The sequence below is a fragment of the Myripristis murdjan genome, chromosome 24 (genome assembly GCF_902150065.1).
Source record: "Myripristis murdjan chromosome 24, fMyrMur1.1, whole genome shotgun sequence".
NCBI classification, from domain to species: Eukaryota; Metazoa; Chordata; class Actinopteri; order Holocentriformes; family Holocentridae; genus Myripristis; species Myripristis murdjan.
Window position 1 is genome coordinate 28,353,253 of NC_044003.1, and position 118,991 is coordinate 28,472,243.

The following is a 118,991-nucleotide window of genomic DNA, read 5'->3' on the forward strand; positions in this document are numbered from 1 at the left end:
GAGAGGCTGACCCTCTGCTGAGCTGTTGTGTTTGGCACCAAATAACTAACTCTCACTACATGTAACTCAGCTGCTGCAAAAATGATTATCTCTCTTATGTATTATGAAGCTCATTTTGTTCAAATAAACATAGCTTCATGAAAAAATAACTAAAAATTAATATTTAACTGTATTAAAACAGATAAAATAGGCTATTTTTTTAACAGCCTGTGTCTGCAGTTTCATAAATGATAGTACATCAGGTTAGAGTATCTGAACTGAAATAGATGGAAGTCAATCAGGTGAAATGCATACACTCTATTTAATAGACCTTAATATACTCTCAAGTGAGGGTTCATTTGCATTTACTGAGAATTCAATCAGTAGAAAGTAGCACGCAGGGCAGAATGTGATCCATGTACATGCATTTTAATACTAAATTTCATGGCATATGAACAGTAAAAAATTTTAATGTATTCCCATCCTACCAGCCATTTTAATCCATTGTGGACAACAGATGTCATTTACAAGCATTATATATGTTAGTATTCTCTGTAGCAGGTAAAGAGGAATGACTACAGTTAATATCAAGTGGATGGAGGGACTGTTTGCAGTATTTCACAGTTTACACTGGAGAGTGCACCTTTTAAATCTAAATGTGCCTGGAAATGTTCCCAAAGCTGAATGCATATCATCAAGTGGTCGCACATAAGCATGCTGTGTGTTTATTTATACATGAATATGTCTTGATCCGTGTTGCTGTATTTGAACATTTTTTTTTTTTTTTAAACTTTGATTTTTATAATGTGTTCAGCAAGGAATTTTGGTTGTCTATGAAATGAAAAATAACAAATATATATATAAATCATCAAAAACTGGTACCTTAGATGTCAACTTTTGTGGATGCTTCAGTTGATTAGGCCTTGGACACTTTTCCTGCATATAACCAAGAAGTATCACTTTGTCCAGCACCTCAACGTTTTACATATGAAGAAATATTATTTTACCTATTTGTATATATAATCATATCTTTCTGTAATATGGTACATTTTTAAAAATATACCCCCTCAAATCTTAAGCTAACATTATGGCCATTTTTCAGCATGACTGTTGTGCCTGTCTGATTGCATGGCAGTATGATTCAGTCTATTATCTATCATCACACCTTCGACTTTCCTGTTCTATTCTCACCATCCGTTGCTCATATTCCAAGGGAAACATTTATTTCTCCCACACAGCGCAACAGGAAACATCTGCTGTGGTGTCAAATGTAGCCGCACACAACACACAGAGCGGGGTGGAGTTTATCATGCTCATTTAAAGGTGTGAAGGAACGAACTTTATTATAGACACAACATACAGTCATCACAACTATGCAGACACACATCTCTCTGTCTCCTCCACTGTCTGTATATGTTCACTTGTATAAAGGCCCTCAAGCCAGAACAAATACTGCACACTGATGCCAAGTCTGGTCAGGGAGACGTTACATGAATCTTCTGTCAGCATCACACACCAAACTGATGGTTTATTTATCACAATCATGACATCATGACAGGGAGCCTGTTCGTCTAATTGATGACGGCTTGTGTGTAATATATTGGCTGATCAGTGTCATCCATATTCATCTGGGAGATCAATGCAATGTTAACACTCTGCAGAACAGCAGGCTCTGATCTGCCAACTAGGCAGATCTGGCACAGCGCCTAGGGCCCCGCCTTCCTCAATATAGAGCCCCCACATCTGATCCACAGGCCAATCATTTTTCCTTTTTTGAATGCTCCATTAACCTTTTGAAATTTGAGAAAATTCACACGGTGTCTTTCAAAAACATGAGAAACAGATTAACAGATTAGCAAAAAATTATAAGATAATGATCTGGAAATTAACAAAGAATTAGTGAAAAAAAGAAAGGAAGAAAAAGGAAAATGTATCAGAGAATTAGCCAAATAATTACCAGAGAATTGCCAGAAAATTGAAAAAAAAAAGTCAAAAATGAAAACTATATTTATAATTATAGTACAAGAAAAATAACCACTTGACCTTCAGTCAGGTCGAGTGATCTGCTCTGGCTGAGCACTCCTGGTGGTGCTCCTTCTATCTGGGAACCAGCCAGTGAATGAACTATAGCAGAAACATGCCGAAAGGCAGGTCGGCTTTCACACAGCCTGTGTGCACCACATCAGTGCATAATCATAGCTTACATGCATTTAGTGAGGCTGAGTTGGAGTGATATGTGCAAATGCATATACACATGCACACCTGCATGTGCGTGTGCACATATACACCCACATATACCCACATATACACAGCACCATTACTCATCTTTTTATGTTCCCTAACTTCCCCAGTGGCACATGTGCATTGCTAACCATAATTTGTTTTTCTTCTTCCTCTAATAAGCCACTGAAGCTGTAAGCTTAACTAATGCAGAGTTGCATTTATACTTCTAAATAACCCAGCATCTCATCAGCAGTGCATGCAACAGGTATCTATCTATCTGTCTGTCTATCTATCTATATGTATATGTGTATATATGTATGTATATTCAGAATGATAGCTTGGGGAAGTCCACCTCAGTGGCAGGAGGCTAACAGCTAGCATTTGGATCAATCACATATTGGTTAAAACTTAACTCCAAACTCTCGCTATTACTTTTAATAGTTTCTGTCCTTCTTGCCAACAAAGCATCAAGTGCTGTGGGGATGATGGCCCTGCTAGGCCAATGGTCCAGCACAGCAGAAATGCTGGCCAACACTCTCTCAGGCTAAATACGCCAATGTAAAAATTCCCTTGGCAGAGCATTTGCCACTTGGTCACTAATCACTGTGTTTGCCTCATAAACCAGTCAGGACACAGCGTCAACAGCCACTGCACTGTGACATACAGCCAGTGGATATGTGCGGCGTTGTGCTGTTGGAGGGAAGGCATTGACAGCACTGTGTGACATTCAGCACCTGCAAGCTAGAGAGGCTCAGCCCAGCCCTAGACAATATAGAAAACAGACAAAACAAAGAGCTGTCTCATTGTCTGAGAAATAGCAGATTCTAATATGAAGATAAAGCATAGGATTTGAGGTGTGGTTCTACCAGCGAAAAATATGCTCATAATGTATTGTATTGTGTTCTAGTAAGTTTTTAGTTTATGCTGACAAAGCCCAGGGAGGCTTTATCAACATATCTTTATTCTTCAACATACCTTTATAGTAAAATATTTTTGCTCCTCCTTATCACATAGTTTACACTGCTAATGCACTGTACTGTGCTGATGTTCCCCTTTAAAACAACAACAACAACAAAACAAAAGATCTTTTCCTGTCAGTATCCTCCCATCTCTGATACTATGGATATGATAAACTTTGAATTACGATAGATCTGATCATCAGGACCTACAAAACTAGCTGTTTATGGAGAGGTCTTATCTGCGATGAGATATTTTGATCAGATAGTATCAGTATGCATATGCATTATTATTATTGCAGTAGTAGTTGTTGTAGTAGTAATTGATATTATTGTTTGTTGTTATTATTATATAATATTATTAAAATAGTAATTATAATTGTTATAATAATTATAATTATTAGTGGTGGTGGTAGTAATAATGATGTTTATACTTATAATACATTTAATGCTGATAATTTCCAAAGACGCTGAGCAGTCATGCACAAAATTAAAAACAATGCTGAATATTTGGAGTTGTCTGACATGTTTTGGATATGAAAGGGGCCACTTTTGATTAATATCGGCGCAAAGTATTAGTTAGGTCCAGAGAGCTAGGTCCAAAAATAAAGGTATGATATCTCCTTTGGTAAACCCGTGTGGGAAGAATCGAAGTTACCCCCCCTAAGTAGCCTAGATGTAGCTTGACCTCTTGTAAGTACGCAGCCTCATCAGACATGGTTGATTGGACCTGAAGCAGTTAAGAAGGTTGCGCGTGCACGGTGAATATTTGAAGTCATGAACGCGCGTCCCGAGCGTAGCGGGAGCGCGATTCGGCACGACGCGCCGGGAACGCGGAACCAGAAACAAGACAGCAGGTCGGCCAGACTGCGAGCCGAGAGAAAGACAGACCACACAAAGTGCTGGCGAAAAACCTGCAAATCTGAGCTGTGTGGTTTCTGAGGCGGTGTTTTCTTCTGCTGTGGACCGAGGGAAATTTTATTCAGGAGGACGAAGAGGATCAGAAACGCTGTCCACCATGTCGGGGAGCAGGGAGGAGGAGAGGAGGAAACTGGCCGACATCATCAACCACTGGAACGCCAACCGGCTCGACCTGTTCGAGATCAGCAGGCCCACAGAGGTAGGAGACCGGGCCATGGACGCAGGAGAGGCCGCGGTCCTGCAGGCCCTTTCCTAGCTGGATAGGAGAGCGAAAAGCCGCCCCACTGGCTGACACTTGGGTTGGAAATGTTGGAAGCGGAGCTGTTGTGGCTAGCGTGGTTTGCACGGTTTGCTCGGTGGTTAGCCCCGTTACGTGCAGTTCTCGCGTGTGGACAGAAAGGACGCCAAACCCATTGAAAAATCTGTCAATTTACTACGATATTTCTTATCGGGAAATATATACACCTTGCACAACTTGATGCAAGACCCGTATAAGATCAATAGGATCTCCTGTTAACTTCGGCAAACAAATAATCCACCAAGCAGCAAGCTGTGTGTGTTAAACCTCACCCTTTAGGTTAAATGAAAAGTGCTCGCTAACGCCCACCTCGGTGCATTTTAGTGGAAGGAGGTTGTGGAAATAACAGGGAACCAATTCTAAAAGTTGACAGTTTACTGAAACAAAGTGGTGTTTTTGTATGAGATGAAGCCGAATTGAAAAGTTGGGCACAGTGTTTTGTAGTAGGGCTTAACTTGTGTTTGGCGAGGCGTGCACGTTTGCCAGTAAACAAGACAGCATTACACGACCAGATTTTTGAATGGAGTTTGGCGTTCTTTACACGAGAGGGGGGAACGGCTCATACCGGGACGGGCTAGCTTGTTAGCTAGCTCGATACCTGTAGCGTAAACGTGACCTGTGCAAACGAGAAGTAGCAGAAACTGGCGTCCCTGGACAGCGGCACCCCATCACTACTGCGTGGTCACTTGGTATTTAGCTAAATGGCAAATGGAAGTTGAGTTTAGCCGTAGCTAAGTTAATGTTAGCCGTGCGTGTTGGTCGGTAGCGGACTGCAGCAGTGTCTGCAATGGCTGACAAACCCAGTAATACAGTGAGGCGGTTTGATACGCACAACAAATAGATAAGAGCTTAAAGCATTAGCAGCTAGCTAGGTGTAAAATGCTAACAGCAGGTAGGCTGCCAAAAGCCACCGGTGCCCACAGCCGACAAGGCAGACCACAGTCAGTGCAAAACAATGACCGTGTTGTCCGTATTGTTCTGACATTAGACAGATGGAAACTGATTTTTTCACCAGCAGTGATTTATACCGGGGCACACAGTTGGGGAACACGTTGCTGTAATTAATCGATTCTGTTTATCACTTGCAAAGCCAGAAAGAAAAGTTGTCCTTGCTTACATTAGCTTACTAGCTAGCAGAGGACAGCTAGGGTCTGGTGTAGTCTCTAGTTTTTAACCCGTCGTTTTGGGGCTGAAGTTGTCTTTTAACAGGTGCAGCTCATCACTGGTAGTTTTTCCTTTGATTGGCAGCTCTGATGTATAGCTTTCACAGTGTTTAGGGGAACAGTGGTGTTTTTAGGCGGCCAGCGTCACCCCTACCCCCACCTTTTCCATGGATAAAGGGGGTGTGTTGGGGAGGGGGATCTTGGGGCCAGAGGGTTCCCTCTCCTGCTCTTGAGCCGATTAATCCATCAAGATAGGAGCTGGCCGGCAGTTAGTCAGGGATGTATACTGCAAATACAAGGTCTTCATTCTGTGAGGAATGACTCACACAGTCCTGGAGGTCTCCTAGCTGTTCTCTCTTTGGACAAGGAGCATTGATGTGGCGTTGGAGGCTGCTGAGGGGTTTGGCTGGCAAAACATGATCAAGTGTACGCAGATGCATGGCCATTGCTGCCATGCCACACCCGTCCCATATGTCAGCTGGTAGACCCCCCCTTCCCTTCCCCAAAAACCCCAGAAATGCCCCTCACATTGTCTAGACTGGTCCTGAGTTTAGCCATGAATAAAATCTGCTGTGTTTGAAATTACATCTTTCTCTATGTGAGCAACACTGAATTTGGACTTGATTTTTCAGAATCGACCCCAGTGACACTTGAAAAATGTTTAATCTTCCAGTCAGTGTCTGAATTCAGATCAAACTGCCATTGTGAGCAGTGAGATCATTCGTGTGATTAGATTAGCCATGGATGGCTGATTAGTCTGGAGCAAAGGTTCTCAAACTTTATAATCTTGCAACCCAAACTGAGTAAGTCTTGCTGTGGGACTTAGGGTCACTGGCGCATAACAGGTTGTCATGTCATGTGGGGACGCACCATGGATGTGTGTGATCCATTTCGGGAGTGAAGGAAATGCTGGGGTAGAAGGATGGTGTATAATAAATGTACTGGAATTAGGGTGTGATTACATGTGTTGTTTGTTTTGGTCTTAATCTTAGTGGAAATGTTTATTTTGTTCTGTGTTTGTATTTGGCTCCTTTAGTTTCACATTTTCCATTACAAGTGAACCAGATCTTGTAAATAAAAGTCTCATGGTAAAGTCACATGGTGACCTGCCATCCTGCCAGGTTAGGGATTTTGACAGTAGGGGTGAGTGTAAACAAAAGCACTTCCAGGTCCTCTAACTGGAATCGGATTGCCTGCACTCTGTCCGATAGTGGGCATTCTCTGGTGCTCATGCCACTTAAGAACACATGAAGAAATAGCTCAATATGAGCATCAGATGGAATCTTGTTATCAGGAACTGCTAGCTGTCAGATGTCAACATCCGTCTGCTCATATCCATAACCTCTTGTGTTTTGGTATTGCTCACTGAAGTTGGTTTGAACTGCATCACACTTCTCTTGGTGGAAGACTGAGACTTGCATTTTCAGGCGTCTTGGTATGGTTATTTGGTGCCACCACATTTTGAATGGCATTGTACTCACACGGAAAGTGAATCAAACTAAGGCAAGATTCACACATTGAGGTCAGACGGCACCAAAAACAGATGGCAGATGCAGAGTCCTTATACAGTTATGTGGCTTATTATGAGGGAGAATGTAATCCAACAACAACTACATGAAACAGTCCCAGAATGCAAAGTTTAATTAGGTATAAGGAGGGGAATGCTGACATCTGATAGCCAGCAGTTCCAGAGAATTGAGGGAAACCTTGTAGTCACAAGGAGATGAAACACCTCCTCGGTATATGGGCTAAAGAACACAATTGAACACAATCTCCCAGTTGATTTTCCACTGCCAAAACCTCAAACATGGTGGGATGACAGGTTGCCATAAACTCTGCCCAACCAACAAGCTGCTTGCAGCATGAACCTAAATAAATTAAAAAATAAAATCACTACAAAGTCAACTTTTTTAGAAAACCAAAGAAAAACTGTGGGTGTGATGGCATCAGTACTGGTAGCCTAGCAACACAAACACATATCGACTACTTAGACAGTAGCACAACAGTGCATACTGACAGTACTGGCACAGTCCACCATAGTGCTATACCATGATCAGCACAAGGCCCTCAGAAAGGCACTGACAGAGAAGACAAGCTCCGAGTGTTCATCACCCAGGTGAATTGTAATTTCTTTTGCTCCAAAGCAGCTACATACATGTTAATAAATTTGTCGCATTAGTTACATGTTATGATCAAGTTCCTAAACTTACACCCAATCAAATTTTCCAAGTCACAACCAAGGCTGTTTTCACTCCCCCCTCAACCCCCTCCCCACCCCCAGTGTACTGCCTTTGCTTCATTTTGTGCCAGTAAAAACCTGATGATACTGGCCAGCAGCAAGCTCGGTAGACAGTAGATGATACGTAACACCCTACAAATGTAATTACAGCAGCTGAGTCACCTTGTGTTCCAGCAGTATATACACATGTATTTAGGCCTAAGGCAAATGGCTGTGATACTCTTGTAATTACAATGTATTGCCTCTTATCAACCTAATAATTTCGTTTGAGTAACGTTGTTAATCAGAGTGAGGACTGCTGTTTACCGTGTTGACATATTGCTCAGTTCACAGCTGTAGTTTATGATAAATGGGGTCTCTCCCTGTAAAGATGTGATTTTTCCAGAATGAATTGAGTGTCCAAAATGTAAAATGTTCCATCACCATCCTAGGAAAAAATTGGGCTGCTGGCACCTATTTGTCCAATGGTAAACAAGCCAACACCGTGTTGCTCTTCATCCTCATCCTCTCCTTCAGTGCTCCCCTGTAGTTGAAAGCCAGCCCCAGATTCACTCTTGTTCTGGAACGAGCTTTGTCCACTTGGCGTTTAGCCTCGCTAGATTTCCTTTTTTCCCTGATCTGCATATGCGATTTTTGTAGCTTCCTATCTGATGTCATGCTAGCAATCTGGCACCGCCCGCTGTGACTGGCTGCACACCCACTGCCCAAAGGCTGACACCCAGAAGAGTCCCAAGCTCAGCAAAGCAAAAAAACCCAGGCACAGGGCCGGCTCTCTGCAGATACACACACCAACACACACTTCTAGTGGCTCTGAACAGATGATTCAGAAGGATTATTTTTGTATTGTGGCTCAGAGGTGATGATTGAGAAGGATTATTTTTGTATAGTGGCTCAGAAGTGATGGTTGAGAAGGATTATTTTTGTATGAGTCAAAACATTGTTTTTTAGGAAAATGCTACTCATTCTGCATTTAAGTAAATCACAGCCTGAATATTGGTCTCACTCCTTAGCAGGAAGAGCTTTCTCTCCGGGCAGAGCGCAGCTGAATCTGTTGAACTGTGCCTTTATTTGCGTGACGAAGGGGAGACAGTTCTGAAGCTCCTCCGCCAGTCCTGAGTGCTGACCTAAGGAGTTTTTTGCTCTTTTCAGAGCGACTCAGAGAGGCTTATGGTTTAAAATGGGCCCAGCAGCTATTCTACTGTCCAGTTCTCTATTGATCCTCCTTGGAACAGGGCCTTCTGCACCAATGTATCAACTCACTGCTGGACACTGACCTCTCTGAATAAACTCTGCTACCCTGCTCATTTCAGTGCAGAGGTGATCTTACAGAGTGAGTGTCAGTTGAGGTGAGTGCAGGAGTGACTCCACACTACACCTAAAAAGTCTAGACAACTTGAGAGCGTTGTCTCTGACCATCAGTGACCAGAGTACCCACATATTGATATTGTTAAAATATTATAGGGAGGACTATTGGTGCTTTTATTAAACATTTCCTCAATCATAAGTAGTATGGATCTTATATAACTATATAGGTACAGTATTGCTATATTGGCCAAATGACAACTTGCCAGAGGTCACACATGAGCAGAACATAGCTCCCATGAGCTCTTAGAAACATCCTACCTGTGTGTTAGTACACACAACAGACTGTCCCGGAACAGATAGACCAAGTTTTCTCTCAGGTCTAACAATGGCTCCAGTCTCTGTATGTTGGGAGTGTTGGGTGTGAGCCAAGAAGTGCTGTTCCTCTTCCACCATGCCGTAGCTGAGTGTCCTGTGCTGTCAGCTGTGTTGTGATTGTGTGCTGATTATGCATTCAGCAGGAATGATGCATCCAAGATAGTTTTCCTCTGACACACTAAAGTTTAACTTCTCTTGAAAGGCAGAATAGAATGTACACCAGTTATGTCTCTGTTAGTTTTTAAAGGCTATTTATTATAGTTTAATGGCAAAAGATATTCTCGGACATTAATGCCAGCAGACAATGCTAAGCTGCACCGGGCAAGCTATAAACTTTTGAAGTGTTATTGTATGAAATGCTGTGGAGATGCAGTGGGTGTGTGAACTGCCTATAGGTGCAAGAGTCATTAAGTTAAGGCCCAAAGTACAACACTCATTTGCATATTTTGCATGTTTTATTTAAAGGAAGTTTCAACCCTTATAGCTTTGCAGGCTTAGGTGGATGTAACCGTATACTGGAAAAATTTACATCTAAATTATTTTCCATTATAATGATTTTCATTTATTTTATTTCTGTCAAATATATTCATATTGCTGGTGACCTCATATTCATTTTCGCTGTAGCTTGAGGCGGTCTAATGACAAATACTTGAAAGATGACATTGTGAACAAATACAAGGAACACAGTGTTTGACATTTCCCATTCAAATGAGATAGATTTCATTTGGAGTGGAAGTGTGAACGATGTCCCTGTCAGCCTTGTTGCCTCGGAGAGGAGAGCTGCCTGTCAGTGGGATTTTAACATGTAAACTTAATAAGCATCCATCTGTTTGCTTGTGACATTGAAGGTTAAGCCTGATAACATATTCTGCTACTCTTATTTTGCTACTGCTCTTTGGACAAATTGCCATATTGTGTTTGGATCCTGTTCAGAGCTGCTTGTGGTGCTACTTTAATGTACTTCAATTTTGGTGCAGCTTTGGAAGGTCACACTATACCATGAATTGGGTCGTTTGATCCAGAGGTACAAATGGCAGCAGTGATAATTTCAGTTTGATTTTTCGTTTTTCGTTTTCTTCTTTTTTTCCACCTCCATTTGCAAAAGGAGTCCCAGTCTTTCAGGTCCATGACTGCATCAGTGACACAGAAGATTTATCTAATACAGTTTATATATGACTTTGAATGACACCCCAAGGCACCCCATAGGGTAATCACTCTGGGTATATTGTCACATCACCTTTGTCAGAACTGTCAGGCACCTCTAGGAAAAATAAAGAAATAAAGAGAGATAAAAATAAGTCAAAATGAAACAATATCAGCACTCACAGATCATGTGATGAACATGTTTCAGGAATATGCCATCATCAGCATCAAAAACGCTGATGATGGCCACAGGGTAGTGAGATCTTGATCTCTCGCTCTGTAACTGTGATATTTTGTGTGAACAGATTAGAATGATCCTCATGGAAGAGTCGCATCATTGCTGCAGCAAGTAGTCATTTGAACTAGCAAAGAAAAAAAAAATTATACATAAGAGTTGTATCTAAACACTTGAACGTCTCTGGATGCTTGCATTGACTGGGTGTACAAAATAACAGCACAACTGGGTGAGATTGAAAGTCAAATTCCAGATGTGTACATTCTGAGTCAAACATGGAGAATTTCATGATAAAAATCTAATATCGACCCAGGAAACTAGGACTAACAGGAGCCTAACCCTAACAACAGGTTGAAAGTAAGAGCACCACAGATCTTTTCAGTGATTTCCCACTAGTTAAGTGAAAAGCTCTTACTGGCCAGTAGTCTTAACCCGTCACTGCATTCACCTCATATGAGAAAACCCAGCAGAACGAGGGGAACATCAACAAACCATGTGCTCCTTAATAGTTTTTACCATTCAAAAACTGTAATTTTCTAATAGGATGCTCATATCTGCCGTCTATCCCAGGGAACATGAAGGCAGCATGTGAGCCGACTCAGCATGACATCAGCGTCTCCTCCCTCTCTCCCCTGCAGCACAGGAAGCAGGAAGCCGACAGGAAGTGTGTGTTATGTGGAGATAGTGGCTTTCCTGTGGTCTAGGTTGGAATGATTGTGTTATGGTTTGGAGATTTTCTTTTTCACCAGCTATTTCCAGATTCCACGGCTGCAGCGTAACTCTTTTCTGCCCGTAGCACCAATATTATAGACTGCACACTGCTTCCCACTCAGTAAAGGGACACCTCAATCATAATGCATAATTTTTGTATCAAGTATTGAGCGTGTGCTGCCTTGAATAGCCTGTTTTCACAGCAGTCCTTTTGACATGAAATAGCAGGTAAACACATGTTACTAATGACATTAATTAGGACTGAGCTGCATTTGGGTGTAACAGGGCCCTTGTGTTGTGCATGCTGGCTTCACTAGAATGGCTGTTATTCACCATGCAATGCTGTTTTAAGAGAAACACTGGCACTTGTGAAGCTGCAGATGGGGAAGTAGATAGCTGACAGTGATTGGCCGATGTCTGACTTGACATAAAAGGCTCGTATCGACCTGGCGTGTCCCAGTCTGCAGTAGTAGTTGGAGATAGTAGAGGTGTGTTTGACAGTACCACAACAGATCTGCTGGCCTCAGCCGCAAACCACAATACCACGACGGCACAAACACAGACACACACACATACACACACACACCCACACACGCAACACCCACACACACACACACACACACACAAGCTGACCACTCTATACAGTGCCCTCCGTTTGCATTGACTCTCTGCGTATTTATCAGCCTCTCTGTCTCATCATGTCACGTGGCTGGTAGCTGGCTGCGTCACCATGGCAACGCTCCAGCAGTGATGAGCACTGACTACAGGACAGGCCTTCCTCTCACTTTCTCTCTCTCTCACACAAGCACACACTTTAACCTGACAAGTCCTGTGCTGCAGAACATGGAAGTGTGCACGGGCCTCTGCTGGTTTTCCCTGGGTAAACAATGACTAAAACACACACACACACACACTCACACACACACACACACACACACAGTGGCATGTATTTGGCTATAGCTAGCATTGCTTCTTGTTAAGTGATTAAGGGATTTTTTTCAATCTCTTCCAAAAAGACATATTTAGGGTTGGACCGATGTATCGATACATTGGTATTGGTTGATTTCAGCTGAGACCTATGGGCTTTAATTTTGAAATGTTTTATTCAACCCTCGGCCTGTGAAAAGTATAGAGTCGTGTCTAAAAACAACCAAACCATACAATAAAAAAACCTCAAAAGAAAATAAAACGATTGGAAAAAGTTTGTTTTTGGACTAAAGTAAGAAAATGTCAAAAAGAAAAGCACAGCTATTTTAATTTTATATGGATTTTTTTTTGTATTTTTAGATGAAACTCTGTGCTTTCCAAAAAAAAAAAAACATGTCCTCATATGCCAGAATTGGAAATTGGAAAAAAATTGGAAAGAGTTAAAGGGAATTTTATTGAGATGGTTAAACAAAACCTTTCAAAATTGAAGCCGGTTCCTGGGCTCACAGGTTTCAGAGCGTGAAAATGCAATCGAGCCTTTTCATGGCAGCCATTTTGACATGAAATAGCAGGGTAAACAGGTGGTCGAGACCGTTCTTGCTGATGTCCTGACATAGTGGTCGTAGTTTTTCTCCCCGGCTGACGTCGCTGCAGCGCTGACCTTGTCCTCAACACTCTCAAGGCCTGAGCAGGACTTGAGCTCAGTGTGTGTGTGTTTCTACCTACATCTCCACGTATGTCACCCCTATTACTGAATGCATCTGCCAAGTCCCCGCCTGTCAGCTCGACCACATGAAGCTGTAAATGTGTTCCATGTCACATTTCAGGGCCGTGTGTGTGTGTGTGTGTGTGTGTGTGTGTGTGTGTGTGTATAATCGCTCCCTGGCTACTCATTACGATGCAGGGCAAAGATCACAACCACACATCTTACTGGCTGCCCTACAGAGTTATGGCCCATAAGTCTCTCTCTCTCTCTCTCTCTCTCTCTCTCTCTCTCTCTCTCTCTCTCTCTCTCTCTCTCTGTCTCTCTCTCTCTCTGTCTCTGTCTCTGTCTCTCTCTCTTTCTCTCTCTCTCTCTCTCTCTCTCTCTCTCACCCTCACACACACAGTTACTGAGTGATACATCACTGGATGAGTAACAGTTCAGCTCCACTTGCCAACCACTGTTCGCTGACATTATACCCACTTTTATGAATAAATCTAAAAACAGCCTTGCACGTCTTTCCCACAGGTTGTGTGTGTGTGTGTGTGTGTGTGTGGCTGTAAACATTAAGCAGATGGCAGATTTCCTCGTAAGATGACACATATTCTCAGTGTAGACAGGAGCCGAGCTTCGCTTCATTTTGTTTCGCTGTTTACTCCACTTGGGCAGCGTGGCTGGAGGTGTGTGTCCTGTGTTCACACTAATCAAATCCTCACACACACCATGTTTTTTCAGGAACACAGTAGGCTGTCCTTGGCTGTATATTTGCCCCCCTGGGAAGTGGGGACCCATACATCATGGTGTTGGTCTGTCTCTTGGTTGGTTGGTCAGCAGTTAGGTCCAGAGGGCCATATCTCCAAATCTATTTGGTGGATTCTTGTGAAATTTGGCGACAACATTGATGCTGCCTATATGATGAAACCTGTCAGTAATGCAAATCAAGATGTTTCCATGACATTTGTTAAAGTGAATGAGTGCATGTGATGACTGCATACCTGGACATAGTTTTACAAAGATGCATTTTTACATTTTGCATGGTATTTGTATTGATTTCCAAACTTTCCAAATCATTGCACTGCTCTACTTTTTCCTGTCTAATTTCACCCTTCCTTTCTTTGCATATTTGAAACGAATGTCATTCAATTCTTCATTCGTCCATGTGGACCAGTTACTACCGTCTCCCATGACCGCAGCTCCGTCTGAGGTCAAAGGTCAAAGAGCAACTGCTCATTTGACTTAATCCTATGTGCTTGTTCTGTTTTTATTTGGCAAATATATTTCCATTGCATTTCCATTTTCAGAAATAATTATATTTCTTTTTATTATATAATAAGTTTCTTCATCTCAAGTGCACATCAACTTTTTGTTGCATTTTTGAGATTTTATTCAACGTTTGCCATTTCCATCAAGAATTTTTATTTGACACAACAATTGTACATAAAAAAGGGTTGAAGGTTGGAAACATCAATGTTGGTGACAGGGTTCCCCTCATCTACTTCTTCTCTGTGACTTGGTTGATGCATTATAAGGAACCTCTACACACTTGGATTGTATAAACACCTCTCCATTAGGGTACCTGCGTTTGAAGTAATATTTTTGTTTACTGACGTTTCATTCAGCAAACTCAGCATCTGTTCTTTCTCCAGCCACTGCAATCTCCGCCTTAAACAGAAAGCATGGTGTCCAACTGGAGAGCCAGGGTATTTATTACTAATATTTATTTCCAGTGTGTGTGGATTAGGAAACCATTTAAAACCTCATGGAGGCTGTTTGCTGGTTAGAGGTGAAACCATTCAGTTCAATCTAACCATGTTCTCATCAAATTGGGTCACATCAGCGCATGTCAGGTCACTTTTTTGTTTGCTGTGTGTAGTCTGGATCAATTAAACCCTGGAGCGTCCCCCCCTCGGTGCAGTTTGTTTGTGTCAGTGGGAATACCCAAATACTTCTTTTCCACTGGTTCAGAAACCGCTTCTTTTCGGGTTCCTTGGAACTAAGGCGCTAACCCACTTTGGACCAGTTTAGAGTGGAGCCATTGCATCAGTGGCAGTGGGAATTGTACAACAGAGGTAAATACGGAGTAGATCAATTGCTAGTAACAAGAGCAATACACACCCAGGGATCCCACTTTGGATACCCCCGAAAATAGATCCTACTTCTGTTTGGGTTCCAAACCAGTGTATTTTTGGTTGAAATACTCTGAGTGGTTCAAAATTAGATTTTTAAGCTGGAACAGAGCTAGCTCCCAGTTTGAACAATTGTGTGCATCAATTGTTGGATCCTGAACCCACTTGAAAGAGCTGGATCTCTGATCGGTTCTTTTGACCAGTTACACTGGTCCAGAGTAACTGGACCAGTGTTGCAAACTGTAGGTTGAGAAAGGAATTAATAGCCCCCTCCAGTGATTTCATGACCTCAGCCTTTCTCCAGATGCTTCCTGAAAAAGTTGAGTGATGCATATTTCTCTCCACCAATCACAATCTCAGGCAATATCAGTCACCTGTGCAGCAGGTGTAACCACGCCCATTCCGGTGATCACATACCTTGCTAGTAAATCATTGAGAAAACGGGAGCTAATTACACTGGCCCCGATTAACCTGCTGCACATAGATCACCCAAACTCAAAGCTTTAAAAAGTAGTGAGTGGCCCGTAGATTCCTGAAGGGTTTTGAGTCTCAAATTCAGTTCAGGAGGTCTTAAAAATGCTGAGGCTAGTCTAGTCTAGTTTCTCCTACAGGAAGATGGAAATGCAGACCTGCAGTTTTTATCTTCACATTTGTACCTGTTGTGAAATTTGTCTTCTGTGCAGTTACAAGTGGTATTTAAAGGGGCATAAAAAAGTCTTATATCTAACTTGATGAATTTTGCAGACACCCTGGTTTACTTGACAGGCTGTACATTTTCCTGGACAGACCGCACAGATCTGATGAGTGTATGAGAAACTGCTGGTAGGATCCTCCCTAATCACTGTATCCAGAATGACACACCCACATGGTGTGTGTGTGTGTGTGTGTGTGTGTGTGTGTGTGAGGAGTGCATGGGGAGTCATTTTGGGTAATGTGTAGCCGTTTTCAGGTTTCCCACTGGTCACGGCATTCCTGGAATGCACAGAGTTTTGAGGAGTGCGTTCCGGGTAGGGAGCATCAGGGAGTCTGGAATTCTCAGGGGTGAAAGTTGGAATATCTCAGTGATTTCATGGGAGGAGAGCAGAATGAATTTTCCTGCTTGTTTCACTTCTTCAGGAAAACATGGTCAAACCAGGACGTTAGAGTTGTTTTAGGTCATGGAAGTACCGCGGCTTAGTTTGGGAAAGTTTTGGAAAAGTCAAGGAATTGTACAAAAATGTTTCTCTCTGCGGACACATATTTGTTGGGAAGCACCTGTGGTTCATAATCTCTTTCTCTCTCTCTCTCTCTCTGTCACACACACATTCCTTCCCTGTGATCTGGCCTCTCTCTTATCTATCTTTTCTCTTTTTCCTCTTGTTCTAAAACAAGCAGTGTATTGTGTGTGCTCAGCAGAGCAGTCGGTCCTCAGAGCTGTGTGTGTGTGTGTGTGTGTATATGTGTGCCCCAGCCAGCTTGTCAGACCTTGTTAATCACCTCAGAGGCCCGACCCCCACCCCTTCCTCTCTTTCCCCCCCGTTGGCTTCTACTGCCCTTCGAGCCCTCTCATAGGCTGTCCACCTGTCAGTCAAACCTGCACCAACGCCCCCCCCATGACCTCATAGGATCAGACAGCAGCTGAGGACCAATGACTGTGAATGTTGCACTTGCTACCAGCTCCCATGGTACTTTGCTGCAGATCAGTGTTTAAGTTCTGGCCCAGAAGGAGGGAAAAACAAGGAGGAGAGCACTGTGTTATCAGTGGTGCTAATGACAGTGGGAGGGTTGGGGGGTTTACCCGTGCTGGAAGATAAAGGGCAGTGTGCTGTACCCACAATTATCAAAATGAAAAGAAAAATGCAGCCGGATGTTAAAGAGATGGTTCACCCATTTTGAATAATTTGATATTATTTCTTTCCTTGCCCAGCTGTTGTGTGGGACAGTAGTGGTGATATCTTCCTCTCATTGTTACTGAGTGCTGGATACTGGCTGGATGCTTCAAATACTGCATGGACATTCCCGCCTTGCTAACATTCTTAAATATAAGTGCCTTAATCCACTCAAATTGGTAAATAAACAAAGTTTGAGTTTGATGATGTCACAGGACTGTAGCAAATGCTCTCGTTTGGGAGGGCGCCAGACTGAATGTGCCGAACTCACTTAAGCTCTCTTATTTGCCAGGTGCTGTTGACAACAAGGGGTCATTTAAAGGGGATGGTCACATAAATGATTTCTTTTTTTCTTTTTCTTTTTCTTTTTCTTTCTCTTTCTCTTTTTCTTTTCTGTTCTGTTCTTTTCTTTTCTTTTTTTTTTTTTTTTTTTTACACAGTTTTGTGGATTTCCGATATTAGGACCCATCCCTGCTAGGGTCTTAGATGAATTAAATCTGGAACCGTTTAGAAAAGAGAAGCTTTTTTATTGGTCACGCAGCTAGTCAACACAGCATAACCTCAATACTAGTGGAAATCTGAAACTGCCATCATTTTACAACCATGCATTTCATGTCTTCATCATAAATTTTGGACTGTGTAACAACGACAGTAATTGTCCAGTTACTGGTAAATATTTGGAATCAAGTGCAGTGATCATTTTATAGCATTTAGCCTCATTGACCGCCATATATTGCATGCCTTTTTTGGTTTCATGGCAGCTTTCTGTCTATATAGGCTTTGGTTACACTGATTTGCCAAATTGTGTGTGTGTGTGTTTGGCAGGACGACGCTACAGACACAGGGCAAAATTAAAAATTTAGATGGCTGGTCATTTTCCCACACCACAGGTTGTAGTAGCAGGTCTTATGGTCAGGGCAACTTGGGCTAATCCTTAACAGTGTTAGCAGTCACACAGCTGGCTGTTGAAGCTGTTTCAGGGTGTTGTCTTTAGTCTCTTACACACACACGCGCGCACGTACACAAACCCAGTGATACTACAATAAACAAAAAACAGTACACAACTGAGATTCCAAAACCGCTAACAAAGACCACAAACTATTTGGCTGTGTGTATGTGTGTGTTGAAATGTTCTGTGGTTTGGCAGTGTTGGCCTGTGAATGGCATCAGCGTGCTTGTCAGGAAGCTAATGAGAGCAGACAGCCTTGACTAAGCTGGACTTCACTTTTTCATAGTTTCATAGAAAAGAGCATGACTTCGCTGATCTGGAAGATGACATGTCCACCTCAGCATTTGTTGGAGAAATCAGCACACACCAGCTAGTTTAATATTTCAAAAAGGGTTTTGAAGTAGCCTACTTTAAGGGAAAATTTGCTAATATAGTTTTTGCTTAATATATTAATTTTGGTACAGCTCTGGCATGATGCATAAGAGGTAATTTAAATTGTGAATCAGTGTTTATGAGTTGTTGTGAGTTGATCATGAACATTCATTCATTTCAATATGACATTCTGACCCAGTTCTGTACAAATAAGCATCAACGTTTCCTTTGTCTTTTTCTTTTTCTCCCCTTGTACTCCTCTGTTTTTACTGTCATTCATCTTTGTGGTGTGGTTGTTTTGGTGTCCCATGTTGGTGTAAATGCTGTTTCAGAGGCTTTTCCAACCTCTCTGGAATATAATTTAGCAGGATCTTGCTTGGAATTTGTCAGGAATGATATAGATTTTGTTGGTGGTCATCAAGTTGTACAAAATATTGGCTATTAACAGAGTCAAACCACAAATATCAGCCTTCAAAAATCCATACTGGCTGCAAGTATCTAGGGCCGTCCCTGTCTAATAATTTGCTTTGTCTACTGAAAGCCATCCATTCTTAAATACCTCAATATTGATATTGTGACGATATTGTGGGGTTAACCGTTGGATACTAGCACCCAAAAGATTTTTGCGTAATAATCATTGGTAATGTGGATTTGATGACCAAGCAGGGAGAGATGAATAAGAACTCCGAAAGTTCAATCTCTTTGTTGTAATGCAGCCCATAAAACCAGGAGAAGATATCACTTATGCCATATCTCGATATTACAATATCTGTAATTCCAGATGATATCTAGTTTCATATCATGATAGTGATGAGATGCCACTATGCTAGTTTGATAAATGCAGTGCTGTTACTGCAAAGAGTAATTACTGAAGAAAGACACAAGCACCAAAAATAAACATAAATCCAATTGTATGCTAGTTACTTCCCACACACACCACATGGACGCATGCACATGAGGGGATTTTCCAGAGGCGGTCTGTGTGCAACATTTTAGCGAAAATCTGTGTGTTTGGAAAGCACTGAGCATATGTCTGGATCCTGGAGACTTGGATTGTATAGCATGAGGAATGTGAGCTTTTTTTTAATGGACGTTTTGATATTGTTTTCAGACAGAGGTCAACCCTGCACATATGTAGAGGGATTTAGGTCTGTCTGTGTGTCCTCACCCAACGTCGAACATCTGAAGCTTGTTGTTGGCCCCCTAAAAAAAGCTGCACCCTGTCCTCACCCTGTTTCACATCAGCTCCACCCGACTGGTAGGGCCTAGTAGAGAAATGAAACGCACATGCACACACACATTCTCTCACAGAAATACAATAGTGGTGTGTGACCTCTATGTGCTGGAGACTTCCCTGCACGCCACTCCACCCGCTCACATTTGTTGATCTTAGCTGCTCGCCCAGTTTCATAAGAAAGGCTTCAGCACACACACGCAGACACACGCACACACACACACACACAGACACAGACACACAGATGCAGAGTCCTGAAGGACAGTGGTGAATAGTGACTAGGGCTGACATCGCTGACGCAAGCCAAGACTGTGCGTGCATGTGTGTGTGTGTGTGCTTAGGAATTCAGGGTTTGGGTGTAGATCTCTCTTGGGGAAGGCAAAGACTAAAGTCTATTCGTCTGTCTTATTATTCATTTTGCACATTTCTATGTGTGTGTGTTTTGTGTGTGTTAAGCCTTTTGTTTTTGTGTTAAATGTCTGTGGAGGCCAGCAGGTGTGTGTCAGGTTCTATAGGTGTGTCTTCGCCTGCATATGTGTGTGTGTGTTGTGTTATGTGTATGTGGAAGGGGCGAGTCTCCACTCCCAGCTGCTATTCCTGGAAGTGTCAGCTGTGTGTCTAAGGAGCCGATGCTTGATGGAATTGGGACTGCAGCACCCACTGGTGTCGTAGGCATTGCTAATAGAGCCAGATGGGTGGGGCTCACCATATCAGTGGTTCCTAACTAGTCGGTCATGGTCCAAAAGGGGACAGCAGGGTGGTGCTGAGTGGACTCTCAGTGTGTGGGTCCACTTTGTCACCAAAAAAAGAATTGTAATGAATGTCTTTAATTGCTGTTGCAGCTGTGTTTTAATTGGTTCCAAGCCTTCTATGCACTTTCTTGGTTATTTAATATTAAAACCGTGCATGGAAGTGTTGTGTGTTGGTGCACTTTTCATGTTGGGAAATAAAAACTGAATGGCTTTTTCAGTCGGCCCATGTGTGGACTGTGATTTCAACTCAGACAGCAAGCAGAGTTGAAGCAGAGTGAATAACTTTGATTTCAGCTGCCATGTTAATGGACATGCTCGTCCAGACGTCCTGCGGCCTGGACAGAGCTGGTGGCCTGCGAATGTGAGGGTTTTTTTTTCTCCTGCCTGGAGTCTATTTTTTTTTCTGTCGTGTGCAGTGGAATGACGCATAAAGACAAAACCCAAGAAAAGAAATATCAAAGTGTTGCGGGAGCTACACTGTTGTGGCCTATGCTGGTGTGAGTATTTTCAGTTCTGTGTACGGGAACATTGTTTGCATTCTCTGAAACAGATTGTTCTCTCTCAGACAAACTGATGCTTTACACAGTGTTTTTGGATATTTCTCTCCATTTTGGGACATCTTGCCCTCTGAATACTTGGAGGATGAGTTGGCAAACATCAGAACATATTTTCAAACCTTTAGAAATTGACTTCAAGAACAATGCGGATGCTGAAGCTAAATCAGTTGAGAACCACTGTGCTACATAACATTGTCAATAGCAGAAAATGTAGTCAGTCATAGGAAAGCATATAAAAGCCAACTTAATTTCTCTGTGACTGCATACTGTCCAGATGCAGTGAACCCCACACCGAAAGGTGGTGCAGGTTAAACCAGACAGCAGGACGATGGCTTCTCTGGTTCAGATTGGATAATTGGATTGGATTGGTCCAAACAGCAAAGCTGCGAGGAGTTTTCTTCTGTTTTTCCTCCTTCAGGAGCAGATCAGCTGCCCTCTCCTCTCTCTGCCTGTCCACCTGTCACCTGAGAAGTAGGCGAGGTTTGGCCTCCCACTGCCGTGGCAACATGACACTCAGCCGAGGTGGTTTCCATAGCAACATGCAGAAGGCCTGGTGGTGTTGGGTTCCGTTGATGGCTACCATGTTAGCTGTTTGCCTTTGCAGGCAGCAGTAGCAGCACTGTGTGGAAGCACACTACGGCACCCACGTGTGTCGTAGGGCTTGCAAATCAGTCTAGTTTCTCTTTTGCTGCATGGCAAGACTGGATGGATGGGGTTTCACAAACCCAACTGTTTGCTTTGGTTCTGATTGGTCAGTCTGTCTGATAGTTTTAGGCCTCCTTTGCACCAAAGTCACCCCAAGTCTGAGAGAGAGAGATGGACCTGCAGAATTGTGTGTGTGCACTGCATTCTTATAGCACATCTCTATTCTCTGCACGTTAGGACCTTCAGAAACACCTAGTAAGGTCACATTTGTGCTTGTGTGTGTGTGTGTGTGTGTGTGTGTGTGTGTGTGTTCACCTCCACAGCCCTGATCAGAAGGTTCTGTGTTTAACCAGACCTTCTGTAAAGCCATCGCAGACTGCTATTGATCTCTCTTTCTCTCTCTCTCTCTCTCTCTCTCTCTCACACACACACACACACACACACACACACACACACACACACACACACACAGTTATTCACTTACTTGCTTGGGAGAGTGCATTAGATTTAAAGAGGTAACACTGAACTTGTTTGGTAAAAAGACCTTGATAGATCAGTGTCATATTTTTCCAACCTTGTGATGCATCGGCTCGTCTTGATCCACGTCCAAAACTTGGGCATGCTAAGAGACGTTATGCAACTCACACACACAGACAGCAAGAGAAAGGGTCTGTCTTTTATCTTGTTCTTTTGTAATTCCTGGAATGAGAGAGAAAGTATCAGTAAATGGAGCAGAAGGGAATGCTTCCTCTCATTATCCAGTTAGTCTTTGGCTCTGACAGTTTGAATGTATCCACTTGGGTTCAGCCAGTACATTTTTTTTTTTTACTGCCGATACAGAACCTTTTTTTGTCAAAAATTTGTGCCACAAAAAATTTATAAATCAAAAAAGTTAACACTTTTTATTGTTCCCCTCAGAAATTTGTTCTTGTCATGTTGGTTATAGGCCTTTTTTTGCATGAACAAACGTCCCTTACTGCCTTGAAATGGTTAAAATATAATCCTAAATCTTGCCCTCCTTAAAAATGTGTGGATCTGGGAATATGCAGTCTCTGCCCACCTCCATACCTGCTGGCACACAGCACAAAAGCAGAGCTCTGTTGTTTTTTGGAAAATTAAACACTGGTATGGGACTGCTCTGGCTACAGACAGCGGCAGGCCGAGCTGGTGCTAATGATATGGAAAGCAACAGCCCATCGGTTGACAGGATTGGCTGCTGGATTCCCATTCCTACTCCTAGTACTTAGACTAATAATAATAAACATATGGCAGTGATGCTCGTCTCTTGTCGTCATAGTATGGGAACCAAAACCTTTGTCGACAGCGGCGTTCAGGGCTATACATCCAAATCAGAAGACCAAGTTCCTGTGGTGTGTTTGTTTTGTTGCCGTTCAGAGCAGAGGGTGTGATGTCCCATAGGAGAACAAATGCTGCTCTGTTACAGTCAGCTTTGGCTATTCTTGCCAAGCCAACACTTATTAACACAGATTTATTTATATGAGTGCGGGAGTGTGTGTCAGCCCAAAGCCACGAGATGGATTGAGTGGTGCTGATCAGTTGTTTCATTGGGGTTAGACTGATATATGGGGCCGGTATTAGTGTCTTATTAAAAATCACATGTGGTCCAATCAGTGCTGTCCACTGCTGATGGATGTGATGGCGTTCGGTTGATTCCATACAGTACATGGTGAAGAAGTGTTGATACGTGAATGTTAACCCTCTGAAGAGATGATTAACATGAGTGGGCTTAAAAAAAAAGTGAGCAAAATTTCCTTTGTTTCTTTTCACAGATATTTTCTTTAAATTAGTACTTTGGTCTTTTAAGACCCATTCATTTATTATTTGTTTATTTTTTTTTTTATCTTCTAATTGATTATCTCTTTAAAAAAATATTTAATTTTTAGTTTTGTTTTGAGTGTTGAGAGTAGAAAAAGCAAAATCAGACATAAATAAGAAAAGCCAAAGAAAATGTGGTTGTTTTTATTTTAGAAGGGTTATTTATTTATTTTTTTTAAATGTAACAAGAATCTGCACTTTCCACCAAAAAACATGTCTCTTCATAGGCTGATGTCATGATTTTTCCAAAACACTTATAGAGAGAAGTATAGGGAATTCTATTCAGAGGGTTAAATGCTGCTTTTGGTCAAGCTGACAGCTTGTATGTCCTGTCCCACATCAGGTGTACTGTGTGTGTTTGTGTGTGTGTGTGACAGAGAGAGATAGGACACAGACTTATTGGCCTTGTGGTGGCTTTTACCACACACACACACACACACACACAGACACACACACACACGCACAGACACTCACATGCACAGTGATTTGCTCCCAGTGGCCATGCTGTTATCTGCCAGCCTTGATCCGTGGGTGTGTTATGGTGGTGGTGAGGCAGTGAGGAGGGTTGATTTGTGGTCCGGTGTCACCACAATTTATACCATGCTGTCCCACAATGCCTTACTCTCTCAGACTGACCGGGTTGGGGGGGGGGGGCGGCGGTATACGGCTCGATACCAAAACAGAAACTCACCTGAAACAAAGGGTCTTTTCTTTCCAGCCACAGAGGGAATGTGCTCCTTTGGGCCTTTCATTCATTGAGGACCACAGGCCTGTGCTGGCCACCTTTGTGTTTTTATGGCGGCTCAGGTTGATTCACTATGCTGTCACAGTGCCAGAATTTTGATGCTAAGCAATACTTAATATAAAATCAGAAAATTTCAAACTACTTAAATACCAAGGCAAGCAAGGAACGTATTTGAGTTTGGATGTTGGTTTGTTGTTGGTCTGTCTCTGGAGCAGACACCTCCATATTTGGCTCCTGGCATCAGGTTGGCCAACCAGTTGAGATGGACTGGACCCATTTGAGGCTCAGGGTCCTCATTTGTTAGTCAGTAAGTCACAGCCCACACATACTTGGTCTTGGTTTTATATACTGTTTTAACATAAAATAACTAGGAAACGTGCATGGAAAGCTTAAAGGGATAGTTCACCCATTTTGAAAAGTGTGATATTATGTCACCCCCTCCCCAGCTGTTGTGTAGGACAGTAGTGGTGCTATCTTCCTCTAATTGTTACTGAGTGCTGGATACTGGCTGGTTGCTCCAAATGCTAACTGTTAGCCAAATGCTAACTGTTAGGGGGACTTCCCTCTGGATAATGTTCTGAAAAATAAGCTAGGGTCCTCCTAGGGTTGGAGCCTGTAGTCTTGTGGGTCTATCTGGGGGTTCATGACTTGTAAATGTTTGAGAGCCCCTCATTTTGAAGAGGCCCATTCTGTTCCGCGTGATTGGAAAAATGTGCGATTGCTCGAGTCACACATCTTGTAGCCTAGCCGCCAGCTCACCCCATAAAGAAAAATAAATGGGGTCACCGGTTAAAGAGGGCAATACATGTTGTTTTTCTTCCAGCTGATGACTTCACTAGCATCAGTCTGCCTTAACTCAGTTTCTCTATGCAGGTTGGAGTCATTCCCAGTTGCCTGTTATATTTTTTTGTTATGGAGTCAAATTGTTTTAACATCATTTATAGATTCTTCCATAGCATTTTCTCTTATATTCATTTTTTTTTTAGCATTCTGTCACTCAGTAAATAATTGCATTGTTTGCAATCTGCATCTCACCTGCCTCACTAAACACAGACCTTATATCCCCTTATATCCCTTAACAATTAATTTCTTAATGACCTTTTTTTTTTCTTTTACTGCTTGTTTATATTTTCACTACTTTTGATATTTTCAGCCAGAAATATCCTGATTTTGATGTTAAGGTTATGCCATGTATGACCTTTATTTCATTTCCAGGTCTTGAATAGTCTTGAATTTAGCTTTCTGAAAGCTGCAGAAACCGTGCATTACATTTCCAACCTTTGTTTGGAGGCCTTGCCCCAGGGCTTGCTCTCAGCCATTTTCAGAATACAACTGAAAAATCAAAGAGGTAGGCCTGATGAATTTTCAACAGGTAACACAAATAAGGTGGTTTGATTTTGGACCAGTAATAATATGCTCTAATCCTCATTGTTTTGAAGCAAGAAGAAAGCATTTGTGGTGCTCCTGTGTGCCCTCTCTTTCATCCCTCTCTTCTGTCTTAATCTGCTGGTGTGTCTGTTGTCTTTGAAGTGAATGTGCTCAGATCAGATCTGGGATGAGTTCTCCTCCCTCCTGTAGACTCAGAAAAATAATGGTTCTGACTCACTCCATAAAAGACTGTGGTTCCATGAAGTACCATCAACCACTAAAGAACTGCTTAATTGAGTGGATTGTTCTTGATTGGGGAAAAAAACATCTGAAGAGGATGCTTCATTGAACCAATTGGCTCCACCAAGAACTATTTTGAAAAGTTCTTTAGAGAACTTTTTGATTAAAGTGCTCAGAAGAACCATTTAATCGCCACCTCAAAGGGGTGATGGATTTTTGAAGCATCTTTGGGTATTTTCAAAGACTTATTTAAAGGTTTCACATGTCTCGTGTAATATCGACAAAATATGTATGCTTCATGTTTCTATTCATGTTTTCCTGATCTAAGCAGTTGCATTTTAGAACTCATTTTCCTTTAGAAATCATTTTTCCTTCCTTCTCTCCAGCCATTGGTTTCCATTCATTCCACTATGATATGAAATTGAACTTTTAGAGACTTCAAACCTTCTTCACACCAGTATTCCATAACAAATTCGTCCACATTAGTTTTCCTAAAAGCTGCAGCACAGTGGTGTTTTAATGACTCGAAATTGAGCAGAGTTAAACAGTCACTCCGCTGGAAAATAGTCCTTGGGGAAAAATTTGCTTTACACAGCCAATTATCAGTTCTGTGGTTTTTGAATGGCGACGACTTTGCCGCCACATAAGCAGAACTTTAGAATGTGGCTGTTTCAACCAAAAATTCATACTTGAAAATTGTGGGGATTTTGATTACGTGATGAAATCTTTAGTACCGCAGCATGATTTACAGAATGTTTACTTACAGTACAAAATATTGTTAAACTGTAGTAAATGAGCCAAACATTCAAAATCACTGGAATGGTCCTTTTTAAAGAACAGTCATCTTTGTGATTCTTTGTGGAGTAAGAAATTGAGAATCAGTTATGATTTCCATCAACCTTTCCTCTCCTCTGTTCTCTGAAGAACCGTTGCTGGTTCCTCAAAGAGCTGCTCTAGTGGCTTGTTGAGGCACCTTTTCAACTCTTTAGAAAAACAGCCATGGCCTGAAAGGTTCTTTGTGAAACCAGAAAAGGTTAGTTTATGGCATCACTCTGAAGAACCATTTTTGGTTTCTGTTTGGCACCTTTTATTTTTTTTTTGTGCGTTTGAGTCAGACGCTCAGCCCAGCTGACCCCAGACCAGGGCTTAGGGAGGAATCCCCCATGTTACTGCAGGTGGGGCTGCAACAATATTGACTCAGGAACTCAACTCATTTTATTAGGCTCAGATTCCTGTGTGTGTGCGTGTGTGCGTGTGTGTGTGTGTGTGTGTGGTGGAGACGTAGATGATGCACGGCACCTGGAATCTATTTTCATGTTCAGACGTTCATCCACAGAGCTCCTCAGAAGCAGGTCTAATTTTTAATAAAGATACTTTATCAGCCAAATCTATTGTCTATCCCAAGGTAACTGTTCAAAATGTTAACATAATTAACATGATAGGGTTTTTTTGTGAACTTTTGTGATGTGACACATTTAAAATGTGGAAAAGATGCAATAAAAATAATTCTTTTAGCTACATTTTCACTTCTGTAGAATCATAATAGATAGACCTGCAGTCTGGCAGTGGTGCTGACTGAGCTGTGAAACGCTGTATTTTAACAACAAAAGGCTAACCACTTCACTTGGCAGTGCTAATGTAATCATGCTAAATATTCAAATTGATGCTTACTGCAGTTGAACTGCACGGGAATTCAAAATGCAATCGTAAGTTTGATCATTTCAGAATTTTGTGCCAGAATTCACTCCGTCCTGCTGTAGTCACACCAAATCTACATGGATACGGACAATTTAGAGTGTATAATTCTATTTTTCAATTTTTGTTTTTTCAGTCACTTTCCTCTCTCCATATGGACGAGGCTTCAGTCTTGGCTCTGCAGTGTGGTGGTTTACCTCCTTTTTGAAATGGAGCTCTGGTTAGCGTCCCCAACACTTGATAACACACACACACGCGCGCGCACACACACACACAAGCAGTGGGGAGGGTGTTAAGATAAACGGAGGGAGTGTCTTTTGTGTCACTTTGTTTTTTTGACATGATTTTTGTAACCAGTTCCCACAATTTTGTGGTTGAAAACAAACCTAAAATGCGACCAACTGCACCATAGGTTTTTAGAGCCGCGCATGCATAATCGAATATTTTTGGCCACAGTTTGAAAAAAACAAACCAAACCAAAAAAAAACATCCTGGTGGAAGTGTACGCATACTCACTCCTGACAGACACATGGCAGGTGAGAGCTGTTTTTTAGCACGAGAGAGTGAAGTTAACACACTTTCTCTCTCACACACACACACACACACACAGTGCACACAGGCATGACCTTTGACCTCTCCCTTTGCACACCTCTGAACCCCAGGCGTGAAGCAGAGAGCATGTTGGGAGGATTTGGAAGCCACTGTTATCTTTTCACAAAGCTTGTTTACCCTCCTGCGACCTACTTCAATAAGAATCTCTTTCTCACACACACACACATACACATACACACACTCCTGGACTACTTATATTTTTTTATCATTACTCTGAAGCTGTACTTAGATCTATTTGTGTCCAAGCTAAGTGAGGTTACCTTACACAACTTTCCCCCCGATTCAGGGCCAGTCAGCTTTACTCTGCAGACTTGAGTTCCAGCGTATTTGGAGCCCAAATCACTGTTTACATTCTCAAAGGGCTTTACGAGCCCACCAGTTTACAGCAAACAAACAGGACAGCGCCCCCTGGCTTAATGCACATAGCGAGCAAAAAAAAACCAAAAAACCAAAAACCCACAGATAGGAAAAAAAGAAATAGGTGGAAATTAGGTGGGCAAAATAAATTTACCAAATAAATAACAAAAGTTAATAGAGAGAGTCCAAAAGTTTGTTGGGGGCTACACAGTGGAAACCGGACCAGATAGAGCTGTTTCAATTGAAAAATCAGGTGGTGTGTGTTCCTCAAACACAGGAATATTAACGAGTAATTAATTAATACTAAGCTTTCTGTAAACTACAAAACTTATTGCTGGACCCCGTTAAGAGGGAAGGCCTAGAGACTGTCACCAGCTGACTTACTGAATGACTTTTTTTGGAAATGAACATACATAGTGGAAGATTTTAAACGCTGTTTATTAAGTTCAGTGTCAGACTGTCACCTTGTGTGTGTGTGTGTGTTTGTGTGTGTGTTTTTGGAGAGGCTTAACCCCCCCCACAAACACACACACACTCTCTCTCTCTCTCTCTCTCTCTGTCTCTCTCAGGTTTTATCTAAGTGATAACAGCTATCTACAGTGTTGGCCTACTTTGTGTTTGTGTGTGTGTGTGTGTGTGTGTGTGTTTTAAACTGTAGTCTTACCCATTTAGTCACAGGTATCGCTTGCATATCTTTCTTCTCTTTCCCTCCACTTCTCTATGGGAGGTGTGTGTGTGTGTGTGTGTGTGTGTGTGTGTGTGTGTGTGTGAGAGAGAGAGAGAATTCCTTCTCTTAGGCGCTGACGTCTCCGCCAGGCACAGCCAAGGAGGAGGATTATAGTGGACACACATGCACACACACACACACACACACACACGCCTACCAAGTGGCTTAATACACAATATGCATTGGTGCTTTTGTTCAATATACAGGACATTTTAGAAGCGAGAGTGAGAGAAAAGTTCAGGTCTGTTGTCGTCGCTCGTTCTCATTTGCAGAGGAGTGTAACACTTCCTTCTGTTAGTGTGTGTGAGAGTGCGTGAGTGAGTGAATTCAGGGAATTTGTGAAAAATGTGGAATATGGACAATGACATGTCGTATACACACCTATACAAAGCAGAAACACACACACACACACACACACACTATCCCCATATTGCCAGAAATGGTCCCACATCAAAGAATTCCTAAATCCTCAGTTGATACCTCACTGCCTCAACATTACTGGAAATATGCAGTGCTTTGTGTGTGTGTGTGTGCAGCGTGTGCAGTGTGTGTGTGTGTGTGTGTGTGCAGCGTGTGCAGCAGGCCTTATCCAGGCTGTTGTTTAGTGAAATACTGCCGCATGAGCATTTCCTATTAGCTTGTGTGCAGTTCAGGGACAGAAAAAAGCTGTGAGGGATTATTAACTCTTTGAGTCTCTGGTGGGTGGGCTGTTATTTTGAAAGGCTTTATTTCATTCTCTAAACAAAATACACTTCAGTTCCTTTCATTTAAAATAATTGATTTTTTTTGCAGTTTTTTTTCTCTTTTAAACATTTTTCTGGTTAGTTTGTTGTATTTGAATGTAATTTTTGATGTATAATTATAGTTTCTGGTTACTTTTTTTTTTTAACTCATTTTTGCTCTATTGTATACATCGATGCACACTTTTTTTTGTATACATTGACACTGGTTTTTTTGTTTTTTTTTTGCACATTGTTTTTTGCACATTGGGTACTTAGATCTTTAGATCTCGAGTGTCATCTTTTATTCTTTATTTTTTATATTCTTTATTTTTTATTATTCTTTATTTTTTATTTACTTAATCTTGTACTCTGTGAATACTGCTGAAAACTGAATTTCCTTCGGGATGAATAAAGTATCTGTCTATCTATCTATCTTTTTTGGGCAATTTTCAGCTAATTGTTTTTACTAATTTTCTGGTCATTGTAATCTTTTACATTTTTTTTTCTAATTGACTATTTTTTGGAATTCTCTTGTCTTGTATTTACTTATTGATTTTGGGTAATTTTTGGTCATTTCTTAGTAATTTTCAGGATTATCTTTTAATTTTCAGTGTCAGTTTTTTTTTTTTTTTTTTTTTTAGCATTTTCTGGTAATTTTCTGGTAATTTAATTTTAAATGTATGATGTTTTTGAAAGAATTCAAGTGAATTTGCTCAGGTTTCAAAGGCTCAGAAGGTGTAACATTTGGCACTCGGCTTTAACTGTCAGTCGGTTTTAAAGTGGCGACCAAAAGAAGGAGTTGTGAGGTGGCTGACGGTGTGTGGCGGCAGCGGTGGCCGGTGGTCTGCAGGTGCGTCAGGCTGGTCCACTGGACCTGCTCTGGCCGGTGGGTGAACCGTCTCAGCCTTTGTTGGAAAGCAAGCGGACTCGTGTCTCCACGGTAACGGTTACCAACCGTTGCACAAGTTTGACAGCGGCAGCTCTCAGCGACCCACATTCCAGCAGTAAATCACAACACGTACGCATTCCTGGCTCCACCCCGGCCTATCGAAGCGCTCAGCGTTCCCAGTCCACTCGTCTGTTGTTTTATCAGCGGAGAGAGAGAGGAAACCTTCCTCCGTACCCGCACTGCACTGCTATTCTCACTCCTGCTTCTTTCTTCTCTCAATCCCTTCTTCTTTCCTTCCTATCTCTCTCAACTTTTATGTTTTAACAAACTCATAAAAGGTAAAGTGGTGAGTTGTAGTTTTCTGACAAGATGTGACACAGATGGCTGGAATAGATGCTGTCATCCCTTCGGCCACGACGACTTGAAAGTTTTCTTCTGCATAAATTTGGCCGTTATTGTCAGTTTCTGCCTCGTTTTGTTTTTCGCAGCGGAGGAGGAAGTGCATCTCTGTCTCAGCCTCCCCTTTTCATGCAGCGCATCTCTGGAGTCGTATCCGCAAAACATCTTAAGGCTAAAAGTAGCTCCGAACTTCAGAGCGTCTTAGCAATGAAAGCAGCTCCTGAATCTTGAAACACTTTTGTTTTTAAACAGTTTTTCCAATAGATGGGCCGTTTGAAAAGTGATGTCGATGTGTCAAAGTGACCAGCACTCCCAACCCTCATAGAACGTTAATGTTTCTGCCATGCATCTATTGCCACGGTCTCACTGTAAGCTGCTGTCACTGTAGATTTCCTTCATTTGTGAATCTTGTTTTGTTTGTTTGTGTTTTTGGGCCTAAACTGGCCTCAGACGCTGAGCCTGTGTTTGGTCAGCATTCAGCTCTGCTTACTGTCTTTGACAGAGTGAACATAATCAGCCAGTTGCTTTTCTCTGTTTTGAGTTTAGTGTTTTTGCTTGGTCATGCCAGTGTCCCAGATGATTATTTTTGATTTGTTGGACATATTGGTTTATTCAGATTGTTTTTTTTTTTTGGAAAGCAGTGAGGCGTTACTGGAGTGCTTGAAATTGTGCTGAATTTTGGGATTTTTTTCAAAAATGAATTTACAGTTTTTGGCAGGCTTTTCTCAGACATGAAGGATGTGAATTGAGATAGAATTTGATTCACTTGTTGGTAATTTGATTAAAGGACATTTTTTTCTGAAATGTGAAAAAAATCAGACAACAGAGTTACTTAAACACTATTTATTCTAAAAAAGAAACCTTATTGGCCCAAAGTGTCCAAGGTACTTATTTGAGTCAAAGCATTTTACACACACACACACACACACGCTCACACACACACACACTCATTCACTCACTCACTCACTCAGTCTCAGTAGTAATGAGGCATATCCGATGTGCTGCCTCGTCTTAAGGAGCAATGCCAGTGGGAAGTCAATAGGAGCTAGTATACACAAGCTGGTGTGTGTGTGTGTGTGTGTGTGTGTGTGTGTGTGTGTGTGCGTGCTGGCAGGCCACGCCAGGCCAGTGGATGATGTAACATTCTTCTTTGCCTGTTGTCACACAACATGCTGACACACTCCACTTCCTGGCTCTCAGCCAATGGCACTTCTCCCCTTCCACGACAGACAGGGCTCCCCGCCAATGGCCTCGCGGCACAGGCCTGCAGGGATAAAGACAAGGGATAAACACACACACATACACACACACACACAGAACTGACCATGTTTCAATAAATAAATAAGTTAATTAAAAAAAAAAAAAAGGAATTAGGAGCACTTCCGTTGCGTAAATAAACAGACGTCCTGAATGTAGAAAAACAAACAAACCAACAAGAGTTTAGTCCTCTGTAAACTAATTATCTTTGGGTTGTGGACAAAACAAGACATTAGAGGATGTTACCTTGGGCTGTGGGAAATTGTGATCACCATTTATCACCATTTCGTGGACCAAACAACTCATCAGTTATTTGAGAAAATAATCGACAGATGAAAACATGTGAGCAGTTGCAGCTCCAGAGGTTTCTACCAGCTCGTTCCACACACAAGCAGTCTTGAGAGGTAGAGACATGAACTGGAAAGGCCAGGCTGAAGGTGCAGCAGCAGGAAAAATGAAAACATGAAAACAAAGAAATACACTTGGTTGTATTGTTACATACCAGCTCATAGTTATATAACCAAGTGATGATTTTCTCCATGTTAGAAAGTAACTGGTAGGGCATTTGTGGGAGGCTGTCTCTTTCTCTCTCTGAACCTCCATGGTCACTTCAGCTGATAAACTTATGAGCTCCTGTCACTATTTGACAAACTCTCCTCCATCGCCTTTACCACATACTGCTGTTAAAACTTTGAGGACATTTTATGGAAATTTGCTGTTTCATGTTGGCTTTTACTAATTCAGGCTGTCAGAATTTGCATAAAGTACTTGGAATGGAAACCCAGCTTGAGAAAAACAAGTCGAGAAACAACAGGATGCCTTTCACAAGCATTTAACCCTTTGAAACCTGAGCAAACTGGCTCGATTCCTTTCCAAAACATGGGGGAAAGGCAATGAGCCACTTTACAAAAAAAAAAATGACTCAGGGAATTTTAGATTCCCAAAAAAAGAAAGAAAATGACCTGAAAATACATATTTTTTAAAGAAGCCAATCATTAGAAAATTATGAAAAATAGTACAAATAAGTAAATACAGTTATATGATTTTTTTTATCTGCTAGTTGTCAGATAATTTTCTTGTTTTTAATTTTTTTTCAGGACTTTTTTGTTTTTTATTTATTTATCTGTTTATTTATTTAACTTCTTAATTTCCAAGTTATTTTCTTGTAACCCTTTACTAATTTCTTGCAAATGTTTGGGCCATTTCTAGCTAAGTTGCTCATTACCTTTTTTTCCCCTATGTTTTTGGAAGACATCAAGCCAATTTGCTCAGGCGCCAAAGGGTTAAATTCTGTGACCCGTGCATTTTATGTGTGTGTTTCTGTGTGTGTTAGGTCAGTGAGTGGTTTCAGCTGGAGAGGGTTTTAGGCCAGTAGCACCATGCACTCTGTTGTATAATTGAAGTGCCTGATGGCCTCAGTGTGCAGGGCCAGCTTGTATCAGCAGGTGGCTGAACAGCGCCCCCTGTAGGTTGTGCCAGACACAGGAGAGGGCTGGTCAACAAACGTCCTGGCTTGTTTGTATTGGCTTTGTAGTTTTTGTTAGTGTGTTCAGCTTCAGAAACCTTTGCCCTTTACTGGTGATGAACAATTCAGCACAAGATAGAGGTTAATGGAATATATCACAGTGTACATTTTTATGATAATCTCTTTTGAAAAATGTGGGAATGCTGTATTTTTTGGTATTTTCTGTAGCATAATTTAATATATATAATTGTAATGATTTGTAAAATAAATGTCTGGTATTTTCTGATTTCTAGGCTTTTATTCATTTCCCAGTTTTTTTTTTTTTTTTTTTTTTTTTTAGAAAATATCTAATAATTTCTTTGATTTCTTTTTTGCTGATTTTCTGAGAATTTTATTTTACGTATTTATTTATTTAGTTGTTTTTGCTTTTTCAGATTTGTTTATTGATTTGTTTTTTTCCCCATCATTTTCTAGTAACAGTTTGCATTAATTTCTTCCTAATATTTGGTTCATATTTGGGTGTGTGTGCGTTTGTTTGTTAGCAGGATATCTCAAAAAGATAAAAAAAAACAGCTTTGCATTGAACTGGGTGGAAAGGTTAGTCATAGGTGATTGAAGAACTGTTTCACTTTTCATATCATTTGGCCAGTGGGGCTTGTGGCTGTGGCCATGGTGACTTTTTGGTGAATATCCAATATGTGGAAATGGCGTGTGGCATGTGCTCTGCTTAGTTTCTAATCAGTTGTTGTGTCATTTAGTTAATATTCAAGAACATATTTTCATTTATTGTGGCAGCCTTGCAAGTGCATTTTTTCCATAAAAAGAAAATATTCAAGGAAAATTTATCCTGTGAACTGACTAATTTCTGAGAGATGAAAATCAGGTGGTAAAGGATGAGAAAGCCTGGACTAAGATGTGCCTTCTCCCTCTCTCTCTCTCTCTTGACCAGGATCTGGAGTTCCATGGCGTGATGCGGTTCTACTTCCAGGACCGGGTTGCCGGTAACTTTGCCACCAAGTGCATCAGAGTCTCCAGCACGGCGACAACACAGGATGTCATCGAGACATTGGCCGAGAAGTTCAGACCTGACATGAGGATGCTGTCCTCACCAAAATACTCCCTGTATGAGGTGCACGTCAGTGGGGGTGAGTCCCATAGACTGACAGTAAGAGACAAACAGAGAGGTCAGCTTACACTAGCAGAGCAGTAGCTGCAGTGTCTGATTTGGACTTTCATGGCTTTGCGATAGTTTGGATACACCTTTGTCTTGTCCAAACACCAGTTTAGCCTCTGTTTCTCTCTGCTTTGTTGGCTTGGACATTGTGTTTCCCATTCTGACTATGACAGAAATCAAGCATGACTGCTGTCTAAGTAAAGAAAATAGTCTCTTTAAAAATAAGGCAGCTTGATGTGTGTTATGTGTGTAATGGAGAAACTGAACAGTACAGTACACACCTTACAAATCTGATAAATCACCCATAAATTTGTTCTTTCCACAGTGGGAAAATAGCCATTTCCTTGTCTCTTTGTAATTCAAATTAGCCACTAGCATGTCTGCTGCTCATAACTCTGACTAACTGAGTTGACATTCAGACTAATTGGTTAGAAAAAGCTCACCAGTGAAGAGAATGGGCCGATAACAGAGGAGGGAGGCAAAGATAACAGGCTTATCACCAGGTGACACATAGTAAGCCTAGAGACCTTTCTTGAGGCACAACCAATGCAGTCCAAGTCAACGTCTTACTGGCCCTGGGCCACTGGATAATCCTTTTTGTTGAACCCTGACATGGGTGTATAATTTGTGTGTTTGCATGTGTGTGTGTGTGTATGTGTGTGTGTGTTAGAAGAGCGTCAGCTGGACCTGGACGAGAAGCCTCTGGTTGTTCAGCTGAACTGGAACAAAGATGACAGAGAAGGACGCTTTGTTCTGAAAAACGAGAACGACATCCTGCCCAAGGTAGGTTGGCCTGTGTGTTAACTTGTGTGGCCAGTCACTGCACTCACCCAGCTACTCACCTGTCATCCGTTTAAGGAAAAAATCCACCTGTAAGGACCACTTCACCCATAATGCATCATATTTGTATCAGGTACTCAACTTATGCTGCCTTGAAAATTTTAAAACACTTGAGGAACAAAGAGGGTCCATGCTTTTAGAGCGGCAAAACAGGATCAGAAGTTTACTGCAGGCATGGCTTAGGTGACAAAGACAGCAAGAAGCTACACACTGCAAAAACGCAAAATCTTACCAAGAGTATTTGTTTTATTTCAAGTCAAAAATGTCTTATTTCTAGTCAAAATATCTCATTACACTTAAAATAAGACATGATCACCTCAGAAGTAAATTGTTTTTAGACAATTTTCACTTGTTTCAGGTGAAAATTCACTTGAAACAAGTGAAAATTTGCTTGTTTCATTGGCAAAATTTGCCAGTGGAAAAAGTGAAAATTCACTTGAAATAAGTGAAAATTAGCCAGAAACAAGAAACAAATTTTTTGTCAATGAAACAAGCAAATTTTCACTTGTTTCAAGCAAATTTTCACTTGAAACAAGAGACAATTGTCTAAAAACAAGTTACTTCTGAGGTGATCATGTCTTATTTTAAGTTTAATGAGATATTTTGACTAGGAATAAGACATTTTTGACTTGAAATAAGACAAATATTCTTGGTAAGATTTTGAGTTTTTTCAGTGCAGAGCACAGATTTGGAAAACAAACACAACAACACATCAGCATAGATTTTCCTTACCGAATGTCAAGAGTTGGGTCCCAACATGCTAACAAGCAAGTATGATTACCAGTATGCTCACTCACTTTCAGTATCACATTTACTGCTGTTTGTTTAGCTTCAGCACTCTCTTACTACGTCATATTGTGTATCTGTCTGATTGGACAGGTTATCTAAGTATATGAGGTGTATTTTAATGGAATCATTCTACACTCCTCTTTCTTTAGCATGATTACGAATTCCTCCGTTCACATCAGCAAGCATCTCTTTATCTGCTTTATTAACTGCTCTTTCTCCCCCTCTTTTTTCTTTCTCTTTGTGTTTGTCTCTGTCAGAAGAGCCAGAGTAATGGTCCAGAGAAAGAGAAGGATGGAGTTATCCAGAACTTCAAAAGGACTCTGTCTAAGAAGGAAAAAAAGAAGGAGAAGAAGAGGGAGAAGGAGTTTGCCCGAAACCCTGATGGAGACGAGCAGACGCTGAGTCGAGAGGACGGGTAATACACACACACACACACACGCGCGCGCACACGCACGCACACACACGCGCACATACAGATGGTCATCCATCTTTCTGTCTCGCTCGTACATCCTCTCTGTCCTTGGAGAGATCTTGGGTTTTATTTTTCCAAGAAAAGTGTGGAAGGCTCTAGAAGAAGAAAGGATAGTGATTTAAACTTTGACCTGTTGTTCCTCCATCATTCTTCTTTGCTCCTCTTTGACCCCTCCTGTCCTCCTTTCTGTGGACCATCCCCTGTGTGGTGGCTCAGGGAGAACAGTCGTCTGGCGGCAGAGGTGTACAAAGACATGCCGGAGACCAGCTTCACCAGGACCATCTCAAACCCCGAGGTGGTGATGAAGAGGAGGCGGCAGCAGAAACTGGAGAAACGCATGCAGGAGTTCAGGAGCAGCGACGGGAGGCCCGACTCCGGTAATTAAAATGACACTCAGCGTGACTTTAGAGTAGCTTAAATTATAGTGTTAGTCATTACTTCACCCATTTTGAAAAAATAATATTATTTCCCTCTCCCCTATCTGTTGTGTAGGACAGTAGTGGTGCTATCTTCCTCTCATTGTTACTGAGTGTTGGATACTGGCTGGATGCTCCAAATGCTAACTGCTAGCCTCCTACCATTGAGCTGGACTTCCCCCCAGCTAACATTCTTAAATATAACTTAAGAGTAAAGACTTAATCCAGTTACATTTTTTCAAAATTGGTGAAGTATCCATTTAACACAACTGAAACGGTGATCTTTGCCTTGATAAATGATATTGTATCAGAGCATCTAGACGGTCTTCACACCTGACATAACAGTTCCAGTCAGGTGAGATGAGGCTGTATATAAATAATTAATATGCCAGACATTTTTCAAACAGCAAATCAGCTCACTTTGCCGATTTTCACTTTTTAACTCGCCTTATTCTAAATGAGTGCAGGTGTTGGCAAATCACAGAATAGACTTAAGAAGTCACATTGCTCTTTGTCAGGGATTTGTTTGGAGAAGTTAATGTTCTGTTTCTTCAGCAGTGAACTAGAATGATTCTGATCATGACCTTTTTTGGGCAGAGCTGGTCACAGAACAGCCAGCTGTGCATTTAGTGTGTGTAATAGCATCAGCTTTTTGTTAGTAAAACAATTACTTGGTTGAAAAGAGGCAGCAGAATTGGATCCGGTGGATCCAGTCCAATTTAAGAGACGAATGTGCATGCATGCACATTTCATGCCATGCAAGTTTTAACACCATTTGAATTTTCAGAATATCCATGTATGTGGAATATATACATGAAAGAGAATGTGGCAATATTATGAAAACAATTATGTAAATTTACATGTTTTACATAGTGTGCAACCTATGCATTGTTTTCACATCAGCAGATCTGCAGAAGGCTGTGCATATATACCAGTGTTTTATGCACACACATAGTGATGCACACACGCACACACACAAACACTGGTTGGTTTGGTATGTTTATGTGGTTATGGTGTATTTGTGGGTGTTAGGCACAGCGGGACTGTGTGTATGACTCATGCATTACCTAATCACACTGCCAGACAGACAGATGGACTGACCGACAGACCCTAAAAACAGCTTTAACCACTGTTCACATACGGTAGACACACACACACATACACACACACACACACGGTGGGACAGGGTGGCTTGTGGTTAGACAATGACGTTCTCCTAGCAGAAAGTGCTATTTTAAAAAGCCCAGTTTATGTAACACTGCTGAAAATTCTGTTCCACCAGCTTCAGCTTCCACCATGGGACTCGTGTCGTCTTTTCTACTTGATACAGCATCAGTGCGCACATACTCTTTTAGGTTTTCTCTGCAAAAAAGACTGTCAATCAATCAATCAATCATATCAATTCATTCAGCTGACTTGTAGAAGCAGTCTCTTCAGTCCAGTGACTCTTCCAGTTCAGGAGAAATACACAGTAGTCCAGATTTACCTGGATACACCAAAGCTGATAATTAGCCTGCAGTTAAAGTCCGGATTCATGCACAGACACTACTGTTAGAACAGTGTTGTAAGGCTTAGGTGCCAAAGAGTTTTTGCACAGTGTTCACGTTGATTGAACAGCAAATATGAGAAAAAAAAATGTTTTAATACGCAGTGCTCAATAGGAAAAAAAATAAAACCTATCATTTAAAATCAATTTAGGCACACGTTCCAACCAACTTTTGAAGCATGTCCAAATGTCTTGAGCCAACTTTCTGATGAATCTGCAAGATTGAACTGTCTGTTGCATGCCTTGCTGTGGTGCAAGTTTGACCACAGACATGAGAGAGAGCACAGGTGACAAGGGATGCTGTGGCAAAGTGAAGAAGAAGTCTTACCAATTCAGTCTGAGATATTTAGTGAGTTTTGACTTCAGAATGTCTTTTATATGTAAACCAGTGTCAAAACATTCATTACTGATTTTGCTGTCTCAGTGGGGAGAATAAAGCCATATCATGAGGTACACTGACTAATAAGTGTGAGTGTGTGTTTTTTACTGTCCTGCAGGGGGCACGCTGCGGATCTATGCCGACAGTCTGAAGCCCAACATCCCCTATAAGACCATCCTGCTGTCCACTACAGACATGGCCGACTTTGCTGTGGTGGAGGCGCTGGAGAAATATGGCCTGGAAAAGGAGAACCCCAGGGAGTACTGCATTGCCCGGGTAACTTCACCTCCCCCTAATCCATCTCCTAAAACTTCCTCCTCCACTAAACACTCCCAAAAGCTGCACGGCCTCCCATTCCTCCAATGAACCTCACCCACTTTCTCTTCTGTGTCAGGGATATTCAAATAGTTGGGGCCAGGAGCCAATTTTGGAGCATAAGATGAGGCCAGGGTCCCAAATGATCCATTAGTAGAAAGGACAATGACTGTCCTTTGAAAATGTATATATCCCAATCATTTGTTTTGCCATAACTAATATGTGATATCATGAGGCACTGTGCACAATTGCGGTAACTTCTCTCCCTTTTAATGTGTTCACTTAATCTCTTAAAGACATTGGCGAAAATTACTGGATAACTGGTTGAAAATTAGCAAATGATAAGAAAACTTTATTTCTAATTATTACAACAAAATATTTAAATTTAATTACCATAAACTTACAACAGACTCAGCAAAAAAAAAAATAGCAAAAAAGTAACAATTACAAACAAATGACCAGAAAATGTGTAAAAATTGAATTCCAAGAAAATGACCTCAAAATTACTAAATAAATGTCAAATTATCACAGATTCCCCCTCAAAATAAAGGGAAATAAAGTGAATTTTGCTCAGATGGTGAAATAAAAACCTTTCAAAATAAAGCCCAGCTGCTCACAGGATCCTGGGATGCAAAGAGACTGCAGTGACATCCATATGCCTGACTTCTAAATATTCCTGTTCTACGTCCTGGGACCTCCTCCTCCCCTTAACTCCTCCTCCTGTTTCATGACTGAACACATCCTCATCCTTCCTCTTTGCCAGCAATAAACTCCTCCAAAATCCTGCTGTCCCTCAACAAGTCACCTGTTTCATTCTACTATCCCACCACTACAGACCTCCTCTATGAGTTGTACCTCCTCCTAGCCTAAACATGTCCACTGTCCTGAGAGGCTGCAGGAAGGGCAGCCAAGGTTACTGTGATGAACACACACGCACACACACTCACACACTTACCAGTCTGGCAGATTGAAGCAGAGTGCTACTTGGCACAAAAAAAACTTTGGGAGAAATGCAATTCAATTACTATCAGACTGTAATAGCAGCAGCAGATGCTCTCTGTGTGGGTGTTTATGGGCCTGTCACAGCGACCTTGGTTACCCTCCCCAAAGCCTCTCCCATCTCTATCCTCTTAGATGGACACTGGCTATAGCCAATCATAGGAAACAACAGCTGCTCCCACTGCCAGCACAATCAAGGACCACACACAAACCCATATTGATGATGTCAGAGGTTGTTTTCTGATGAAAGCACAGTACAGGGAAAGTCCATTAGCCTGAGTAGCATGGCAGAGGCAAATACACTAGTAGCTGGCAGACTAGCTAGTAGCGTGCCAGCTAGTGTGGGGTGTTAGCTGAAGTGGGCCTGAACAGGGTGGTGTCAGAGGGAGGAGGATGCAGGCAGCAGCATCACATGTTCATGTACTGCATAGTCTAGGCCAAATGTACACTTGGTTCAGGTTTGTGTCCAATATTGTTATACATGTACCAAAAAAGAAGTTATGGTTTGGTGCCCTGTACCTTTTCTGAATTAGTTTTCCTTAGGAAAACATCAACTCTTGGGATTATTGTGGAATGGAGTATTCAACATCATGTGTACATGTGCTCCTTTAGCCACATTACTGAATGAATTCTCAGCTAGAGGAAGGTAACACTGCTGACGCTCTGTGTGAATGATGATGTTTGTTGCAGTTTCTTTGCTGACTGTCTTTTTCCTGTGCAGCAAGACGACAAGACAGGCAAGGAGGTGGTCCTGGACGATGCTGAATGCCCACTGCAGATCTTCAGGGACTGGCCTGCTGACAGAGGTAATACACACGCACATGCAGACCAAGAGGTCCTTGTATTTACTGTCGTTTTCCTCGCTGTCTTTGTGATGTTCTCTGCTGCCCTCTCCCTGTTTCTTATAGTAATTACTACTCCATGAGTAGTCCATCTCTATCAAGATGTTGATAGAGATGTTGCAGTTGCAGTTTTCCCAATTGAGATTTCTGAGTTTGATACTCTCTTTAACTCAAGATAAGATAAGATAATCTCTGTTGCCCACAAATGTGGAAATTTGCCTTCGCCTTCAGAAGTTGTTGCAAACACATCACACAAAATCAGAATAATTGGAGGTGCTAAGAGTGTGTGTGTGTGTGTGTGTGTGTCTGTGTCTCTGTGTGTGTGTGTGTGTGTGTGTGTGTGTGTGTGTGTGTGTGTGTGTGTGTGTCAGGTGCGCTGGTGTTCCAGCTGAAGAAAAGACCTCCCGACTACCAGGGGAGGAAAGGGAGAAAGGCGGAGGACAAAGCTCAGAGAGGGAAGGACGGCATTAGCTCCCTGCCGCCCGAAAAACTGCCTTACCTGGTGGAGCTGAGCCCAGGTAGGACTCGGCCACACAACACACACAAACACACAAAGTACAAAAACCGTCACTGTATATGTTCCCATCTGTTTGTAGTTGCAGAAAATTATAACAATAGTTGTAGATGCAGCAGCAACAGTAGTTGTGGTAGTAGTAGTATGTACCTAGTTTTGGTACATACTGCTTCCTTCAAAAGGAACTTGTGAGCTTGCGGTTTGACATGGGAAGTCGTGCTCATGACTCGTGAACTCTGAGCTTTAAGAAAATTTCCTTTTCCGAAGTCGTGAATTCCACAAGAGGGTGGTGTTCATATGGATTCTTGTGGTGGTACACCCGACGCCATTTGAAGGCAGCATATGTTACAGGCTGGGACACTATATAGATGAGATTTAAAGATGGTGGTACTTTGCTCTTTAACTATGTTCTCCATATGATGTCACCAGAAAAACAAGCCAATCCGAGGCCTCAGTTGTTTTGGAGCAACTGGGCCTCATCCAAAGTCAGCCAGTGATTTACAATCTGAAATTTGCATCGCTTATGCTTCAGCAGGCCCTGTGGAGTAGCAGCCATTTTTAAGGGCCGGACCACTAAAACTACCAACCAATCAGCAGCCAGTGGCTCATAAAAAATGACTGAATGTCTCAAAGTGTCTAGGGGAACCCTGGATAATAATTTACCTGTTTTTTCCCCCTCACAATTTTCTTTCATGTAAATGTCACAGTTCATCATAAAAAATTCTCAAAAGATGGCGAAAATACCCCAGTGTTAAACTAAATATACACTAAATCACACCTGGCCGAAAACATCTGCTACTGCTCTCTAGAGGTTGAAACTTTCAGGCATGTTGCACCTCTTGCCACACCTAATCAGTGATGTCAGAGAGCATTTTTCATCTGATGTCAAGGACAAGGTCCTCAGAAAGGGTTCAGGTGGAGAGAAGAGGTGCACAATATACAGTTCAAAGGTCAGATTGAATGAGAGGTGATGTCCTCAGCCAGGCAGCTGCTGCACATAGTAGACCTCATGTACAAAACTAATGTTGGCTATTCATACTGCGGGCAGAACTCTGTAACTTCATATAAATTCAATACGCCCAAATGTTGGGTTCCGGCTGAGCTTGAGAACTCTAGTTTGAGTTGCACCAAAATGTTTAAAACCCATCAGCCTACATTATCAAATGGGACCCAGAAGATGTTAAAAGTTGTTTTTGAAAAAGATCTTCAAAGGTGTTGCACAAACAAATAAATGTCGTGGACCTCTGTTGGTAGAAGGAAAAATCTGTTCAACCTGATTATGTTTCCGTGCTGAGGTTTCCTTAATTTTTCCAAAATGCTGATGGAAGTACTTGGTGAATGAACCGTCTCATTGCCTCCCCATCTCTGAGGTTCTCACTGTGACACCACTGACAGGGTGTGGCCAAAAGTGCAACATGCCACGAAGTTTCAGTCCCTAGACAGGAGTCTGCATTAGTGTATTGGCATGCAGTGACCAGTAGGAGGCTCTGTAGCTATACTGAGCGGCAGTTAGGGTCGATTAGGGGTCAGCCTACCTCCTTTCACTACCAAGGTGAGTGAGTTGCATGCGGCCACAACATGGCTTCCAGCTGTTCCACCGCTGGAGCTGTGCTGAGCTCTCCAGTCTGAATGATTTTCTCAGTTTCTGAAAGCCACTGCAGGAGCTTTTTGGTGACTGACATCCACACTGAAGCCAGCTCCCAGATGTAGCTGCATTTTTGTGTATGGATGACATGTTAGCTTCTCCTCGTCTTCCATTCAACAACCCAGAGAGTAGCTCCACTCTGCATCTTGGAAGCGTCCGGAACATATCTTATCCTGGTCTAAGCCATACTACCTGGCACCTTCACAAAGGGAAGTTTAAAGCTGTGTAAAGCACAAAGCCTCTCTGTGTTTTCCCAGTGAAGCTTTATAAAGCTGCACCAAACTGCACCTTTATAGACTGCATTCTCCAAGTCACTCTTTGCTCTGTGGTGTTCCGGGCTTCTCTGAGGCAAGAGTGGGTATATTTCCTTCTCAAAAGCCTCAGCTATATGCTAGGGTTGGGCGGTATCCAGAAATGAGGTAATTTACAGTTTTTCTGAAAAAAACTTGTTCATACATCTTGTTTTGTAAGAGCAAATTTTGTAAACCATAATTCAATGCGGTGTTAGTCATATTGCTTTAATCCAGGCTAATTTTGATTTGCTAGATTTCTATTCTCATTGTGAAGGACATAGCAGGCATTGGCATCTGCAATGGAATAAACCAGGCATTTAAGTCATATATTCCAATACTACATAGAGACAAAATTGTGATATTTAAAAAAATGGTATCATCCAACCTTGCAAAGTGTGCTCTCTGGGTTCCTCTGAATGTGACATTATCCTGACCTAACAGCTTTATTCTTGCCACTGATCCTGCTTTCTCTTTGTCTCTTGCCTCTTTGTTTCATAACTTGACCTGTTAGTAATCTGAAATGCTGCCCAGCACCACATTAGTTCAAGCTGTGGTGCTGAAAAAGTTTTGGTGTGATCTTGCCCAGGACTGTACTAACCCGTCTGCTGCTTCATCTACTGTCAGGCTGGCAGCTCACTGGCTGGGGGAAAACAGTCCTGATGGAAATCTGACATGGTGGATCCCCTGAATTTTGGGGTGCTGTTTATGTGTGTGTGTCTGTATGTGTGTGTGTGAGTGTTCTTGTATCCTTTTGAGAACCAGCTTGAGTTTTAGACTGTCAGGCTGGTGACATTTTGGACAGGTCTCACCTCTACAAGGGTCTAATTTAGGTTAAGACTTGGTCAACAGTTATGGAAAGATTAAGGACTAGGATTAGATAAAGGTAAGCATTTAAGTTAGTTTAGGGTTAGGACTGGTGAAGGGTTTGTTTTCAAATTAAGGGTTAGTCTCTGGTGATTTTGTCAAGGTTAGGGTGATGTTTAAAGGAATATAGAAGTTTCTTAAACATTGGCCCGTACATGTTATTTTTTGAGATGTAAAGCCACGCACTCAAAACAGCTGCTTTTGTAGTTGCATTTTAAATGTTGACCTTTTCAGTTTCAGTCTTTTTCCTGTTCACTATATGTTTCTTAAACTGAGGCTCAAAAACAAATTTCCAAGTAAATCAAAAAGTTGCAGGTCTGTGTTTGTCTCCCAAATTTATATCAACCCTATGTTTTTATGGTACTTGACATCCTGATGTTGGGTCTATTTTGACCTTATGTTCCGGCTTTATACTGGTTGTGGACTGTACTGAGCCATTTCTAGCAAGCTTTGTTTACATTCTCAGTGCAGTGTGATTTGAGCCAACAGGTTCATGTCTTACTTTCGGATGACTATGTTGCCTGTGCAGAACTCTTATATTCTAATTAGGGCTAAAATTGGATAAATGTTCAAATGAAAACCTGCAGAGAAATGTTATGAGCCTCAGTACGTAGAACATACTGAAACTCAAACTGTCATTTGAAATGCGACCAAAGAGGAGGCTGACGAGTGACTTTGAATGGCTTTACAGTGCAAAAGGTATCATGTACAGGCCAATAGTTGAACAAATGTCCACATTACTTTCAGCTTAGCTTATGTTTAAGGAAATGTGTTGTCAGCGGACTGCCGTCACTATGATTTAAACTCGGTGTGTGTATGTGTGTATGCCCGCATGTGGCGAATGGGGTAACAAGGTATGCTGCATTTTTCTTCCTCGCCGCATTTTCACCCTTTGCTATGTGTGTTTGTTTTTCTTTCCCACCTTCATGTGGCATGGTGTGTGTGCGCGTGTGTGTATGCGTGGGGCCTTGTGCATGTGTTCTTCTACCTCCACACCTGCCTGCCTGTCTGCCTAGGGCGAGGGAATCACTATGCCTACTACGCCTATCGGCACCATGAAGGTAAAAAAACCCACCACACCTCCTCTCTGTCTGTTGCAGTGGCTGATGGGCTGGGTGGGAGGAGTGGGCGGGGTGGGATACAGGGAGCCAGGCCCAGGTTGGCTACAGTGATGAAAGACAGTCCCCTCGCTGAATCTAGATTTAAAGTAGCGACATTTTTATGCAAATAAATCTCTTTGGCTCGTCCTCTGTTGCCGATTGGTATTCACAGGTTTCCTCATCAGGGTCACTGTAGATTCACCAATCAAGACTTTAGACAAAGTGATTGATTGAAATTCAATTCATTATCCTCACTTACTTTGCTTAAGGGGGAACTACAGGTTTCTGCAAGTTAGATTTAACAGTCAAATTCCTCTTTAATGCCAATTTGAATTAAGCGTAAGGTTAGTTTGACCCCAAAAGTAAGCCTGAAAAACAAAATAAAGTGGCAGTGTTGGAGTAAAGTCCAGCGCAACCAGGGAGACTTGCCTCTAGAAATAAAGTGCACATAGTGTATTGGTTAGGATCAGGGTTAGGTTTTGCCAAAGGCAACATGTAAAGTGGTTATTTGTGACATTTTAATACAGTTAATACAACAAAGTAATGATTCAATCATAAGTGTGATTCATTGAAAGCTTTTACATTTGATGTTCAAAACAACTGGTGTCAGGTAGGTTCTAATAGTGAAAAATTTTCAGTTTATATAGCAAAAAAAATAAAATAAAAAATAATAATAATAATGATGTAGTTTTCCTGAGCAGTGATAGTCACCATTGCTGAACAAAGTAACCAGCACCACCTACATAAACTCAAACTTTATAAACAGAAAGTATGCTGAAGTGTTAGCATGGAGCAATCACGACATGTTCCCATCACGTAGTTGACCACCACAACTGTTTACCAGAAACATAAGTTGTCTCAATAGCCTTGTTCTATTAAATAAATGGATTTTTGATGTTATTTTCAGATTGCGGTTCAGTGCTAGCGATTCAGTTTTGTTTGAATTTTGCTGAAAAGCCAGTGTTTCCCCCTTCCTCTTCTGTGAACTAATGTGCTGCTTTGCTTTTACTAAACTCCTCTTTACTAATGATCAATAATCGCAGCTCGGGTCCCCTACAAACTTTTTTTTTTCTGCCTAATAAACATATCTATGCAATACAATCCATCTGGTACTGATTCTTGTTGAACTGAATCAAATTGAGCTTATAGTTATCCCGTCAGCTGTATGCGTCTGAGTCAATAAATGTGTATACATGCTTTTATCTAGACTTGACCTGAGCTCTGCACACTATTGACTGTGTGTATGTGTATGTGTGTGCGCCTGTGTGTGTGGTGTGTGTGTGTGTGTGTGTGTGTGTGTGCAGATGGGTCTGACTCGCGAGACAAACCAAAGCTTTACCGGCTGCAGCACAGCATCACTGAGGTTGGCTCTGACTGCACAGAGGATGGAGCCATCCAGGTAACTAAGTCCACAGCTACATCACTCAAACACACCGGGATGAGTTAGGAGCAGAGCACCAGCCCCAGGTTCACACACTCTGCCGTGTCTGTAGTTGTGCCGCAGCTGCTTTTTTTACTGATGTTCATTTTCTCGTGTGCAGTTGCTCGGTCCAGGGATCCTGCCCCACCACTGTAACCTGATGCACAGCGACGGTCTGGTCACCGTGACACCCCGTGGCCCAGACGCCGACACCTTTGTGGACGGACAGCGCGTGACAGAGACGACGGTACTGCGCTCTGGCTCCACCCTCCAGTTTGGCTCCGCCCACGTCTTCAAGTTTGTGGACCCGGCGTTCGACCAGGGAGGGAAGAGAGAGCCGACGGCCATGATGAGGAGCCGCCACAAGTCAGGGTGAGATGCGTGTGTGTGTGTGTGTGTCTGTGACAGCAATGGAAAGCAACAACATCAAACACTATTGCCACATGCCAGGAGTCCTGCTCTTCTTCAGGGTGTCTGCAGTTTCATAACCCTTTGAAACATGAGCAAATTCACTTAATTTCTTTTAAAAACAAGGAAGAAGCAAATTAGCTAGAAATCTGATCTGGTGTTTTTTTTTTTTTGTTTTTTTTTTGGCTAATGTTCTGGGAATTATTTGACTGATCTACTCTTTGCCTTTTTTCCCATGGAAGAAATGAAGTGAATTTGCTCATGTTACAAAGGGCTAATTGACAAAACATTGTTACAAAACATTGTGTTTTAATATCACCACTTTGAGTTTATTTGACAAGTACAGCTCCAAGACAGTTCCATAATGAACACAAAGAAAAATGTCTTTTCATAACAGGGCAAAATAACCTCAGCCCCTCATCTCATTAATTATTGCCCACATTCTTTTATACATTTTTTTTCTAAAATTGTGTTGTTTAGCTAAACTTTTACTGCTCCTCTTCCTCTTAGTATGTCACTCTGTCCCGCTCACTCTCCACATACTGTCATTTAAAGTTACTGAACCCAAAAAAAAAAAAAAAAAAAAAAAAAAAAAAAGGTTTTTGTAGATGGTGGGTGGAGAGGAAGGAGTTTGGGGTTGGCAGGCAGAGGGAGAGATGAAGGGAGGGAGGAGGACGAGGAGGAGGGGAGATGAGGTTTAGAGATGGATGGATGCTGGAATGAAGGAGAAGAGAGGAGGTCTCTGGTTTTTACCAGGCAGACACAGCCCTCTAATCTCATCAACGTGGTATGGGGTGTGGCCTCTCGAGCGCTCTCTCTCTCTCTTTCTCTCTTTCACACACACACACACACACACACGAGTGCCAGATGAGAGGAGAAAGGAGTGTGTGAGCGGGTAAGGGATGCATGAAGGACAAGTTACAGAGGTTTTACTGGTCCAGCCAGGAGCCAACACAGTGGACAACTGACAGAAAGAGAGAAAGAGAGAAAGAGAGAGGGGGAGGTGTGTAAGTAACTTTCCATTACCAGAATCCATTCTGAGTGTGTCACTTAGTATTTTCTAGTACTTAAAAACAAAGGGTGGAAGTAATGAGTAAACTTGTGTTATGTTCTTCCTAAATTAACACTTACATAAGCATGTTTTGACTGAAATATTGCACTTAAAGGGATAGTTCACCCATTTGACATTGTTTCTCTTCCCCCCAGCTGTTGTGTAGGACAGTAGTGGTGCTATCTTCCTCTCATTGTTACTGAGTGCTGGATACTGGCTGGATGCTCCAAATGCTAACTGTTAGCCTCCTGCCATTTAATTGGACTTCACCCGGGCTAACATTCTTAAAAATAACCACCTTAATCCATGCCATCATTTTAATAATGTTATTGAATAATGGGTATGGACATTTTCAGTTGTTTTATAAGTTCGTACTTGTGTCTGGAACTCTGTCACTCTTAATGTAAACGGCATGCTTTCTACTTTTACCTCAGTTGATGTGTAGGTTAGGTTCCAAAACACAGTTAGTGAGTCTGGCTGACACATGAATGTGACCGGGGGACGTTCTGGCCGCCGCTGGGTTACCTCTCTGCTTTCATCAATCTGATTGTTCCTTGTGATTTATTTATTGACTTCACTTCCTGTCAGTGCAGAAAGCTCTAATCCAGATTTACTACTAACCACGCTCTGGATTATACAGCAGAGAGAGAGAGGGATGACAAGCAGGGAGGAAGAAGAGGAAATGTTGTCTGGACAGTTTGTCTCTGGCTTGTTCTGTTCTGTTCTGGCAGCAGCAGGCGGAAGGCTTTCATTCCAAACCGCGACACATCCCTCATGTTTCATATAATCTAACATCTTACTCTTAATGAAAATAGGTGGCCGACTCATAAGTTCACTGGGTTTTACCTTCCTGATTTGTTTGGAATAAGAGGCAAATATAAAATGAAAACACCACTTGTTTTGTACAGGTAGGCTGAGCTTCATTTCGGGATACACCCCATGACGTTGAAAGCTGCGGGTCTGGATGGTTTGCGTTCCACTGCCCTGCCCAACACACTCAACACGAAATCTGTGCCAAATGGTTTTATTTTGTTCTGTTTGTGAGATTTTCCTACCCCTTCTGTTTACCTGGAATGAGTCTCTCCCAGGGATATTGTGGTAGAAAGAGCACCTAATTCAAGTCAGTCCAGTGTTGTTAACATCCATTGTTGGTAGCTGTGCAGGTTCACAAGGCCAGTAATTTGTTCTGTGAAGTTGGGTGTCCCTCACCTCACCGCTGGGCTTTCTGGAATTCTTCTTGGACGGACGGTATTTTTCTCTGAAGTTATTTGGGTCCACGTTACACAAACTCCTCCCCAGACAGAACACTTCTCCATGCAAGGATCTGAGGCTGGAAGTAGCTGAAAGGAGGTAACGGAAAGATGCTCTCAAAAGCCCCATATTTTTAACTGTGGTGTTAAGCAGTTGACTCTTGGCGGGTTTAAGCCTGCAAACTGATATTTTGGAATTGACGTTGAACCGATTGGACTGTAGCATGTAATTGGGAAAGGACCAGAGCCTTTCCAGTAAGCCAGTATGAACAACACCAGGACCCGCGCTCTACTAAAGCTAAATGGAACAGTAGCCTCATTAATGATATTCATAATAGCTGTGTTTACCCTGCTATTTCATGTCAGAATGGCTGCTGTGAAAAAAAGGCTATTGCTTTGTGGTGTATCCGCAAGTTTTCACAGTTCAGTTGCCAGCTGTTGTGGATTCATGGTGTTTCTGAGTTAGATTCAGATTCATTTATCCATTGATTGATTGACTTAAAATTGAATTTGTCAGAGAATAATTTGACTGGCACCATCTAAATTTAATAATATTCTTGCGTACTGCTACAGCGTTTAGGCCGATTACAGCCACAGTTTGGCTTTGCCGCTGATTTATAAGTTCAAAGCAATTCAGTGCTAGCTTTTGGCAGTAGGACAGATGATCTTGTAGTGTATGAGGGTTCAGAAGTTTAATCTCTTTCCTCTCAGTTTAGCGGCGACCATCACCAGTATTTTAATCTGGTGTTGATGTCCTCCTTTAGTGTGAATTGATTAACCACACGAATCTGAACAAACACTCGCAAGGGCCAATTTGATGAATGTACGAGAAGGAACATCATAGACGACGTCTGGATAGAAGAATGCTCCACCTTCACATTTGTTGTGGCTGAGCTGTCATACTGTCAGATGTGACACTTTGGAAAAATGTCCATGTTATGTGGCATTTGGAATCGGGTAGTGTGCGTACCCAAATGCAGCTGGTTTGCACTGTGTGTTCCCAAGTGTTCATTTCACAACGTGCATTTGCAGATGCAGTGTCTAATCTGTGGCAGAAGATATATTGGTGACAAACAGTTTAGAACTAGAACTAAAACATATTTCATCACCCATGTACCTTGGTATCAGAATTAATTTGAGTATGATGTGTTGAAAAGGTGGAACTGGACAAATACATCAGGGGTTGGTGCTTGACTGGATCTGTCACTGGTGGAAATTCCCCTGCCAATGTGATGTGCTTACGTTATCAATCAGTCAAATTAAAGCCTCTGAATGCCTTTTTCAGGTAAGGAGGTCAACCTTTGCACAGCCCAAAGTTGGTACCTGTTTTAGCTCTGTGGCATTTAGATTTATATCTGAAAACAAATGTGCCTTCTTTGTTTATTGGCAGGAAGAGAGTTCCATTGAAAGTTTAGAGTCATCATTACAATGTTAACCCAGTCAGCCTTATGACTGCTGCAAGCTTTTGTTTTCTGACCTAGAATAGTTTGTATTTCCCAGCTTTATGTATCGTATTGTATGGTGAAGTGTTGGCATATGCACTGGACAGATCAGTCAGTCAAACTCACAGAAATGATTTATTTTCCCCAAATCTCTCGTCACATTTTGAGTGTGTGGAAATGCAGGCAGTGTTTACAGTCTTCCAGCTGCCGGTGTTTGGTCTGTTTTGCGGCTGCTAACTCATGTGAACGGGACAAAAGCCTCCAGTCAATGACGGACATTTACATGAACTCACACAAGCCTCCAGGGGAGAGCACGAATGGGTTGTGTGTGTGTGTGTGTTGGTCTGACATTGATTCCCTCCTGTCACAGGCTATGTGAAAAGCTGCCACAAGTTCGCTTACTCTCTAACTCGCATACACACACAGTGCAGCATATAGTGCGCTGTCATAACTACTGGCTCTGTCTGAGTGCACTGTTATGCAATTGTGCATGTGTAAAGCAAACTGTGCGAGTGTGTGTGTGTATAAGTGAGTCATTCATTCATTGCATCCGATCCAGCTCTCTGCTCTCTGACGATGAGCAGAGAGTTTGCGTGTGTGTCTGTGTGTGGATTAAGTCTGAGCTCTCCTCCTTGGTAGTGAACGGTGAGCTTTGGAAGACATCGCTCCTTATTTAAATCTCCTGTGTTTCTGTGTCTCTGCTGCAGCAGCGTACCAGAAACCACCTTCGATCTTCACGGAGACATCCACAGTGGAGCTGCCCTGCCCACCAGCAAGGTAACACACACACACACGTTTGCATTCCTGCTGTGCATTACATCTGCCTTGTTGTCAGCCAGTTTTGATCTGATCTGCTATTTGTATTTTGTTAGTCTTAGTTGGTTCTTGTTGATGAACACTAGGTTTTATTACTGAATAATTTTTCACATTTTCTTTTAGTAACTGAACTGAACTTAATGTCAAAATTAAAATTTGTTCATATGTCGGTTCTTTTTTCCCCTCTCAAATGTGGGTGGTAGAAAAGACATAGTGTGCAGATACATGAAGGTAACATTCAGCTAATTTTAGCTACATATTTCTTCTTTTTGTTCTTTATTATCCAGTGGTTTGCACCTTTGTGCCTCTTGCAAACTGATAATTAGATCCTTTCAGACCTGAGGTCAGGAGGGTATTTTTTTTTAAATCTATTTTTGGCATATTTGTCTCTCTCTCTCTCTCTTTTTTTTTTTTTGATGACCATGATCAAGCCTGCATCTTATAGAAGGTTTTCTATATGAGTATCTAGTTGTTTACATAATCTGCTGCCGTAATGATGTGGATTTCAGGGGTTCTAAGGTAACACACACCTCGGCAGTTTGTAACAAGCCAAGTTCTTGTATGTAATATATTCCTAATGTTGCTGTAATTTCCTTGGACTGAATGTAGTTTACACTGTACGCTGGGAGATAATTGTGATGGTGAACCCTTGAATTACAATGCTTCAAATACATTTTGTCTTTTGGGACAGATTTACATTGAGTGAAATTACAGTCAAATTCTCAGTTCTCTTTGTTGTGGACCCTCTGGAACTTCGTCAAAGATCGCACTGTTACAGTCATTGGTCTCATGTATGTTGTGTGTATGTACGTGTGTGTGTGTGTGTGTGTATGTGTGCAGAGCTCAGGGAAGCTGGAGATGGAGAGAGGCATGGTCAAACCCATGATCAGAGGAGAGCAGCAGGACGGCAGGTCAGACACACACACACACACACACACACACACACACACACACACACACACACACACACACTCCTTTTCATCTTCCTCACCCTCCTCCCCATTCTCTTCCTCCTCCTCCTCACAGTGTTATTTTTACTTACAGGTCTCAGGATAGTTCAGCAGCAGAGTTGACTTTGCCAGCCAGCATCGAGTTCAGAGACAACTGTAAGTGCTAGTCTCTCTCTCACTGTCTCTCTCCCTCCCTCCCCCATGCTGTGTTAATGAGCCGACCCATGGCTAGAAGCAATTGGCCCTTGTTTCAACTCTGGTGTTGTTATCATGCGGTGGACTGAACCTCCTGGCTCCACTGCATACACAGCAGTGGTGTGGAATGAATATCTTCCAGTAAAAGTGGGAAAATGGCAAATTTGGCATGTGTACATTTCCTGGTGCAAGTGAATAGAAGACACCAGTGACAGCGCTGTGCACAGTGACCGCACTTTGTGTGCAACAGGCTAACCACTGAAAGTAACGCCCTGGAACAGAGCTAATTACAGACCACATGCATGTGCACTCTGAGACTAATACAGAACAGAGTTAATAAAATAATGAATATAATTTCAGAATACAATTTGGACATCTTGCACTTAAATATTTCATTTCTTAGTGTCTGTTTTTTTAACTGCTCATTTATAGTTCCACAGCTTTGATGATGTTCAATGGGTAGTAGTCTGGTTTTGCTGGCTTTGTGCATTTGTTTCGGCTGTTCAGTTGGTCTTAGATTCAGTTCCTGGTACCGTTAAGGTCTTGAAGGTCTTAGATTTGGCTCTCAGAAACATGAGAGGTCCCTCCCTCTCTCTCTCTCTCTCTCTCTCTCTCTCTCTCTCTCTCTCTCTCTCTCTCTCTCTCTCTCTCTCTCTCTCTCTCTCTCTCTCTCTCTCTCTCTCTCTCCCTCTCTCTCTCTGTCTTTGTTGCTCTGAGCTGCTCTAGTTGTTTGCACTGCCTTTCTTACACCCTTGTTTGTTGACATTAGTAGCAGTGGGTTTTCAGACTCTGTATTTCCTTGGTGAGTGTGTGTGTGTGGGTGTGTGTGCATGTGTATATTTGTCATAGTGTGAGCTCATCTGTTTTCCCAGCTAGTGGAGGGTCTGGATTTGTTGTAGATTGGAGAGATCCATTCCCATAATACAGTGGGAGCAGCCATGTACTGTATGGCTCTTACAACAATCAAAAGAAGCCTATGGGCATACTCGAAAGGTTTTATCTCAACCTCTTAAGAAAATGAACTTATTTTTAATTTTTGGGGGGAATTTCTTTTTTTTTTTTTTTTTTTTTTTTGTAATATCTGTTGGCATCTTTTGAAGTAATTTTCTTGTAATTTTCTCATAATTTTCTCTATTCATTTTTATTGTTATAATACTTAATGTATTTTATTATGTATATTTTTATTTTTAATTTATTTATTTTTGCAAATTTTGGCATCTTTTGAAGTAATTTTCTTGTAATTTTCTCATAATTTTATCTATTCATTTTTATTGTTATAATATATAATGTATTTTATTATGTATATTTTTATTTTTAATTTATTTATTTTTGCAAATTTTCTAATTGTCTTTTTTTGTCTTTTTTTGTTGGTAGTTTAATGATAATTTTTAGGGGGGGGGGAACTTATTTTGGGGTTATTTTGGGGTTTTTGGGTCATTTCGTGATAGTCCCCTTTTTTCTCATGTTTGTGAAAGAAATTGCTCTGGTTTGAAAGAGTTAATTGCTTGTTGTTTATGGGAACTCCCTAACCAGAACTAAGTCCAATGTCATTTTGATTAATTGAGCGAGCATGACGGTTTTGTTAATACTGAATTTTGTACTTACTGTAGTTGTACAAGTGTAAGCAGCAGCAGTAGTGGTAATTATGTGTGTGTGTGTGTGTGTGTGTCCAGCGGAGGATGCCTTTCTGTCGGCCATCATCAACTACACCAACAGCTCCACGGTTCACTTTAAGCTGTCTCCCACCTACGTCCTGTACATGGCCTGCCGCTTCGTGCTGGCGCCCACCTACCGCCCCGACATGTCGCCATCGGAGAGGACGCACAAGGTCATCGCCATCGTCAACAAGATGGTGAGCATGATGGAAGGAGTCATCCAGGTGAGTGCCAGCACACTTGGCATCCTTTTGCTGAGTTTTTGTATCGTCCACTATTGCCTTCATGTAATTGCTTTTATTGTTTGAGTAGGTTCAGCAGCTGTTTTTTTGCACACCCTTCCCATGATGCTGGGATTCATGGTTTTTCATTCTTTCATTCATACTTCTCTACGTGGACTTTTGGAATTGCCTGTTGGATTGTTTAATTCCCCCCATTTACTGCACTCTTATGACCCGCTAAACTTGTAGTCCCTGTAGGGTGTGTGTGTTGTGTTTATTTGTATATATGTGTTTAATTGTCACCTCTTTCATACCAGTTTCTATGCCATATTTTATTTGTGTACACTCTGTTTATAATGCTAGTGGCCTACTCTGTGAACATATGTTTGAAAAAAAAAAAAAAAGACATTTTGGCACAAGATTGGCGATAATGATCAATATTTTTATCAAGTTGTCAGTAGTTTAACCAGATCTTTGCTCAGATTCAATAGTTTTTTATTTGTGCCGCAAGGAGGCACCAAGGCATCGTTCTTGAACACAGATAAACTAACTTGATCTTACAAATAAAGCTATTTCACGGTACAAGTGAATTCTTAAATTGCTCGCTCTCATCGACATTAATCAGCCCATCCACCTCAACATCCACATCCACGTCTTATTTGTGGTTGGATTTGCTTCTCTTTTTGCAGTTTCCGGCCCTTGCAGCGGCCTGACTGTTATTGACCAGCAGGCTCAGCCAATCACAGCAGATTATGTCAGCGTCTCCTAGGAAAAACTGGGGGAAAAAAAATATGTATACAAAAAACAATAGTTTTCAGTTGTTCGTCTTCGTTTTTTTAAATAAATGTTTTTTAATATTATTGATAAGTGGCCACAACTCTCCGAATGTGTTAGCATGGAGTCCTCTATATGTTAAAGTGTTAGCATGTAGCCGACTATCGCAAAATTTCAAATTTCCTTGTGTCTAAATGAGTAATTATTCATGGAGACGACATGTCAACACAAAAGTTACAGCCTGTCTTGCTGCGCTATGGAAGTGAATGGAGGGATAGAAATCCAATATAGTGGATTAGCAGCCCAGGGGAGCACGGAGCAGCAAATGAGGAGATTTCCTCATTATGTGGAATCATCTTGTCCATAAATCCAACACCCCTGCTTTGCTCGCTTGCAGTCACACACATTTGAACATCACACACGGGCCAAGGACGCATTACTCAGTATAAGATGAGACATAAGTTTTGTTAGCACTGTGCAGATCAATAAATAACAACCCTGTTACACACACACACACACACTCAAACAGAAAACATTTCTGCTAACTAAAGTACTAGCTGGCCAAAAGAATATTTTTCAGCATAGATTAGGTGCAGTGGTGGCAGCTAAAACTGAACACGAAAGGATCAGTGAGCTGCAGTGAGAGTGCTTTTTGACTGACTGACCTCAGTTTGGCTCGGACTAACATGTTATTTTGCCGTGGGAAAAATGTTGCATTGGTAGCAGGGAGGGAAAATCATGTTGCACAGCGACATTAATGCCAGAACTCGATGCCAAAGGTGGATCTCCCGTTTTTAGACAAAGCACACACACACACATTCACTTTGTTCCGAGTGCCGTTCCCCCTTAGGCACAGTAAAATGCAAATTCCATCTTTTCTTAGCCATTTACTTTTATTAGTTTAGCTGCGAGCTGACTATATTTCATTGTCCTTGGCATACAGTGAAGTTATGAAAGACAGTACACACACACACCCATACACATACACACACACACACACACACACACACACACACACACAGACAGACTACAGACTTCCTCAATTTCAGTGCATGTATAGAAGGATTTGGGTTTGATGGTTTTTCACGGGATGAGGGGAATATTCTAAGCTACGGAGAGGAACATGGGAATGTTTAAGCCTCCTACTTCAAATAGGCTCATTATCTGCATTAGTGTGTTTGTGCTGGCCATCAGCATTTTCCATTATTGTCACAAAGAGATTAATTACCACACATAAACCAGGGAATTGGCTAATCCAACTATTTTTGGAGCATCTCGGTCATGTTAATGTGGTGTATTAGTGGCCCTGGAAAGAAAGCTTTACTGTGGGGGACCATCATTTCTGTAGAATGCTGGGGGATCAACACTCTAATTTTCCACTGCTTTATTATCAAATTCTTCAAAATGGACAAACTATCCCTTTAAATATAATACATATATCATTTTAATGTCAGTATGTCTTTCAAAATTAAAATGAAACCCTGTTGCTTCTTGTGGCGAAGTAGGCGTTGCTGCTGTCACACTGAAAGCTTTAGATTTTTTGTGCTGGAAATTCAGCGCCTTCCTCCTCCTCCTCCTCCTCCTCCCCCTGTTTGGAGCTGGAAACAATGCCTAACATTTTGAAGCAAATGGGGCCCAGTGGCACACACAGTAAAATGCTTGTTTGTTCATGTTACAGTACCATACACAACAGTCTCAAAATAAATACGGTAAAGATTTATTGATTTTAAAAGTAAATTTAGCTCCTTTAAGTTTGGTCGAGCTCTTGTTTTTTTAAAACGTCTTCAGTAATGTTTTGTGAACACATGACTTTGAAAGGATTCCACCAGTTAAGTAAAGCAATTTATGTCTTTAACTTAGCTTTAAAGATCTCAATACGTTGGTTTTCTTGGCATATCTCTGTTTTCCCCGTGTGTAAAAAGCCCAGTCACTCACACGTTTGATTTTCGCTTTATTTTTTTCATTTGCAAATTTGGCGTTACATTTCATTCCAGCAGGCATTAAAAAGGTCCTAACAAGCCTAAAATGGAATGGATGATATTTGTGGACACCTTGTCATGTTCTCTCAGGAGAAGTGACATTTCATGTGACTTCCATCAGTTGTTTCCTTTTCTGCGGTAGAGGGTCAATAAACTGATTTGAAAATGGTTTTACCCTCTGATCCATCACTGTTTGTGTGTGTTACATAGCTGTGTCCATACCGTAGCTGTTGACGTGTTTTCTCTCTGTCCTGTGAACGTCTCCTCCTCCTCTTCCTTCTCCTCTTCCTCCTCCTCTCCTCCCTCCATCCAGGAGATTCCTGAAGGGGATCAGGTAGGATAGCACACCATGATACGGCTGCTACAGACTCATCTACCTCTCTATACCATTCTACCTCTCTCTCTCTCTCATGCTCTCTCTCTCTTCCCTTTTCTCTTTCTTTCTCTCACTCTACCTGGTGGGCAATATGGACAAAAAAATCACAATATAACAAACATTCCTGCTTTCTAAGGCTCGTGTACTGAAAGCTACTGATATCCATCATTACAGCTGCAAGCAGCAAGTATTCACCGATCCTCTGGCTGTCTAGACCAGTTGTTTGCAAACTTCTTTCAATAATCTACAACCTTTGAAATGTTTTTTTTTTTTCCCCTCAGCCAAGCACCCCTAGCCAGTGCAAAAAATGGCAAAACTATAAAGAGGTCCAATCCAGCTCCATCAGTGTCTATAACAGCAACCTGATACTGAGGATATTTTGTCGGTGCTGTTTTTGCTTCTTTTTCCACTTCTTTCTTCTTGTTTTCAGCTGTATCGCTGCCATGTTAAAACCACATTTTAAAATTTTTTTTGTCTGGCTTCCCGGTCGTAGTGAACAAACGTCCTTGCTCGACGAGCACGGCAGCAGATTCAAACCATAAACAAACACATTTGACACCTTTGGGAAACCTGGAAGGAATACTAAATGTAAAATGTGGTTTATCAAACATACATTTACGTTTTTTGTGTTGAACTTATCATACAATAGGCTAATTATTATAACTACATTTTAATTTTAAATTAACAGCCCCTGCAGTTCAACATACCCCTAGGAGTATGCGTACCCAACCACTGGTCTAGACAACTTTATGTAGAGAGTTTGGAGGAGTGATGGGTCATAGTTGGTCCATGATCCCTGTGGATCACCCCCAGAGGTTCGGGAAGTGGAAATGTACCAATCACAATGAAATACAATTTTATTACTAATGTTACTTTTTAAGTATTAGTTCCTTAAGTGAGAAGACAGACAACACGTATGCTATGCTTCACATTGAAGTGCAACACAAATGCACCCACAGTATGTTTATGTGAAAAAGTGCACTTTGCTTGCATTTCAAGAGGAGGCAGGAATGTGTCAAGTCTCCTGCATCATAAAGCAAAGTCAGTCTGTAACAGATAAAACAATATGGCAGACATGAAAACACTCAGTGAGAAAGTTGCAGAGCATGAGCGTGTGCATCATGTGACACCAGCCCTGCATCTCTAGGCCAAACAGGGACATTTGAAAATTGACTCGATGGTGGCACTCCAGAGGCATGGCTTTATTCACACAAACTTTGCTGAGTGCATGTTTGGCATGGGCCTCTAGCAACTTGCAAAGTTAAAAAAAAAATTATCGAACCCGACCCCATTGGCAGGTGGGTGACCCTTTTCCTCTAGCACACAGTTCATGTACCCTGTTCATTTTTGGTGATGATCCCTCTAGTGCCACCTTCAGTCCAAAATGTGTTTTTGGATCAGAAAAGTTGGATGCAGGCGGTGAATAGAAACAGTTATATTGATGTGTAATGTAAATTACAGCTTGTATGTAACAACATCTGCAGTGTTCCTTTGGAGGCAAATTTGTGATTGAAATTTGAACCAGTGAAGACTGCCATGTCGCCCACCCTCATTTCAACTTCGCTCTTTAACTCTCAAGCTCTTTCAATCTCTCCCTCTGAACTTATATACCTCCCACTCTCTCTTTATTTCTTTTTCTCTTTGCCTCTCTCTTTTATCTCTGCTTTTTTTTTTTTTTTTTACCAGCCCTCCATTGTTGCTGCTGCTTCTTTTTCTCCATTCTAACAGATGTCAAATAAAACCATAATAATGCGTCCTTCCACAGCTGGAAAACTAAGCAACAACAGCAACATCAACCCAACTAATTCCATTCAGCTTCCTGGACCTGCCTGGTACTAAAAAAAAAACAACAACAAATAAAACAAAAACCAAAGCAACCACTCTTTTTTTCCATTGTGGCTCCATCTTTTAATTCTGGCATCCATGTTGTGTGACATCACGTCTTGCTTCTCCTACTCAACAGTGTGGATGAGAGACAAGTCACGCCCCTCTGACCTCCTCCACTTCCTCTGCTTTGTCTGTTCGGAAATTGATTTAATATGTTCATCCATCTGTCTTTCTGTCTGTGTTTTCAAAGGTTTTCTTAATGTTTTTGTAATCTTTCTTTTTGGATGCACTTCGCTCTGTTTCTCTTTCTCTGGCTGTTCTGAATGAAGGGGTTTTGTTTTTTGTTTTTTTATTTATTTCGTTTATTTGTCCTGTTTCTCAAAGCAGGGATAGATGAACGCAGTGGGCGGGCCTCGTCCATCCCTCCCGCTCTGAGTGATGGGCACATTAACCAGTCAGCTCCCCAGACACTGAGCTCTGTTCACAGAATATTCAGTTTTTAATAAGGTTTCTGCGAAGGCTAGACCGAGATATGGGCAAGGTACTGACCTTTTATTAAAAGTAAAAAGTCAATATGGCTCAATCAGTGTTTTCTATTTCTGATAATGTTATTCATCGTCCCCCTATATTATTATCTCTGCTGTCTTGAGATTACAGTGCTTGTGACAGCATTTAAAACCAATCAAGCCTTTCTCAAACATTTAAACACAAGAAATCTGACCAAAAGATCCAAAAGAAAGGTAGTTAGCAATCCCAGGTGATTAGACAAATTAGCACTAAAATTAATGGAAAATTTATCAGAATTAGCTACAGAAAAGAAAGAAACACGAGAATATAAATTTCAAAATTAGTAATAAATAAATAAATAAATACAATTATTTGAATATTTGCCCAAAAATTGCCGAAATTGTAAGAAGAAAAAAAAATCCTTCAATAATAATTAAAACAAACACACAAACAAACAAACAAAAATAATTAATTTTGTTCAGACAAAGCCTGCCCACAAGCTTTTGGGAGTCAAAGGGTAGAAAAATATTGAATACTGACACGATATTTGATCTTCCTTTGGCTTCCTTCCAAAATTGGTTGTATCATGCTTTGAAAGCTCATATCGGTCCAGCCCTGGTTTCCAGTATGTTTAATCTCATCAGTTTATTGAGCAAATCCATCCCAATGAGCATAACCGACCAGTTAGTGAAGGCAGCCAGTGTCTGGTGACCTGGTCAAGGTGGTTGTGGATAGGAGGAACAAGTACGGGCACTGATATCACTCCCCTCACTCAGAGTTGCAGAGGCTACTCCTTTTCTATATTTGAATCTTGATGTTTCCATGAAAACATCTTCATTGACTGACAGTGATGACTGCTCCCTCTGTTGGGACTGGGGGGTCTCATAAAGAGGGGTGGACCGGGCACAAGTCTATCCCTGAAGTAACTACTGCTCCTTCTGGCTGCCAACCAAACAGAAAACCCTCTCCTCCCTGCTGTTCTAACTCTTAAGAGTCTAGTGGTTGCTAACACTCTAAATCCTCCACCCCATATGTGATTGGTGCATTTCAGAAGCAGAAGAACATCGCAGGGGCGCTGGCGTTCTGGATGGCCAACGCCTCGGAGCTGCTCAACTTCATCAAGCAGGACCGAGACCTGAGTCGCGTCACGCTGGACGCCCAGGACATCCTCGCCCATCTTGTCCAGATGGCTTTCAAGTCAGTCTGTGTGTTTGTGTGTGAGCATGGGTGGGCGGGTGACGGCTCCTTCTGGTCATGGAACTGGTTCTGAAGTATCTGAGAATTTTGAGAGGAAGTCAGGAACTTTTATACATTCTGAGACCATCAGTGAATTTTACAAACGGATCACTTTAGAGGAGTAAACAATGGTATTTCCCAACAGGTGTAACATATTCAGTGTATTAGATCATTGTATCATTGTATTTTTAGCTCATCTCTAGTGAACTGAGACCAGACTCTTGAAAAGAAATACAATTGGATGAGTTTTAGAACATGGAAGTGCTCTGATCTACTCGTGAAAAATCATGAAAAGTCTCCCATCGTGGGAAGTAGATTGCTAGAGTTCAGTTGTTTACTTTATTGAAGTAGCTACATTGTGGCTAGCTGGTACTCAGTTACAACTGTAATTGATCCAGTAGGTTCAAAGGATGTGTTCATTGTAAATGGACCTCAAAAGCAAGTCCAACACAGAACCTATCTTCTTAATTTAAAAAATCCTGGTATCTGCCTTCAGAAGCAAATATCAATAGACGTTATGGTGAGCATCAAATTTTTTGTGTGCAAGTCTAAACTGTGATCATTTAATACTAAAGGAATACTTTCCCCTCTCTGCTTTAGTTCAGAGAAATCGCCCAACATAATTTACCTCATGGAGTCACCGTCCATGGTCACAGTATGAAGTAACATAACATGGACTACAGGCCATTAGGTCTATGAACATTCATGAAGTGAAATATAAAGCTCCCCCCAGTCCTGTCCAGTCTTTGCCCTGTCGCCCTGTACACCATCACAGCTAATGGAAAGCACATGTTAGGAAATGGCACCAATCAAGCTAACAAGCTAAGTGGAAAATGATTGAGGAACGTTAGTGATCCTCAGTGAACTTTTCTGCACCGCTGCCAGCGAAACATTAGTTTACATGCACACATTCCTTCTGTAACTGAAAATCAGGCGAATGCAACAGATCCATTGAAGTGTTTACTGGGAATAAAGTGACATGATTTTTCCCAGTAATGTGAGTTTACATGAATAAATTTGACATTCAGGTTAATTTATGGTGGGAAGGATGTGACTGAGATTCAGCTTACAGTTGAGTTGATGTGAGAATAAACACTGCGAGGGAGCGGTATTACTCTCACTGTTGGCTGAAAGTAGAGGACACTGTAACAGTATAACAAAACATAACATTACAGCATATATCGTGTAAAGCAGGCTAACACTTTCTATTTTATTGTCAAATAAATTTAGGTGTTGAGCAGAGATGTTGCTGTCAACTGGGCTATGCTTAGGCCTATATATAATGAATGTCCTTACTCTGGGTAGGATTACTGTTTGTTTCATTTGCATTGGCTCAAGTCCCGTATTTTATGGCCAATGCAGACATTTTTGGCTTGAAGCTGCTGTTAGTCAATATTTTGTGCCAATATTCAGTGTCTTTAAATTTGACCATTTCCACGCCATAGAATTATTTAGCATAAAAATGTTTCTCTCCTAGACATTTATACTGGTTAGGCTGAAAAAGCCTCTGAAACATCATTTAGATCATGAGACACTAAATCTCTCCATTGAGATGGAGACTAATGGATTTGTTATTGGTGGAGTAGCAGCCTTTCAAGACTTAATTTGTAATGTGTGCACAGGTACCTGGTCCACTGCCTCCAGGCTGATCTCAACAACTACATGCCTGCCTTCCTGGATGACCCTGAGGAGCATAACCCACAGAGACCCAAAATAGGTATATAAACTTACACATGTAATAGTCCAAGAGAAACAATGCCAAAAATCTCTACCTAGAGTGATCATGTTGTTTAATTTCTGACCAAATCTCTAAGATAACTTTAAGAATTTGTGTAGACTTGTGTAATTTCTGTGTGACATCCTTCATCGAAGTGTTACACACAGGTTATGTCCACGTCACGCTGGCTGTGGGTGGAACTGAGGCCAAAACCTGCCATACCAATTTTATTATGTACACATTCGTTTCCAGTTTACAGGATATCACCACTTTGATAGTTCTCTGTAGAAACATCTGGTGTGTTCCCTGAAAATGAGTGCAACCCCAGACTCAGTAGCAGACTTGCCAAACACACTGAGGGAATATGCCCACTCAGACTAAGACACTAAGGAGTGTTTCCCATCATGTTCTAAGTTGTACTCTCTCCACTTCAGTCTGGAGTGTGTCACACTGTGAGCAGATAGGGCAGCAGTGCAAGTATCTGGGGACGAATACTGGATGATAAGCTTAAGCAAGAAGCAGATAAGACAACCAGATGTTGCAGGACATTTCACATTTGCTGAGTTATCAAACGGCTGCATCTCATCTTGCACCTAAGTAGTGTGCACACTTTAGGATGTGGCAGCAACATGAGTTTGAGTATTACAAGACTGAATGACAAGGGATTGTGCAGCTTTGAGTGAGCCCGACCTCAAACAGAGTTGACATTGGAAGTCTCATAGGTCTGGCCTCGTGGGACTACAGCCTGCAAGTCAGAAAGCCCTATAGGTCATTAGTTAGACATTTGGGCGTTAATGACCAATAAAGACAAGAACAGTAGTGCATCATGAAGAAGACTCGGAGCATGTACAAGATGAGGTCAGTCATGATTACAAAGTGAGTTGGCCTGTGTGACAAATTGGATGATTGTATCCTCTCACACTACAAGAGCTGGTCCCGGACTGTGTTGGGAGATGAGGATGTGACATGCTGACCTTCTCACAATTGATTTTTGGCTCTACCAGTACAAATAGCTCGTCAGAATTCAAGCTTCAGCTGAATTGAATATAAATGATTTCATGACTGCAAGCAAGCTTACCTTGAGGTTTCCACTGCAGTATCTGCTCATGGTACTTTGTTTCCCTGGAAGCTGCCTGTAAAATAGCACTTTAAACCCCACCTTAACCAGAGCTATAACCAAAAAAAAACCAGAGTCCAAGAGTGCTGCCACATCACGGCCACAAAATATAGGAAGCAACAGTGTCGAAGCTCCCTGCATCCCTCTCGAACTCTACTGATGACCATTCATAATTTATCTCCAGTGTTGTTTTTGAAAACGTGTCCGTCTTTCTGCTGTTGTAATGTAGGTAATGGCAGTTCAGTTCATTTAAATCACAGTTATTACAGAACACTTGTAAAGTGTAGTAGGCTACTGCGAGGCACTGAGGTAATTTTATTGTTTATTTTTGACCTAGCTAACTAATTAGGACTTGGTTTAAAAAAAAAAAAAATTGCCTCATAAAAACGTTGTAGTTGCAGATCAGAAGCACTGGCCACAAGCTAACAGAACAGAGTGATCCATCAGCCAGGATGCTTGCACTGTGAACAAACAGAACTATCTTCTCATCACTCTTCACCTTGATTCAGTCCTCTTGTCCTTTCTCTCTCCTCTGCGCTCACTTCTCTATGTCTCTCATTCCCTCTCTTCCCAGAGGACGTCCTGCACACACTGACGGGGGCGATGTCGCTGCTGCGGCGGTGTCGGGTCAACGCCGCCTTGACCATCCAGCTGTTCTCTCAGCTCTTCCACTTCATCAACATGTGGCTGTTCAACAAGCTGGTGACAGAGGCGGACTCAGGGCTGTGCTGCCACTACTGGGGGGCCATCCTCCGCCAGCAGCTCAGTCACATCGAGGCCTGGGCTGAGAAACAGGGCCTGGAGCTGGCTGCCGACTGCCACCTAAGCCGCATCGTACAGGTGGGAGGATAACAACAAGGCAGGGAGGGTGTGACTAAAGTTAGAGCACAATGTTAGTTTTACAATTCTGAGTCTAAGTAGGATTGAGTGTATGACTGAATATGTTGCAGGTCAGCAATGGAGTGAATCCTTTGCCTTCTTATGCCAGTGTTTTCATGTTTTTCTTCTTGTTTTTAATTTTTCTCAGTCTTTAGTTGTTACTCAGGGCTTCTTTGGTAGTCTTGAAAGCAGTTAATTTCAAGCTACCTAGCTTTTGCATTTTTAAAGCAACAAAGTCTGAGTGAGGATCGGATGATATGTGGAGATTCAATGCTGTATATCACAACAGAAGAATGGAACAAGACATATCGCATGGGGACTAAGTTATATTTTAAGTGTTCATTTGAATTTCACATTTTCTCTTGCAGTGGTGGTAATTTTGTTACTGTGATGTGATTTTGCACAGCTGCTAAATGAATACACAGGAAACACTGCACATTTTATTCTGGTGTAGTAATCATGAATGAGACAGCATGCCTATCACAGTTTCGCAAGCTCTCTGTAGAAATGATATTATTTACACTTTTTAATGGCAGCATTTTAAAATTGCTGACATTCTATCAAGCCCTTCCATTGCTATTGCTGGCCTTGGAAAAATCAACTAATTCTGCACATCCAGGTTTTGTTGTTATATTGTATCATAGTTATATTGAATTGTGAACCTCATGTCTTACTCATATATTGTGTTTTTCCCCTCCAGGCCACCACCCTGCTGACCATGGACAAATACTCCATGCAGGACGTCCAGAACATCCATAACACCTGCTTTAAGCTCAATTCCCTGCAGCTCCATGCCCTCATGACCAACTACCACTGTGCTCCCGACGAGCCTTATATTCCGCCTGTACGACACACTCACACACACACACACACACACACACACACACACACACACAAGCACGTATATAAGATATAGGGCTTTGTCTTAGCTAATATGATGAGATCCTACCTAGTAGGTGTTACCATGTTAACATGAACATTACTTGCTTTAATAAATTAGCTTACTAGCATGTTAGCATATTAATGAAGCCAAGAGACTGCTGCTCAGGTTAAATGAGCTGACTCTTGTCAAGCTGCAGGGTTTGGAGTAGAGTAGTGGAGTTTACTGTGTCACAGTAAGCTACATTTGGAAACCAATCTACCTTTATAGATTAAATAGGTACAAAGAATACTAAAATATTCTGCTCATGGTTAAGTACTGTATTTTTGCTGAAATGTTAATTAATTAGAGGTAAAATAATTGGTATGAAAAGCTCCTTTTAAAAAAGGTAAAAAGCAGCTCATTCTAAATGTATTCAGAAACAAATAATTTATTAGATTTTTAGGAAATCGTTACATGTGTGTTACATGTGGTCTTCCCTATGCAATTGTGAAAAACTAAATAAAAAAAAAATTACAAAATAAAGTGCACACAATAAAGCAAAGTCAGATTTGTCATCTTTGGTAACTTTACCATTGAATACCAAGCTCTTCACAAATAAAACTGATTCAATTTCTCATGCTAATTGAGAGTTTAAAAAATATGTATTCTGTAATGGTTGTGATTTAAAATGTTAAGTACAAAGCTGCAGCTAAACACACTAAAGCAAAATTACTAACTTTAAAAAGATATAAAAATGTACAAAAATCTCAGTCAGGTTTCAATAATAGGAGCTACTTGGACCCTTGCTTGTAATGTTACTAAATGGACTTACACCCATACCAGCTCTCTGGAGGTCCAAGATAATGTGGCCATTGTTGCTAGATTTGTGATGGATCATCAATCATATGTATTGCATTCTTATTCCAAACTGATCACACAGTTGAATTCAAGCATGCTAGACCTGCCCAGCTTCAGACCTTAACCTCAAAGTGATGTCCATTTTTATCCAAAACCTGGTAAGAAGTCAGCCAGAAAAGCCATTTGCAGCTGATACAGTTCTTCCTTTTGAGGTTGAATTAGCTTTTGGTATTGCAGAGGATTTTAGAAAACCAGCCTATTTGAGGAAACAACCAGCATGCCTCACCTTACATGGTTCTTCTGTTTCGTGTGTGTGTGTGTGTGTGTGTAGGAGCTAATAGACCATGTGGTGGCAGTGGCGGAGAACACAGCAGATGAGCTGGCGAGGAGTGACGGTAGGGAGGTTCAGCTGGAGGAGGATCCTGACCTCCAACTCCCCTTTCTCCTGCCTGAGGATGGCTACTCCTGCGACGTGGTGCGCAGCCTCCCCAATGGCCTGCAGGACTTCCTGGAGCCGCTGCTGCAGAGAGGTAACGACAAAGTACCCGCACATGTTCATAAAAACCAAAAGAAGTGCTCAGAGTACCTGGACGTTCTCTGAGGCAGACGGCCTGCACAAGTCAGAGAGCTTAAGGGCATGTTTCCACAGAGACATGCAGTCAGAGAAATGCTTTAAAATTCATGTATTTCAATGTAAGTGCAGCTCCTGCAAAGCCCCCCTGTATGTGTGGGTGTGTGTTTTTCCTGCAATGTGGATTAGACATCGGACAGCCAGTTAGGGAGATTTATTTCGATTCAGCTGCAAACTTACTTTTTTACCTACTTTTTTTTTTTTTTTTTTTTTTTTTTGGTTATCGAAATAAAAACAAAACAAATACTCATAGATCCACTCAAAATACCTAAAGATGCAATCAAAGCACATTCAGTTCCTTTAAAATGCTTGAACATCCTCACTGAGGTAGGTGTAACTTAGGTATTTTAAGCCATCAATATCATACAATTGGAACTTTGGATTTGTCAACAAACTTTTTTGCTTCTTTACTATTTAGAGTTGTCTTTCGCAGAGATGGACAATATTTTGAAGTAGGAAGCTGTTAACTACAATTTTTATTGTGATGGGACATGAATGTAGCAGGAGTCTAGTGGAGTGCGGTGCAAGCGAGAGGTTGCAGGCCTACATGTTGGCTCTACTGGACCGGTCACTGTGATTATTTAGGGCGAAAAGAAGGAAAAAGGTCGAGGGTGTCCGAGCTGGTGTCAATTACAGTAACTCCCTCTCTTCATAGTTTAGATTTATAATTCAGTCGTAATGTACATGACACTGTGTGTGCTCTCTTTGCCAGGTTTTTGTCGGCTAACACCCCATCCCCGTTCGCCTGGCACCTGGACCGTCCACTTTGAAGGAGCTGACTGTGACAGCCACTTTTCTGCTGCTGATAACTCTGAGATGGTAGGGCATCAACACATGCATACACAAGAACTGGTCAAGGGTGTATATGTGCGTGCTCGGCCATTGGCCACTCAGGATAAAGTCAGTGCCACAGGGGATTTTGGCCAAATTTAGTAATGCTGACTCAACATGGCTGAGGAAACTAAAGCATCGATATGGATGAGCTGAAGTAAGGCAGCAACAGAATCTCTCATCACAACAGAATAATTTTAGACTTTTTTTTCACATTCACATGGTCAGAAGGTTGTTTTTCTTTCCCCAAACTATGGTACCAGCGACTAAAGTGGGAGAAAAGCTGCCTCAATGTGATGTGCGCTCATTGTTGCCTGTCACTCATATTTCTCCAGTCAAAAGAAGCAGCACTTATTTTCACTTGTTACATACCTGGATTTTTGATTCCATCTGATTGGATTTTTCATGGGTACTTTGAAAATCGGTTTACAAACTGTAAATAACCATGCTAACTTGAAGTCACATTAAATTAACAAGAAAGAAAACATGCACAAATTTTTCAGTTCTAAATGTTTAAATATTAATCCACATTGTAAGCCACAGAAAATGAATGTAAAGCCAAGCAGGGAACTGTAGACATCACAAAATAAAAGCATGGATAACCAGGTGATTACAAGATGAAATGAGGTGTAATTTGGAGGGGGCACAGTTGTAGAAAATAAAATAAATCTGTGAATGGTTTGTTTTAAGTTTATAAAATGGTTTGTTTATACTAGAGGTTTAACCGTGAAAGTCGCAGAGTTGATTTTTGGATCTTCTGTGTGTGTGTGTATGTGTAAGTGTGTCAAAGTGTGTGAGTGAAGGTTGTCGAAAAGTTAAATTGCTCCTTCTGAAGTCAGTGTAATCACTGCCTTCAAATCAGAGACCACACACACACACACACACACACACACACACACACAGAGGATTTAATCAACACCAATCACCCTGAAGAGGTTAGTTAATGAGCAGAGAACAGTAAATGACAGACGTCTGTTCACTGTAACTAACACACACACACACACACACACACACACACATACATGCAGCCACTTCCTCTGTAATTGGTCTGTTTATCCCTGCTCTGTTTCATAACTGCAGTCTCAACACAGAGACACATCTCTCTCTCTCTCTCTCACACACTCACACACACACACACACACACACATGCACGCACATGCGCAGACACACACACACACACACACACACACACACACACACACACACACACACACACACAATTAATGGTTTGTGTTGTGGCAGGCTAAAGAGGGTGAGGCCTGGAAGCCATGTTCCACTATCACCGATACTATTCCATTTTGCGTTTGCTTTGAACATGATGGATACGATGTTTGAAAACTGTCAGCACCTTCTTGTAGTTGAAGTGCAGCTGTATTTGTCGCTGAGTTGTGCTGTAATTCTAGTTTTGGTCTAGTTGTTGTAGCCTAGCTGTAATTGTGGTCTAGTCTTAATGAAGTTGTTATTGTTTAGAAGCTACAGTGGTAGTCCAATTCTAGTCCAGACTGTTACCGTGTTGTAGTTCTAGTCTAGTAGCCAGACTAGACGGGGGCTGTTAGCCTTCTCCTCCCCAAGGCCCACCTACTCATCATTATTTGGGTCAGGTTGCGGGTCTTGCAGTATCGGGTCCGCTCAGGTCCAAAACTGATTCATAGAAATTGCGAGGAACAGGTCGGGTGCAGTATTGAACTTGTGGCTTTGGGTCGGACACAGGTTTGTAAAACTGGAGCTGTGCAGGACTCTGAGGGTACAGTCTAGATTGTTGTGAACTTGTAGTTTTAGCTGTAGTCTTATTTGCATTTTGAATTTTTTTTTTTGTAGCTGTAGTCTAGTTGTGGATATTTGTAGTCTAGTACTTTTCATCTAATTTGCTCTAATCTTGTAGTTTTAGTCCAGTTTGTTGTAATCTTGTAGTTTTAGTCTAGTTTGTTGTAATCTTGTAGTTTTAGTCCAGTTTGTTGTAATCTTGTAGTTTTAGTCCAGTTTGTTGTAATCTTGTAGTTTTAGTCTAGTTTGTTGTAATCTTGTAGTTTTAGTCCAGTTTGTTGTAATCTTGTAGTTTTAGTCTAGTTTGTTGTAATTTTAAAGTTGTACTTTAGTTTGTATATGTGATTTTTTTTTTTTTTTTTTTTTTGTAGCTGTAATGTAGATTTAGTGTGGTGTAGTTTTGGTGTAGTTTGTTGAAGCTGTAGTTGTGGGCTAGATGTAGTCTAGCTTGTTGTAATTTTGCAGTTTTATTCTAGTTTGTTTTAGTAATTACCTAACCTATAGTGCAATAACCATGTTTGCACTTGTACATATTTTTATATATATATATTTATATTTATATTCCTTTCTTTATTTTTCTTGACTATTTGCTCTTTTAACTTGTACACTCGGAGTGGGAGTTGTTATTCTAACAAAAAGTAATTTCCCCCTGGGGATCAATAAAGTATTCTGATTCTGATTCTGATCTGGTTGCTGTCTTGTTGTTAACTGTAGTTCATTGTAAAATTGTAGCTGGAGTCAAGTTGTTGTCTAGTTTTTAGTAAAGTTAAAGTTGTAGTCTAGTTTTTAGTAAAGTTAAAGTTGTTGTCTAGTTTTTAGTAAAGTTAAAGTTGTAGTCTAGTTTTTAGTAAAGTTAAAGTTGTAGTCTAGTTTTTAGTAAAGTTAAAGTTGTTGTCTAGTTTTTAGTAAAGTTAAAGTTGTTGTCTAGTTTTTAGTAAAGTTAAAGTTGTAGTCTAGTTTTTAGTAAAGTTAAAGTTGTCTAGTTTTTAGTAAAGTTAAAGTTGTCTAGTTTTTAGTAAAGTTAAAGTTGTTGTCTAGTTTTTAGTAAAGTTAAAGTTGTAGTCTAGTTTTTTGTTCTTGTAGTAGCAGTCTGGTTTGTAATGATATTGTAGCTCTGGTCAGGTTATCCAGTGTTTTGTGTATTTTGTTGTACTCTTTGTAGTAGTTGTATTCTAGTTTGTTGTTGTGATCTTGTAGTTGTAGTCCAGTTTGCTTTAATCATGTTGTAGTTTCTGTCTAGTTTGTAATGTTGTAGTTGGATTTTGGTTTGTTTTAGTCTCCTTGCTCGGGTCAAGTTTTCGTCCAGGTTTTTTGTCTGTTTTGTTGTTGTAATCTTGCAGTTGTAGTCTAGTTATGGTGTCATCATGTTGTAGTGACTGTCTAGTTTTGTAATCTTGTACTTCTAGTCTGGTTTGTTATAGTTTTGTAGCTGTGCTCAATTTGTTTTCCAGTTTGTTGTCGTAGCTGTGGTCTCGCTGTGATGTTGTTCACATTTTAGTCTCGTTGTGGTTCCTGTTTTATCTTCTGTGTGTTCTTGCAGAATAATGAACTCACTTCTTCAACATTAAGACTAAAAAGTTCTGACCCGCAACACACAATAACAGCAACACAGCTACACACACACACACACACTCACACACACACACTCACACACACACACACACACACACACACAGTTCTGTTCATTCTCTGTATATTTTCTCCTTGTGTGGGAAACCTCAGTAGCTCTCTTCTGCCTCTGTCTCTGTCTCTGCCTCTGTCTCTCTCTCTTTCTCTCTCTCTCTCTCTCTCTCTCTCTCTCTCTCTCTCTCTCTCTCTCTCTCTCTCTCTCTCTCTCTCTCTCCTTCTCCTCCTCTCCCCACCCAGTCACCCAGCCCTACCCAAATGAGCTATGGTGTGTGTGTGTGTGTGTGTGTGTGTGTGTGTGTGTGTGTGTGTGTGTGTGTTTAGCCATGATGTGGTTTTCATTCTTGACTTGACTCCAGCCACCACAGGTTCCTCTGCGGTCTCCCCCTTTACCCTTCATCCCTCCTTCATTCCGTCCCTCCCTCCTTCATCCCTCCCTCTTTTACTCCACAGTCTTATTTTCCTCCATAGTGTTGTTGAGGCAGACAGAGGAACATACCAGAAAACATTCACCGAGGTTCTCAGAGCTGAAACACGTACACCTCAGAGGTCGGGTCCTCATACTTCTGTCCTTCTTGTCCATCTCCCTTTTCAGCCAATGAGGAAAGAGCCGGAGGTTGTCACGGTAACCCTGAAGAAGCACAATGGCATGGGGCTGAGCATCGTGGCCGCCAAGGTAGGAAACACCATCTGGAAGTGTGTGTGTGTGTGTGTGTGTGTGTGTGTGTGTGTGTGTGTGTGTGTGTGTGTGTGTGTGCGCGTGCAGAGCCTTTCATCCAAAAACTAGTGAATGTCTAAGATTATCTGAGCTTTTCAGTTTTTTTTTTTTTTTTTTTTTAAGAAACAAAGCATGTCCTTATTGGGAGAGGATTTGTTTTTTTTTTATAATTTCCAAAAGCAGAACGGTGATGGTTTGACAGATATTTGACAGGGAGCCCAAAAATAACCTGGGTGTTTTTCTCTTGGCTGACGAGACGGAGTGTGTTGTATTTGTGTCGAGGCGTGCGTGTCTGTGTGTGTGTGTGTGTGTGTGTGTGTGTTTTGGGCTGAGCGACATAGTGCTGACGAAAAAAAAAAGGCAGCTATTTTAAATAAAGTGCTTTCACTGTTGAGACTGACAGTGGCACAGAGATGAAAGCTCTGGATCGTTCCTGGACAAAACATGGCGCCTGCTGTTGTGAGGACGGGACGGGGGGCTGGGGTGGATTTGAAAGGGCCTGAGCATCGGTCTGTTGGCTCATTTGTCCACACATTGTTGGGTTTTGATGAAACCTGGGAAGAGTGATATATCTCACCATGGCATCTCTGCATTGTTAAAACTGTACTGATTGATCCAAAAAGGTGATAAAAAAAAAAATAAATCAACATTCAAAATATGGCAAAAATATCACCATAGGTTAAAGTGACATAAGTCAACATAAGTTAAAAGTGGCAGCATCTGCATGTGAAACTCACATTGCATTAGACAGACTGGCAAGAGAGACATGTAACATATAAATGTGAATAAAGCAACATCTTTCACACACTATTATATCATATATCACATATCACCAGAAGAAGAAATGAGAGAACATGAAAAGATTGTATTTTTGTTATGGCGTTCTGTGTTGAGACGATATACCTTACACAAAAGAGAATTAGTTAATGATGCAAAAAGTAACTTTTCAGTCCGTTGTGACTTTAATTCTAACATGTTGCATCTAGTTCAACAAAGCTAATATTACACTAGAGCTTATACCGGAGGTATGCAAAGTTCTACAGTGAACTGAGTGAAATTTTGGACACAGTCACTTATGGCAGAAAACAAGCGATGTAAGGGCTTGGTTGAAAATAACTCGAATTATCTTTTCAGTAAGATTTAAACATTTGAGAGTGGAGGCAGAGCTCTCTCTCAGGTACACCTGTCTGTAATCTGCGTTTAACCTTGCACAGGTGCTGGTACATAAGCTCAAGTTTATTTTGAATGCAGAAGAGACTAATCTTATGTTATTCTTCAACTAAAGGAAGACTCCAGACATTCCTCCAAGCATTTTCAGTGTTAAAATTGAACAGGTCCAAACAAACAAGTATCTGGCTGATAGTTAGCTGTCTTTTCATCCCCGTATTGAAGCACTAGTGGAGCGTTAGTCTTTAACTGACTTACTGACTTTTTTCAGAATGAACATAGCCGAGCCCCCTAGTGGTGACAATGCCTGTGGACGCTACACAAGTTTTATACCATTTGTAAAAATATCTTAATGTCATAATCTACAACATTCAGCCTGCAAACGTTTAAGGAACTATAAAAAAAAAATGACCTTTTTTCATACCACAGTATTTTCATAGTTTTCATACAATCTACTACCATGTACTAGGGAAGACAAAATGATAGCTGCACACCACAGCAGCTTTATAATGCCAAAAATGTGTAACCAGATGATGAAACAAGACATAATCTTAATGCCAATAAATCTGTAAACACAGCACCAGTCAGAAAATATATCTGTAAGTATCTACTTTTTTAATCCTCTGCAAGATTCTGGCAGTAAGTATCCTTCACACTGCACCAGCTGGACCTCTTCTGAAAGCTTAGGATTTGTCTGCTGCAAGATCCGCATGTTTGATTTTAGATCAGATGTCTGTTATGCCAAGCTAAATATAGCTTAAGAATTCACCTTTGACCTCCTGCAGCAAATGTGCTTTGTCATTGCCTTCATCCGATAGAAGTCACTTTATAGGATTACGTATAGCCTTCTGTCTCAGTGAGACTGGCTGGGATCAGATGGACAGCATCCACCTTCCTTAACTCTTCTTTACCGATGCGCGCCATAGAAATCGCAAAAATAAGTTTGGAAGATTACAGCACCTTTTACTGCTGCTGTGTGTTTTTCTCCCAGCCAAGCATGCAGTTCTCCTTCAAGACAGCAGATGGCGCAGTGATCAGCCGTTTCCTCGCAGAAAGTCTCTTATTTCACAGATTTGTAGGTCTACTTTTACTAAGATTGTTCAATTTTTTTAGTGATTTTATTTTTCAGTATTATTATTAACAGTAATATTTATTGTAGTAATAAATATAATTGGAGATACGCAACCCATGAATGAGCCAGATTTCTGTGCTAAAACATAGACTTATACCTCAAAGTTAGTGTTAGACCATACTAATGTACATTGTATCGTTAGTAAAACACTTGCGAATCCTTGTAGAATCAGCTCCACATTTCAATTTTAAATTTAGTATCTGCTGTCTTGGCTGCATTACTGTTGAAAAAGGAGCTTGTCATTTCTCAGTGAAACATACTCGGTTAAATAAAAGGGTCTAGACCAGTTTCGAACCCCTCACTTTGCCCCTGCGCCAACTGAGTTACTGGGACACCCCTGTTCACTTGTGATACTTGCAGAATTGGAAGGAAGAAGCGCAGACTTCCCATTTTGAGCGACACATTTCCTGCGGGAAATCCTTTGCTTATCGGCAGAGTAGCTGTGTAGTTCTTTCCAACTCTGTATCTGACATGTAGGGATGGTTTCCTTGACCCAAAAAACTGTTGCCCCGTGTGAATAAACAGATAGATTTTGGATGTTAGTACTGAAGATTGTTAGCCGTCATTACAGGAATGGATACACACACACACACACACACACACCATGAGCATTTGCTGTACAGAACATATGATCTCTCTCTCTCACGCACACTCACTCTTTCTCTCTGTTCATTGGAGTGAGTTTCCTGCTCAAGGCAAGAGCTGTCGTGTGTGTGTGTGTGTGTGTGTGGAGGGGAAGAGTGGGAAGGAAGGACGTACTGGGGGAGTCTGTTTAGTTTATTTTCAAAGCTGTGTGTCAGAGGGTGTGTTTCCAGCAGGGAAAACAGGTAGAATGGACAAGAGAGGGGCGGTGAGAGAGCTTTGACAGACAGCTGCTCGAATTCACAGCAAACCCAAACTGGGCTGAGCTCTCTGCCCTGTTATATAACTGTGTATATGTGTGTGTGTGTGTGTGTGTGTGTGTGTGCGCGCGGACACGGTATTTGCCTGGTGGAGCTTCAGCAAGCACTCCACCTCAGTCTGACTCGCCGGCATCCCAGCCGACGCTTCACCAACTGGATCCCCGCCTGGATTTACTGCTTCTTAACAACCACACTGCAATTACAAACTTCTGAAGGACTTCACTGCCACTTTGATACCACACAGGCTGGAATTTACAACAGTTTTTTTTTAAGTTTCACTGCTTCTTTTGGGAACTGGGAGTACTTTCTCAAAATTTGCAGTGCTTTTTTTCCACCACACATACAGAAATGTAAAGTAATTACAGTACTTTTTTTTTTTTTTACCGCACTTGTAAGAATTGCCTTTACTTTTATACATTTTGATTGTTTTATACTGCACATACAGGACTGTGCAAGTGTTTTTTTTTTTTTTTTTTACCATATATGTTGGAATTTTCTACTTTTTGTGCACACGTTTAGGAATTTGCAGTACTTCTTAAATTTCCGTACGTTTTTACAACACAAAGGAATTTATTCTATTTTTTCAAATTTACTGTACTTTTTTTTAGTGGACATGAAAGATTTTTACCTTTTTCAACGCAAATAGTGCTTTTAAATGTAGCCGCTCAGCTGTGCGAATCATCTGCAGGCAGTGTTGTTAGGGGGTTTTGGACTTGTCAGTGCATGTTAGCGGGCCAAGGCAGTGTGTGTGTGTGTGTGTGTGTGTGTGTTCACTTCGGGATAAAAGGAGGTGCGGGTGCGTCTGCACACCATAGTCGAGACGTTCCCAGTGTGAACTGGTCTTCACTGGACAGCACCAGCCAGCTCCTGCAACATGTGGTTCTCTGTGGTGGGCAGGAAAGACCAGGTACAGTGTGTTTGTGTTTGTGTGTGTGTGTGTGTGTGTGTGTGTGTGTGTGTGCAGAGTGGTTCAAGGTTGTGCGTTACATTCCGTTCTCATCATGTCTTGATAGACCTGTTTTGTTTTTCATTGTCCGCAGTAATATATGCACTTAACATCTCAGCTGTTCTCACGTACTCACACACTGTCTCTTCTAATACGCTGACACCAAGGGTATTAAAGAGATTGCTCACCCATTTTGAAAAATGTGATATGATTTCCCTCCCCCCAGCTGTTCTGTAGGACAGTAGTGGTGCTATCTTCCTCTCATTGTTACTGAGTGCTGGATACTGGCTGGATGCTCCAAATGCTAACTGTTAGCCTCCTGCCATTGAGCTGGACTTCCTCGCTGACTTACATTTTGAAAAAAAAAAACACCTCAATCCACTCAAATTGTTCAGTAAAAAATAGGCCGAAAAAATTTTACTCCCCGAAATGGTGTCAGAAATGTTACAATGGTTGCTGGCAGGTGCCTGAATATGTACGTGAACCATGTGAGATAAAGGGGAGTGGGGGAAAAGAAGCTCGCCACGTTACCTAGCAGCTATCTTTTAGTACTCAGAAGAAAGTTGGTATTTCTGTCCTCCAACATGTGGACATGTGCTCAATGAAGAAAAGAAACTGAAGCAACCTCAGTAACAATGAGAGGAAAATGCTGCTGTTCTATGTACAGCTAGGGCGGGAAATGTATTGATATCAGTTTTTTCAAAATGGGTGAATTGCCCCTTAACTGTCAGTAGCTGGTCAGTCAGTGAAGACATGCAGCTCACTGTAGCCAAGCATGCAGCTGCCATGTGTCCTCCAGTCTATTGGGTTGTCTTGTCCGTGTTTGCTTTCAGGGCTGCTCTGCTAATGGTTAAACTAAGGTACACACAAACAGACACACACGCACCTGCACACGCACACACACAAAGATAGGACAAGCACACAAATCGGGCAATGTCCTCAGTAGGGATAGACTGATACATGTCTGTTTTTGCAAATGGCATCCAGTCATGAACGCCAGTCTTGGGTCTGTGCGGGTGTGTGTGTGTGTGTGTGTGTGTGTGTGTGTGTGTGTGTGTGTGTGTTTCATGGTATTGTCTCTGTCTTCCTCCCGACAGCTCCCAGCTGGAGTTGAGGAAACTCGACCCCCTCTTCCTCCTCCCCTTGTATCGATGTGTTTACGCGTTCCTCCATTGTAGTATAGAACTGAACATTCTTTTACAGCTGCTGCACAAATGAGCTGAGCTGCATTTTGCCAGGACCTTTTTCTTGCTGCAGCACTGCAAGACGGTTCAGACTAACCCTAGTCACAAGAACCTTCCATACACGAGAGCATACCAAACTCCATTCAAACATTTGGCAGCTTACTTCTGCTGTACTTATTGGTAGAACAGCATGAATTGTAAGGATCCACTTTTGAATTTGGTGTTTACCACCAAATTGGGGAAAAACTTTTTGGTGTTTAACACGCCACACAGCACTTAAATCAGTGAAAATGAAATGATTTGATTGGTTTGCTTCATATTGTCTTCGACCTCTTCCAACAAAATTCCCTGTGGGCAGTGAACCAGTTTGAAAAATCTGAATCATTATTGGATTCCTCTGCGCTGTAGTGATCGGTGTTTCCTTGTCCATTGTTTTGTCTTTACACAATGTTTCCTGACAGGAGAAAGTCGGGACCTGCAGTGGGAATTCCCACAAAGGCGGTGTCGCAGGTGCTTCATCAATGCCAGGTCCAAGCCAGCGTCAGCTTCTAGTACTTGACACATGCAAACAGTGTGAACAGATGCACTATTTAAAGTGGAAGAGATAGACTTTACTGTTGACGCTCCGACATGATGCGTGAGAGGCTGCACAGTGTCATATTTTTAATGGAGTTTGGTGTAGAGTTCTGGTCGTACAAGAGTGAACTGAGCGTATTAGAATCAAATTTATAATGCCATGAAATAATATTTAACCCAATGCATATTTTTGTATCAGATACTCGACATAGAAAGCTCTTCTTGCAAGCCTTCATGGTAAACTCATATTCCAAAAATGCTCGCCATCTCTTCAGTGGAAGGAATTGGTTCGTAATTGTGTGATTTTACAAGAAAATCCTCTCATGCGCAGCCATTAAACAAGCATGCACATAAGTCTGTGTATTCCTCAGGACAAGCAGCTTGGAATGATGTACTTGTGCACACAGGCTTCATTAGTCTTAGGTTATCCAGCATGATGAGTGTGAGCTTTTTAAACAGAACTTTTGATAGGGCTTGCTGATTCTGTAAAATTTCAGGCCCAATTTTATTCCACTGGATCAGAATGGTTAGTGATTTTGGAATATGAGTTTAATATGAGAAAGCTTGCAAGTATCCCTTTAATCTAATTCAAGAAATGTTTCGAAATGGTACTAGTACAGGCTAGCCTGTGAAACGTCTGTGTGATGCATACCACATTAATCAAAGTGATTGCAATTTAGGTCGTGGAAATTAAAATCTATAGATGGAAGCTCTGCATCCATACTGCTTCTTACAGCTGGACTGGTCTGTTGACACTGGCTGAATGATCCTGATCTCCAAGAGGGTGAAGTAACTCTCAGCTGAGATGCTTCTGGAAAATGGACTCTTAAGTTGACGTTACATTATATTATATGGTTGGTTTGGGAAACTGAGGCGGGAAGGAAATGAGCTCTGAACTTTGTCAGAACTCTGTTTGTCCACTTTGCCTCAAAGGTTCTGTGTGTGTGTTTGTGTGTTTGTTACCTGTTACAGGAGTAATACCAACAATTTAACAATAGTATGAGAGAACTGCCCCCCTCTGAGGGCTGGAACAATGGGAGGATGTACTGCACACACACACACACACACACATGCTTTCCTGAAGGGCTGAAGGCACGAGGTATTTACAGCCTGTGTGTGCAGGAGAACATGTGTCCATCTCACAGGCCACAGTGTACTCGCTGCCGAAGCAAATTTTGACATGTTTATACAGACAAAAGGACATGTTTGCACAGAAAATGAAAAGCCACATTGCCTTCTGGCTCCGCAGTGGGCCCAGGCCTGCTGCCTTAACCGTTGGATTCTTTGCACTCCAGCGACCATCTGCAGTTGGTCTTCAACATTTCACAAGTGGTTGTTCTGCCTTGCTGAAAAGCATCTTCATTTCCTTTTCCGGCTCATTGCCTTTGTTTCCTGTGTTAACATCTGGTGATCAAGTTTTCAAAATGAAGTTGGTCTTGCTGAGCTCTTAGAGGATTTCTGCACCTCTGACTGCTCAAACGGCTGTTGAATCCTCACCTACCTTTAGCAGCCTTTATCACTGCTGTTTCCCTACATCAGTGTTTTTCAAAGGACATCTGTCAGCCATCTTTGATTGTTATTGCAATGGAGATTTGGGGTGTACTTGCCTTCTGCTACATTTAACATTTGCTTCTACATAGGAGCGCATTTCATTTCTGACTTTTGTAGGGGGTCTTGTAGGAAATCATGTTCTGTATGTTTCATTCTACACCTGTTCAAAGGATGCACATACCTTCACATACCTGTACTATCTTTTCTACTGTTTCTTTTGGTGGCAATTGAGAAGGATTAAAAATAGAAATTTATATACAGTAGTTCTGTATATAAATTCGCTTGATTTTTTTTTTTTTTTTAAACATGGGGGGAAAAGTTAATCAGCAAATTACCCAAAAAAATTACCAGAAAAATAGGAAAAATATTTTGTTTTAAAATTACAAGAACTGTATTTATTAATTATTAAGTTTATATATGTAATCATCAGATCAGTGATGCCTGACTGATTGATTTCTTGCGTTGGAATGCATATGAAACTGTGGCTGAATGCAACCTGAGCAAATTCATGTAAAAAAGTTACAAGAAAATTACTGGACAATTACCAAAAAAATTAGTAAATAGTACCTGAAAACAGATACCGCAGTCATATTTTCGAACTCATTATTTTAGATCTTTTTTCCTCATTGTTATCCAGCCTTTGGTTTCTATTCATTCCACTTTGATATGAAAGTAGAGCTTTCTGGCAGCAGCTTTTTGTAACATGGACCAGCAGGTAAACACAAGTGTTGCTAATGACACTAATGAAGGTTGTGCTCCATTGAAGTGAACCAGAGTTTGTCCAGTGGGCGAACATGAACAGCAGCAGGGCCCGGCCCCGTTAGACCTAAATGCAACAGAACTGTAATTAAGCTCATTAGAAACACCTGTGTTTACCCTGCAGTGCTGTGTCGGGGACATGACATGGCTGCTGTGAAAAGGCTCTAGTAATTTTCCAATGCTACTTGATGACTTGAATCACTCCATATCTGGTGGAGTGAAACGGTCCCTCTGCTGGAAAGTAGTCCCTGGGGAAACATTTGCTTTATGCAGCAGATTATCAGTTCCATAGTTTATGAATGATGCGGACTTTATTAGCCACAGAAACAAAACAGTGTAAGGTGGGTGTTTGAACCAAAAATTCAAATTTGAAAATCAGTGGATTTTGATTATATGTTGTGAAATCTTTAGTACCCCTGCATGATTTGCAAAATGGTTTGTTGTAATGTAAAATGTTAGTTTAATTAAATTGTAGTAAACAGGCCAAACCTAGAGAATCACAGGTGTGGTCCTTTAAGCTTGTAACGAGCAGCTGAGTCCATCAGGCCAGTCCTCTCTAATAAAGACCTGTCACCTTTGACGTGATTTGTCCTTGTTTTGCACGTTTAGAACCAGAGCCGGCCTTTGAACAGATAGTAAATCACGGCTGCCACAGGTATTCCAGCTATTCTGATTGGGGATTTGACTTAAATCTAACAACAGTCATTTTTGTACACATGCACAAATGCACACTCTTTTTATAAGTCCATCAGTAAATCTTGGCCTTTGAGGATTGTGTTCAAAGAAACGTAGATCATTGAGTTGGTTTAAAGTTGCACGGTGTAATATTTCAAGGTGCCTTAGTGCGTGTTTGTCTTATGCCATCAGGGATTGAAATTCGTTTTTCAAAAAGGGAGGGAATTCCCCCGTTAAATGCTTCACATGAGGGGGATTTATGCTCTTTGTGGGGGGATACCACTGCTGAGGTTAAATATCAGTCTTATCTTGTCCTAATTGCATTTCCTTGCTCTCCTTGAACTGGGCATCAGGGATTCACTATAACTCCATGTGTAGTTATCTTTTCTTGTCTTACATATGTAATGAGCCGTTTACTGTTATGTCTGTGGACTCATGCGGTATGAAGGAAAACACAGGACTTTTTAGCACAGCCTTGTCAGCATCCTGCTTGGAATAGCTTGGTGCATTTCTGACTCACCTTTCTCATTAAGGCAGCTTTAAAAAAATATGGAGCAGCTCATTTCTTCATAGTTATTTTCGAGCCATGGCTATATCTTGAGCCAGTGAGCCTGAAGCTTTCCTTTTGACTTCTTCACCCCAGTATCATTACTAATATGTAGACATCACCAGGACCGTCGTCTGTGCTAGTGTTGAGGCGTTATGGGGTCTGGTGCTTTTTTTTTTTCCTGAGCAGGTTTCACTTCAGTTGATGTGGATTTACATTTTAGCCAGCAGCCCATATTTTCCTCCATTTATAACTCAAGTTCATATCGTTAAAACCGCAAAGTTTGTCATGTCTGACATGACATTATTAAACATCACTGGAAATGTGTGCAGAAATTCCCCTCTTAAGTGCTTCACTTGCAGGAATGATTTAACTTATCCATAATCCTGTAATCCTGCACTGAAATTCAGACCCCGGCCGTGTCTCTGATCCACACTAGCTAGTACACCAACTAGTGCGGATCATCTTTATGCTAGCTAACACATCTGGTTTCACTTTGACCCCCAGACCTCCAGACCCCCTCCTCCCACCCTCAACTACTGGTTTTATAGCTTCATTATTGCAGCAGACGTGCTGTGTATATGCATGTGCATGTTTCAGCATGTCTTTCATCTTGGACTCTGCAAGTTCAGCTGTGTGTGTGTGTGTGTGTGTGCGTGTGTGTGTATGTTTTCATGCCTGGGTCTCGTGTGAATACAATGTAGAGTGTGCCACTTTATGGGTGTGGTTCAACATGTCTGTAGTTGGTGCTCACGTGTGTGTGTGTGTGTGTGTGTGTGTGTGTGTGTGTAGTCACTCGTCAGTGTTTTCGACCATCAGCTAATACTATGTTGGCTGCTGTTCCTCCAGAGGAAATGAAGGGTTAAGCAGCTCTGCTACATACCTGCTTTTACACGCCAACATTTCTCATGGTTTCATGTCAGGAACCCCAAATATAGATGGGCAACGCTGAAGCACCCCTGATGTTCTAGATTTAAGAAAAAGGAATGAAAAAATATTAGCCACTTTTGGAGAATAAACAACAAAGATTTAAAGACATGTGTTTGTGATTTTGGCAGTCCGTCAAATCACTACCTTTTCAAATATAGCTAGCCTGTTTGAGTCACAACAGATGATAAAGTTACAGGGAGAGGGAGGGTCATGTGTCTCTTGACAGTAGAGAAGGAAAACAAAAAATGCAGTCAATAATTTGAAGAGCAAGTCTTGACATAAATCGAGAATTTCCCCCAATTCTAAGCCAATTTTGGAACTTGGAAAGCAATTTTTGGTAATACCACAGACCCATCCATGCTAATTTACAGACTAACTACTCCCTAAAAATTTTTTAATTTTCAACAGACTCTCACACAATGGGGGCATTGTTTCCCCCAAAGATGCCCCCCATCTTGGCTGCCATGGAGCAACAATGAGCAAAGGTTTACAGATTTCAGCTGTTTTTAAAAAATGGCATCAGCTGGTGTGGAGGCATCGCGGGGTTTAAGGATATTGAATCCCATCTTACAGTCAAGAACGCTCTGGGTCCTGAATGGGCTGGAAGGGGATTTTCACTTGGTCTTAAATCCAGTTCCAGGAAGCATTAAAAACATCCCCAAAAATGGCTTTCTGAAACCTGCAAATATGCTGGTATGTCTCGATGCAGCTTTCTTGTCAAGGCCTCCCTTGATGATGTGTGTGTGAGAAAGAGAGAGACACACACAGAGAGAGAAGCTCTGAATAGCAGAAACTATGGCTCTATATGAAACATAGGCTTTTTTATGTTGTCTAATATACAGCAGACATAAAACACTCACAGTGGTTCACTGTTCTTTTGCGTTTTGAATGTCACAGACAGGAAACGCATGCCTTCATGAATTCAGCCTCACTATTATACACATGCAGATACACACTCACACACACACAGACTGAGTTATGACATTGTGGGTCAAATGGTTTCAGGGCCTCAAGTATCCACTGTCTCGCTTCCTGTCTTGAAGGAATCAGGACACAGAGTACTTCCTGTGGAGCATAGAGGCGAGGCAGGTGGAAACTGTGTTTGTCGCCGTTTCCAGACCTGAGATCAGTCGCTGCTCCATGCCTGTGTTTCACTTCACTCTCCAGCCACAATGCAGCCACATTTGCTGCAGTCACCCAGCAGACAGGTTTGATTTATATTGTACTCTAGCTGGGGGACGCTATCTGGACAACACACAAACAGACAGGAACAGAGGCAGACTCACCTGATGTTTGCTAAGTCAAGCATGAAGACTAAAAATGGCCCTAGTCGTATTGTGAAGCTCTGTGGTGAGTCTCAGTGCAGTTTTAGCAGTTTTTAGTGGTTAAAAACAGACAATTTAAAGAGTGAAAGATTTTTGTTTTGATTTATTGATCCTTGGGGGGTAATTTCACTGAAACAACCAATGTTTTGACAGTGAATTAATTTTATTTGAAACAGAGAAATCGACTATACCTTCACACTCACACACTTGGGGTTTTTGTGGTAATATATTGAATAAACACTTTGCTGTGGTGGGTGAATTATTATATGTTGAGTGGGCTCTTATGTGCTTGTGTTAATCAGGTGTTCTCTTTTTTGAGTGTTGGACAGTTTTCATAGGTGTTTTCGCTTTTGGGTGGAGGTTATTACGTCCTTTGTTGGTTTTACAAAAACAAATTATCATGTGTTAGGAGAGGCTGACACCCCTAAACAATCAAACCATTACAGTGCGCTGGTGTTGGATGGAAAAAAAAAACAACCAAAAAAAAAAAAAAAAACAAAAAAAACATCACGTCCTGATTCTTACTCAAAAAATTTAATTGCTTATTTTAACCAACCTTCCCTTAATTATAAGCTACACTGACAGCAGGCAGCACCAGTTCATTGCCACCAGAGTTTTTTTTTTTTTTTTTTATTCCCCTCTGCAGTGTCTGCAGGCCAGATCAGTGCCTGCAGGTATCAGGCAATCAGGAAATGTCCAGGATCTCTGTATATGGCCAGTCCCAATCACCAGATCGCCCTCTTGTTATCGATACCTTAATTCCAAGGTACTGATGTCAGCCTTCAAAATCAATATGTCATTCCATTTATCATTCAAGCCCTATCCCCCACACACTATTTCTACTTGTTGTTTCAAACAGTCAATGAAGTTGACCTGCAAATAGCAGGTCAAATTAACATGCGGATAACCCCTGCCTCTAATGAACAAGATCTGTCTTTACACACACACACACACACACACGCACACACCTAGTGCCACCTTGCTAATTGCATGGTAGCAATCAGGAGTCTCATTAATCTACTCACAGTTTTACAAGTGTGTTAACAGAGAGCAAGTGTGAGTGTGTATGTCTGAGTTCAGGAGAGAGGGAGAGGACGTTCCAGCTTCATTCACTGTGTTTTGAATGGATGCTATTTTCATGCTCTTGATTCATTTAACATTTCATGGTATTTCATGGTATTTACTGGCACACACACAAACACACTCTCTGCCTCTCTCCAATCCTTAGATTTCCTGTGGGCTTTTCTAGTTAAGGCTTGCTCTTAACTTTTTTTTTTTTTTTTTTTTTTTCCATTTTACAAAATCTGAACTTAGCCAGAGTCTCCTATCTCTTAAAAGTGAAGGTTTTAGTCTTCCACTGAGCACAGTCGAATGCCTGAAGGGTGATTTCAGAGATATTTGGTTCTGCTTCTGCCTCTGCACTGCCAGTCCTTTCTCTTAGAGCAGGAGTTTTCAAAGTGGGGTCCAGGGAAGTCTGAGGATTAATTTCCCTGTAATTTAATTCACCGGAATTCTTTAGAATGCAAAAAATGTATGAGGGATCCTTATTAACAGTTTCTTTCTGGTTTAATCTCACCACGATTTGTCAGAGTGTTCAAGTGTGACATCGAAACAGTCTAACCCTCTTTAACCTGCACAAATTGACTTGATTTGAAAAAGGGTGATTAACAAATCAGCCAAAAATCACCAGGAAAATAAAAAAAAAAAAAAAAAAAAGTTAATAATAATGATGATGATAATAATGATAATGGTAATAATTATAAAAAGAAAAAACTAAAAATTATCCAAATTGAAACCTCTAACCAGTGATGCTGGATCGATCTGATTTCTTGTGTTTAAATGCTTGCGAAAGGCATCTGAACGCAGCCAAGAGCCATGGCATCTCTTGATGCAAGGCTCCCTATCAGGAAAACACACCGGCAAGTAAGATGGCACAGCGAGTGTGTGATGTGCCTGATAACACACTTCACAGGAAAACCCCACACACACACATGCAAACTGCTTTTAATCTGTGTTTGTGTCGGTTGCCTTGATTTAAAGACAAGATAAGATAAAACAAAACTATTGATGCCTGTGGGGAAATTATGGATTCTGGGTTGTGGGAGCAGATACAGCAAAGAAAAACAGGCATTGAACAGTAAAATGGAACATAAAAACACAAATTCAATGCATTTGACTTGATTTTACATTTAAATTCTAGTCAGAATTGCAAGAAAATATTTAAAAGAAGGGAAAAAATTGAAACTTTTGTCAGATTTCTGATATAATTATCTAATCATTTCAGAAAGCAGAGCAGACTGTGTCCATAAAATGGACCTAGTCCAGCAAAAACAGTTTCTTCATCTTGTTCTGTGTGTGTGTGTGTGTGTGTGTGTGTGTGGGGGTGATTTTATTGAAGCCATGTCCTTTAATTATGCAGTGTTGAAATAAGTTCTGCTCTAAGTTTTTGGGTCAAATGGATTTTGTTGCTATGCATACCAGCACCACATGGATTCATCTCTCTCTCTCTCTCTCTCTCTCTCTCTCTCTCTCTCTCTCTCTCTCTCTCTCTCTCTCTCTCTCTCTCTCTCTCTCTCTCTCCCTGTCTGTCTATGTCACTCCTTCTTTAGGGTGCTGGTCAGGAAAAACTGGGCATCTACATCAAATCTGTTGTCAAAGGAGGAGCGGCTGACATGGTGAGTACACACACACACACACACACACACACACACACGCTCAAACAGCAGAATCTTGACAGCATTTGAAATTATGCGGAAGATCATATATAGTGACTGACTGCTTGTGTGTGTGTGTGTGTGTGTGTGTGTCTGCGTGTATGTGTGTGTAGGACGGTCGTCTGGCAGCAGGTGACCAGTTGCTGAGCGTGGATGGCCGCAGTCTGGTCGGCCTGTCACAGGAGAGGTAAGAACAGCTGACCAATCACACACCCCGGTCTCCCATCACACCAGCTGACCAGCTCTTATAATATAACTTATGTGTGTGTGTTGAAGACAGCAATCAAGTATTTAGCGGCCCATGCTCCGCTCACATGAATCTGCTCGATCATTTGATTATCGAGGGTTATTTCAGGCGGTGTCAGCTAACTTGTCGGTCACACTATGTGGCGAGCACCTCCCATTCGGTAGTGCCAGCAGGTTACAACAAACACATACAGGCTGAAGTGTGTTGTGTTTCTAACTGTGGATTCAGAGGCTTCTCCTGTGCTTGACATGAAGCAGAGTCCCATTCAGTCAAACCCTGAAGGCTCACTACCCGTGGAAGCATGCGCACATAGTGTAGCAATTAAAATGGGTACTGTGTGTGTGTGTGTGTGTGTGTCACTGCAGGATTGTATCCAAATTAGAGTGAAGTGGGTCTGTGGTGGTTACAGTTACACTCACTGTCTCCAACCAACCATTCCAACATGTCAGGAGCATTCAATAGAGATGTATGAATGAAAAGTATGAAAAACGTGAGTCAGTGATGTGAATACTAAGCAAACAAAGTCTGAAGTGCAGCAGCAGCTCTGACATGCAGCACAGTTTGTGATATTTGTTGCATTACCTTTTGATTCTTGCACTTTGAAATATCATAAAGCCAGTACAGCTGGACTGTAGCAGGTTTATTTTTGGAATTCTTCTGGGTGAGAGACCATGTATTCATTCGCTGCAGGGAGATTTCTTGATGCACAGTCTCCCATCACTCGCCGCCTTCACTCCCCATGGATACAGCAAAACACTACCTCATTCTTCTGTTTGAATTTCTTCAGTCTTAACAACACTTTATCAGACCGAGCTACACATTTACAGTGACTTAGCATCAGCTTGAGAGCTACACTTTCAGCGTGGTAGCAGAGATCAACCCGAGTGTATGCGGATGAGTTTGGTGTGTGTGTGTTCTCAGGACTTAAAGTCTCAGTGATGTTGGTGTGTGTTGACATTCGTGATTTCTCGCTCTCTGCTCAGGGCGGCAGAGCTGATGACGAGGACGGGATCAGTGGTGACCTTAGAGGTGGCCAAGCAGGGAGCCATTTACCATGGCCTGGCTACTCTCCTCAACCAGCCCAGCCCCATGATGCCTAGAGGTAAGGTCACACACAAACACACAGTCTTGCACTCCTGGAGCTTAGTGGCTAACTGTGGAGTGGACTTCATATTAGCATCTTCTCATTTTCCATTATCCCCAAACATCCTTACTATTTCCTATTGGTCTTTATCCTGCCTCTAGTGTTTCCTCAATTCAAACTGTTGATTTCTCATTTCCTCTGTTCCTGTGTTACTGAGATATGTACACATATATGTGTGTTTTGGGGCTCATTCCGATAATGGGGAGCCAAAAAAAAATAAAAAAAAATCCAATATTGAAATATTGGCTGATGTGTTATATACATATATATGAACACACAAACACACATTTTTTGCAGTGATCCCTTAAATGTATTTATCAAAAACTTGTGACAAAGTTATGTAATGGACACCGGATATTTTACAATTAAACAATTAACTTTGTCAAATAAACTTTTTTTCTGCATTATGTTCTGTAAAAACACAAAACAAACAAACAAAAAAAAAACATACACGCCGATATTGTTATATCTGTGATAGTACTATATCGGCCAATCAAATCAGCTGGCTGACATATTGGTCGGGCTCTAGAAAATGCCATAAGTTTGGATTTTTGAAGACCTATGAGTGCTTTATCTTCTAGTTTAGGTTACTTTTCCAAAGTTGAGATAGTCAGATCTGTTATTATCCACTGCTAGTAATTACATTTATATCTATTAAGTCACACCCACCTTAGGCGCGGGACAACAGACATACTGTGTGTGTGTGTGTGTGTGTGTGTGTGTGTGTGTGTGTGTTTGATGGGTCAGTTGAAGGAAGAGAAGCAGACTTGTCTAGACACTGTGTCCTTGTTGTTTTCACTGCAGTGCTCTAAAAATCCAGCTAGAATGACTGGGGATATAATGACTGTTTGTGGCCACTGCTCGCTGTGTGTGAGCATGAGAAGCTGAAAATGTGTGCACACACACACACACACACACACACTTTACTGGGTATCTGGCTGAGCGCTGGTCTGCTGGAATGTGACCTTATATTCATTAAGGAAGTCTTGTGGCTAGGCGGACTTGTGGTCCAGGATGACGCTAAAGGGGCGGTCCATCAAAATTCCCCAGACCACAGTGTTCCAGTGCAGGCGGGGGTGTCTAACCGCTGGTCAGTGGATGGGCCCTGGTCATTTTTCAGCTGGCTCACGTAAACGCAGTGTTACAAAATCAGACAAGTTACATAATCGTGTACGCCTTCATGTCAGCCATCATCCCATAGATGATGGTTGTGGAGCTCTTGACTAGCTGGTTTAAAATTGCTCATGACCAGGAGGCTCTCTGCATGTGGTGACATGAATTGAAACGTAGCTTTTCAAATTGCAAAGAAGCAGGAACGTACTTTTTAGATAACAGCATAAAGAACTTATGAACCGGTACGAGGTGGTGGTGCATTCCTGTAGGAAACTTGATTGCAAAATACTCAAAAGTACATTTTAGGACATCCTCACAACTGACTAAAAGGCTTTGATATCCTGGCTCACCTGATAGTGTGTATTCCACATATCAAGGCTTAGTCTATACTGCAGCAGCCCAGGTTTGATTGCATGCCTAACCCAGTGCTGCTTGTCATCCCTTCAGGGAGACACTGAATAAAGCAGAAATGCCCACCCAAGGATATTTGCATCCAGTGTCCGAATATATAATAAATGCCTTTACTAAAGTTTGTCTGACTTTTTGTCTGTAACGCCTACAGTTTTGTCCCATGCTGTTTTGTCTGAGGCTGTTTTGTCTGATGTCTGTTGTACTAGTCTTAAAACTTGACAAAGTTTTTACCAAGACCTAAAGCCTTTTAGTCAGAGGAATGATCCTTTTTTCTCTCTGATGTCTGAGAACTGAAGCTGAGCTCTGAGGTTGTCCTAAAATGTACACCTTACAAAGGCACAAATCCAGCCACCCTGAAGAAGGCTCTGAGGAATGTTGGCTATACTTCAGCTCGAAATACATTTTCAATGAATGGGAGCTTCATTTTTTTTTCTCTGCGTCTGCCTCCCCATTTGAGTGTTTTGCATTAGACAACATTTTAAATAAACAAAGATTTAAATCAACAAAGGAATTTTCCCAACTCAGTTCATCCAGTGGTATAAACGTTCTCCATATGCCTTTGGATGGAAACACTGAAGAAACAAAAAAGAAAAATTGAAAGAAAAAAAATCTCATCTCTTTCTCTCTGGTTGTCTTCCTTCTCTCTGCTTCCTCTCATCTCCCCAATATTCCCTCCTCCATCCAGCATCAGACAGAGGCCGTGAGAAGAATGGGAAGATGCGACCAAAGAGTGAAGGCTTTGAGTTGTACAACAGCTCGGTGCAGAACGGCTCTCCAGAGAGCCCGCAGGCCGGCTGGGATTCCTACCCCGAACCAAAGAAGATGAGCGGTGAAGAGCGGCTTCTCAAGAACCGAGCCGACCACCGCTCCAGCCCCAACGTAGCGAGTAAGCCCTTGTCCTTAAAATTTTCTTTCAAACGTGAAACACTTGGATAGACAATTAAATCATTGCTTGATTTTGTCTCTGTAACTGCTTGGACGGCAGTTGAAAAATACTTAAATACTGGGGGAAAAAATTTGACTTGCAATTGAAGAGCAGCTATCGAAGCTGGTGCTGTTTTCCCAGGTCCTGCTAATCACCCAAAAGTAAGTCACAGTGCACAGTTAGCTGAAAGTACTCCAGAGTGCTCAAATATGGGTGCCCCAAAGTACTTTTGTGTACATTTGAGTAACCAACCACTTTTAATTTCCAATTCTTTTGGTTAACTGTTTGTTCACGTAGGGCAGTTTGGGGTAGTTTTGGGTGATTAGTAGGACTCCGTTCCCTTGGCTTCCTCTACATCAGGGTTGAAGAGGCTGCAGGTTTTTATTCCAACCAAAAACTCATTCACTGATAGCAGGCACATATCTGGGGTGGAATAAAAGAGTCAGAATACATTATCATGCCAAGTTTAGTGAAAGGAAACCCTGTCCCACAGCTGATCAGATTTAAAACAAATGGAAAAAAACCCTATGTATAATTCTGTGAGACGGAAAACAAGTGCATCTACATGTGATCATAGCAATAATAATAACAGCAATATATTTTTTCTTAACAATGTGAAACTGTTGTCTGTGTAAGGGAAACACTAAAAATTGAAGTAATTATTGTGTATTATCCACTCTTAAGTAAAACATCTACAGTCGATATCAATTCCCATTTTGGGAAATTGGGTGGTTGTCTGCTCATGTAGATCCCTAATTCGTAGTTTAATTACATGTGTGTTTTAAACTTTTACATAATTATTGTTATGCTTTTTCTTGGATGTTTTTGACGCTGCATGAATGATTATTACTCCTACGTTCTCACCAGATCAAGGCCAGAGTCCCGGTGGCAAGGCGGTCTACCCCGGAGGACCAGGCACTAAGATCACGTCCGTCTCCACCGGCAACCTCTGTGCCGACGTAAGTGACCATAGCAACGTGGCTGGAAGCATCATGTAGTGGATCGCGGTGGTAGATTGGGTGGTAACAGAGGGCCACTAACATGCCAAGACAAGTGTGTAGACACCCTGATCCTCGACATGGAGAAGACTGTGATCATTAATACTGTTTTTTGTTCTATTCAAGAAATGTGCAGGGTATGTTAGGGCATGTTTGAATAGCATATTACACTTAAGATGGATCTGCAGCCCCTGTATATTAGGAAGATGTCCTAAATATTTTGTTATTTTCTGGTGTCGATCCTCAGGAAGAGCCTTCACCTCCCCGTCCAGAGGCCTACCCCATCCCCACCCAGACCTACCCCAGGGAGTACTTCACCATCCCAGCCTCCAAGAGCCAAGACCGGGTGGTGGGCCCAGGGCAGGGACCTTCACAGCACTGGCAGGCCATGGAGGACAGAGAGCGCCTCCCTGTGGTTGATAACCTCCACAACAACAGTATGCAGGTACAGCAGCAGCACTATCATACCCCCTTTTTTCCAGTCACAAGAAGCCCACCTGTAGAAGATATCAGACCGTTTGCTCCTTTGCAACTTTTCTGAGCTGAAAAACATGAAAACATTCAGGAGGGAATACAACTTTTAGGGTCATGGAAATGCTTTAAGACGGTTATGGAGGAATCTTTGATTGTGTTGAGCAGGTTTGATGGTTAAGATTTATCTGCCTGCTTTTTTTTCCACCTCTCTCTATTTGCCTCCCATTCTTCCCTTCATCCCCTCCTCCTTTTGACTTCATACCACCTCCATCTCTCTCCTCCTGTCCCTCCTGTCTTTTCTTCCTCTTCTTCCCCCTCTCTTCCCTCCATCTTTCCACTACCTGCCTCCCTGCTCTCCATCCTGCTCTCCTCCCTCCCTATTTCAGCGGGTCACCCACTCCCAGGAGGACCTGTATCCTCCACCAGGAGGTCTACGGCCAGAAGAGCTAGTTCAGCAGCACTATCAACAGGACTACCAGCACCGGGACCTGGACTACCAGCACCGAGACCTGGACTACCAGCACCGGGACCTGGACTACCAGAGAGGTCCAACAGGAGGTGAGGGGGTTGTGCAAAAGAAGCAGGAAGAGGTTGGAAAGAGGAGGGGAGACAAGGACGGATGGCAGGGCAGCAGATGGAAGAGGGATGTAGCACATTAAAATGTAACAGATAATGTAAAGCCTGATGTTATGTTATGAGTCGTTTCTGTAAATGGATCCAAAATACAAAATCTGATGGTGTAATATATTTCCCCAAGAATTTCTTATGTTCTTATTATATTACATGGTTCTCAACTGGCCTAGTTTCAGGGGATACATTCCATTCCAGAATTTCCCTGGTTGGGATCAATAAAGTATATCTATCTATCTATCTATCTATCTACATTTGTTCTTAGTAACTCAGTCCACACATAAACAGTTCAGTTTTATTTTGAAAGATGAAGAGCACAGTTTGAAGCAAAACTGAACTCTGGTAGGGTTAATATGGCTCTTAGTGGAGTCTCATATTGTCTAAATTCTCAACAAGTATGTATGAGTAAATGTTATTATCATTATCCTGGGTGTCAGTGGGGAGTTTTAGTTTACACTGATGATCTAAATGCTGTTTTTGAGGCTTTTCCACCCAGACAAGATAAAATTGTGGGACGAACACCGGTGTGTGAGTGGACAAGTAACAGAGTTGGACCTCTGTCTCGGTGTGTGTGTGTAGGTGTCGGTGGAGCTGACCACTGGACTGGCCAGCAGCAGGTCTCGTCCTCGTTGGAGTCATCTACTTCCAGCCAGGAGCACCTCAACTTCTCTGCCTCCTCCTCCTCCTCCAACAAGACCCAGAATCAGAAGACTGGGCCGGGCCGCTGGAAAACACCCAACACCCCACATGCTGTGCCTCCCCACTCCGCCCAGCCACCCTCCCGCTCCGACCTGCCCCCGCCTCCCCCCCCACCACCAGCGCCCTACCCCGACCCTTACGATCCCTATGACCCGCAGCCCGACCTCCCTCTCCCGCCGCCGCCTGCTGTCACCGGGGTCATGGCCCAGCAGGCGGCTGACCGCAAGAAGCGCGAGGAGCAGCAGCGCTGGTACGAGAAGGAGAAGGCTCGCCTGGAGGAAGAGAGGTGGGCTGCTTTTGAAATGCAAATACCACACACAGTTTGTAAATATATGCTGTAAATTAATGTTTCTTCATGGGGGATTTAGGGTGGGGATTAGATAGGGATTCATGGCTTGGCCTGTGTGTGTTTTCATTCCTTTGTTTTGATCCATCACACTGTGTCCACCAAGGCCTTGGCAATAGGTGACTAAAACTATGAGTATTCATCAACAAGACAAAAGCAAAACTAAAATGGACCTCTGTTGACTGATAGAACAAAATGACATTTTCATAAAAACAAAAAACAAAAAAAAAACAATTCCTAACTTCTGCTTGGAAGGGAGCAGATACATGGGCAAACTTTACTTTTGATACAGCACAGCATAAAAACAGAAGCTACATACAAAATAACAGAAGCTACAATGAGGAATGTAGATCAGTCTCTGAATTACAGCCAGTAACAAATAATGTCATGAGGAATTTGTAGAGAATTAATTTTCATCAACTAAAACCTGTTTTTGTCAACAAAAACCAGACTAAAACTAACAACTGTGTATGTGTGTTGAGAGTGAATGATTTATGTGTGACGAGTGTGAATAGTGGCTTGGAGTTTATGTTTTTTATTGTGTTTTGCACCGGAGTAGCATCTCCAATTTCGTTGTGTCTAGATACAATGACAATAAAGGCTTCTATCTATCTAACAAAATGACAAAGACCAAATGTAAAGACTAGATGTAAATCAAGATTGGCTGTCAAAATGAATACTGATGATGACATTAACAACGACGATGATTTGGTTATGATTTCCAGGGAGAGGAAGAGGAGGGAGCAGGAGAGGAAACTGGGTCAGATCCGGGCCAACCCCGTCATGCCTGTCCCACCTCACAACAACGGCGGAGCCATGCCTCCTCCGCACCATCAGCCCTCTGCAGCGTCAGTGGCCACGCCCCAGCCCTACCTCCCCCCGCACCCCCAGGCCCAGCCGCCCCCATCCAGGCCGGAGAAGCTGGCCAGCCTTCCTCGCTCCGCCGTGCCTCCCCCAGCCAGCGGCCCCAACCCCGGTGAGCCACTACAGTCAAACCTGTTCTCAATGTTTTTTCGTACCTCAAAAGTTGTGACTCAAACCTTTTTTAACATTTCTTTTAACTTTATAATGGCTAACAACAAATAACAAACTCAACCACAGAGCAGAATATAAAGACTCAATGTCAGACTCAGATAATGCTCCCTTTTTTAAAGTGCAGCAGTGCTCTTATGAAAACATCTACTCGGCTGGCTTAGTAAAGCACCATACCAGAGACTTTGAATGTTTGGCACATTTGCTACAATTTACCTACATTTTACATTGTAACATTTTGCAATTCATCCCTCATTCATCAAATGCAAATATTTGGTTCAAACAGCCACCTGTTTCACTCCCCACAATTTCAAGTCATCAAAACCCAACAGTGTTGCCTTTTGTAGGAAAACTAATATGGACGACTTTATTACTGTGATGGAATACTGGTGTGAAGAAAGTCTGAAGTCTCTGAAAGTTTTTCATATCGTAGTGGAATGAATGGAAACCAGTGGCTGGATAAAAGGGAGGAAGAATAATATCAGTTCTAAAATATTGTCTTGGGAAAAGAATAGTACAAACATGAAGTATCTACATTTTGTGGATATTATGTTTAACATTCAGAATCACTGGTAAGATCATAGTCGAGCTTATTTTTAATTCTAGTTGATTTGTGCATTGTGTTGCATCAAATAAAATCAGCTCTGTTTGCATATTTTGTGGGTGCCACATGGTTTTGTTAAATCTGGAAATACCTAGGAATAGAATTTGATAAATTAGGGGACATTTTGTTGCTTTCTTCTTGGTTTAGGAACGTTTCAATTTCACATTCTGATATGTGATGACAAAGTTAGACACCACGATCTTCTGAATGTTTAACATTGAACCAGCGTAGGAAGCCTGGTAGCTTTTTCACCACTTACTACTAATTACAAGTAATGTTGGCGATGGAGCATGGGTCTCCATAAGAGCATCAGCTAATTTCTTGAAATGAAATATTATCTACCTGTAGGCATGGATACAGTGATCAGGGAGCTGCTACCCCAGCAGCAGCCACGGACCATCGAGAGGCGGGACCTGCAGTACATCACCATCAGTAAGGAGGAGCTGTCGTCCAGCGATAGCCTGTCTCCAGACCCCTGGAAGAGGGATGCCCGGGAGAAAGCCGAGAAACAGCAACAGCTTCACATTGTCGACCTGCTGGATAAGGAGATCCAGGAGCTCCAGGTAGGGTCCAAACTAAAGGCCTGGTTATACAGGATTTGTTTCTCCCAGATGATTATTACTTAAGTATGTATTCAATTAAAGTCCTTCCAGCGCAGCAATATTGATGCTTTCCCACCTTTTCAGCCGAAGTCATAGTTTGATTATTTTTGGTCATTTTAAGAACCTCCTCTGAATTTCAACTTATTTGAATATCATTTTATTGCCAGTCGCAATACCAGTGCAGTTTTTTCTGTGAAAATTGTGTGTAACTGGGTAAATAGACTTTGAGTTAGTACGTTCAATCTTGAGTTGAAAATGCTACAGCGATGAAGCAGTTTGCTCCTTTAGCCAGTGTCTTGTTTTCTTGCCCTTTTTGGATGCGGCATTCAGCTTCAGACTGCTGTTTTTATTGGAGGCATCTCACAGGTTTTGGGTGTCTGGGAATCTCTAACCAAACTGCACACCTCCTTATTTGTAATTTTCATTGGCCAAACATCTGCTTAAAGCGATGAGGAAAATAGCAGAGGAGCATTGATAATATCATGATCCTGGCTACCTTGAAATACCTTAAAAAAATTTTCTCCAATGGAGCTTTAGTTCATTTTAGGTTTTCCTCTCAAGGGGTGACAAATGAAAATTACAATCAAAAAGGTGGAAGTTATGTAAGGGATAGCACTATAACATAGGTAGTGCACTGATTTCATACCTTACCATTCTTCAACTGGCTACATCCTTGCATCAAAGAATTTCATTACTTGTAACGTTGTCGATGACACACAAAAGTCAGTGACAAAGACATAGAAACCAGAAGGGAGGGCTTCATGTTAAACCCTCCAAGTCTTCTCACACAAAATGGGTCGTTGCTACTATTGAATGGAGAAGAATGGAATATCCCGTTCAATTCAGAATCGCAGGAAGGTCAGAGTGGCACCATTTTTATATGCATCGTTATCATTACAAAGGCTGTTGTACTGGGTTAACTTTAGTTACTGACTGCAGCAAGTAGCTCAGTGGCAAGTTGCTAAGGTGACAGGTTTTGCAGCAACAAACAAACTGCGTGTTTGGTCGTTTGTGTAGAGCATGGAGAGGTGTCTTGTGCTGCCAGAGGGGAATTGAAGACTGTTGGACCCATTGGTGGTTAACTACCAACGTTGATTACTGCTTTTAGCAAGCAGCCACAGCAAAACATACTTTACAGCCTTACTGACGTGCGCTGTCACTGTGGCAACTACCCTCATTTGCCATTTTGCTCTGCAGCAGCCAAATGAGAGGTTCAGTCACCAGGTTCAGTGCTGCGGTCAACTGGTCAAAGTGAGTAGCACCACCATCAGGACAAAGTGGCTACTTTTCAAATAACAGTAATTCAGGCAACATTCCACCTGCACTTGCAGGACCGTCCCAAATTATTGAGATGTAGAACTTCTCCATGGTAATGAGTCAAGCTTACAGTTGTTACCAGGCGGAGATGGCTTTGAGCTCCATGTGTTTCAGTGGAACGATCTTTCAGTGCAGGGAAAAAATGCATCTCATTTGTTTGTCATAGCATATGGGCAGAAAAAGGTTAAATAGCTCAATTTTTGAGAAGAAGTGCAGAAAACTTCATGGGCAGCCAATCAGTGACAGCTCATCTCTCCTCTACCCTCTTGCAGTGCGCCTAGTTTCTTTGTGTTTTTTCTATGTGAACTTTTACCCCATAAGCTTGGACACCACTATTGTACTCTTGCAGCTGTTTTTATTAGTATTATTAGTATTAAATAGAACTACTACTACTATTATTCTCTTAGATCATGATGTTGTAAACATCTGTTACTTCTTAGGCAAAGCCGGAGAGAACAGCAGAGGAAAGCGACCGCCTCCGGAAGCTGATGCTGGAGTGGCAGTTCCAGAAACGACTGCAGGAGTCCAAGCAGAGCGATGAGGATGAGGAGGAGGAGGACGATGAAGATGTGGACACCATGATGATCATGCAGAGGCTGGAGGCTGAGAACAGAGCCAGGGTGAGATGGAGGGATGATGGGGGGGTGAGGAGTGTTCAAAAGAGAGGAGTAATGATAAAAACATGATATCATTTATCTAGAACAATATAACTGTTTCATATTTACAGGAGGGGCTGAAGGTGTTACAGGCTCAAAGATAGGAATGACAGAATATTGCATCATATCTAAAGGCTGATTTTAGAGGAAAGTTTTCTTATTTCCGTTTGTTTTTTAAAGTAATATGAGTAGGTCATTTTTAATAGTAGCAGATGTGTAGTTGAGGTCTGTACAGCAGGAAGGGCGAGCCACAGGAAACCAAGCCGGTGGGGAAAAGCAGTGCCAGTGAAATGGATTCCCTCCATGGAAGTGCTCCCAACATGAATGTCCTGCAATGTGCATCTGCAACATGCTTCTGTCATCGCTTCGCCATGCTGAGCTGCTTAAATCTGATTGGCTAGAGTGTGGTGAGGGGGAGTGGGGGGTGGGCAGGCAGGCAAGGATGCTCTTAATGCTGCACTTATGTCATATGGGGAAAACTGACTGACTTGATGGAGACGGCGATTTAAAAGTGTTCAGGCATTCAAACTCTGCCATGAGAATGACTGAGGTTTTCTGCACACTGATCATTTTTATCACTCAACACACATGGATTTAGGCGGTTATCTAGCAAGTAATTGTCCTATTATGGCGATTTTAGAGTCCACAAAGTGAACATGGTGAAAATGGCACACTGTATTAGTTTTATTTGTAATTATGATATATCATTGCCTACACTAGACTGTATGTATTTTCTTGCTGGTGATGTCAGAATCCAAGAGTTCACAAGTAGTATTTTAACACCTGAAAGCTTTCTAATAGGAGGCTTGTGTCTTCCCACCTAATATGACTGCAGCATAAGCTCTGGATTGCATAGCAGCATTGAACCATGACCATAATGTCACTGAACATCATAGGCTGTTGATAAATTTTTTATTTAATTGTTCAGGATAATCAAGACTTTTGTTACTGTTGGATGAAATGGATCATCTTACTGATTAATAATTTTTTGCACAGACGATCTGTAGGCTATATGTTTTATGTCCTTATGATGCATTCTTTGTATAAACTGATTGCAAACCGTGCCATTATTCGCTTTGCCGGTATTAGAGCTTACAACCAAAGTAGTAGAGCTCTGGTGCTTATGTATCGCAGCAGTCCTAGTTTTATGTGTTCATGAATGAGTTGGTTTTTGTTAAGGGTATCATAATGGAGTCCTTTTTGACTGACAAAGCACCCTGCTATCATCAAAACGGTTATCAAATGTTAGGGCCCCAAATGTCCCAGTTAAATGTCATCAGTGCGGCGGAGTTAAAAGTCTAACATGAGATTATCTTCCCAGTGCTTTTCCCCTGATGTGGCCGAGTGTGGCGGGACATGGATGAGTGTGGTTGATGTGGTTGGATGTAGGAGACTGGGCTGTATGTGGTGGCAGGTGGCCTCATGCATGTGGGCCGCCTTTTGTGTGGAGCTGATGTGGGTGGATGTGGTGAGATGTGGTGTTGATGTGGTTGTGTGGTGGGAAGTGGCCTCATGACGGAGGATGGGCTGTCCAAGAATCAGGGTTTCCACTGGTCATGGAATTTTGAGAGTTCTACTCCAGACATTGAAATCCAGCTGATGGTATACACATTTAAAAACCGAGGTTTTCGTACTTAGTATTGCTCTTGAGTTCTACCTTCATCATTCACCAAGAATTGGTCTGGGCTGGGTGGGCTTTAGTTCCCCTTGTAGGGTAACAACATTGTCTGGACCTTGAAGAGCAACCAGCTGTCCAGCAAAGTTCAGATATCCCATTTGTTAGAACTGAAAGAGCTATGGCTCCTTCTGGCGCTGCAGCCATGTGTTACAGCTAACACTGCTGGAGCTCAGGTGTGATGTGAGAAAGTCCATGCAGGTAAAGAAGCACAGCTCCATCTGTCAGACTGAAGTGCTGATTTGCTCACCCTCACCTCTTCCGATCGAATGATAGTTTGGGGCTAACGCTAGATTTAAGTTTATTGTGTTTTCAAATAAAAACCAATCAGAGAAAAATTTTAGTGTTAACCGTGTTTGCCATTTTGTTGTGACATCAGATGGGTGTTTTGGCAAACTTGTAGCTTTCAGATCGCCATAACATGACTTGGAGTTCCAACTTAACTGTATTCCTTCGCATTTTTCCACATAAGGAGTCAGATTTTCTGAGTTCAGTGGAAAGCTCCATAAAATCCTCAGCGAAACTCCTGGTTTCACTCAAAATTTGCATAAGTGATGTTAGTCGCTCAAGCAAACGTTAACGTTGGCTTGTAGTGATTTTCACCTCTTTAAATGTAGTTCACCGAGCGGCTTCACATGAAAATAAATGCTACTTCATTATTTTTTGACTTAATTTTTCAAAACAGAGGCCTTTTTGATAGTGATACAAATTGACAAACGTGTAATTCATAACACAGTGCAAACAGGATCAAAAAAAAAGTTTGTCTCATCATTGACCACCACATGTACTTTTTCTGAAATGAAGTCCCATGGGGGACAGCTGAAGGGGAGGGGAGGGACTTTTCCCCTGTTTTCTATTGTGTTCACATCATGTTTACTTCCCCCTGCAGAATAAAACAGAATAATAAACTTCAGTGAATGCTGGAATTCAACATTTTAGCCATGGAAAATCAGGCAATTTAAAATTTGGGCACAGAGTGGGAACCCTGCGGGGCAGACACGGCTGGATGTTGGATGTGTGAGGATGTGGTGTGTTGTGGCTGCATGTGAGGGGGCGTGCGAGGGTGCAGCGCTGGGAGGTGGGGTGGGGTTTGATGTGGCTTGGTGTGGTTGGAAGCAGTGGGATGTGTGAAGATGTGGTGGGAGGCTCAGAGCAGGGGAATGTCCCGGGAGTGGTGAATTAAGGAGCCTGCTGACTGTCAGTATTCAGTAAAACGGAGGAGGAAAAGTTCTTCGGCAATGTTTTCACTTTATTTCCTTTTCTTTCATCTTCCCTCTCTCTTCCTATTTTTGTTGATTTACTCCTCTGCTTCCTCCCTCCTCCTCTCTCCTACTTTTTTTTAATCATTATTTTTACTCCCACCTTTTCTCTTCTACTCCTTTTTTTCTATATTTGGGTCTTTCTTTTTCCTTGTCTTCTTTTCTGTATTTTTGCCCTCTATCCCCCCTCCCACTTTCTCTCTCTGTTCTCTTCTCTTCAGCAGCAGACTGCTGTCCCAGCTATCTCTGTTCTAGACTTGGTACGTTCTTCCTATTGATGACAAATATCCTCTTCCTGTCCCACATCACTTCCTGTTTCTTCCTGTTTCCTGTCTGGGCTGCCCACCCACTCGTGTTTCCTATTCGCTCATATTTACTTCTCCTTCCCCTTCCCTCTCACATCTGGACTACTGTTGTTGTGTCATTGGGTTTGGGTGAGAGCTAGAGGCAGGACTAAGCCATGTATAGCTGAGAAGCAGGCAGCCATGGAGGGGGGCGTCTGGGGGTGCTTGATATGCTAGTTGGCTGGGGGGGTGGGTCTTCCATCTCTTTGTCCACTCAAAACAGCTACTCTGCAGAAGGATTAGCCGCCAAACCCATTGCTTGCTAATATGGAAATGACAACATGTCAAGTCTAGCCTTTCAACACATGTAGGAGTTTCGGTTGGCATGAAGCTGGTCAGCAGTGATGTTTTGAGTGCAGATCGAGGTGGTGGCTGCATGGCTGAATGCATCACCGGGGTCATCCAGCTCAGGATCCATGCATGAGTCTGTTAGGCCTCCAAGCCGCTGGCGCTACCTGCACAGGGCCACATCCTGATGTTGTGGCATCCATCCATCTCTCCATCCATTCATTCATTCATGTGTGACCAGCTGTGTGTCCTCATGTCCTCTCTACAGCATATCCTCTGTCCAGCCCAGCGAAAGGCTCTGTTTGTTTGTGTCACCATCAGAGTGGCAAATTAGCACCCGCCACCTGCGAATGTTGGTAATATTTGCAGTGGCAAGTAGTTTTTCTCCAGCAGGCGTGGTGATGGGTTAAATGAAACAACGTGAAGTTCTGTGGCAACACAGAGCCAGTGTGAAAAGGCCCTCGAAGCTACAAAGACAGCAAACAATACAAACAAAGTAGCAAGGCCTTTTTAAAAGACGATTCTCTAATGAAAGTGAAGCAAGGATGAGAGGGGAAAGGTACAAAACAAAAACAATGTAGTGTTCACTTTGTGAATTTCTGTCTCAGATAAGGGGAGGTTAAATTAATTTGACATGGGGACAAAAAAACTTAAAAGTGGAAGTATTTAACTCTTTGAAACCTTTAGCAAATTCTCTCAATCATTTTTAAAATATGGGCTAAAAAACAGAAAATTAGCCAAGAATTAAACAAAAAAAAAACCTGTAATAAACAAGCAAACAGATGGCTGTTGAAATTTGGGCATCCACTAGACACTGGTGAGTGGACCAAAGAGTTAATTTGCCACCCTGGTCGCCATCGTCTGCACGGTTTGACCTCATGTTTGTTCTGGGATTTTGAACAGTATTGTTATGAGTGCTTTTGCTGCAGCCCATAGCTTGCAGCTACTTCAGGTACGCTTGATTTAGCTTGTCTCTCCTGCTCAGCATGATGATCACCTTGTTATTAGCACACATGCAGTATAATATATATATGAAATGCAATCAAGTGCACCCGAACTAGCTGAAAGAGGGACTGTCCGCTGTTAGCCCCGCCCACTTTTTGGTTGCTCTTGCCCTTGCATGTCATTGGTGTCCATCTTGCATGTTCAGCAGTGTGTCAGCCTGTGCTGTGTGTTTGCAGTGCACACTGCTCCTCTCCACAGGAGCAGTTCTGTGAGACAAATTCAACCTACCTCACTTTAGGCGACATACAGTGTCAATGCACATTTGTGTCCAATCAAGTTGAACAAAGCCACTGCATATGGAATTGATCAGGAGATGTTGTAGAAATGACACTACCATTGATATGCTGCTAATACTGTTTATTTGCTCGTGTGCCTGTCTTTGCGTGCCTTTTGGCATGTTGCTCTGTGTGTCTGTGTGTGTGTGTGTGTGTTTGCGTGCGCGCACGTGTACATGTGTGTGGTCATGTCCAGTTGCAGGACGAGGACCGACGGCGCAAGCAGCAGCTGGAGGAGATGCATAAGCGGGAGGCAGAGGAGCGAGCCAAGCAGGAGGAGGAGAGGAGGTGGAGGGAGGAGGAAAGAGCCAGACGAGAGGCCGAGGAGAAGGTCTGTCTTGGTAGTCATGGAAAGCACAGCAGCTGTGATGCTAGCTCATATCTTTTTGGAGCTTGTGTTGTAGGATTTGCCATCATGATATTGTAGTCTTGTCTTAGCCAGCCTTGCTCTGTCTTAGTGCTAGACAGGACGTATCTATGAGAGGGATTTTTGAAAGGTGATATTATTTGCCTTGGACTTTTTCATAGCCACGGTTGTGTGCCACAGGTTTCCCCCACAGTATTCTTCTTATCAGGACGCAAATGCCTCTGAACAGTTTAGACCATCATGTGACAATTACTCTGATTTACTGAAAGCCATTTGGATTGGCAGCACATTAAGGCACTTTTAGGCGCTGTATGTTATACAGAGTCACACTCCTGAAGCTGTTGAATAATTTTCTATCCTCGCTTCTATCATATCAGAGGTCGATGACATTAACTGGTTGATATTCATTTTTGATAGATGATGAATATCAGTCCCATGTATTAGTCTAATTTTAGGATTTATGCTGTAATGACTGCCTTGAGATTTTTTTTCTGTCCAGGCTGCTGAATTAATTTGGACTAGCAACATCTTACAATATCTTACAGTTATAATGTGATATAATATAGAAATACTTAGTCAGTGTGAAGATGTTCCTGTTGTATGTTGGGTTTTTAAATGACCAGTGGTTTGAGCTGGTGTCCACTCCAGCCATCTACGTCTGTATCATGCATACTCAGTGTTTTGCCACTGTACCCACTGATTTCTCCATGGTGACATTATTTTTGTTCTGTTCTGTGAACCGCCATCCCTGTCAGACTACTGGCTGTTTAAAAACCTGTAGGAAACTTGAGTTTTGCGACACCTCCTAAAGACTCAGTTTGTATGTTTTAGAAGCGTTGAAACCTCTCAGCCATTGAAAACGATATGTTTTGCATGGTGTCACTGAATATTTCTCCTCTATTTAAAGCCTGTCATTGTAGAGAGGCTTACTCAGCTGTAGCTAATAAAATGTGCAGTCAGAATGAGTGGTGGAAACAATGCTTTCCCTCAAAGCTTACAAACTGTGTCTTTAACAGGACAACACAATGTTTTGAGGATGATGGTGATGACTCTAATGATTATTCTCATGCTGATTAATGTTCTCTGTAAATATGTCCAATTGCATGTCCTCATCCTGTGTTCCTACCCACCCTGTGTGATGTATTGCTGTGTCATGTTATGTGCCTCCACCCACCTTAAGCATGGGATGCCCATCATGCTGTTGGTTGTTATTGTCAGTCTGAGTCAGGAGATTGATTTCTTTTAGTTTGTTGGGAAGCAGTTGTTTTTTTTTTCTTTTCTTTTTTTTTTTCAACCATTCCATCCAGCATCGCTTCAGAAACTATATTTAGGAATGCCGCCCACCCTCCTACCTCTCCCAAAACCTCCCGCTTTATATGAAATGCCTACCAGAGTAAACACACACACACACACACACACACACACACACACACATACACATCATATAGGAAATCTATACCCTCCCTCACACCACCACCCACTTGTTCAGACGCACACACCCACTAACTCCACCCAGTTGTGCTCAGGCTCCAGTGCAGACACAGCTCTAGAGAATAAGCAGGCTATCAACAGAGCAAGTCAGGGAGATTTTGACTACATTAAACACAAGTATCCAGACCAAGTGGACCAAAAATTGGAAGATAATCTGTCACCAGAAGCTCTAAGATCAAGAACACTTGACTAGGACCAACTGACTGAGCTCCAGATCCCTATAATACAACCTATTCCACTACCCTGCCTTTATGTATACTTAGATCTTATAACATCAGAGGCGTTTCCCATGTGTTGGGAGTGTAGACAGACCTCAGTTACTGGAACATGGAATCAACAACCTGCCCATAAGCCATAAAGTACATTCATACACTGAAATTTGAGCTTGCAGGGATGCACACAGTGTGCACACATGCATACATGTAGTGTTAAAGGAAGGAGTGGATGCTGGTAGGCAGGGTGGACAAGAGTAGAGTAGGTCCAGCTTAGGGCAAGAACCAGTTTGTACCAGTACTGCATAGACCTTTTTCCATAGCAGCCATTTTGACATGAAATAGCTGGGTAAACACAGCTAATAATATTAACCAGGGTTCCATTCCATAGACTGAAATGGAACATAACCTTAATGAATGTAATCAGTAAGACCTGATTACTCTGTTATTTTATGTTAATGTCTGCTGTGAAAAAGTCTATTATGTTTGTAGACAGTGTGGTGGAGGAACTGTCAGAGCCAAGTTCTATCAGTATCCATTCAGACTAATAGACAGAGCAGGTGTGTTTGGTGGTACCTTATCAGACTGGACCAGTACTGAGTGCTTGCAGGCTAACAGGCAGGGTAGACATTTTGATAATGTCTTTGTACAAATATTACATCAGACTGGTAGAGAAGGTCAGCTGGTGAGAGCAGAAAGCTTTTCCAGTGTCCTGTCAGACTGACCCCAACTGCTTTTGGGTCAAAATTGGACCTAAATCCTACTACGGTAGTCAGGGTGAACCAGGTGAAGGGGTGGTTAACCCATTTTGAAAAAACTGATATTATTTCACTTTCCGCTGTTCTATAGGACAGTAGTGGTGCTATCTTCCTCTCATTGTTACTGAGTGCTGGATACTGGCTGGATGCTCCACATGCTGACTGTTAGCCTCCTTACAGTTATTGTATTATCCTCCATTGAGATGAACTTCCCCCAAGCTAACATCCTGAAAATTGACCGCCTTAATCCACTCAAAGAAGGTGAAGGTGAAACTTAAAAATGCACAATGACTACTGAGTGTAAATTATCGTTTATAACTGGATTTTTCCTGTTATGAATACTCAGGAAGCTCCAGTAACTTCAGTGGCAGGAGACAAACAGTCAGTATTTGGATCATCTAACACTCAGTAATGATACACATAACATGATATTTTGGGCATAAGTGAAATAATACCAACGTTTTTTTAAATGGGAGAACCGTCTCTTTCAACCAGAGCCATTTCCTATCAGATGAGTCCTTACTTGGATGGAAATACAGAGGTGGTGGAGCTCACTAAGAGTTAGTTCCTCGCTGTGTCCCTAGATAGTTGTAGCGTAGCCCTCACTGAGGTGAGAGGTCAGTGTGTGGAGCTGACTAACAGGTTGTCCCTCCCCTAGAGGAGACAGGAGGAGGAGTACTACACCCGCCTGGAGGCCGAGCGGCGCCGGCAGCATGAGGAGGCAGAGAGAAAGCTGCTGACGCCGGACGAGCCGGCCGGTCTGTACCGGCCCCCACTGCCCCGGGAATACCAACCCCCCGCCCCCCCTACCAACCCCACTAACACCCCCCCGTCCCCCCCGCAGAGAAACACCTCCTACCTCAAAACCCAGGTCGTCTCCCCCGACACACTCTACACCGCCAAGTTTGTCTCCTACACGGGCGAGGGGGAAGAGGAGGAGGAAGGGGAGGAAGTCACCAAAGCAGGGAGTGGCGGCGGCCAATCAGGTCAGGTGAAGCTTTCGGCGACCAGGAAGTCGTACGGCGACCTCCCGGCCGCCGCTTCGCCCAATCGCAGCAAGCCTCTGCCGCCGCCCACTGCGCGCAAGCCCCGCCCTCTTTCTGATGGCATCTTCCTGTCTGGCTTGTACCAGCCGCCAGTCAACAACTCCAACAGTACAGCCCCCCCCCCTCCTGCCAAACCCAGCTCCATCCCCCCAGGAGGCTCTAAAGGTAGAAACAGAGAGAGGAGGAGTCAGGCTCGCCACAGTGCCCTCTACAGCCTCCGTACCTCCCTCTCATTCATTCACTTATTCATTTTCTAGTTATAGTTTAGTTCCTTTTTTTGTGTTTCTTTTTACCTTGTTCATTAGTAGAGAGGTATTCTGCTATTCATTTCCCCTCTCTACTTTTCTCCCTTTTCTGTTTGTTCAAATCACTATTTTTTATGTGTAGTAGTCAATCGAGCTGTAATTCAATTTCCCGTCACCCATTAGTTTGTGTTCTCTGTTTTCTGTGTGGAAATTTTCACTCCCTCTCCTCCAGCAAATCGGATTTGTTTTTTTTTTGTGTTCAGCTTTGTGTTTGTTTTGTTTGGAACACCTCCTCCTGTCCCCAGTAATTTCCTCCTCATCTTCCTCCAATCACTACGATCAGCACTAGTGGACAGTAAAAGCAATCAATAATTGCCCCACCACGTTTTTTGCTGCAGATTGAAACCCATCAGAACCAATCATAGTACTGTTGGTGTTGTCGCTCGCCGCCTTCTCTGTGTCTGATTGGTTGGTTGCTGCTTGGGGCGGGGGTGTGGCCAGTCGTCCGTCTGCCCAACCCCCTGCCTGCCCGTGGCCCTGCTTAGCGGTGTTGGCTTTAAGGGAAGGAGACACACCATTGGCTTTTCACACCCATCTTTCACTCAACTCGATCAATAAGGGTTCCGCTTTCATTCATACATATCAGCATTCACAAATCCACACAGCAGCAGTGTGCTGACTGAGGCACCTTCTGTCTGTGGCTGTTTCAAAGGCTTCTGGCTAAAGTCTTCCTCTTAACCAAGGTGATAAACTTAGCTTCATCCATACAGCTCCCTGTCAGCAGGGACACCTTTTGAGACTTCATAGCTACAGCCCTGCAGTTTCAACTGAGGAAGCTTTTCCTAGCAAAGGAAAACACAAGTTCAGGCACAGGCCATCAGTGTTTTGACTCACAAGCCCTTACATATTTATCACAATATCAAATTTAGTCTGTCTCAGTGTAGATCAAATATGAAAAAGAATTTTTCTATATTTTTCTTGGTTTATACATCACAAATATTGTGTCAAGATGTGTATCTTTATTTTTCTTCAGAAGGCAGTGTTGGAAAGAGACATCTGCACAGTTAACTCTAGAGAGGCTTGTAGTTAGTTGATGGCTGTGTTGGATTTCAAAACTGAAATATGTCTGTTTTCAGAATGTCAATCCACCACTTTTCTCAGACCTTCGGCACCTCTTAAATCCTCAAAAAGTGAATCTAAGAGGTTCTGGGGAACCAGTTTTGCTCAGTTTTCAACCACATGAGGAGATTGTAGCAGTAATTACATTCATCCTGTTTCAAATGACATGCTTTTGGCATTTCTTAAAGGACCATACCAGTGATTTTGAGCATTTGAGTTGTTACTACAATTTGCCCTTATTTTACATTGCAGCAAACCATTTTGCAAATCACATGGGGTACTAAAGATTTCACAGCTTATGAGCAACATCCCTTGATTTTCACATAAGAATTTCTTTTTTTTTTTAATTGAAACAGCCACCTTATAATGCTGTGTCTGTGGCTAACAAAGTTGTCACCATTCATTAACCACAGAGCTGACAAATGGCTGTGTAAAGCAAGTGTTCCCCAGGGATTATATTCACTACCCCAATATCAAGTTATCAAAACACAACAGTGCTGCTGCTTTTAGGAAAACTAATGCAGATGACTTTATTACAGTGATGAATGCTGGTGTGAAGAAAGTTGGAAGTCTCTGAAAGCTCATTATCATATCCTGGAGGAATGAATGGAAACCATTTAGCTGGATAAAAGGGAGGAAAAATGATGTCTAACTTCTAAAATATGCCTGCTTGCTTTGGGAGAAGATTGGCAGAAACATGAAGTTTACATGTTTTGTAGATACTAGTCTAAACAGGCAGAATCACTGGTATGGTACTGTAAGGAAAAAACCTAAATCAACTGGCCTTTCTAGTGTTAAACAAACGCAGATTTCATATCAATCTACTGACCTAGCTGACCCTCTCCACGGCTCAGTTTCCTTAAATTTACCGTTGAAATCGGGGAACTTTGAACAGCCACAGACAAACAGAGCCGCAAATGCACCACAGTCTGACTGTAATCTTTTCCTGTGGTCCAGGAAATGGCTGTCTGCACCTTCAGTCCAAAGCTCTTCCCTCCCTGCTGCATATGAAATACAAAAACACAATCCGGGCCTCACAGGAACATTGTGTCGGCATTCCTCATCCAAATTCGGGGAAACGGCCCACTAACCTCCCAATACCTACCCACCCCACTCCACCTCACCTCCCCTGAAATAAAAACCACCGAGCCATGCATGTCCCACTGCCCCCCCCCCACACACACACACCATACACACAAAACACTGCACTATGGCTGCCAGAAAGCTCACCCCCAAATAACCAGCTTGATGTAAATTGCTTTTTACTGCCTGAGCTTAGCTTCCACCATGCTGCTACCTGCTTTCTTTCTTTCTTTGTTATTGTCTTTGCTCCCTGTTTTGCTACCTGTCTGTTTGCTGAGTGTTGGCGTTTTTCCACCCAGCCTGTTGCTGTTCATCTGTCTGTTAAACTGCCTTTCCATAGCATCGATCGTCCTCTTTCCAACTGTTGTGCTTGGTTGTCTTTCTGTCCGTTTTCTGCTCTGTCAGTAGATTTTGCTTCCTGTCATTTTCCTCGTCAGTCTATCTATTCTCCTTCTGCCTGTTTGTCTGCTGTAGCTGCAATGCTGTCTAATGCTGCAGCTCCACTAAACCTCCTACAACTCCTTCAAGGCATTGTGGAGGTTACAGTGTCCAGCTTACCTGACGTATAAACCCCAAAGTACATTCAGTGTGGACAATCTGATCAGCTGGCAGCTCCAAGAACTTCTGTCAAAAACACATCTCCATAAAGTCAAATCTGACTCTAAAATTTGGCCACATAAAAAGAGATATTGTCCTTACAATCAGAATGAAAGCACTAGAAAAACAAAACTGTTGCTAGCTTTCCAAGGTGTATGAACTTAGAGAAAGCTAAAAAGGAAAAACAAATTCAGCTAAACAAAAAAGATAGAGAGAGAGAAAGAAAAACTATCTTTGGCCTCCAAGAGTAGCTGAACCAAAATAAAAGAAAAACAATACACATAACCTTTGGGATCCATAAAGGCCATTGGTTGTGCTTTATTTGTGAATTTAAAGAATTTTCAATGGAAGTGCCAGAAGTGTAATTTTACATCTCCTCTGGCTTCACAGAGGAATGTTACTGGCCTTGACGAAAGGGTTGTTTCTCTGTGGTTACTTTGTTCTCAGCCAGTTTGTGTTTATGTGGTTTGGGCTGAAGTGGGACCCAGCTCGGTCCCATCTCAAACTACACTCAGATCTCTGCTTTCACTCTGTAAAACCAAAAAAGGGCCTGGATGCTGCCAGCTCGATGAATCTGTCTGGGTTCACACCCCGCCGCTGTGTCTGTGTCTGAACTTTACCGACCCCCCTTTTCCATTTCATAAAACAAGTAAGACATAAAACTACATGCATTTGGACTTGGCTTGTGTTTCTTGGAACACAACCAAGTGGTGTTAAGTCTAAGGGTTTAATATCCGAGCCTGGGCCTTTCCTGGCTTAGGATGATCAGATATACCTACTACAGTCTTCCCAACCCGTGTTCCCTCTAAGCTAGTGATACCTGTCATCGTGTGCAGGTTTTCATTCCAACCGAACACTACAGCAGCACAGTTTACTGATTCCTCTCCTCTCTGATCAAATGTGTTTTAATCTGTAGTGTTTGGTTGGAATGAAAACCTGCAGATTCTTGGGTCACGATGGCATGTGGTCTAGGACCAGTGGGATGGATCTAGTCTGGTCTAGCCAGATTTAGGCCCTGGCTGTGTCTGGTCTAGCCCTGGATTTTGCTGTGGTCCGGCCCAGGCTCAGGAAAGACACAGGGACCCGTGACCCAACTGATTAACATTTTGTTTTGGCTCCAAGGTCAAGATCACCCACCTCATCCTCATCAGTCTGCAGGCCTTTTCCTTATGCACTCTAGTTTTGACCTTCAATCAGATTCTTAGGTCGCTTTCACACCTGCTGTGTTTGGTCTGGCTGAATCAAATACTGGAGCATTCACCCCTTTGGTGTATTAGGTTTGGGCCAGTGAGAACCCCTATGTGCACCGAATGTTCGAGCTAGAGTTCACCTGAAAGAAGCGGTCTCTGGTCAGTTTCAAGCTAAGTCTGCAGCGTGTTATTTGAAGTGAGAAAGGTAGCCACACCAGTGCTGCCAACTGTGGGATGAGAAAGGAATTTAAAACCTGCTCTACCTGGTTGGTCTGCCTCACAATGAAGTAGTGACATCATGACACTGCTGGAGTTTTTCCAGCCTTCAGTACCAGGATGTGATGGCAATGTGACAGACTGCTATTGTCACTGATCAGAGTCGTATCCATCTCTCATCATTGTATTATTTTATTAAACGATAGCTAAAATGTTGACACATTAGAAAGGATCTTTTCTCTCTACACGCTTTCTCCTCTAACCAATCTATAAGCATGCACATCACTTAGGTGTCCATGGAATGGTCCACTTCGATTTGTGCCCTGTGAAAGCTAGCCAAAGCAAATGAATGAAGTATCAGTGTATCAAACAACTTGTTGGTCCAGACCATGTGAAAGCGGCCTTAATGTGTGGACTGGTTTGTGTAGCACCAGATTACTGTAACAGTGATCCATAGAAGTTTTAGTATCAATTTGATGTTGGATCTAAAGAAGTCAAATTGAAAAAGGCAAGTAGTTCCTGTCTCCACAAAGCAGAACAGGAACTAAATGTCAGTGCTTCACAACTGGGGCTCCAGCCCATTAGAGGACATGTTTGATGGTGACCTTGGCCTTGAAGACCACCCAACACTTCCACAGACCACTTTGCTGCTTTGGAATGGCCCTTTAACAGCTTTTTTAAAATGCTTTCTTTCTCTTTCTCAACTTGCTGCTCTAGTTTAACAAAACTCTGTTCTCTGCCTAATGCTTCTCAAGTACCTGTTCTCTTCCTCCTGCTTGAGCTGGTCTGTGGGAATTCTCGTGATGTAAATTGGAGAAGCTGCTGGGTGCAATGGAAACTGGACTTCTTAGGGCCTTAGACCCACAGAAAGTGGAACTAAGAAAGTATTTGAGACCTTCATAGGTTTAACTGGTTTTAGTTTTACTTGGTTTCCGTGAGATGTAAGTTACCCAAAACCACATAGCAGCAGTTATTTAAATTAAAGTAACTGTTTCTGATTGACTTCCAACTAAGATGATGAAAGCTGAGTCAGAGTCCAGTGCCGTAGTTGCAGGATCTTGCCAGTTTGCACCCAGCAGCTTCTAGATGGGATGTTTTGTCTGGGACAGACTGTTAATGCCTGATACTGACTGATGTCCTGCTGCTCTGTCTGTCTGCTGTGTGACTCCTCAACTGTGGACAGGACTTAACTCGTACACTGGAAACTCAGCAGGAGTTGTAGGATCAGGAGAAGTCTACAAGGACCCGCGAGACAAATGGACAAAAAGGTTCGGCCCTCCTTCTTTTTCTGTGGTTAACTTAATAATAACAATAAGAAACAGTTTGTACCCACAGGCCGTCACTGTGATAAACACTATCAGTCTCACAGTATCAGGAACAGGCCTTGTGCACTAAACCTCTAACATTCACTGTATATAGTTATTCTAATTATATTGGTAGCATCAACAGTTTATCAGATCATCGTCAATACATATTTTAGCACTCTGTTTATACTGTATATACTCTTTTTACTCCATATCCACTCCATGTATGTATCCATGTATATATCCATATCCAATATTTATTCCAGCATCTTTGCACTCTGATCCATTGCACTATTGACTTCTACTTCACATTTTCCAGTAGTTGGTAGTTTTTTTGTTGTAGTAGTAGTTTGTTTCATTTTTATTCTTACATAGATAGATATTTAAATTTAGATCTGAACATAGCAGCAAAATGTTTGCTTACTGTGCTTGTATGTCTAATTCTGTAAGTACATGAGAGCGGTGGAAGTAACCGGAGTCAAATTCCTTGTATGTGCACACATATTTGGCGAATAAAGCTGTAAATTGGTAGGAAATTTGCAAAAAAAAAAAAAAAAGTAAAAAAAAAAAAACGTATGACTATAATTAATAGCTTAATATTAATAACATAACATTAATATATAAATATATATTTAAAAATGAAATACAAGATAACCGAGTAATACCCCAAATATGAAAGAGAAATCAAGTGACCTCGGGTCATGTGGTGACAACGATGACAGACTTGATGTTTTACTGTTTTACATGTTTTATTTAAAGACCATTGTCCGTGTGTGTGTGTGTGTGTGTGTGTGTGTGTGTGTTGCAGTCAGGAGCAGGAGAACTCGATCCCCAGCGGAGCTCCGGAGAGTTTGACCTTCAAGGAGCGCCAGCGTCTCTTCTCTCAGGGGAAGGAGGTTTCCAACAAGGTCAAGGCTTCACGCAAACTCATGGAGCTGGAGAACGAGCTCAACACCAAGCAGTAGAGCGCAGCCTTTCACTTTCCCAGCACCACCTTAACACTAACACCAGCACCTCCGTGTTAACGTTAAGATGCTCCCGGGAAGACCGAGTCGAGGGAGCCGGCGTTCACTTCCCCACCGCTGACCATCTCCTCCTCTTTGTGTTATTTTCCCTCAAAACAAGTTTTGTTTTTTTAAATCATTCAATAACTGGACCATTCACATAAGACATAGATGTATCTTTGCAATAGGAGAGACATTTATGGCTTAATTTTTTTCCCCTCTTTAAGATTTATCAAAGATATATAATGGTAAAGCACTGTAAAAATGTTTTAATTATATCTAGTAATATGAAAATTTGAGAATCACATGACGAAGGGGGATTTATTTTTGTTTGTAAAATGGTTCTCGGGTTAGGGATGGAAAGTTTTTTTGCTCATTTTATTTTTTTTAAATAGCTTAATGAAATACAACATTTTATGGTGTTATTTTATGCTCTTTTTCAGCATCACGTTTTCACACTTAATTTCTTCTTGTCAACAGAAATGCCCAAGGTTGCAACAAGTGTTTTTTTTTCTTTTTCTTTTTTTATTTAAAATTTCAGTGAGTGAAAGCACTGTTATTTCATTCCGTAGCAAGCGGGGTTTTTTATTTTTAGTTTTTGTCGTTATTTTGGATAAACTCTGGAGGATTCTCCAGAGGATGATCTTAAGTGCACAACATTACTGTAAATATCTGGGTCCACGACTGTCTCACTCTTTACTACTGTAGAAACCCGCCTGGAAAATGAAAACCGCAGAACTAATGTGATGAAAGCATTTGACGGCAAGAGCTCCAACTGGGCATTTTTCGACATTTTCAGTGGAACCGAGTAAGAAGACCTGACAAATTGGACTGTCTTCCAGCTGGTTCTCACTGTCTGTGGAGTTAAAAGTATTTTAAATGTTTCTCCCCCCAATTAACTCTTTTATTGCATTTCTCTTTTGTTTGAATTGAATAGACATTTTCTTTGCAGAGTTGTGTGAGACTAATTTGACCGATTGTACACTACATTTAAGGCAGAAAAAGAAACTTCGTCACTTAAAACGGTAATAAACTTCAGTGTTGGTTTTCACAATTTAAAAAAAAAAAACAGAAGAAAAGTCAAACGACTCTTAAGTCCTTGTTCGCATTGCAGATATTTATTTCAAACCTTGTGGAAAACCATTCTTGCACAAATTTTGTTTTTAATACTAAATATGTATCAGCAAACTGTTGTAAGAAATGGACTACATTTGAGACCCCTTGTACTGTGGTAATCTGTATTTTATTAACACTAGAGGGAAATGTATTCCATCTTTACGTCAGCAGTAGTGGGTTCCAGAGGTTTCTTTGGACTGGGACTAGGATTATAGAAAACTGACTACAGAAATAAAGGTTATATTTCTATAATCACATTCCCTAGCACAGCTACTGGTGTACAAAAGGCATACACTTCAAACACACTAAGAAAAAATCTTTTTCAAATGTAATGCTTTTCTGCAGTTTGTTTGAGTGACTCCATCCTGTGTGTGAATATCCTTTTCTTTCAGGAGCCTCCATTAAAACTCTGATTCTACATAACGAGATAAGATGCTGTTATAACTGACTTGTACAAACACTACAGACACGCTCCCTCTCCCCACAAACTCCTTTTTAGGTTTCAAAATGAACTGAATCATTTAAATGGTTTCATGTTTAGCCTTTTGTAAATCATTAATAAATACAGATTTTTCAACAGTGCAGGCTGGAACGGTGGTCTTTATTATTATCCTAATACCTCGTTGGGTTCATAAGGAGAGCCAGATGGTGCTCAGTGTCTGGTGCAGACACTGTGCTGTTGGTTGGTGTGCAGAGGGTCACAGCAGCAAATACAGAAGCAATTTAGGCTCCATTAGGGATTTCCAAATTTTCTCATGTTCTGGGCCTCCACACTAACTATTACTTGATATGATTTTGCACTGATATTAAAGATACTTTGGTATGTGTCTGTGGCAAAAATTGAACAAAAGTAAGAAGTTAGCACACATAGGTGAAAAAAGATTAAGTCCACACATACGCTCAGTGACCACTTTCTTAGGTCCACTTGTATGATCTAATACAATCTATAATGCTCAGCTTTTCTTGTTATCACAGTAATAGAGGTGCTCATTCAGTTCTATGTTTGGCATTGAGCTCATAGACTGGACTGCATTTTATTGAGAGCTGTTTCTAATATTCTGTCCTCCCTCATGAATATAAGTAGGGAGGACAAAAAATTAGAAACACCTCAATGTAATGTAGTCCAGTAGCAGACCTCTGCAAACTACAACCTCAGTAATAAACACAGAATTAAACTGACACATACTGCACAATGGCAACACAAACTGAACAACCTGTATTTATGGTGCTGAGGCCCCTGGAGCCCAACTGGAAAACCACCGGGCTACATCACTGCACCTCAGAGGAGAAACTACACCCGGAAATCTACATTTAAATCGGAGGCCTGTGTATTATTGTACAGGTAAGCTATGACGCTGCTGCAGTGTTTTCAACCACAGTATGAAACCACATAAGCAGGTCCTGGAAAAAACAACAGCACAAAATTTAATTTGCGTCGATGCATCCTTTCCCCGGACAAACAATGTTATCTCACTGATTCTTGGGAATTTGGATAAAACAGGTTTTCATTTTGAAAAAAAAAAAGAGTGTGTTAAATTACCAAATCTGAAGGTATATCATTATAGGCCAAGGTCTTGGCTGTTCAGCAATGTATCAGTGCAACCTCCTCATTTTGCATTTTTTTCATAAAATAGGTTTTTCCAGTTATTAGGCTACTTTGTTTTTGTCAACACCATCACCGTAATGTTTTTTTTTTTTTTTTTTAAATTTGAAAAACATATTTTTGTATTAAAGAGACTATTACTTTAATAACTCAACAGCACCACAGAAACATATTGTAAGCATATTCATTTAAAACAAATATAACTGCCTCTGACGGTGGTGACAGTCGCCTCATTAAAACATACATTTCCAAAATTTATACCACTCAAGTCAATGGCTTCTTGCTTAACAACTTTATTTAACTATTTGGTACAAAAAATAACAATCCTGAGCACTGTTATAAGCATTTTTCAGACTTCAGTCAGATGTCACCACTGTCAGGTTTTCTGTCTGACGGTGGTGACGTCTGACGGTGGTGACAAAAACCTGCTCTTTCACATGATAAGCATGAGTTGTTCACATTAGCCAGCTTGTTTTTGCCCTGTTGCTACCTACATCAGACCTCTTCTTAAAAAGTATACATTTATTCCATAATCTAATTTAATATTTATTATACAGAAGTGACGGTGTTGACAATTTATGGTTGTGACAGTAGCAGTGTCCAAAAATATGAAGAGATTTAAGAGAAAATAGAAAACTTCCAGGAGCCTGAGTGGTCTTGAAGTATGCAGTAGAGCTGAAGGTTTGAAAAGGGCTCCTCAGGAATGTAATTGACCTTGTAGTTTTTTTATTATTATTTTTTAAATATATATCTGACGGTGGTGACGAATATCTGGGACACATTTTGAGCAACCACAAAATAATGGTAAATATTGTTCAAAACCCATCGTTTGTAGTTTTTAATACATATTATGATGTGCTCTTTCATGTGGTAAATATATTATTCAATGAAATTATTACTTTTTGTTGTTTTAATCAAGTTGAAATGATTATCTCCTATCCGAGGACAACTGGCTTTGTAGGCCATGGGCCAACATGTAATCATTAAATTAATACAAATTAAAAATAAACCTATAAAAGAACCTTACAAATGTGCAAAGGACCCCCTGATTATGCCTTTGATTCTTTTTATTCATTAAAATGTTGTAAATTTCCAGCAGAAATAGCATGTTTTTTAGTGGGACATGATTTATCCAAATTCTCAAGAATCAGTGATCTTGTCATTTATGCTTTCCATTTGATTTGTGTGGAAGTAGAGCTAAAATAATAACAATAATGACCCGAAGAAACACATTTACAGCATGCAATGTGATTAACAGACGTTTTTTTTTTTTTTTTTAGACTTTTAGGAAAGTCTAAAATGTGAAGACAGGTCATATCAATTCAGTGAGCTTATTAACCATACGTGGTTGCCCAAATTGCTGAGATTTTAAAACAAACAAACAAACAAGTTATTAATCATATGTTTCGCAGTTTGACTCCCTCCGGAAACTTACCAAATGTGGCAACATCTTACATATTGTAGCTAGTTGTATCCGGTTTAATCCAGTTGCCATTCTTTATAAATGTCAAAATGCACAAAGTGTTATATTCTCCAACAGTGTGGAGACAGACCCTCAGACTGTACGCTTTTTTTCACGGCAGCCATTTTCACATGGAGCTGCAGGTAAACACAGGTGGTGCTGGTGACACTGATTGTGGTCCAGCTGCATGTGGGTCTAGATCCCGGGCCTGCTGCTGTCCGAGCTGCCCGCTCCTCCATGAACTGAACCTCCATTACAGTCATTAGCAACACCTGCGCTGACCTGCCACTTCAGGTCAAAATGACAACGGTGAAAAAGGTCTATTAGAAACACAATATCACACAGGTGGATGAGACTGGCCGCACAATTCTCCGTTCACTCTCTACGGTAGTGCTACACCATTGGGTGTAGTACACCTTTCTGCCGCCGTGGCGC

At 41.7% G+C, this 118,991-nt stretch overlaps 1 protein-coding gene across 9 annotated transcripts; it reads left to right on the top strand.

Moving 5' to 3' along the window:
- The first annotated feature begins 3,965 nt into the window (after positions 1–3,965).
- afdna (afadin, adherens junction formation factor a) lies at positions 3,966–116,073 on the top strand. Of its 9 annotated transcripts, none has more exons than XM_030046602.1 (39): positions 3,966–4,278; positions 34,943–35,138; positions 35,838–35,950; positions 37,054–37,211; positions 37,485–37,645; positions 39,728–39,885; positions 41,645–41,729; positions 42,137–42,283; positions 46,098–46,142; positions 47,486–47,580; positions 47,723–47,973; positions 52,460–52,529; positions 53,409–53,479; positions 53,613–53,674; positions 55,387–55,592; positions 58,656–58,676; positions 62,104–62,249; positions 63,911–64,005; positions 65,697–65,962; positions 66,702–66,845; positions 68,053–68,251; positions 69,065–69,171; positions 73,169–73,249; positions 87,595–87,660; positions 87,813–87,886; positions 88,930–89,048; positions 91,300–91,500; positions 92,407–92,498; positions 92,785–92,982; positions 93,398–93,569; positions 94,221–94,626; positions 95,412–95,662; positions 96,671–96,885; positions 98,682–98,861; positions 102,053–102,091; positions 103,940–104,074; positions 107,230–107,782; positions 113,251–113,335; positions 114,180–116,073. In XM_030046602.1, exons 1-39 carry the CDS (start codon positions 4,177–4,179, stop codon positions 114,334–114,336), a joined length of 5,922 nt encoding a protein of 1,973 aa, XP_029902462.1. In that variant the 5' UTR covers positions 3,966–4,176; the 3' UTR covers positions 114,337–116,073. The 9 variants fall into 9 exon arrangements, with proteins under 9 accessions (XP_029902462.1, XP_029902464.1, XP_029902463.1 ...); XM_030046604.1 differs by having other exon boundaries at positions 107,230–107,557; XM_030046603.1 differs by lacking the exon at positions 102,053–102,091.
- The last annotated feature ends 2,918 nt before the right edge of the window (positions 116,074–118,991 follow it).

Excerpts from the sequence above, each read along its gene's own strand:
- afdna (XM_030046602.1), top strand. The coding sequence starts at position 4,177 with ATGTCGGGGAGCAGGGAGGAGGAGAGGAGGAAACTGGCCGACATCATC. Across the intron at positions 68,252-69,064 it reads GGAGCCGCTGCTGCAGAGAG|GTTTTTGTCGGCTAACACCC; the intron begins GTAACGACAAAG and ends TCTCTTTGCCAG. Across the intron at positions 95,663-96,670 it reads AGCCAGCGGCCCCAACCCCG|GCATGGATACAGTGATCAGG; the intron begins GTGAGCCACTAC and ends ATCTACCTGTAG.